We start from the raw sequence: 121,896 nt of genomic DNA, 5'->3' as shown, positions 1-121,896 counted from the left end.
AATAATTGAGGGAAACATGAATTTCGCTCTCTACCAGAAAATCCTAAAGGAGAATGTCCGGTCCTCAGTCCATAAATTGAAACTCAAGCTAAAACTATTTAGTATGAGATATACACAAAAACAAAAGCAGAAGGCTCGGGGCAGGAACTCACTTGTTTCACTGACATTCCACAACATTAAATATAACTATAAATGGATAAAAAGTGTTATGTGTTATTCTTAATCGTCGGGAGTGTAACATGGTGTAACTTACCTGGAGGTAAGGAATTTAGACAGACTATGTTTTTGCAGTAGTTAGGAACTGATGACATTGAAATTATCTTTTGTATAGACTACTGTATCTCAAGTTGTAATACCTTATATTAATAATGAGATTTAACTATATTTACTATATTTATATTTAACTATATTTATTTATGTATATATGTTACATTTTATTTCCAGTGATTTATATACGTTTGAATGGGTGCAGTTTTCATAGACTGACTCTATTATATTACATTAAAAGTGTTTATAAACTGTACCTACTGCATCCTTTGGGGAGGAGCTTTTAGGCGCGTGTCCTGTATTAGCCGTGCACTCTGTGGGCGTGGTTTTACGGTTGATTGACAGCTACGGAGTTCCAGCAGTCTATAAAAGATGGTGGGCGCGCGCAGCAGCAAGCAACAGGAGAAGGTTCACGTGCGGCACGGCACTGTGGAATCCAGCGGCGTTTGTGTGGGAGATAAACGGAAACACTCGCAGTCATCTTGAACCGAGAGCTCGAACAAGTCTGAATTAATAAACTTTCTCAACATGTGAGTAAACATTCCAGTTTATCTCTGGAAACACTTATTCCACTTGATATCCACTTCTCATTGATAAAAAGGCGAGTCAGATCTCGAGAACATTCAGTAGGCTGAAGAAAGTGTACCTCAGCAGCACGAACTGGTTTCTCTCGGTTGTTTAGGCTCTATAATAAAATAAAATAAAAATTAATTACTTACAAACAATACTGTTACCTTCAAAAGACTATTTATTGTGTGTATGTCTGTTTTAAGTTTTATTTCTTATAGAAAAAAACGCGTTTTGTCTATAAAATACATTTTTCTGTGTGTTTTATCATGTGCAACACCCCCCCCCCACACACACCTTATCTTTTCTTATTGCCAGGTGTAAAAACAGTCATTATCAATAAGCATAACAATTATTGCATATTCAATAAGAGACTATAAAAAACGAAACTTTTTTTTAAACAGTTTATTAAATTAACTGAAATTATACTTTTATAACTATATACAAATAACTATATATATACAGTACAAGTAATTAACACCAATGTATTCTCTCTCACACAGACATTACAGAAACTGTCTGAATTTCTTTATAAGCTGTCAACTTATTTCTTATTCCCCAAGTACCAAGAACAATGAACTTCATTATTATTGTTAGTTATTGTTAATGTTAATTGAATGAATAATAAGTTTCACACACGAGCAGCTCTAGAAAGTAATGTGGAATTTGCTAAAACAGTGACCGGTTCATTGAATCATTGAGTTGAACTCGAGAACTGAATCGGTTCTATTCGTGAATGAATCATTCAGGCTGGATTGATCAATGGGATTCTCCAATTCACTGAAATGCACCTACTCAAACAAACGATTCAAGCACATCATTACAATCATTCCAACACTTCACTTATAAACTCACTCGGGACAATTAAATTAGATTTATAGTATTACATTAGATTTTGATCGATTCCTCACAGAAAGATTCGGAAAGCTTGAATATATACAACGCTGGACTAGTTTTATTGTCGCTTGGTGCTTTCCAGTGCTTTTTGAAGCTTGGAAATTGCGTGGAAAAACACATATTCTTGGAAATATTGTGTTCCAGTTTCTAAGGATAAACATCGGGGTGGGGAACTGATAGAATTTCTATTTGATGTTAATTATAACAGCTTCATAAAGGCTAGCTTCAGAGTCATACCACAATACAGGGAACATAAATCACCTTATTTATTTATTTTAAAAACAAACAAACAAAAAAAAAAAACAGGTGAGTAGCTGTCTTCCCCATCTTGCTCTCTCCCATTTTTCATGTTTTTCTTTCCTCTTTTGGTATCCCGATTTTTCTGCGCCATCTCTGAATAATCCGCGAACGTCTTAAGGGGACACACACATGCACTTGGCACAGTCTGAGGGTATTCATTAGAGCCTGCTTCTTAATAGATTATTGTACAAAGAAGCAATTTAAATACCAAAATCATACAGGAAAGTATGGGGTTCTGCTGGGCCGCCCTGAGAATCGTCCTAAACAGCCCCCCCCCAGTTTACATGTAATTTAAATTTATTTAAGTTTAATTATGTGATTATTTGCTCACTATTACACATGACTCATAAAATATTTGAAAATATCATGCAGCATTTCTAATGGGACAAATTGCCTCCTCTTAACCCAACCTGTCTCTTGCTGTCTTATTTTAAACACATTATAAATCATAATTTTAAAACAGAATATACAGTTGCAATCAAAATTATTCAACCCCCACTGCAAATTGGGTTTATTGTGAAAATGTACAGACTTTCAGCTGTTTGCAATGAACAAATCAAACAAACGCAATTGAAATAGTTCAACACAATAAATGCTTCAAGTGGTTTTCCCAAGTTCAACTGAAAATGCAACTTCTAATGACTTCTCCAGTTTCAAAATTATTCAACCCCTTCATTGCAAACATCTTTAATATGTAGTAGATCACGCTTTTGCTGTTATGACCTGCTGCAAATGAGATGCGAAGCCAGACACCAGCTTCTGGCAGGGTTTCTGAGAAATCTTAGCACATTCCTCATGAGCAATTGACTCCAGTTCAATAATATTCTTGGGTATGTCCGCTGCAACTGCCATCATCTCTCTCTCTCTCTCTCTCTCTCTCTCTCTCTCTCTCTATAGATATATATCTAGATATAAATCTATATCTATATATAGATCTATATCTATCTAGATAGATAGATAGATAGATAGATAGATATATATATATATATATATATATATATAGATATCTATATATAGATATATATAGATATCTATATATAGATATATATAGATATCTATATATAGATATATCTATATATAGATAGATATCTGTATATAGATATCTAAAATGCGCACCCCCCCCCCCCCCCCCCACCAAACTTCCGCCCTGAACAAATGACTTGTACTGTTATTGTGTAAGAGCTCTGTTTGGAAGTGTAAATTAAAAAAAATTTAACCACTTTAGCCTGATTAAAGGTGCCGTCTATAATAGAATGTCTCCTGTGTGACAAAGCTCTCATAAAATGGTGTTAACTTATCTATACCCATTAAAAGTTGTTTATTAACTACTGCAGCATGAATTTATTTAAGACCACATTACTATAAGTACATACAGTATAAAGATAGAAGTTATAGTTAAATAGAAGTATATAGTTTTTTTCTATGAAACACTTCACAAACAACTTTTGGTTGTAAATCAGTCAGTCACATAACCGGTTTTTAAAAAATATTTATTAGACCTATACCCAGAACAGTTACGCCCATGAATGACAAATACTTACAGAACACCAGTCAGCTGTCAGGTGTGCTTTATTTAACTGAACACGCAGATGAAACCCCCCCCCCCCCAAAAAAAAAAACAAAACAAAAAAAACAAAACAAAAAAACCCACCAAAACCAGTTTTGCTAAGACTTATTGTCTTGGGTGAGCAATGACTTTAAACAAATCAAAATCCATTGGTGGAATTTCATGAGTCATCCTGACAACAACTGGGTGAAAGCTAAAAGAGTTCAAATGGCAATAATAAAAGATAATGGCATAAGGGTCAAACTAAAAGCTTGTTTTATTATAATATTAATTATTATTTAAGCAAGGATAAACCCCAACATGTAAATAAAAGCTAAGCTGGCTTTACACTGTATGATTTTCAGCCTGGTATCTCTTATAGGTAAAAATCCTATAAAAAAATTTTCAGTTGTGAGTTGAGATTGGAGATCTGAGAATGCACAAGGTCTCATGATTGTGACATGACTGTGAGAAATTTCTGATTAAAATATCATTGTGCGAGCACTGCTACAACGATCATCTAAAATCAGTAAACTCATGGGACAGCTACAAATTCAGTAGTGGTGCTGATAAATGAAACATGCTAATTAGACAGGAAATAAAAAATGTCCTTATTTTAAGATGATGTAAGCAGAACGTACACTCTTAAAAAATGCTGGGTTGGGGTTGAGCCTTTTGGGTCATTTAATTGGGTTATTTTCTCCGTCTTGGGTAGTTTTGGGGTAGTTTTGTGTAACCGAACCGCTGGGTTAGTGACTGGGTCATTTTGACTGACAGTTGAATCAATGAACCTCAGCTCAGCTCCTTGGGTCAAATCAACTCAGCACGGACTGTTTGAATTCGCCTCAGGTGGAGGTGATGGTTTTCACACGGACAAACTGTTTTTGATTTATTTGGAGAAACACATTCAAAAAGGATGTGTTAATATTCTACACACTTTTTGTTATTACTATTTCAACACGTGTTAAATTATTGTCCAAATCACGTTGCGGACTGCGGTGCCGACGTCATCATCCAAATCTTAACTCGCCTCAAAGTGAATGTTCATTGCTTTGACCTTTTGATTGTGACAGCGGAGTCGGAGCCAAATGACCACAGGTAAGTTAGCGTTCATCACTATTTAGCATTAATGCTGCTGAAAATGCCTGGGCGAGTTTGTGATATTTAGGCAGGGAGCCCTCGAAAATGTATTCATTGGAAAACAGTAACAGAGCAAGTGATAATTAACTTTACTCATCACAACGGTTCAAAAGCGAATATCGTGTACTGCTTCCTCAGTGTTGTCATTACACTACTGTTGGCATATGTTTATGTTGGCTGTGAAATATGGACTGAGGTTATTTTATAAATCTTATCTGAGACTTTGAGTTAGGGTTAGCTAGCTGGATACTGTCACAGGAGTGATGCTAATTTAGACCCTCTCTTGAGTTGATAACATTACTTTAGCATACAGCTCACTATAATGTTAGAGATGCCCATTACATTTTTGAAAGTTAATGATAACCTAGCATTATAGCTATTCACCATGATGCAATACAGAGAGTGGGTTAATGTTAACTACATTTAGAAAGTGTTTAGGACAAGGCAAGCTGTAGTAATTAGCTTTAGGTGGATGGGTTAGGGCCATGTTTCTTCATGTATTCAGTGAATGTTAATGCTGGTTAACAGGTGCAGACAGTCAGAGGCTAATGGAACTTAGCTAGCTCAGTAATGTCAAGGCCAAAAGTTCTTCACAAAGTTAACGTGACAAAAAGAGAGGATAGAGGTTACAGTAGGTTGTAATGCTTTCCACTGTCTCTATAATGTTGGTTAACTTAATTAGGTTGTGCACAAAAATTGGTGGTGAGGTGCTAAAGGCAGGAAAATAAATATTCGCAAGTCAGCTAGATTTTCCTGGTGAGTCTACAGCTCAATTTAGTTCATTATGAGAGTGGAGGTCACATTTCAAAAATTACACAGTTTGGGATTCTGTAACACAATTTCTCAGTTGATGACCAAAGGCAATTTGTCCATAGTTTGTAGCTAACAACTAACAAACACTCTTTTTGCTATTTTACAGCTTTTCAAATGGAAGGGAGTGGGTCTCTTGTCTTCCCAGATGGCAGGGAGATTTGTAAGAAGATGCATCAACTCCAATTCTTACATCTGTCAAATGTTTAAATGAACTTAATAAATGTCACCTGAATTTCATGCAATGGTTTGTTTATTTTGTGAGCATTGTAGTAGAATTTTAGTATACAAACTAATTGCATTTTAGGATGATAACTGTAGGGAAAAATGTATAAACAGCACATGTGTTATTTTTGTGTTATTTTGTAACACAGCATGTGTTAAATGTAATAACACACTGATTGTGTTAAAAGCAACACAAAATGTGCGGTCCTTAACTAGACACACGTGTGTTAAAAATGAACACAACTGAGTGAAGGTTTGTATCAATATATTTATCCATAAAACCATTACTGTACAGGAGAAAAAGCAAAAATGTGCGATAACAGTCCAATTTATATGACACTAACTGTTTGTAATGCCCATGGGATCGTACGCTGGTTACTCAGGTTTTTGGATGTTTTAAAACATCTCCTTTGATCAAAATCTGATGTTTTCGTCTTAAATATATGACTTATTTGACTAATTTTCTGCAAAGTCTATATATAAACACCACTTTAGCAGCATTAGCAATACATTTCTGAACACCTTGTTGTGAATAAATAAATGGAGATACCATGTTGACACATTTGTTTATAATGTGGTAGATTTGACATTTTCAAAAGGTAAAAATAACCCTGAAAATATGAACCCACTTATGAAATAAAATTAACCTAGCATTTTTGTAAAAATGAAACCATCCTTTTGGTTGAAACCTCCTGTCAACTCTCTCCAGCCTGGGCATCACGAACGGTTCTGCGCTGGGTGGAATCCTATCTCTCTGACAGATCCTTCAAGGTATCATGGAGGGGAGGTATTTCTGAAACTCAGCAACTCACAACTGGCGTTCCACAGGGGTCAGTTCTGGGTCCACTCCTCTTTTCTGTCTACACTACATCTCTAGGGCAGGTGATTGAGTCTCATGGCTTCTCATATCATTGCTATGCTGATGACACCCAGCTCCATTTGTCCTTCCAGCCTGATGATCCATCCGTCTCTGCACGCATCTCTGCTTGCCTTTCGGACATCTCGGTCTGGATGAAGGAAAACCATCTTAAACTTAACCTGGCAAAATCTGAGTTTCTCGTGATACCAGCCTGTCCCTCAATCAACCACAACCTCACTGTACAGCTCGGCTCACTCACACTCATGCCAACCAGGATGGCCAGGAACCTTGGGGTGATTCTTGATGACGGCTTGACCTTTGCAGACCATATCTCAGCAACTGCAAGGTCCTGTAGCTTCATCCTTTACAACATCAAGAAAATCCGACCCTACATCACCAAACAGGCTACACAGATTCTAGTCCAGGCTCTTGTTATCTCTAAACTGGACTACTGCAACTCACTGCTTTCAGGCCTCCCAGCCAGCTCCATCAAACCCCTTGAGATGATTCAGAATGCTGCAGCGCGTCTCGTCTTCAACCAGTCCAAGAGAACCCATGTCACACCCCTCTTCATCTCCCTCCACTGGCTTCCTCTAGCTGCCCGCATCAAGTTCAAGGCCTTGATGCTCACCTACAAGACCTTGTCAGGAACAGCACCTTCCTACCTCAACTCTCTCCTGAAGGCCTACGTTCCCTCTCGCAATCTGCGATCGATTAGCGACCGACGTTTAGCAGTTCCAACTCAGCGTGGCGCAAGGTCCCTTTCCAGAACCTTCACACTAACTGTTCCTCAGTGGTGGAATGCACTTCCAATCTCAATGCGGACTGCAGAATCTCTCACCATCTTCAAAAAACAGCTAAAGACCCACCTCTTCTATGAACACCTAACCAACTCATAATAATAAAAAAATAAAATAATGCACTTACACCTCTACTCTGCACTTTGCTTCTTCTGGAATTCAGTTAATAGATCTTGTATGGTAGCACTTCTTGTATTGTTCTCTGCTTGATATCGCTTTGCTTGTATCTTTCTCATTTGTAAGTCGCTTTGGATAAAAGCGTCTGCTAAGTGAATAAATGTAAATGTAAAATGAAATACAACCCATCTGTTGGGTTAAAATTAACAACCCAACTTGATGGTTTAGCCCAAAATGTGTTCTGCCTATATTCACCCAATTTGGGTTGTTTTTAACCCAGTGTATTTTTAATTTTTTTTTAATATAAAAAGGTTAGGGATTTTCTTGAATCAAATGTATATTGTTAGAGGATCTTCATCGTAGAATCTAACCTGGGAAACACGTTATCACAGTCTGTTTTAGAGTTCATCCCAGAATTTATTGTGATCATGTACAGTCTGTAGAGTAATAATCCTAAAACACTGTTGAACACGTTTGTATTTTTAAACGTTATCTTTAACAATCTTCTGCATACAATTTGCCAGTACGGTTGTGTGTAAGTAATCACGAGTAATGATCATCACCCATATCTCCATCATTCCTACAACAGATCCAATCCAAAGATCATATGGACAATTTTGACACAGAAGACAAATATCAAACACAAAGGAATTTTAATGTTTCTGCCTCCTTTCTATTTCCACCTCGAAAATGTAACCTTAATTGTTGTTTTTTGTTTTTTTTACAAGGGCAAATCCCAGACAACGGTGGAGGATGTACAAGACGGTAGCTCTGATGTTCCTCGTGGCTGTGCTGATGATCAGCGTGGTTCACAGAGGATTTGACGGCAAAAGAGGGGACTTGCAGATCGAGAGGAATGCACGCATGCAGAAAGAAACGATAAAATATTGGAAAGAAAAGCAGGACAAATCGACTGAAGTCAGCATAGAACCTATATATGAAAGAGACGTAGCCAGAACATGGGACATCACAAGCACGAACTGCAGTGCTCACATGAATATTTCTTCTACAGAAGGTTTCGATGCTCTGGAGCAGAACTTTAAACAGTTTCTCCTCTACAGGCACTGCAGATATTTCCCCATGATCATCAACCACCCAGAGAAATGTTCCGGAGACTTGCACCTCCTCATGGTAATAAAATCCATTATATCGCAGCACGACAGACGTGAAGTGATCCGGCAAACCTGGGGAAAGGAGCAGGTTATAGACGGCAAGAAGATCAAGATTCTCTTCCTGTTGGGAACTTCCTCCAATGAAGTGGAGAAGGCGAACCACCAGAAGCTTCTGGAATACGAAGATTATATCTACGGCGACATCCTGCAGTGGGATTTCATGGATACATTCTTCAATCTCACCTTAAAGGAGACCCACTTCCTGAAATGGTTCTCCACCTACTGTGGGAACGTACGCTACATTTTCAAAGGGGATGACGATGTCTTCGTTAGCGTGACGAACATTCTTGAGTATCTGGAGACCAGCAAGAACATGAAGGACCTGTTCGCCGGAGATGTCCTGTTCCGTGCGAAGCCCATCCGACGGAAACAGAACAAGTATTACATCCCACATGTGCTGTATAACAAGACGCATTACCCACCCTATGCAGGAGGTGGGGGCTTTTTGATGGACGGCCCACTGGCACGACGGCTCTATTCGGCATCAGAAATGCTGAATCTGTTTCCGATTGATGACGTGTTCCTCGGAATGTGCTTAGAGGTGCTTCAGGTGACACCTATAAAACACAACGCGTTCAAAACCTTTGGCCTAATGAAGGATAAAAAGAGCAAAATGAACAAAGAGCCTTGCTTCTACAAGAGCATGATCGTGGTCCATAAACTCCTCCCACAGGAGCTTCTGGACATGTGGAAGTTGGTCCACACTGACCTCGTTTGCACACAAAACCTTGAGCTGTTACAGGAAGCATCAAAAATCAGAAGCAACTTTAATGGAATGTAACTAGATTTGATGTAACCGCACTTGCCTTAAGCTCGTCTTGGTGTCCAAATGAATTCTGACTAGTGCTGTACTCTTACAGCCATTTACCTAATGAGTTAGCAAACGATTAGTAGCTAGGCTACTAATTATTTTCGCTGACAGTCGCATCAGTATGATATTAATTTGCGACACGTCCTTGTTTACATAAAGGTCAGCAAATGTAAGATGTTTTTTTAGGTGCACACTGTATGACAGTTTTTTGACCGAGTTCCTCCATTTTGCTTGGCGAAAAAAAACGTGTGCCGTTTGGATGGTAACGCAAAGAACTTTCAACGTGTTTAAAGCAGCATTGCATGTCCTTCCTGGAGAGGGCGGTTTTGATACGAGTTTTATGAAGGTTAAAAAAATTTTTTAGTGATATTATTATTATTATTATTATTTTTAAGTACACTATGGTGATAAGAGGGTATTAGGTGATTCTTGTGGTTTATAATTTTTTTTCTTATTTCTACTGATTTGTAAATGTATTTAAAATATCATTAGATGTTCTAATGAAATAGAAGGGAGCAAAAAAAATTCTCTACCTCACTCATGGAGTTCTGAAGGCTGTATGAACTATTTTTGTTTTGTTTTAATCTAAAGCAGTGTTTTGTTTTGGTTTTTTCTTCAGTTTTTAACATGCCTTCCTGCACTTTCCCCTTGAACTGCTAATGTGAGGTTTATTAGATGAGCATGATAGGGAGTTGACATCGCTGTTCTCTGCCAAGAGGAGAATCAGAGAAGCAACCAAATGGACAAGAGAATCTCTCAGCCTGGTGCTACCACCACAATGCTTCAACTTGGTTGTAACTACAAAATGGGGGAAATTTGAACGGGGTGAATACTTCTACACGGTACTGTATATTGGAGCAATACAAGGTTTTAATGTTTATTAGGTTTTACTTGTCGATTCTGATCGTGACTGTTCGGTAGTTCGCTTTTCATGTAGTTCATACAAAACTGTCAATTTTTGAGGAAACTATACACTACACACACTGCTCCATATGCTTTAATTGCCCATCGACTTCCCATAAAGTGTGTAACATGTGCAAAGGTACTTTTTTTTTTTTCAAAAAATAGTACTGAAATACAGGCTAGCATTTACTAGGTAGCAGTTAATAATTTTCAAATTTCTCCAAGTCTGTGTCTCTTGTCCCACACTCTTGTCTGTGTTTTGTAATGTTCACTGTTTATCAGTGTAAAGTTTGTAAATGTGTGTAAAGCTGTGTCTCAAATCATACACCTGAAATGTAAACATGCCTAATGTGTAGTTCATTCTGCGGAGAAGGTTAATATATTTAACTTGATGCTAAAATGGGGTGAATTTTGTCTTCTGTACATTTGTTCAGTAAATGTCATCCAGATCTTTTTCTGTACTTTATTTATTCACATTTGGGATGGTAACATTACAGTTAGTGTGCACACTCAAACCACACACTTCTATACTACATGACATGAGACACAGCAGTTATTATTATTATTATTGACATTTTCCAGCCACACAGGGTAATATTTTGTTTTTCCATCACTTTACAGCAGGAAAAAAACTCACTAAGATCAGACAGCCCAATGTACATTATAAACTGTGAAATTAATAAATACTTTGGTACTTAAATTAAATTGAAGATAGACTAAGCTTACGGTTTAGGGTCTATGATATTTAACTTTTCTTCTGAATTTTTTAAATTCTGACTTGAAATTACTGAAATTGTTGAAATCAGCAAGAATGTGGGGACAATAATTATAAAATAAAGGTTTATAAAGACAAAGATGTCTGTTCTTTCTTTCTTTCTCTCTCTCTCGTTACACTTTGGTGTCATTTTCCCCCCCAATTTGTAGTAAAGTGTAAAAACCACTCTGTGTGTGTTAATTAACTAACCCACCCTGAGACCTAAACAGTTTCATATAAATACATCCAGTAGTGCAGCTGTAAATCACAAGCTTACATTAATGTGCTTGCTCTAATATGTTTCTGTTTCTATAGTAACAGCTCATTCACAGGGATGTGGATGGTGGATACACCATATAAACTGATATGGGGAAGTCTGGTTAGGCCATTCAAAAACATTGATCTTTTGGTTAAGGAAATCCTTTGTTGATTTGAATGTATGCTTTGGGTCATTGTCGTGCTGAAAGCTGAAATTCCTTTTCATCTTCAGCTTATTAGCAAACACCTAAAGGTTTTGCACTAAAATCTACTGGTATTTGTAGCTATTCATGATTCCCTCCACCTTGAAAAAAGCCCCAGTTCTGGCTGAAGAAAAGCAGCCATAAAGCATGATGCTGCACCGTGGGTATTGTGTTCCTTTGGTGATGTGATTTTTTGCACCAAACATACCTTTTGGAATTGGTCTCATCAGACCAAAGCAAATTTTGCCACATGGTTTGGGGTGATTTAATCAAGTTTGGATGTGTTTTGTGAGAAAGGGCTTCTGTCTAGCCACCCCACCCCAAGAGATTGCTGTCACGTGCAGAGAGTAATCTGTACTTCTCAGATATTCCTGCAGCTCCTTTAATGTTGCCATAGGTCTCTTGGCAGCCTCCCTTATATGAATTTGTCTTGTACTTTTATAAATTTTGGAGGGTGTCCTGTTCTTGGTGATGTCACTGTGTTGCTCCATTTTCTCTATTTGTTGATGACGGCCATTACGGTGTTCCATGGTAAATGTAATGTTTTGGAAACATTTTTGTATCCCTCTCCTGATATTTCAACAAGTGAGATACTGTATGCTTTTTAAGCTCTTTGCAGACCATGGCTTTAGCAGTCGGATGAAACCAGTAAGATGAAGAAAATCCTACAGAAAGAGCTGGTCTTTATTTGGGGTTAATCAGAATAATTTCATTGATGACAGATATATGATTTTTACTTTTGAACATCAGATCAACTGATTTAACAGGTTAAACAGGCAATGAGATGTGACTTCATAGAGTACGTGCGAGTTTGTGTGTCTGTTGTTGAATACATCTAACTTAATATAAACCTCCTGTCATGGTGGCTTATGTTCAGGAGGCTGTGTGTGTGTGACATTGATATGTCATCAGATCTGAAATCAGATTAAATACCACAAACAATTAGAATATCTGAAATCCATCAACAGCCATTAGGATTTAAACATGCAGCCATGTATACAATATTTTATTTCAGGTCTTATTTGACCGATCGTTATCAGTTCGTAGATGTAAATGGTGACTTCTCTACACATCCCGAGGTTAAATTTGGTGTTTCACAAGGTTCTGTTTTAGGCCCACTGCTTTTTACTTTATATAAGCTACTTCTGGGTCAGATTATTCGTAAACATGGAATTAGCTTCCACTGTTATGCTGATGATACACAGTTGTATTTTCAGCGAAGCCAGAGGACAGACAGCAGCTTAATAAAGTTGAGGAATGTGTAAAGGACATTAGATGTTGGATGCTTATTAACTTCCTTTTACTTAATGCTGACAAGACAGAAGTACTTGTACTAGGACCACGTGTAGCTAGAAGTATGCTTTCTGATCTCATAGTTACTCTGGATGGACTTTCCGTTTCATCATGTAAAGCAGTAAAAGACCTTGGAGTGATTATTGACTCCAGTCGATCATTTGATGCTCATGTAGATAATATTACTAGGATAGCCTTCTTTCATCTCAGAAATATTTCTAAGATAAGAAATATATTGTCACTACATGATGCAGAAATATTAGTTCATGCTTTCGTCACCTCTAGACTAGATTACTGTAATGCCTTACTGTCTGGATGTTCCAGCAGGAGCATAAACAAACTCCAGTTAGTCCAGAATGCAGCTGCTAGAGTCCTCACTAGAACCAGAAGATACGACCACCCCGATCTTATCCACACTGCATTGGCTCCCAGTGAAATCTTGCATTAATTATAAAATACTACTATTGACCTATAAGGCACTAAATGGTCTTGCGCCACAGTAATTTCTGGTCTTCTATGATCCGCCACGCTTACGCAGATCAAAAGGCGCAGGCTATTTGTTGGTTCCTCAAATAGTGAAGGCTACAGCAGCCTGGAGAGTGCTTAGGATGGTACCACTTGAAGTACCATGGAAATGCTTTTGGACCTCAACTGCACATGGACATTCTCGCTGTGGTTGCTGGGACTACGGTTGCTACTATGGCATTGGGACTGCAATTACCACATGCAGTTTTGCACTCGGGTCTCCTTTAGTGAACAGTGTTCTAGTTCAACAAACAGACTTCATATAAAAACCATAATGAACTTTCTTTTACTTTCACACTATCCGTTGTTACCCAGATGAGGATGCGTTCCCTTCTGAGTCTGGTTCCTCTCAAGGTTTCTTCCTCATATCATCTTAGGGAGTTTTTCCTTGCCACCGTCACTGAATTCATTTTTCATTTATTTTTAATGAAAGTAAATTACTTAATTGCTTAAAATTTTTAATCAATCAATGGGTTAATTAATTCACTGAACACAGACTTGGTTTCTTAATATTGCATTGAAATGTGAGATTTTTTTGCTTTCAGAACACTAACAGTACAGCTAACGAGATTAATTTATGTGACGAAGTCGTTTGTTTCTTTTTTGTGCACATACTGCCATCTAGTGGCCATTACAGCAGCTTCATCTAAAAAACCCCGAACGTAGAACTCGGATGAAATCTCAGACTCAGCAGAATTTAACTAGTAATAAACTAAAATAAAAAGAAACACTTTAGAGTGGGGTCTGTGATTTTATTTTTTTTTTTTTCTGGTTTTTATTATTTTGATTTATACTGAGGTGGTCTGTGGATTATTATTATTATTTTTACAGATAAGACATCCCTGACTATTTAAAGTTTAAGCACCCCTAAATTCATGCTCAAATATATATATATAATATAATATATATATATATATATATATATATATATATATATATATATATATATATATATATATATAACTAGTGATTCACAATATATAAATAGAAGGTGGAAATTGTGCTCCTACTGTGTGGTTAGACAACTGGGTCAGAGCATCTCCAAAAAGGCAGGTCTATCCAGCAGTAAGTACCTACCAAAAGGGGTCCAAGGAAGGACAACTGGTGAACTGGTGACAGGCTCATGGATGCCCAAGGCTCAGTGATGCGCTTGAGGAGCAAAGGCTAGCCTAGCTGGTCTCATCCCATCAAAGAGCTACTGTAGCACAAACTGCTGAAAAAGTTAATGCATTGTATGATAGAACTGGACTATGGAGCAATGGAAGAAGGTGGACTGGTCTGATGAATCATATTTTCTTTTACATCAATGGGAAGGCCGGGTGTGTGTGTGTGTGTGTGTCGCTTACCTGTGGAAGAGACGGCATTGGGATGCGCTATGGGAAGAAGGCAAGCTGGCAGAGGCAGTGTGATGCTCTGGGCAATGTTCTGTTGGGAAACCTTGGGTCCTGCCCTGCATGTGGATGTTACTTTGACACCTACCACCTACCTAAACATTGCTGCAGACTAAGTACACCTCTCCATGGCAATGGTATTCCCTATTGGCAGTGGCCTCTTTCAGCAGGATAATGCTCCCTGCCACATTGCAACAAATGTTCAGGAATGGTTTGAGGAACATGACAAAGAGTTCAAGGTGTTGACTTGGCCTCCATATTCCTCAGATCTCAATCTGATCGAGCATCTGAGTGATGTGCTGGACAAACAAGTCCGATCCATGGAGTCCTCACCTCACATCTTACAGGACTTAAAGGATCTGCTGCTAACGCCTTGGTGCCAGGTATCACAGCACACCTTCAGACGTCTTGTGGAGTCCATGCCTCGCTATGGCTGATGATAATAATAATAAAGCAGTGCATCATTATGGCCAGGAGAATAAAATGCTTTATATAAAAATCATACAGAAATCATACAGCTTCTTCCTCAACTGAACCACAGCATCTGCAGGAATCTAATCATCACAATAATAAAACCACAGAGCAATTCATTTAAAGTACCACCATTTCACATTTAAGCACATAAAGCACATGTATACACAATTTACATCAAAAAGAAAAGCATAATGCAGATTTAAAACAAGTGCACATATCTACACTGAGCATTATACAATTCAGTTTAATTCTAATGATGATCTAATCCAGGTGAAAGAAGAGAGAGAGAGAGAGAGAGAGAGAGAGAGAGAGAGAGAGAGAGAGAGAGAGAGAGAAACAAAAGAAGATAAGTGGAAGTAAAATAGAAAGGAACAAAGAAAGAGAAAGGAAAAAGTAAGAAAGACGGACAAAAAGAAAGAAAAAGAACGAAAGGAAGTGAGAATGATGAAGAGAAACAAGTAGAACAGGGATACCTCCACTGCCATCAAGTCTAGTCCATCAAGTCTGAATTCCCCTTAAATTTTATTTCAACAGGTAGGAAACTATTGAATAAAATTACTTCACACATCTGTCTTTCCTGTGACCGTGATCTTACTTGGATCAATACCAAAATCTTATCAGTTCACCAGTTCAAAGTCATTCAACCACTCATTTGGAAGATTTTGATCTAAAAAGAATCTCGGCTGGACACACAGATGAGCAATCTGAAAATATAATGCCTTCACCACATAATAAATGGGGTACAACACAAAGGAACAAAGAAAGAAGAATAGGAAAAAGGAAGAGACAGATGGTTTAAGAGACAGCATAGAAGAAAAAAATTCTTTAGCACAAAAGTTAAAGAAAGGTAAAACATGGAAGAGAGCAAAGACAAAAAAAAATTAACTATGAGGAAAGCAAAAAGAGTTTTGCATCTCATTTGCATAAAATAAATCTAAATATATTCAAAACACTGCTAATAAGTTCCTTTAGCATAAAATGTTTAACAGGCAGACTCCTGTGAAATAGTATCTGTTATATTACTGAGCGTTCAGCTACTTTTTTTTTTTTTTTTTTTTTAAAGCACCAGGTTCTGACAGACTCCTTTAAAAAAGAAAAAAAAAATTCAGAAATTTTTATATAGAAATATCATCCGACTGATGTTTTATATTATATATATATATATATATATATATATATATATATATATATATATATATATATATAAAATAAGTGATAAAATAAAAGTTACAACTCCATGCTGATCAAACTCTCAGAACTTACTGGTATGGTGAGAAGAAAAAAAAAAAAAAAACAATAAATAAATAATTTAAAATAAAAACAGACCCTGATGATAAACTGAACTGAAAATTGTGATATGATTAAAAAACATGCAACAGGACTAAAACATAGTGTTGCTAAAAACTAAGAACAAAAAGAAATAGAATCCAATATATGGCTATAACATTAACATGAATAGTACATTACATGCTATAATTCATACATAACTAATAAAATCCCACACACGCTGAGTGATTCTCCCAGACATAACACCAAATTTTCAACAACGTGATAAAAAGAGAATATAAAATATGCAGGAGTTTAAATACAGAGTAAAATAAAACTGAGATTATGCAGTAATAATATAGAGACAAATATTTACACTTGTGGGACTAAGAACTGATCATTACATCATCAGATATACTGCTTACTTTACTGTAACAATTTATCTTTGGTGTAAAATTATTTCTGTATTTTGTGAAATTTAAAATACATGCAAGGTCAAACAAATGAAAAACAAAAAAACTTCATTGTGTTGCGTGATAGACGCAGGAGCAAAGAAATCTCAATATCAGAAGCGATGGAGTTTATCTGGATCATCTGATGCCATCTGGGAGAAATCCTGGAAAATGTCCTGGTATGTTTCATTACCTAAGGAACACAAATAAATAAATACGTAAATAAATAAATAAACAAACAAACAAAGGCTTCTGTTAAAAATGGAAATGGGACAGACGCTTTCTGCAAAAACAAGAAAACAAGATGAAAGATGGAAAATGGAGAACAAGAAGTCATACCTGGGCTCTCAGAGCTCATCAGCCAATCAGCAGAGGAAAAAAGGAGAAGAATGAAAACAGGAAGTAGAGGAAGTGTGTAGAGAAACAGACATGTTTATTGGGATCTTATAATCTTATAAATATGAAAGGATTTGTTTGTGTCACTCACTAAACACAAAATAGTGCATCAGAGAAGACATTAGTAAAGAAGTCTCAGAAACACAGCATGTGTTGGTGTCAGTGTCACAGAATAAATGTGGATTTAAAAAAAAGACTTAATAAATGCAATGCATATACAAGCATATACGTACACAAATATCAATGAAACCGATTTCCTAATTTTTATAAAATGGTTTTATAACACAATCCTCTACTGGGTTTAATCTGCACTATTATAATTCATTTGGCACATAAAACTAACAACTTCTTTTTGCATATAATACATATAAAAAAAAATGTACATTCAACTGTCTTAAATAGTCTATAATAAATAAATAAATATATTATTTATATAGCTGTATATACACACACACTAATATTTCACAAAAAAAGTATGCAAAGATCACTTGCCATAAAAATAAATAACAAAATAAATACATAAATTAGGTTTAAAAATAATTTCAGGTATAATAAGACACTGTGTGTGTTTTGTGCTGCTTGGGATAAACAGCAGAATTTACAAAATGATAAAATTGCAGATTTACAGCTAAACAGTGTTAAAATAATACAGACACCTTCACAAAGAAGATGCAACGTATATAAAAGATATCTAAATAGAGATCTAGAAATCTAGTTGCAGCTCTAAATGAAATAACTCAGGAATGTTTTTACCAGCATTAATGACTACATTAACACGGATAAGGTGCCGTGCCACTTTATAACCTCTATATTCATCCTCAGGTCTGCAGTGCTTTAATGGAGTTATTCTGCAGCAATCTGGGACTGAAGAAACACAAACTGTGTGTGTAATTAATCAATAGTGTGTGATGGGGTGGGGAGATGAAGAGTTACTGTTACCACCGCATGCCCCAAAGTATGTTCTTCCTTACAGCAATTTGACAACGATTAATAATTTATTTATTAAAAATGACATATTGTACTTTTTATCCATTTATATGTTATACGTTTGATGTTAATTTGAATTGTCTTTAACTACGTGCACACGTACGCAATGGCAGTCACACGCATCCTGCAGTCGTTTGGAGCTGCTCAGAAATTTCTGCATGTGTCCGCATGCTGCAATACCAACGAAAACAGCAGGACAGTAAAGCACCATGTGACCGAAACTGACAAAACAAACTAGTGCTGTGTCTCAAATCACAAACGTAAGCACTATCCGAGGCACTGAGTACTAACTAGGGGTGGGCCAAAAGACAAATACCAGATCACGATACCTTTCTATGATATAAAATATGCCAGCAATGCATTAGAGTTGCGTTTACAAATAATACAGTGGGGTTCAAAAAAGTGAGATTGCTAGCAAAAAATGCTTCTATTTTACATTCTGTTCTAATTTTATACACTTTTTATGACAAATTATATTATTTTTATTATTATTTATATTATATTATTACATTATTGACAACAACTTGAGTGAGAAGTAGAATCTTTGAAACATTTACTTGTATTTCAGATTATTAGTATTAGGTATGTCCAAATATCTTAAATTTGCTTACATTTAAATAGGGACCTAGTATTTAGTATTTGGTACGTCCCCTAGTATTTAGTATGTCTGCTAGTATTTAGTATGTCCACTAGTATTTAGTATGTCCAATAGTATTTAGTATGTCCCCTAGTATTTAGTATTTGTATGTCCCCTAGTATTTAGTACGTCCCCTAGTATTTAGTATTTGTATGTCCCCTAGTATTTAGTACGTCCCCTAGTATTTAGTATTTGTATGTCCCCTAGTATTTAGTACGTCCCCTAGTATTTAGTATGTCCGCTAGTATTTAGTATGTCCACTAGTATTTAGTATGTCCAATAGTATTTAGTATGTCCCCTAGTATTTAGTATGTCCAATAGTATTTAGTATGTCCCCTAGTATTTAGTATTTGTATGTCCCCTAGTATTTAGTACGTCCCCTAGTATTTAGTATTTGTATGTCCCCTAGTATTTAGTATTTGTATGTCCCCTAGTATTTAGTATGTCCCCTAGTATTTAGTATGTCCATTAGTATTTAGTATGTCCCCTCATATTTGGTATGTCCCCTAGTATTTAGTATGTCCCCTAGTATTTAGTACGTCCACTAGTATTTAGTATGTCCCCTCATATTTAGTATGTCCCCTAGTATTTAGTGTTTGTATGTCCCCTAGTATTTAGTGTTTGTATGTCCCCTAGTATTTAGTATGTCCCCTAGTATTTAGTATGTCCCCTAGTATTCACAATTCAGTATTATCGTATTTTCCACTAGTATTTGGTACGTCCCCTGGTATTTAGTACGTCCCCTAGTATTTAGTATTTGTATGTCATCTAGTATTTAGTATGTCCCCTAATATTATTATTTGTATGAACCCTAGTATTTAGTATGTCCCCTAGTATTTAGTATTAGTATGTCACCTAGTATTTAGTATGTCCCCTAGTATTTAGTATTTGGTATGTCCCCTAGTATTTACAATTCAGTATTATAGTATTTTCCACTAGTATTTGGTATGTCCCCTAGTACTTAGTATGTCCCCAAGTATTATAGTATTTTCCACTAGTATTTAGTATTTTGTATGTCCCCTAGTATTTGGTACGTCCCCTAGTATTTAGTATGTCCCCAAGTATTATAGTATTTTCCACTAGTATTTAGAATTTTGTATGTCCCCAAGTATTATAGTATTTTCCACTAGTATTTAGTATGTACCCTAGAATTTAGTATTTGGTATGTCCCCTAGTATTTAGTATGTCTCCTTTTTGCATTAATGATAACAGAAGAGATTAGGCATGAGGAAAATCTGACCTTTTCTACAGAGCAGTTATTATGGTCAATATCACAAATTTGCACACTCTTGAGCAGTCCCTCCAGGATTTTGCGAAAGTAGAAATGCAAAATCACGCAAATGCGGCAATATTTGGAGGAGTTTGCAATTTTTCAACATTACCGCAGATTTGGGCCCAGACACATCATGTGACATTACAATCTGCATTCAGCCAAAGCCCTCTTCGATTCACGTGAGATGAAAGAGTACAGCTAAAAAGGTCTAATTTACCAACAAACATCACTGCGAAAGACCGTGCAAAACTATTTTGTGCAATTGCAATTTCCCCAATTCAAGTAGTTTTCTGCAAAAAAGCAACAACAACAAAAAAAAAAAACCTCAGCTAAATCCTTCACAGACTGGTTGAATATTAAATGTTACTGATGTTACAAGATACTGAATATTTACTTTCTTTGTTTTAAATATTTACAAATTCTAAAACCTTCTGTATATATTTCCAAGTTTAAGTGAAAAAAAAAAAATTCAATGCGGTTCCAGACTTTTGGACCCCACTGTATATACACAAAATGTCTTTGTCTACAATGTCTACAAAAATAAATTCATTTAAACTGAAAAATACATTTAAAATAATAAATTCTAATAATTTGAATACATTATTTTACTAGCAAAAAAAAAAATTATAGGTTGTTCAAAAATTTTAAACATCCAATCAGAGTTGGTCATCGCTATTGTGAAAATGTTAGAAATAGCCAAGAGATACCTGCAATATATCAGAAAAGTCTATTGTGATCCAAGTTACCATGATATCGATATCATCATATCATCACCCAGTTAGTGTTGAGTACTTACACTAACCAGTTTTTCATATTTATGGTTAGAATTTGAATTTTAAAAACCTCTCATGCTGCAATAGAAAGGTTTGTTTCTGGACCAGTCTTCTGGATCTTCTAGTAAATCTTTTAGAAAGGTCAATCAAAAAGTTTTTGTTTTGAGACGCAGCTCATGACGACAATCACGACAACTGCAGAACATTTTAAAGAGACATCATTGTGCTTAAAATCGTGAAACGTTTCACAGTTCCACTTGGAAACCGGGATGTTTTGCTCTGACGTGTTATCTAGTAAATCCTCCAGATGTACATGAAGTATGCAGGTGAGTGTGTGAACAGTGCCACTGACGATACAGCTTCTTCTATATGTGCAAGGAAAGTCACGTTAAGTATAAACCAGGTCTTAGATCCTGTTCTCAATTACATCATAGCAGCTATAAACAGTCGTTTCCTCACCAGTCTCCCTTTTTTCTCTCGAAAAAAAAATAAATAAATGCAGCTTGCCGTTTGTATTGTTAATGAGAACCAGGAAAGCATGAACTCTATGACATTTTCTTACATCTTGGGGACAAAGTTACAGCTTTACCTACACTGGAGACTCCTTCCGTAAATCTTATATAAATGTCTCCTTACAGAAAACTTCACCATATCAAAGAAACGTTTAATCTGTTTATTCCGAGAGTCCGCTGTGAAGTCCCTTTGCATGAACTATTGCTATAGAAACAATAACATACGAGAACGAGTGCATTAGTCTAAACCTGTGATTTGCAGCTGTACTACTGTCAGAGCTGCTGTTCTAGAAAAATAATGAACACCGAATTTCATAGCAGCATGGTTATAAAGAAAATATGAGACTGTTAGGAGTCACCAAGCTGTAAGAAAATAAACTCTTCCATACACTTCCTGTACTGGATCTCAGTGAGACTGTTAGAGGAATATTGACCTGTGAGACCCGTGTATGGTCCCTCTGACTCTCGCATCTCTTCATTCATCTTGGCCAATCGCAGCCTGAGGAGAAAAGATGACACACAGAGTCAGTAATCCGTGATTTGGTTATAATTCAAATTAAACGATAATCAGAAATTCAACTGAGTAAACAAGATTTAAAGGAAGCTGAAACCTAAATAAAATTATAAAAAAAAAAAAAAAAACTTTTGTATGTAAGTGTCTCTCACAGCGTTACGATGTCTGCATTAGCTGCGTCCACTGCAATGGACAGTGGCGTTTTGTCTTCAATGTCCGCTGCATTCTGATTGGCTCCACGCTTCAGGAATAAACACACTTGTCTGAGGCAGAAGATTAGAAAAAAACTTTAAATCACATTTCACCATGCAGTGTGTTTTCACAACATGTGAAGATTTATTTATTTATTTATTTATTTGAATACCTTCTATAAAATGCAGACAGTCAAGACATTTCTTCCAAAACTGTGGAACTCAAAACCACTTTTAACCACTCGCTGTGTGTTTTATGTCTTAATGTAAATATTTAGTACTTGATTGTGCCGCTACCATGTATATAAAATATAAAAATATAAAGATAATATATTAATATAAATATCACATATTACATAAAATTATATAAAAATAACAATAATCGTTATTTTTTTGGTTAAAATAAAATCACACATAGAAATTGCACATAGTAATAAAAATATATATAAGTATATATATAAGTAAATCATCATCATCATCATCATCATCATCCTATTTTAAATGACCATGTACAGTTATGACTTTATGGTAAATAAAACATGCCAGAGCTAATGATATTTATTTTTTCATGATCATACAGTGAACTCTGTACATACTGTAAAATCTAATTTATTCTAATTCACTCATTCTTTCTTTACTTTTTTTAACATTATTTCCCTCCTCTTAGTGATTGCGTGTGTGTGTATAAACTGACCCGGTGTGTCCGAGGATGGTGGCATGGTGTAGTGGTCCTCTACCCTGACTGTCACACTGATTCACACTGGCTGAATTCTGGAGCAGAAACTCACACGTGACCAGAGAGCCCTGAGAAACACAAACACACACAATCCTGTATTTCATCATTACTTCCACTGCAACGTGAGCGGAGCCTAGATGTCAAATTTCATGTTTCAGATTTTATTTATTTATTAACCTACAGGAACAATATTGTCACTAATTACCAACATTTTGTATTTATAATCTGTGAGCCAAGTTGAAATCCACTATCTTAATTCGAAATGGCTTCCTATACACTCTGCATGCTCAGTACGTAGTGTCCTACATGCAGAATGTAAAATGGTGTTTGAGATTTATTTGTTTTTGTTTCATTTAACATTGGCTGATAAATTCTACATTGAAACCTCTTTGCTTTTCCATTTGCATCTAAAGAGTATTGGCACTACTGACTGCGTCCGAGTGTGTGCTACCATTACCAGAAATTTTCCTTCATTGCATTGCCACTGTTTGGCTGTGTGCAGTATTATTTAGTGAAAGCTCACTTCAACGTACTGTATATTGTAGTATTGGCACCCCAAATATGTGCACTGGTATTACATGAACATTGTATTTCAGTATTTTCACAAAAATTATTGCCATTAAAATCTCTCTCTCTCTCTCTCTTAATTTTGTTGTTATTAAAGATTAAAATATCTGCACCCCCAACTATGTATTAGTGTATGCAGCTATTAAGCAAAAATTTGCTTTGGTGCATTTTCATTTTTTTTTTTTTTTGTATTGGCACCCCTGTCTTTGTGTATGTGATTATTTAGTGCCATTTAGCTGCTGTTGTTTTTTTTGTTTGTTTTTGTTTGGTTGTTTAAATTGCAAACAGTATTTTCAGATTGTGCCCATCACTAGTTACCACCTTATAAACTCCTGATAATTCCTCCTTTTACAGGTGGTGCTACAAACCCTGGCAAAAATGATGGAATCACCAAACTTAGAGGACGCTCACCCGGCATTTTCACTTTGTAGCAAATAAATAAATCACAGAAATGAAAGAAAATTTTTGTTTAGTAGCAGAATATTCCGGCTTTATGAAACATAACTCAAACAAATTAAACTAAATTGTTTTAATTAATGCCATTTTTTGTGTTATATCTGATTTGTTTATTTGCTACGAAGTAAAAAAGCTAGGTGAGCATCCTCTATGTGTGGCGATTCCATCATTTTTGCCATGGGTTGTAAGTGATATGGATACACCTCGAGCTGTGCTATTCAGTGGGAAAATGCTATTACAGAGCTTACAGGACCTGCACTCAAGTTTGTTGAGTGATGAAATAACTCACTCCGTGTACAGCCATGATCAGCGGCGATCTCTTCTCTTCCTCTGTGTTGATAAAGTTGACCTTTGCCCCATGTGCCAGAGCCTCGGCCATGTCGGGGAGGCTGCGTGTGAATGAGGCCCAGTACAGATGCAAGCTGGGACAGAACTGCTTTGGCTCAGAGAAAACCAGCTTCTCCTTACTGCTACATGTGGAGGACTGAGTCTCATCTACGTTTGCAGAACACACGAGAGGGAAATTTCACATGAAAATAAACACCACCTTAAACATGAACCCCTTAAAACACATCAAGTTTTGACAAATGGTCATTTAAAGAAGCTGATGGATATTATTAAGTTCTTCTGATTCTAATAATCTGCATTTTATTAAATGACCAACTGAGCTGTTACTATAGAAACAATCACGTTTTCGAGGAAGTGCATTCATACAAACCTGTGATTTGCAGCTGCTCTATTGTTAGAGATTGTTAAGTGAAAATTAATCAACACCTTCTGACCAGTATCAAGAATTCATTATAAATATAAATAGGTACCATCTGACCTGTATGATTATGGCTGGTTTTTACAACCATGGGGCTTCCATCAGCTTTGTTCATGATGCCACTGTCTGCACTTTTAACTGAGGAACACACACACACACACACACACACACACACACACACACACACACGTCATTTTACTCACACAAGACACTAACCTCTGGTTATTTCACCAGGTTTATGAGCAATGAACCCCAAAGAAGGAACACCACAGCCACAGAAGGGTTTAAAAAAAAAAAAAAAGCGAAAGAGGAATGTGAGGACGAGGACAAAGTGGTGCTGGATGATGAAGCTCAGCTCATAGCGGGAGTTGTTCTGTACTTACTACTGCGCTGGCCAGACGCATCAAAGTAGGAGAAGAGAGAATCTAACTCAGCAGGACAGAAGAGAGATTCACTGGAAACGTCAAGACCACTCGCAGCTATGCATAGACCAGGTCACAGGGCAAAGGTCAAAAGGTCAGAGGATGGGGAGGTTAGTCAAAAGCGGAAAAGATTGTGAAGAAGGTCAAACAGAAAACTATAGCTGCAGGAAGAAAAAGCAAAAAGGAAGCAGCATCATAACAGGTACAGTCACAATTTTTTCACTCATCACTTGTACGTAGTGGGGATTTCGATACTCATTTGCATAAAGTTAAACTACGTTTAACTGCTGAAGACGCTGCTGTCTTCTGTACAAGATACAAAATTTAACATCAAATCAGCTGCTTCTAATCAGAGTCGGTCATTGCTATTGAAAATAAATGGTAGAAAAAGATATCCCAATACCTGTACTACCTCAGAAGAGTGAGAGTACTGTGTAAAAATGAACTGTAATATTGATATATCGTCAAATTGTCCTTAATGGCAAGCTGGTTAGTTAGTGAAGTGCATTAACACAGACTGAAAGGAAACAAACAAGTGTATCATCAGCTTATGATCACCCTTTACAACAAGTCAGCAAGTCACTGGCCAATGTTTCAGCTATAAGCTGTGGTGTTCTGTAAAATATATATAAATCTGGCTAGTGACCATTTTCTCTTGAAGGTGACATATTGTAAATTTTGTGCTAGCAGAAGTGTTAAAAAAAAAAAAATTTCCCTTCAGGATTTCGAGATTCTGTGATCGCAGAAACGAACACAAACGCCACAATATTCCGAAGAGCTCGCAATTTTCCAAAATTACTGCAGATTTTCCATAGATTTGGGCCAAGAAACATCATGTGACGTCATCGCAACGCACATTCAGTTAAAGCCCTTTTCGATTCACGTGCATCGAACATGAATACAGCTAAAAGGTGTCATTTACCAACAAACCATTACGAAAAACCCTGCAAAACAATTTCGCAAAAAAACAAAAACAAACAAACAAAAAAGCACAAAAAACTCCATAAATTGCATCATAATTACTGAAAACATCCGCAGCATAATCAAGCATTTTTGGCCGCAACAATCACGGAAAAAACTCTGCGAAATCCAGTATGGACTGATTTAACAATCTTGCATTGGATTTACTTTTTGTTCCTACATCCCTGCATGTTCTTGATGCTGCAAAGCATCCATCATCAGTCATCCATGTCTGCCAATTAATCCGACTTGTAAAAGCTAAAAAGTAAAGTCTCTTTCCACTGACCAGTGAAGTGTCACACTGACCTGAAGCTCCGGACGCTGGTTGTGCTTTCTGTGTGTGTGTATGTTGTGTTGCTTGTCGTGTTTGTGGTTCGGAAGAGTCGCTGAGTCGTTTCTGCGCTACACTCAAAGCCATGATCTTCAGCTTCAGTTCTTCGTCCGATGGCATTCTGATGAACCGCCGATCAACGTACTTGCCTCTGATGTACAACTCCACGTCCTGCCTGAGGGACAGACACACAGAGAGAAAGACAGAAAAATGACAGACAGCAGATAAGAATCCTACATGTCCTCTCTGACACAGATGTGCCTAAACTATCTTTAACGGACGTCATCATCAGATGAATGGACTTATCGGCTATAATCACGGTGTGTACCTCGAGTCTCCTGGCTGTGGTTTCCGTGCTCCGAGCTCCTCCCTGCGAGCTTCATAAATCCGATTTATGACGCCGTTTCCAAGCTCGCACATTAACTGAAGAACATTGACATACACAAGGTTACAGACATGCTGCAAAATATAGAATAAATATTGTACTTTGTAGTTTTTTTAGCTACACAACTATCACGAAAAAATTTTTGATTATCATGACAGTGTGTTGGATGCAGCACCTCTGAATGAACGCTAATGAAATTTTAATAATAATAATAATCTAATGGACTTTATTATTATTAAATATGATGTGTATCATATTTGCATAGCAGTACATCATAAATAGTGGCAGGTAAAAATCTCCTGTTACCCGATCCGCATCTCAGATGACCCAGTTAACTTAGGGATCGTGACCGTAATCGTCATGGTTACTAAAGAGATAGCATTTCAGTTTGGGATGGTTCTGTAATATGTCATTGTGAAAGTAATGAAGACTTGCTGGTAATTTTGCTTAAATATTTATTTCCACCCATATGGCTGTGACTGAGTGTGTATGTGGGAGAGAGATAAGCTGTGACGTAGACACAGTGTGAGTTTGAGTGATACTGGACTAAACAATTGTGACTGTTTCCAGTGGCCATCTGTCAGCACTGCTTGTGATCTCATCTCTCTCTCTCTCTCTCTCTCTCTCTCTCTCTCTCTCTCCTCACCTTCAGCAGTTCTGGCTCCCACGTGTCCAGAGTCAGAGATCTCACCTTGGAGAAATGTACTCCTAAACTCCTAAAAAGGGAGAGAAAAGCAAATGCAGTTTGACATTCCTAACGTACAGGGTGCATTTACTGTTAATGACTGAAACCCTACCCCTGCTGATGTCGCTCCCTAATTCTCTCTTGTGGGCAAATTGTTTGATGCATATCACAGGTTTATATTAATGTGCTTGTTCAAACGTTATCACTTCTTTAATAACGGCTCATTCTTAGTAACTTGCATGGTGGACACTCAACGTAAAGGAATGTTTAAAAAAAACAAACAAACGTGTAATCATTGATATTGCAAAGTTTTCTGTAAGATGTTGTTTTATTGAACTTTTATGGAAGGAGTTTCCGGTGTCAGCGCTCTGTAACAGTCAAAGCTGCAACTTTATTTTTCACAATATCTCATGACAGAGGAGTTTATGCTTTTGATAGTGTAACTCTGCTTGACAAACCACCCAGTCATTCAGTATTGTACTATATAAGCATGACACAGAGTGGGTGATTCTTTACTTAGCAATTACTTTTGTTTCATTTTATTTTAATATTCTAATCAAACTCAAGAGATGGTGAAACTGTGTTTATGATGTTTTGTGGGGTTTTTTTGTTGCAAATCTAACGGGGAACAAGAGATTAAAACGGAGATTATAAAAGTCCAGACAGAGGGGGCAACTGCTTGGTTCTGGAGACAATAATTTGATAACACATTAGACATCACTTCTCTGTGTGTTTTTGACACTACTGTTTAACGTAAAAATTTCTGTACACAACTTTACTATAACTGCACCATCATGTAATGAGTACTTGACTGACAGAGAGGTCTGTATCCTGATGAAGTGTGTGTGTGTTTTGAAGTTTGTATACCTGTGGATTCCAGAACACTGGATACACAGCGTGATTCCCAAGTTAATGCTGGCCCATTTGGGTTCTGGCTGGCCACAATCACAGCATGTGCTGTTTCCTGCGATGGACATGACCTTTTGTAAGGCTCCTTCTCCTTTCAGAGTCTTCTCTCTGGGGTCTGACTCCAAACTTGCTGTGGACGGCGACGACTTCCTGTCCAACTTCTGGCAAACACATTGTACTGTAATCACAACTTCGTGTTTTGTTTTGTTCTTTTGACACATAGGAAATTAGTTAATTTTATCAGAAATAACATTTTAAAATGTACATATACGATGTACAAAACGACCAGCAAAAAAAAAAAACTTAAAAAAAAAAAGTTGACTAATAATAAATTCTAATAATTTTCTTGTAAAATTCTAATAATACAGGTTCAGCTGCTTCTAATTAGAGTTACTCACTTTTATTTAAAAAGAAATGTTAGAAAAAGATATCACAATACCTGCAATATCACAAAAGTGACATATCACGATATCTATATCATATCACCCAGCCCTATGTTGAAGATATTGTATGACAGCCAAAGGATTAAGTTTTTTTTTTTTTTTTTTTTAAATAAAGTCTTTCCTGTTTTGGTTATGATAAAGAAAGAGTGTTGCACATTTTTTCTAACACATGGTCTTCATGAACGTGCATTTTGTTACAGATTCACCCACAGCACTGCTGCGTTTTCCCAGTTTTTCCTTCCTTTCACACTCTATCTGTCTTCAAATTTCCAACTCTTTGTTAAGAATTTAAATGATCTAATCATGCAAACCGGATTAATCTGTAATAAAGTCACCTCTGAGTCATCTGATCTGTCTCTGAAGGCCGTAGCGATGCTGTTCTGCATGGCTCTGATCCACGCCTGTTTCAGCTTTTCAGAATCGGCCTGCATCATACAGCTCCTGTACACACAGACACGCACATGCTTACAATGAAAACATGCTTCACATCTTTACATTAGAGCTGGGTGATATGATCTCTACCATACCAAATATATCATGTTATAAAGGTTAACAGAACACCAGCAAAAACCTTATTCATGTATTTAAAAATGTGAAAAATAGGTAATCCATTTAAACAACTGATGAAACTGTTAAACTGATTATATGTTTATTTAATATAAAAAATAAATAAATAAATTACCCCAAAAAGGAGAAAAATTAAATTCTCTAACAACTAACATTCTATTTAATATCTACATATCTAGAAAACTGACAAAAAAGTAACAAATTTAACTCTAAAAATTTTAAATTAAAAAACATTTTATTTAATATTTAGTTTAATTTTGGCATATAATAACTAAAAAATATTATATTTAACAATGAAAAAGGACATTTTTACAAATCTGTAAAAATGTACAAAATCTATTTACTATCTACAAAACACTTATTTTAGAATGATTAAATAATTAATAAATAAAAAGGTATCATTTTATTTACTATATATATTTGTATCATTAGGAAAAAAAAAAAAAAAAAAAAAAAAAAAAAAACCAACATACAGTGGTGTCCAAAATATTCTGGAAACGTATATTGCATTAAGTGTATTAAATAATCATTATTATATCGTCATATTGCCCAGCCCTACTTGAACATTTCTGTATGTGTGATTACTGTTGAGCTGGACTCACTTTGTGGGTGAAACCACCTCAAAGCAGAAACGGCGTTCGATGTCCTCGCAGTGTTTAACTGTACACAACCTGAGATCTTCCACCACCACAGTGGGGTTATCCTGCGTCAAAAAAAACAACTTACACTCACACACTAACAACCATATATTTAATACTTAGAAAGAAATAACCTTCTAACTGGATAATTTATTGGTTACTGCACTGGTTATTGCACTTTACAATAAATCAACACACGTATCTAAAGCCTGATGGGACAGGAAAAGTCATGTGACAAACCTTAAACTTCTTCTGGTAGACTAACTGATTGTTCTGAATTGAGAACCAGCGCCTGGAAAGAAAAACAAACACACAGAGAGCTAACAAATAATCTACCATGTAGTAATTCTATCAAAAAACTCAAAGTTACTGCTAATCATTAGCCCTATCCGGAAATTTGTTAAATTTACATGGGGTCCTGGGGTAATGTCTATTTTATTATATAATTTCTAACTTTTACATAAAACTCAAACTCGGTGGTTGCCTGACAATTTTAGTCCTCTCAGATACACATGTCCATGACTATCTTTGCAGACATCACCTCGCATTGGAAAAAATGATGTTTGACTGCTGCTACTGATACTCACACATCAGTGACCCTCCCCTAAATATTAAACACTTACTGAACTGCAAAACAAAACATGGAGGCTTTCACTCAACTATGTATTTGGTCTGGATGGAAAAAAAACAAAAAACAAAAACCCAACTATACATTCTACCTGGAAAAGCATTTTAAGGAGGACAAAGAAAATAAAATAATTAAGAAAAGCGAGATCCCACAGGCTGATTAAATGAGTCATTATAATGGTAGTTACAGGTATGAAACATTCACATATGCAAAACATCAACTTTTAGTGTTCTATAATAATAAATAAAAAATAATGACTAGTTGAATCGCTGCCAGTTACTTAAAGATCATACACAAACATTGGGTTTGTAAAAAAACCCAGAAGAAACTCGTGTCCCCTGTTAATTTTATCATTGAGGAGATGATAATTTTTTTTTTTAAATATATATATATATAAATACAGACATCCCCATGATAAATGAATCCGATCTCAAAAGGGCTATTGTGTTTTAACTCTACACCAACCTGTTCCATGTTTTGAAGGCATTACTAGCCCTCTTGAACAGATAACCCTCCATAATGATCCCATTCTCGGCGTCCACATTGTACTCCAGCTTGGTGTCGTCATTCGAATAATCCTGAGAAAACACACGGGGAGGGACTCTATAAAACTTGTCTATAAATTGTTCATAATCTGTGGAAAAGTGAAGACAAAATGATGTTTCTAAATGATATGTTTAAGAGGAAGAAAACAAACTAAAAACCATTTGTTACATAACATCCAAATGAGGAAAGAACGTGTCAGTCTAAATGAAAACAGCGTCATCAATAATTCTGCTCATGTCAAACAAAAACCTACATATCCACAATCTTAGATAAGCAATAAGTCACTGGAACCTTTCCGTTTGTGGTGTGGTGGTGTAGAAGCTGTACAGTAGAACTCGCAGCGTACTGTAAATGAACTCCTGTGGAGAAGGAAAAAGAAATAAAGGAAGCGGATCTCATGTCGGTGATTATGTTACAGAGGAAAGCGGTGAGGAGAAGAGCTGAGGTCTACTCAAATTATCTTCAGAGGATATTACAGTCCAGTCCAAAAGTGAGTCCACTATCAGGACATGTTATTAAACTGATGAGCCCAGAAAAAAAGGTATGTTTATTACACAGTAAAGGCAGTATGGTCGCTCTCTGTAACAGTAGAAGAATGAAGAAGTGTTTCCACCATGACCAAGTATTTTTGAGGTGATAGAATGCTAGCCTACAGTGACTGCCACTAATATTGGCACTCTTAGTAAATGTGAGCAAAGAAGGCTATGAAAAAAACCTTTTGAACTTTTGTTAAAAAAAATTCACAAAAATACTCTGCTCTCATGGATATCAAACAATTGCAAACACAACACAGGTTTATCAAAAATATCTTTTTTAAATATAGGTGTACAAGAATTATTGGCACCCCATGAACTCATATGAGAAAAATATATTTGAAGTATATTCCCATTGACATTTAAAATAATAATAATAATAATTTAGTACACCTGGGTGACAAGGAACAGGTAATTGTTCAACCATGACTTCCTGTTTTTCTGCCAGAGGACCTGGACATTTTGTTAGGATACACGGCATCATGAACTCAAATATCAACAGATGGTAAAAGAAAACCTGACTGCCTTTGGCAGAAAGCTTAAAATGGGCTGTGGTTGGATCTTCCAGCAGGACAATGATCCAAAACATACATCAAAATCAACACAAAAATGGTTTACTGACCACAAAATCAAGGTCCTGCCATGGCCATCCCAGTCCCCTGACTTGAAACCCATAGAAAACCGGTGGGGTGAACTGAAGAGGAGAGTCTACCAGCACGGACCTCAAAATTTGAATGATCTGGAGAGATTCTGAATTGAGGAATGGTTTCAGATCCCTTGCCATGTATTCTCCAACCTCATCAGGCATTATAGGAGAAGACACAGAGTTGATATCTTGACAACGGGAGGTAGCACAAAGTATTGACTAAAAGGGTGCCAATAATTGTTGCACACCTATTTTTCACAAATATATTTTTTGATAAACATGTGTTCTGTTTGAAATCCATGAGAGCAGAGTATTTTTGTGATTTTTTTTAACAAAAGTATCAAAAGGTTAAACAATAAAGATAATTTTTCACAGGCTTCTTTGTTCATATTTACCAAGGGTATACAGTGGCGGGTATACAAGGGTATATTAGTGGTGGGCACTGTATATCCTCAGTATTAGCATGATATATTAACAATCACTTTATCTACAGAGACATAAACTCACTGACATAAGAATATAAGCTCGTTCTATAACCTGACATACAAGCTCATTCTAATATTTTCTAATATACTATTTTAATATACTTATATACATGATAATTTCTATAGTAGCAACTCACTCACAGGGATTTGTACAGTCAGGGTTCATACACATTTTACCAATAAATTTAAATTTCTTTTCCATGTCCTTAAATAAGAATAAATTAAGAAGAAAAATCCATGTCATTTACCACAGCATATTTTAACTAAAATTAATCCAAATCCAAAATACCAACAGTAAGGACAGTGTGTATTGAAGAATGTTTACACAGCTATACTATAAAAGCAGTCCATATGACACAAAGCTCTAGTATGGCCACTTGGCATATAGTTTTTCTGATGCACATTTAAAGCTCATGATCATCATCTTCTGCTATTTTATAGACTAGAGCTGTAATAGAGAAAACATTTTTTCCACTCTCTGGAATAGAGTGGAAAAATGGAATGACATAAGGGAAAGTGTAAATGATAACAGAAATTTCATTTTTAGGTGAACTATATCTTTAAAATTTTGAGTACAGACCTGACAAGGACATACAGACTAGTGTCAAAATGCAATGGTTGCAGACACTTGGGGGTTTATTGTCCAAAAAAAGAGAATTAAAGGAATAAAGAAAAATAGTTAAAAGAACTTGATTCGTAAATAACATTTTATTTTAATAAATGACTCTGTCATAATCACAACCTAAAAACACACTTTTGTCAAAGCCAAACATTTTACCAAGTTCTAGTGAAGTCTGAGGCAGGGGCGTAACCTGGCCTGGGCATTCAGGCCAAAAAAATGGATATACGCTGATTTTTTTTCCCCAATAAAGGGGTTGACACTGAAACACTAACATCCTCTCATGCTGAGCAGGAAAGCAAGGTGTGTAAATGTCTATACAAATTCTAAGTTACGTGAACATGATATGAGCAGAGTATAAGGACAACTAAAGTACTCTGCATGGCACTGAAGCAGCTAAACCCATACAGTGATAGCTTAGTTGTGCCTCCCTTTGGCCAGAGACACTAAACTAGCCGAGTCTCCTGTTAGCCAAAATGTTTTATATTTTAGCATTTTGGTAGTCGTGCAAACAGTGATAACACCCGAGTCAAGTTTTATGATAAATCCAAATTTTTGTCCAGCTTTCACATTTTTTAAGCAATTAGCCCTCACATGCAAGACCAGAAAATGCATGGAAACAGTTTATTTAGAAGTACATTTAAAAAAATCCTGCATGATTAACAATCCAGGTAACGCCCCTGGTCTCAGGAAATGTGACATTTTAAGAAAAAAATGGTCATTTTGAATTTGATGTTTCTTTTTAGTAACACTTACTTTTACAGCCTTTTGTTGTCACTGTCCCAACTTTTTTGAGATGTGTTGCGGCCATGAAATTCAAAATTACCTTATTTTTTCTTAAAATGGTACATTTCCTCAGTTTAAACATCTGATATGTTCATGATCTATTGTGAATAACATGGGTTTATGAGATTTGCAAATCATTGCACTATTTTTATTTACATTTTACACAGCGTCCCAACTTTTTTGGAATTGGAGTTGTACATTTTTATTTTGTAAAAAAACCAAACAAACAAACAAAAAAAACAATTACAAATACTGTCTGAATCTCAAGTTAAAAGTTAAATGAACACTACTGTACTGCTGACAGTCTGCTTGGAAACCTATGTATCATGACACATATTGAGCGTCACAGAAATGTGTTGAAATATCATGATATGATTTTGCCATACTTCCCAGCCCTAGTACACATTATTATTATTATTATTATTATTATTATTATTATTATGCCTTATTACACATAAGGCTTCAAATAAGATTTTAAAGCATCAAGCATAGTACAGGCTATAATAGGAAAAGGATTCCAGAGACTATTCCAGAATATCTCCTTTTGATATTAAACAAGACTTATTAGGAATACCTAGGAATAATTAAATGGAAACTCTGTCATGACCTTAAAGGTCTAGAAGACATGTGTTGCTGAAGCCAGTGGAGAGATGCCAACAAAACTAAAGACTAAATCTTCACACCCCAACCTGTTCATTTTAAATTAGCTATTAGACCCCTGAGGGTGATATCTGGAAAAAAAAATCCTAGACACACTCTACGCATTCACACAATGCTTCAGTGCTACAAACGCAGCGGAAACGATTTTAAACTGACATGCTGTGATTCACGAGTCACAATGTGGAGGACTGAGCCAGACATGACGCAGAGAGAGGAAGAGGAACTACAGAGTGAAGACTGTGAGCTAAATTAACAACATCTACGTGCACATCTAGCGTCTGACGTCAGCACTTAGGACTGCGTTGCTTTTTTTTTCCTTCTAACTAAAGAGGACGTCTACAACAAAGACACACATATCATAACATTTACGTTAGCCTTCATTCTAATCTCTTAATTACTAGGTGTGCTACTCCAGCATCTAATTATATATACTGTTGTCATGTAACGCAAACATAAGCAAACCGCATTTCAATGCAGACGTCTTCACTGCAAGGAAAAACACAGCTGTGATATGCTAACTCTGAAATATGTAATGACTCAAACTATAAACAGTGTTGATGGAGGTTCACTGTAAAACAATCAGAAACAGGGCTGGGTGGTATTACAAAAACATGATACTTAAATATTTAACAAAATATCACAAGATCTAATAATAAAATAAACTACCTGCATTAATAAACCTGTGATTTTTTTGTTTAAAGTCTATAAAAAAAATCTGAGGCATACAGCAATGATGAGCGCCTGATACTGATTTTCTGCCTTGTAAGAATCAATAATTAACATCCGGTGAGGTATTCAAAAATATTAACGTGCTTCATGTGATAATGATGTTTGGCTCTCTTTCATGAAAAATATTGTATAATTGTGGAACAAATAGACGTCGTGTGGGGGCTTCGCTCACCTTGTGATTGGAAACTTCACCAACAAAGATGCTACACAAAGAAAGCCCATGACTGGTCATTACAAATGAGGCATGCCCAAAACAATTCAAGTCAAGCATTACAGATCCCACTAGTGTGCGAAACTCGCAATCCTTGACCCTTGATATATTTAATGGTCTCACATAAACCTGGGTCATGTTTCTGTTTAAAAATGTGGAACAAAACATTCTTTTTCCTTCCTCATGTTCTAGCATGTGTCTTCAACTAGTCATAAAAACTGACATGAAATTTTGCAGGACTGGAGCGCTCATACACAACCACTAAAAGAGTGAAACTGCAGAGCTTTGAACTTTGAGAAGGTTTCGTTTTTGCTCAATGTTCACAGATGTATCTGCATTACGCATGCTGAAGCTTTTCGAAGAACGCTACAAGTGTGTAAAGTCATAAATAACACAAAAATAAAAAATAAATAAATAAAAATAAAAACAGCGAGCTTGAAATATAGAATCTTATTGGTCAAAAGGTGTGCATTATTTCTGTATAACAGCATGGCCAGTAGTTTCGGGTGTAACTTGAACAATAGGTTTATATTAATGAGCTTGTTCTATTATGGTATTATGATGGCATTATCATGGTAATTTGGTATCTAAGAATATTAATAAGTCATTACAAAAAACTGTTTAACAAATAAAAACACATCATTGATGTTTGTTAGGAGACTTTTATGTAACATTTATGGAATGAGTATGGAAGTATGGAAGGACAGGCTGGTGAGGGAACGATTGTGTGCCACTGCTATAATGTAACTGAGCACAGGAACCAACTTGTCACTTGGACATTCCACAACATTAAATCTAACTATAAACCATTCAAATGTGTGACGTGTCGCTCATTAATAAATTGATCATTGGCGAATCACTGGTACTAGCAGAATAACAATCCAGACTGAGAGGTTATACAGAATTAATCCACCTTGGATTTTTTTTCCGTATAACTGCGTGGCCTGTAGTTTGTTATTCCTTACATAACACACAACCATACAAGTCTGAATGTAGAATAAGTAACAGTCCCTCGTTACCAACATTCCTGCGTTAAAGTGATGTTCATGTCGTTTAATCACATGCTGCTTAAAACAAAAACAAAACAATAAGTTCCTTAGACATTTTTACACTCACCAGATACCACACGTAGTAAAAGCGACTGAAGATCTTCATATCTGATAGATAAGCAAGTGTGTGTGCGTGTGTGTCAGCAGTGACACTGCATACAACCTCCAAGCATTATAGTGACCATCATCCGGTCTGTGAGTGTGAGCATCTGCACTGCACTAGCAAGCAGGCTAGAATAACCAGGAAGAGATCTGCTGCATTAAACTTTTATGCTGTGTGTGTGTGTGTGTGTGTGTGTGTGTGTCTCTGTGTGTTGACCTTGCAAATGTCATAATGCAGAGAGTCTGGAGGCTTTAACATGGAGTGGAGAAAAAACAGAATGAGGAAAAGGAGAGACAGACTCACCTGCTGAGCCGCCTTGGATAAAGTGCAGAGAGAAAAGAGAAGAGAAGCATTAGAAATGCTGATGCATGCACATTTCTCTTCCACCCCTCCCTCTCTCTCTCATGCTTTCTCCCTCCCTCTCTCCCCTATCCATCTATTCCCTCTTTCTTTCTCCCCCTCTTACCCCATCCCCCTATTCTATCTCTCGCTCCCTATTCCTCTATCCCCTCTCTTTCTCCCTGTCCCTCTATTACTATATCCCTCTCTCTTTTCATTCACCCTTCCCTCTCTTTCTTCATCTTTCTGTCTTTCTAGCCCTCTTTCTCTCCCCCCTCTTCATTTCTCTCTCTGTCTCCCTCTATCCCTCTCACCTAACCAATATATAGCAGTGAGCGAGCCTGATCACCATACAGCAAGTCAGCCCCTTCCGTCACTTTACACTGGGAGGGGCTGACATGCTGCATAGTGACTGGGAGGGGCTGACCTGCTGCATAGGGACTGGGAGGGGCTGACATGCTGCATAGTGACTGGGAGGGGCTGACCTGCTGTATAGGGACTGGGAGGGGCTGACCTGCTGCATAGTGACTGGGAGGGGCTGACCTGCTGCATAGGGACTGGGAAGGGCTGACCTGCTGTATAGGGACTGGGAGGGGCTGACCTGCGGTATAGTGACTGGGAGGGGCTGACCTGCTGTATAGGGACTGGGAGGGGCTGACCTGCGGTATAGTGACTGGGAGGGGCTGACCTGCTGTATAGGGACTGGGAGGGGCTGACCTGCGGTATAGTGACTGGGAGGGGCTGACCTGCTGCATAGGGACTGGGAGGGGCTGACTTGCTGTATAGTGACTGGGAGGGGATGACCTGCTGCATAGGGACTGGGAGGGGCTGACCTGCTGCATAGAGACTGGGAGGGGCTGACCTGCTGTATAGTCAGCCCCTCCCTCTCATCTTACAGCAGGTCAACCACTTCCTCTCACTATACAGCAGGTCAGCCCCTCCCAACCTGTACATTACACACACTCACAACCTCAACCCCCACCCCAATCTACAATATCCACAATGCAGTGCACCCAAATATTAACCCTTTACCCTCTAACATTAGCATACTCCAATGTTTCTACAGAGCTGCCATAAAAATGTGCAATGGTTGGCAGGTGTGGTAATATAATATAATCTACAAGAAATATTCATGGCAATGTAATATATATGGTAAATATATACAAGCCTACATTATGCTCGAATGTACACACAGTGGGAGGGAATGAAAAGCTCATTAGAAAATATTAAGCTTTCGGATTTGGATTAAATCCACGTGTGTAATCAATGTACGTTTTTACTTTAAAACACTTATAAAGCTGCACGTCAGTGGTGGTCATCGTTTCATTTTGCTTTCATAAATATTGCAAAGCTACACAATCTCTGTCCACCCCCTATCGAAGCGGCCAATGAGAGCAGCGCTCATTAGCGCAGTGTTGTTAAATTGTGAAAAACTGTGTAAAATAGGATCTAGTGAGAGGTGGGGAAAAAAATGTAAATAGCACACTAATAAGAAGCAGGGAGGGATTTTACCACTCACACTCAGGGACAATCTTATGATTTAGCAGACATTTGGTCCTCACAACAGGCTAGAAACCTCCCATACACGTCTCAATGTTCATCACTGTGATTATTCCAACAACCCAAGCAAAAAGGAAAAGCAAATTCTGGTGGTAGCATGGAATGTTCTCAGTTGCCAAAGACCAATGGAGACATTGATGGTTCTTATATCGGTGTATAAAGGAACTGCACTGTTTCTGCTGCAGCTGAATAAACCATGAGCATGACTGCAGCACACACTCCTCACAGATCTGCTTACACCTCCATCCATCCAGCACTGTCCCCAATCATATACACCATTAAAGGTGTTTATTTTACACTGCAGTAATATACACATCTGTACAGAACAGACATCCAAGAGCAGTTGTTCAATTCAAAACACTCACCATTTTTAAGTTAACCTTATACCTTCCTGCTGTTGAACTGTGGATTCTGATTGGTCAGAAGTGGATTCATTTTCTAGAACAGCAGCTCTGACAGCAGTACAGCTGCAAATCACAGGTTTATATTAATGTGCTCGTTCTAATGTGTCATTGCTTCTATAGAAACATTTCATTCATTTTTACTTATTAACTTCAAGAGAGAGAAAAGAGAGGCTGGTAAGGGAACGACTGTTTACAGCTGCTATAAGGTAAGTAAGAACAGGAAGTAACTTGTTTCACCAATGTTCCACAAAATCAAAATAAATGGATTAAAAAAAAAATACACAGATAAAATATTTGATGTCATTCTTTAATAAATTAAACAATGTAAGTGTTGGTAATTTTCTGTGGTAGAAGTGGAATAAAACACTTTCTCTTTGCATGCAGCTGCATCACAACACACTGTCTCCTGAGGATTATTTTCCTGTAACAGTACATCCTGTTATTTAGACTCCTAAAGAATGGTGGTGACCTTTTATTAGCATGTGGTTTCACTTTCAGGAAGATAGTACCACACCTGACTTCCAGTGAAAAGGAAAGTAAAACTTTTGTCAAAGTTTTGAAATAAGTTTAATAATTTGTGGAACCACATTAATAAAAAAAAAAAAATGCAATTATTAGGCTACAAGATTAAAGATTATCAAAATTCAACCAATCAATACACACACTCACTCACACACACACACACACACACACACACACACACACACACACACACACACACACCCCTACACCTACACACACACCCCTCTACACACACACCGGTAGTTATTATTGTTATTTTGGTTGATGTGATGATTGTTGCTGTACTAGAGAGATGGTCAGAGAGAGACAGAGTCAGAGTGAGATAAAGAGAGAGAGGGGGAAATGAGAGGAGTGGTGAATGTTTAGTTTTACCTTTTGCTGAATAGTGGAGTGTTTTGTCTCCATGACCCTCTTATCCTTTGCTGCATCAATCATCAACTGCTCCAACTAAAACAAACAAACAAAAAAAAAACACAGGGTTAAAAGTATGTGTGTGTGTGTGTGTGTGTATGTGTGAGAGAGAGAGAGAGACAGAATAGCCAGTTATGAGATAGCTTTCATTGGAAGCCTATTTAGGGTCAAGTTAAAATTGTTCAGTCCAATTTCCACTTTTTTTTTTCCCTTTTCTGTTCTACATACAACAGGTTAATGAGACATAAATCAGGATAAACCAAATTCCAGAAACAATGTTAATATTTTAGCCTTTTTTGCAATATTTAAGCATAAGCATAATTCTTTTCTGCTTTGGCAAGGTGAAGTGTCTGCTTATGCAGGAGAAGCATTGAGCATGTTCTGGGTATCATTTGGAAATAAAGAACTCCTACTTGGGCAAGGCTAGGCCCCAGCATGGACATAAAGAAGCTCCAGCTTAGACATGGAGAGGGTCCCAGCTTGGGCATGGAGAGGGTCCCAGCTTGGGCACGGAGAGGCTCCTACTTGGGCATGGAGAGGCCCTCACTCAGACACAAAGGAGAGTCCTCCGCATGGGCATAAAAAGTCCCTACTTGGGCAAGGCTAGGCCCCAGCATGGACATAAAGGAGCTCCAGCTTAGGCATGCAGAGGGTCCCAGCTTGGGCATGGAGAGGGTCCCAGCTTGGGCATGGAGAGGCCCTCACTCAGACACAAAGGACAGTCCTCCGCATGGGCATAAAGAAGCCCCCATTTGGGCATAAAGTATGATATAAAAAAGTATAATAAAATATATAAATACACAACCATTAGACACACAAATACACACAGCACAGTCTGTATGTGATCGTTCAGTGAAAGGAAACAGCCCTGGAATACTAGAGCAACTAACCGATAAAATCGATAATAATCGATAATGAAAATTGTTAAGCAAATCTCATTATGTTGGTCTGCGTACGGCATGGAGTACATTTACTCACTGTTACTTCTGTTCCGAAATCACGCATCGGAGTACAGACCAAAGCTGTGTCCCAAATGACATACTATAAACTTACACTATACTCTACCATCTAGTGTATGAATTTTAGAAGGGTAGTATCATCTCAAATGAAACACTAGCTTTTTTTTACTAACCGGCCGCTTCCCAGACGTTGGCACATGACATCAAACGCACGTAATGAGACGCCACTAGCTTTGGCAGAAGACCTAGAGTCAACGAAAATGAATTTCTTCAGTTTAATGTTTGTGACGAGGCCGCGTTGGTCCTCACTCGCAATGTAGACGTGGTGATAAACAGTGGGAGCACGAGTAAGATCTGTAATGTTAAATGAAAATGGTATGATCAGTGTAAACAAAAATAAAGCAATATATCTAAAGGCAGTGAGTAACAGAAACCAGTGAAGGTGCAGTGAAAGTGAGTTGTTTTTTTTTTTTTTTAATTATTAGTGCATTTTTTGAGCATCCATAAAAAATTATACATGAATACTATAAATAATAAATATAATATAAACTAATATATGTATATATTTCATATAACTGTTTGTCCATAGAGAGATAGATAGACAGATAGATATATTAGCACTCATTAGAGCATTAGTTTTTTTCATCCAATTAATCTAGGGAAAAGAAAATCATCAGCCAATTAAAATTGATTATGAAAATAATTATTAGTTACAGCACTAGCGCATATACACACACAAACACACACACACCCCTACACACACACACACCCCTACACACACACACACACACACACACACACACACACCTGTGGACAGCTTCTCCATGGCAGTCTACACAGCCCCTGTATGTTCTTCAGCTTCATGCTGGTACTCTCTCGTGCTCTCTCTCTCTCTCACACACACACAGCTCAACTCCTATTAAACACTCAGTTAACACTCCAGGTCTGACGTTTACACCTTCACACTCGGACTCCACTACAGCTTCAGCTAACACGAACCTTTAAGTCACACACTCACACACTCTCTGGGAATACCCAGACTGGGAATAACCAGTCATTCCTTCAGCCTCCACTTCCTCTTTCCAGTGTCAGGTGCACCATCACCACTGAGCTAAAGCAAAAATAAAACTAAAACCACTGATGGACAAACCGTCCCCATCCTTCACACTCCCAAATTTTTACAATATGCACTGACAAATCACACAGACCTACAAGTCCTGATTGGCCAGTTAGGATTAATTAGGACTCCATAATTAGGAATTAATTGGGAGTGTACCTGTGGCTGTAAAAGGGCCCATGTTAAGGCCAGTAGGCTTGCGAGATCATGTGCAGCATGCCCCCTAACTATGGCCAACTGACTAGATCATCACCTGTGCCTTTGAGGGGGAGATACAACAGATTTTATTTCCTAAAGCCACTGAAACCACATTTTCCTTGATAGCCATCACAATTGTTGGAATCTATCGGTGATTCCCGATAATATTCCAAATTTCCCAAATCTAAGAGCCAGTGTCTTTTTGCACCATCATACCGTGGGAATTAACTTCACCTGAACCCCAACAAAGGACCCAGTGCAGGAGGCATCGGGTACCAAATGTGTACATCAATATTAACAGATTCCTACATGCTGCTGCACAAGGAAGAAGCCCCTACTCCAACATATATTTTAAAAATAAATAAATAAATAAAAAGCCAGACTGAACTTTGCAGGTGATCACCAGATTTTTTGGAGCAGTTTTCTCTGGTCAGATGAAATAAAAATGAAACTGTTTGGCCATAATGATCTGCTATGTAATGGAGGGAAAATGGTGAGGTTTTTAATCTGAAGAACATCATCCCACTTGTGAAGCATGAGGGTGGTAGCATCATGTTGTGGGGGTGTTTTGCTGGAAAAGTGACTGGTGAACTTCAGAAAATACATGTCAACATGAACAAGGAGAATTATCTAGATATTGAAGCAAAACCTCAAGAAATCAGCCAGAACATAACACAAAAATTGGTCACAACTGGGTCTTCCAGCAGGACAAAGATCCTAAGCAAACCTCTAAAGTTGTAATAAAATGGCTTAAAGACAACAAAGTGACAAAGTAGAATGAACTGAGAAAGTGTGTCTGAGCGAGGAGGCCCACAAACCTGACTGACTTACACGAGTTCTGTCAGGAGTGTTGTGAGAAGCTTGTGGAAGTCTACACCAAGAGTTTGATTCACATTTAAGCAATTAAAAGGCAAAGCCACCAAATACTAACAGCATGTATGCAAACCTTTGACCCATTGAAACTCTGATATAGTGAATAAGAGCTGAAATAAATCTGTCTCTTGGCTATTAATTAGAAACGACTTGACACAGGAAATGTATGGTATAAAGATAGGCACGAGTACTCGGAAGAGACATCAAAGATCGATCATTAAAAAGATGATCGTACAGTTTTTCTCCATTTTCCAATTTCCTTTTACATGTTTCTGTCAGCCACACAAACAGCAGTGCGTGCATACGACTATAATTACAGTGACCGTGGAAAAAGCAGAGACACGTGCTTCCTCTGAAGTAATTTATTGCTTTTGGCCAGCGAGTCTTCACATTATGACAGTATTCACGATTCACGAGAAACCAATGAGCGCCGCCATGATGGATTTTAACTTCCGTTGTACTGTTTTCCTGTTCTGGTCTCTATAGGAACCTTTATTAAAACTGGCTTAAGAGAGCGACTGAATTACTTAAACAGAAACTTTGGGAGTGATAGTAAGAATAAAAATGAGATCAGGGTCATACTGTGCTGTCGTTGGCTGCCACAAAAGCAACAATAGACTTAAGAAACTCCTGGAAAATACTTGTTCTGAGCACCAGCAAACCCAAAAAGATTGTCCGTGTCTGGCGCCGTGTGCCTTGCATTCTATGCCAAATATTGGTCACAGGAAACGAGCATGGCTTGCAGCATTGTAGTTAAAATTCCTCCCAAAGAAGGTGTGTGTGTGCTCTTATCATCTTGTAGACAAAAAACCCTCCGAAGTTCACCTCGATCCGGAGCTGCATCTAGGATATGAACACCCACCTGTTACCAAGTGGCGAAAGCTAGTTTCCAAAACTGCTAAATTTCTGACTGAACTCGAACTCGGCTTTCAAAAAAATTAAGTTGCCGTGTTTCCTGTACAAAACCTGGCCTATTTTATTATTGTGCAATTAATTATATGCTGCTTTTTTAATTTCAGAGTTCTTCGCCATCAACACCTTTAGACAAACTGAAGTAGTTAATTACATCAGTGTAGCTAACCTCAGGCCATAGCTTCATGCCATCTACCCAGTTATTAAACTTTGATGGGTGAGGTACTGTCAAAAGACGGTTATCGCAACACTGTAAAGTCTTGGCACTATGGAGCCATATGCATTTTTAGCCATTTTAGCAAGATTAACGTCACATTATCAGCTAGAAACATACGCTAACTTTAAACAGACCAGAAATGTAAAACAGGCTTCCGGTGTGAGCCAGACGAGACTTACGTGTTCAGGAAAAATGTGAATATGATGCTGTTTTTTTTATTTTTTTTTTTACTTTTTTTGTATTAAACAACATTATAACAGCCTGTAATATTGAACAAGTGAGACAATGAAACAACAAGATGCACCGCAGAAGCAAAAGATGTCTGTGTTACATACAGTATATGAAAATAAACAACGATGTAGTTCTCCCGAGTACTCGAATAGACAAATTGTCCAAAATGCCCATGCCTAGTTTGGTAACATTAAATGTTGTGGAAAACTGAGTTTGAATTAGCCTAGGAGTGTGTAAACTTTTGGCCTCAACTGTATATTCACAGGGAAACCTTTTTCTTGGATACCTTAAGTTCCAGACCAGACTTTGCCACCCAGATTTTATTCGACTTTCCAGAAATTTTATGTTTTTAAATATCTTTTTTAATGTACCATGAAATGGAAAAAATTAAAAGTGAAATACATTAGCTTTTATAATCCAATGCATATACAAATGTTCTTAAAAAGAAATATTTTCCGAAATTTCCCATTTTCAGGTATAGAAATGCTTTTAAACTTTTTTAAATTTCCCCATCTACACAAGAATCCAGGACGTATTATTCCCTGCTTCAATATAAAATGTTAAGACAATGTTGACAAGGTCATTTATGTTTGGAACTGGAAATGTTTACAAATGAAGAGAACAGACTGGTTTTTACTTTTGTTAGAATTGATCTTATATTTGTAACTTTCTATATTACATTTATTAACTTTACATTATAAAAGATTTGTGTGTAAAAGAGTTTAATTGTGAAGTGTTTAATTATAAAGGTTAGTCATTTCTAAAGAAAACAATATCAGACGGGTAGCGGTGCTGGCCTGATACTTGAGGTTTTGGTATCAGTACCTGAAAAGAAAAAGTGGTATAGTGCCACCTCTATTCAGCACCAAGCCTAAACTCACACAGGTGTATCTCCTTGCTTATGTCATAAGAACATTCCTCCCAGGACCACAATTCTCCCTTAATATTGAGAAACGGTCCATGAGTGTGTGTGTTTGTCCAAACTCACACCATGATCACTGCATAATGCAGTATTCAGTGAGTTTAGAGCCTAGTGGAGGATTTCCAGTGCACTCAGAAAATCCAACATCCTGCCTGAAGGAGACAGGAAGTCCTCATATCTCTTTCAATCAGGTTGTTAGTATTTCTCGGAACTGTAGCTAAAATTTGTTGGAATTAAGTGGAATTGGATGAAAATTTTGAGAAAGAGTAGAAGCTCTGCCCTACCTGCCCCCCGAGGTGCTTCATTAGTGGGTGAAGTTCACTGAACAGGTCATAACCTTGGTGGAAGAAGGTCAGGTGGGCATACATGAAGGACAGCATCTAAATAACGAATAAATAAAAAAAAAGAAGAGAAAGTGTAAGAAATATGGAAACGGGTTGTGCACGAGAATTTACAATTAGTAATAATAAAACCATTATTGAAGGTAAATATACTTGCCGATTTGAGGATTTCTGATTGTCTCTTGGACTGCAGAAGATTAATCTATACAGAAAGAAAATAAAAATGTTGAGCTACCCCAAAGTTGATTTTCTTATAACAGCACATCCCCAAGTGTTACATTCCTCTTACGTTATAGCAGCTATAAACAGTTGTCCCCTCACTAGTCTGTATTTTTCCGCTCTTGGTGGCAAAAAGAAGACGGGGGGGGGGGGATGGACACAGCTTGTCATGTTACTGAGAAACCATAAACTCCTCTGTTTGGTAGATCATAAACCTTAAAGTTACAGCTTTACCTCTGACTGTTACAAAGCACTGATACTGAAGACTCCTTCTATAACTGTTTTACAGAAAACCTCACCATGACGACCAGGAGCTGACTAAACTCATCTGCTGTTTTTAATTGAGGGGACAAAATAAGACCGCTTTGATGCATCATTGAGTGAGAACGCGTAGCAGCATATCTGATGTTAAAAGACAGAGCTGATAAGCAAAATGTGTAAAGGTCGTCAGGTCTGCCTAACCACTAAAGCTAATGATAATGGGCTATTTGTACAAAGGCACTTTCAGCTGCTTCTGGCTCATACACTACAATGATACTGAGCTATTTTACACCCAGTGTCTGCAGGAGTAATGAACATCAGTGACGCTTATCATAAATGTAAAGGCATCAGACAGTATGCTTCATCATAAATAAACTACTATGAAGGTAAGAAAATACCTATTAATCGAAATTAACTCCCAAACTATTGTTAGGCCAACACTATGACTTTATAGAGTGAAAAATATAAAATGTTAGACATTGCTGTCTCACTGTACTACCAAACGTAAACAATGCAGCATGAGACACGAGACTGGCACTATTTCAGAATGGAAATGCATCACAGCCCTGGGTGCAAGCAGCCTATTACTCTAACAGCATACTCAATCTAACAAACCCCTAAGCCTTAGTAATGCTAACACACCTAACCCTAGCAAGCTTCGCGACCATATCCATATAACAACCCTACTGAACCGCTCGTCCTGAATCCCGACACACTGCAGGTGTGTGTTTACCTGGAGGACATAATCCAGGACAATATGGCGGAAGCATTTGCGTGTTGCACTGAGAATGCCGTTAGCTTCCTCCACCTCATGTGGTTTATTTCTGGGTGCCTGAGCATTCTTGATCAGCGCCGCCTCCTTCTCCTCACTCACTTTATCAAACTGCTTCTTCGACTCCTTAAACCTGCGCAGGTCCCTGAAAAAACACATGCACCGAAAAGTGAGTACATCAGGTCATCGATGGTATTAATACTGTTAGTGTAGTGTACAAATAGGAACAGTTTCAGTACTTACTCTTTCACAAACATCTGAAGTTGTGATTTGATTGAACGCTGTGCCTGGTCAAATAAAATCTGTTAACAAAGAGTGATGGGTCAGTCTTCATTTCTCATTCAAATATATAAGTAAGCAAACAGGCTTAAACCTGGAACCTGAGTTTATGTAAGTATCCCTCACTGCAGAACGAAAAGTCCATAGGATGGAGTTTAACTTGGCCTAGTTCCTCGTACCTAGCCAGTTTTAATCCAAAAGTCCAGGAAGTGGAGACTCTGGAAACTCTGTGTTGTTCAGGCTAGGTAAGTGTGCTGTTTGGTGTTGTACAGCATTGTGTGGGTTAAGGGTTACCCCCCTGGTTCTGTAGCGAGGACTGGGATAGTGTCAACTGCCCTCACAATAAATAAATTAAATCAACTAACTACTTAATAATTTAATACTAAGGATAATCTTTTTTTAAATTAATTTTAAAATAAATAAGCACATTTTTTTCTTTTGGTTACATAGGTTCTGAAAGGTTAAAAGAAAGGTACTTGCAAAACCAATAAGTAAAAGAGTGTGTGTGTGTGTGTGTGTGTGAGAAAAAGATCATGTGCTTGGTTTCATGCAATAAGAACTCTAACAGGAGTCAGCTGATTTTACTGCAGGTCTAAACTCTGACTCATTCCACTGACACACACACACATGCACACTTTCCTGTTTATTTTGCTTATCATCACTTTTCTAACTTCTAGGCCAAGAAAAAAAATATATATATCACACTAGGGCAGAAGTAGAACACTCTCTCTACACATTCACATACACATTCTCACACGTCCTGGATCTGGTTCTCTTACCGTGTGATAGTTGGTCATCTCCTGCAAACTCTCAGCAAACTTAGTCAGACTCGACTGCGAAAACAAAACAAAACATTAAGAACAGATGTTTCACAACACTTATACCACCAGTGCTGTTGAATTTTGGATTATGATTGGTCAGAAGGTATTGATTAATTGTGCTCACTCTAATAAGTTATCGTTTCGATATTACCAGCTCACTCACAGGGACGTGTACGGCGGATGCTCCCCATAACCATATCAACGTTTTATTATTTATTTATTTGTTTAAGTTTTTCTTTATAAAGAGGCATTTATTTTTAAACATTTATGAAAGGAGTCTCCAGCTTCAGCACTTTGTAACAGTCAGAGCTAAAACTGTAAGTTTTCCGACATCATCATGACAAGAGTCTACGTTTTCTGGTTTCTCTGTAACATGACAAGCTGTGGGGTTTTTTTTTTGTTTTGTTTCGTTTTTTGTCTTATTAACTTCGAGAGACAAAAAAAGAGCTTCAGGTAAGGGAACCACTGTTTATAGCTGCTATAACATAAGTGAGAACAGGAACTAACTGTTAATGTTCATGGAACATTAAATGTAACTATAAACGGATAAAAGGCATGACGTGTCGTTCTTTAATAAATAAAATTGTTGACAAATTACTGTGGTATAAGAGGAATCAACAGCTTTTGACCAATCAGAATCCAGAATTAACGCTCCTCACCTCAATGACCTCATCTTCAGCCGACTGCTGTGCTAATTCTCGGATGCCGTTCACAAACTGCTTGTTGGCCGAGACGTACGCTTTTCCAGCGTCGATCATCCCAATGCACAGCTTCACCAACTTAAAAAAAAAAAAAAAAAAAAAAAAGATAAAGCTGTAATTACATTCTTAAATAAACTAGAGTCAAATAAGCTAGCAAATAAATGCTAGAAATTTTCTGCTATATTATATACTAATACTAACCCCATCACAAATTTTCAGGACTATCATTCATGAACGCGCAGCTGAACACGCTGTGAGGAGACACTAACTCCCCTATTCTATATAAATGAGCTCAGAGATGGCTGTGTTGGCTAGCAACCTCAGGGGAGCATGAGTGATGTACTGATAATTCATTGAGCTCTACTAGATGTACAAAATGATGTAGAACCACAGAGAAGTATCGTACAGATCATGGAACACTATTTACACTCGCTCTCGCAGTCGACTCCATTCTAAACACCAAGACCAAATATGGAATACTTTCAGTACAAAACGTGTGTTTAGAAACTTGGGTAAAATCTTACTTTATTTACAAATATTTACCAAACCATCATCAAGGTTAGCTGGTTAAAATGTTAGCACAATCCTAGTATACAGCTGGCTAGCTATATGACATTTACACTCTATGATTTTTCTGCCGCAGACAGAAATTACTAGTCATGTAATGTAGGAGATGAGACGTCTGATCTCAGAACGCATAATGTGGTGCAACTTAGTGCCACTGTGACCAAAGACATTGAAGCTGATGAAAAAGTTGTCAGTGTGAGAAATTTCTGATGCGTCCATGGTTTCCAAAAAGAATTTCAAATTTCAATTCGTCTGACCACTGAACAGTTTTTCACTTTGCCTCAGTCCATTTTAAATGAGCTTTGGCCAAGAGAAGACAACAGCGTTTCTGGATCATGTTCACATGTGGCTTCTTCTTTGCATGATAGAGTCTTAACCAGCATTTGTGGATGGCACGGCAAACTGTGTTCACAGATAATGAGTTCTGGAGGTGTTTCTGAGCCCATGCAGTGATTTCCATTACAGAATCATGCCTGTTTTTAATGCAGTGCCGCCTGAGGGCCTGAAGATCCGTCGGGCATGCAGTATTGATTTTCACCCTTGTCCTTTGCACGTACAGATTCCTCCAGATTCTCAGAATCTTTTGATAATAGTACGTACTGTAGATGAAGAGATATTCATAGTCCGCAATTTTACATTGAGGAACATTATTCTGAAATTGTTCCACAAATTGTCGACGCAGTTTTTCACAGATTGTTGAACCTCTGCCCATCTTTACTTCTGAAAGACTCTACCTCTCTAAGATACTCTTTTTTATACCAAATCATGTTACTGACCTGTTGCCAATAACCCAAGAATACTGAACTGGAGGCCATTCCTCATGAGGAATGGGCTAAGATTCCTCAGGAACGCTGCCAGAAGCTGGTGTCTGGCTATACATCTCATTTGCAGCAGGTCATAACAGTAAAAGCGTGCTCTACTAAGTACTAAAGATATTTGCCATGAAGGGGTTGAATAATTTTGAAACTGGAGAAGTCATTATAAGTTCAATTTTCAGTTGAATTTGGGGAAACCACTTGAAGCATTTGTTGTGTTGAACTATTGTGTTGAACTGCGTTGTCAATTGCTTTTGTTTGATTTGATCATTGCAAATGGTCTGCACTTATACAGTGCACTTTATATATAATGTATCATACTTACTTCAGCAAAGAGCTGAAAGTCTGATTTGCAATGGGGGTTTGAATAATTTTGATTGCAACTGTATACTAAAAGTATGAAAAGTTCTGAAAGCCATTTTACAAAAATTTTTGCAGAGACCTCTGGGACACCCTGTAGTTATTTCTAATAAGAATAATATAATATAATAATTATCTAATAATTTATTTAGTGCTGGATCTCCATGCACTTGGTGACGGTTTATTTAAAATGCCATTTTTTGCTTTTTAGCACACTTTAATTTTTTGTGGAACCGAGTGCAGCAGCACTACCAACATAAGAAAAACATACTAAATGGTAGAGAAGACGTGAGAAATGAGGCTGGGGCTTATTTCTTTCTCACCCAGACTGTAGATTCATGCAGCCAATCAGTGACATTTGCCTCAGGTGATTACACACAGTGACACGACCCCTAGATCTCCATTACCACTGATATGTTTCACACACACACCCTTAACACGTTATCAGCACTAATTAAGAAGGCGCATGTGAAATAATGAATGTGAACAACATGGATTATTTACTACCCCAACCCCCCCACCATCCAATCAGAGTGTATTATTACAGCTTTTCTGTTTGTTTGGTATTAGGAGAAACCACAGCATGAACCCAGTACTGCATTACAGACTTACAAATTTGCAAACACAGCTGCATATCTGTGAGTGTGTGAGATAGTTTGCCTCACATCATCATTAATTTAATCATCATCATTAATCATAAAATTTATGGATTTTAATGTTGTGAATTCTTTATATTTCCAGATTTCTTGATTTCATACTGATGTCTGATGGAAATTTCATGTGAATAGCCGTATTGGAAATATATTTACTGAAAAAAATGCTGATACCCCCTTTGTGGGGGAGGAAACCGGAGAACATGCCAACTCCGCGCACACAGGGCCGCGGCAGGAATCGAACCCCAACCCTGGAGGTGTGAGGCGAACGTGCTAACCACTAAACCCACTAGATCTTCCATGTTGTTAAATGATTGTAGGCATTAAATAAAAGTATCATCAAACTAATAAAATCTAATCAAACTAGCTTTATTTTTTTTATACAACACTACTGTTTTTGCATGCAGTTTGCTAGGATTTCTTATGATCCATGATGCATATTTGTGTATTGTAGAAATGTCTTAAAATATCATGATGATGTTTTTGTCATATCTCCCAGCCTTAGTCATCACTTTTCGGGAGTGTTTGAGCGGATCAGTATGTTTTGGGGGTTTACAGAGAGGCTAATTTCAGAATCGTGTCCCTCCTCCTCCTCCGGTTCTTTGAAATCAAAGAGAATATCCTGCCTTGGCATGAAGGGGAAGTGAGAATGTGAGTCACTCAAACCTTTCAAACAATAAGCTGCTCTGATCAACACAGAGCTTACAAGCAAACTTTCGTTTCTGTTTTACTCGGTTTCTTGCTGAAATGCTCTCGCCACTTCCCATTATTCTGAATGCCTTTAGCAATCAACATTTCACTACTTCATTAAAACGTTCATTAGACGAGGAATGCATCGACATCACCAGAGCATTTAGAAGCGTAATGTACACAGACAGCACAGCTTCGATTATAAATGAAGCAAGTAAAAATGTCAGATGAAGACAGAAATAAGCTGAAACCGACTATAGAAATACTCAACATTTTAAAATTAAATGCAGCTGCCAGCAGTGATTGGCGGGCCAAACCGACAGCAGCATCCGTTTTATGAGCCAGTACTGGAGCATGGATGTGATTATAAATGTGACGTCTGTGCCATATTGCATGATTTATACTGGAATTATAGAGGAAGGGAAAGGAAGTGGCCATGTCTCAGTGCTCGCTTTAACTGCTCCACACTCACTAAAACCTGTGTGGGCACAATTCACCAGTCCCTCCAGGATTTTGTGATCACAGAAATGAATGTAAAAGCAAGCAGACTCCACAATATTTGGAGGAGCTTGCAAGTTGTCAGAATTACTGCAGATTTTTAACAGAGAAGACGAGTCACATGACATCACAACGCGCATTCAGTCAAAGCCCTCTTCGATTCACATGCGTCAAGCATGAGTACAGTCAAACATCACTACAAAAGACCGTGGAAAAACAATTGCATTCAATTGCAATTTCCCCAATTCAAGTAGTCTTAAGCAAATAAATAAATAAAATAAAACAATAATAAAACGCTGCAAGTTGGAGAAAAGACGCAGCAAAATCAATTTATCGCCACAACAATCAGTTTCATAAAACTCGGCGAAATGCTGTACGGACTGATTCAAAAGTATTTCGCACTCATTTTTAATGACCACGCTTCCTGCTTTTGCTTGAACTTTTTGAACACGATAGCACGAGCTTTGACAACTGACAAAGATATGCAGACTTGTTTTTATTTGCCAATTTTTTCCATGTTCATATATAACCTAGGCTATTTAAGATGCTACAGGATGCTTTTTGCATAGATGAGACACATCTGCCTAAAACGACAGCCCTCAGAGCCCCGCCCAAGCCCATTCAACCAGCACAGTTAAACAGTGGCGTTTCTAGAACAATCTCCTCTGTGTAATAAATGTGGTGTTAATGTAGGATGTCATGTCACCTGGCATGTTTAAATGTTCAGCGTTATGTTCATGCGTCAGAGATTTGAATGCATACATCAGTAAATGAATAGGATGTAAAACATTTTAATGGCAGTAAACAAGATTTTTTACCATCACTTTAATTACCATGGTACAGGACTTGTGAGGGACACGGAGGAAGTGGTTTAACAGTATAACACACAAAGACCATGATCCTGAACTTACCTTATCTAATTTGGACTCCAGCTCACACACATCTCCCTCCACCTCCTCAATGGTGGCCCTGTGTTAGAAAAAAATAAAAAATAAAAATGTAAGTGTTAAAATTGTGGGTGCACCAGTAACCTGACCAATAACCTATCAATTATGTTTGACCATTTTTCTCTTAATAAGAGTACACAAGTGTTACATAAGAGTAACAGACATTGACGTGAAGGGGCGGTCACACGACACTTTACTAGGTTGACATCCATTCATATGTATGCGAATGCTGGAGACCAAAACACAAGCTCGTGAGAAGACGTTTTGCATTTCGCAGTGTTCCACAGTTTGGTGAAATCTGACCTGCGAATTCGTATCACGTGAAGACATGTGAGCAGTAGAACTTCGACATGTCACGGCAGGACATTTTATCATCCCGTTTTATACAACGCAATACATATTCATATTTATTCACATATAATATACATATACAATATAAAATCGACATCAAAAGAGAAGCTGCCTGGATTGTGGTGTCGCTCCATACAGAAACAGATGGTATGTTTTAACATTGAAACATATATTAATAACAGTGTACGCACATCAGAATCCATGATGTGTGCAATATTTATTTATTTTTTTAAAAACAGCACCTTGGTGCCTGATGTCATATCCAGTTGCCTCCCCATGTTCACGGCAGTCTCTGAAGAAATTTTGCATGCTGAAAGTCTAGTGTGACCGTCCCTTGACAAACAACCTCAAAGTTCTAACTGGAATAACCAAAATGCAGCACCAAGCATTTCAATAAAAATGTCTCATGTTTCAGGAAGGATTTTATGCTTTAATGACAGTGTCTAAATAGATGGATTAGTCATCAAATAAATAACTGCTGTAATGCTTTTGATGTCTGTGACCTCATCTTAATGAGCTGTCTCATTAAAACGAGGTCACACACATCCAAGCAAAGTGCTGCAGAGTTCATGTGTTAATGAGGACGTAAAGCAGAGTGTGTCAACAGTACATGAAGTGATCTAAAATAATAACACAGATAAAGCTTAATGAAGTGTGAAGCATCATTTAGATAACATTATAATGAACACATACACGTTATTTGCAGCTGTACTACTGAGAGATGCTGTTATAGAAAATTAATCAACACCTTCTAACCAATCCAGAATTCAACAGTGCAGTGGTGTAAAATGAAAACAGGAGTGCGTAAGAGAAAGTCAAAGTTCCCTCTCTCTCTCTCTCTCTCTCACACACACACACAGTTATGGTCTGCATTTCTTCAAACCTACACTAATGTTTCTGTTCTCATATCCAGAGGACTTTGAAGGGGGGGGGGGGGGCCCTTCAAAGTCCTCTGGATATGAGAACAGAAACATTAGTGTAGTGCAGGGCTCTGTTTGACCTCATCCACATATATGAGCACATGTATAGCTGCAATCACAATTATTCAATCCCCATTGCAAATCAGGTTTATTGTAGAAAGTTACAGACTTTCAGCTGTTTGCAATGAACAAATCAAACAAAAGCAATTGAAATAGTTCAACACTATGAATGCTTCAAGTGGTTTCCCCAAATTCAACTGAAAATTGAACTTATAATGACTTCTCCAGTTTCAAAATTATTCAACCCCTTCATGGCAAATATCTTTAGTACTTAGTAGAGCACGCTTTTACTGTTATGACCTGCTGCAAATGAGATGTATAGCCAGACAGCAGCTTCTGCAGCGCTCCTGAGGAATCTCACTCACTCACCCACTAAATTTAAATAAACTTTAGAAGCAAACACTCTTATGACACCAGCACTATTTGAATATTACATTAACTTAATCACGTGACCATTAGTTTATTCTGGATTTTGATTGGTCAGGAGTTGTTGATGAATTTTCTAGAACAGCAGCTCTGAAAGTAGCGCATCTGCAAATCACAGGTTTATGCTAATGTGCCCGTTCTAAATATTATTATTTCCATAGCAACAGCTCATTTTAATGTATTAAACGATCAACACATCACTATTTTGAACCGTTCATATTTATATTTAATGTTGCAGAAGGTCCGGGAAACTCAAGTCTCCAGCACAGTGGGGTTCATGCTTTCCGGTTTCTCAGTAACATGACAAATTGCATTTGTTTTTTCTCTCTTTAAATTCAGGAGATGGAAGAGACTGGTGAGTAGGGCTGCAACTAATGATCATTTTCATAATCGATTAGTTGGCCGATTATTTTTCGATTGATCGATTAATCGGATGGGACGGGGCGAACTTTCAGTACCCTTTTTTTTGTTTGTTTATTTAAATAAATATATAATATAAATACTTATATACATAATATATACACATATACAAACATACATACATGTATATATACACACACACACACACACACACACACACATATGCATATATATATATGCATATATATATATATATATATATATATATATATATGCATATATATATATATATATATATATATATATATATATGCATATATATATATATATATATATATATATATATATGCATATATATGTATATATATATATGCATATATATATATGCATATATATATATATATATAAAATTTATTTTATAGATATATATATATATATATATATATATATATATAAAATTTATTTTATAGTACTTATGCATTATTTTTATGGATGCACAAAAAGCATAGAATTAAACTACAGTCCTAAATGAATAATAAAAACTCACTTTCACTGCACCTTGTTCCTCATTGCCTTTAGGAATATTATTTTACTTTTGATCACAGTGTTTTAATTAGACGTTACAGATCTTACTCACGCTCCTACTGCGCGTCTACACCGCGCGTGATCAGCAACGTGGGCTTGTTACTAATACATCACTTCCGTTATAATAAACGACAGAAGTTACACTGCAAGCACGCAAATAAAACATATAAAAAGACAATAAACTTAACTTAAACTAAACCTTTTAAGCAGCTTGCACCAATTTCCCCTGCCCCTTACACAGAGTGGAGCTTTTTGGACATAAACATGTTTGTGCTCGTGAAGCACTGTTTGAGCTCCGCGGTGTTTAATATAAAATGCACCCCTGCCTTTGTTCCTCATATTGGGAATAAAAGGTAATGCTGACAGAAAGTAAACTGAAGAAAGTCACTGTCAGGAATTCTGGGTGACTGTTAATGCTAGCGGGCGTATCACGTCATGCGCAGTCACCTAGGAAGCGGCTTATACTTCCAGTTAGTAAAAATAAAAACCCGCTAGTGTTCTATTTGAGATGATATTACCTTTCTAAAATCCACACACTAGACTACGAAGTGCATAGTGTAAGTGTACAGTACTTCATTTGGGACACAATTTTAGTATTTACTCTCCGAAGCGTGTTTTCGGAACAGAATGAGTAAATCTCCCCCGTGCTGTGCGCAGACCAACTAATTGATAATGAGATTCGTTGCCAATGATTTTCATAATCGATTTTATCGATTAGTTGTTGCAGCTCTACTGGTGAGTAAATAAACTTAAGCCAAATCACATGAGCAAGAGTGCTGCTGTAGTGTGGATCAGCACAGCTGTGATTTAGCCACAGGTAAGAACAGGTAATCACAGCTGTGTTGATATTCATTACAAACAGCACTCTTGCTTCTGTGATGATGCTTTTATATAGCTCTATTAACAAGAAATTTATATTGAGTAATTGACATTTCAGACACAATATGGACAAATATTTTGTTTAGTTTTGCTCAGACAATGAAAATAGTTCCCAAAGAAGCCACAGCTGTATAGTGTGTTTTGTGTTGCCATGGTAATGAACAGATGGACTGACAGCCCACAGTAAATGTAGTAAGGTTTTGAATGCAACAAACTATTACTAGAACTGGAATATAATCTAGCAACCACTAACAAGAGGAGTGTTACAAACAGCGAAATATACAAGTAGTTATACTAAGTATCAGCACATCTGGAATGCAGCGTATCCAATCAAATTAATGGACCAGAACTGACAGTTATATAACAGGGTATGCAGCTGTGACTGTATAAGTGAAACATGAAATAATGCCCGTGCCAGTAAACTTGCTGACTTTTACAAATCACTGACACTCGACACACCTTCCATAAATGTCTCCAAATAGGACACTTCACCATATCAATGATTACCAGGTTTTCTTTGTTAAATAACACGTATTGTACCGGTTTATTATTAGGCTGAGATTGGGCGAAGTGTCCACCATACGCCATTCAAGAGGTCTCTCTGAATGTTCATGCATCGTTTAGGTTAAAGTCATAAATACAGGCTGCAGATCAGCGCTGTTATAGAAAATGAATCAACACATTCTGAATGAAGAATTTACCATGATAATTATTGTACGCAACACAATATCTGCTAAAACAAAAATGATTTGATTATTATTTGGGTGCAACGTTATAGGGCATTCCCCATGTATTCCAGCACCCCCAATATAACCGGCCTTCCTGTATCCCTCTCATGTGTTGTTCTTTAATAAATAAAGCATCATAATTGATGGCAAATTGCTGAAGTATAAGACGGAAAGATCTGACCAAGAATATTAAACAACTTATTTACAGTATTCTTATTTTACCAAATTACAAGAAAAGTTAAATATTGTCCGTGAGTCATGTCTGGACTGGTTCCTTGTTGGCTGTATTTGCAGAACATCATGTTGCAGTCACTCTTTTTTGGACTTGTTTGCAGCTTTGTAACCGGATGCTTCTGTACAAGGTTTCTGTTTGAGTGTATCCACTTCTGTGTCACTGTTCTATTATTTTATTTTTTAACCTGTTTTTGAAGACAGGACAAAATGATCAATAAATATCAACAATGTTATTTGGGGCCTATTAGTCAGTCTGCTGAATCAAATCAAAGCAAAATTTGAAACATTACATTTGTTTGCTGATGGTTTGTTTTGTTTTCTTACTACATGGAATTAAATAGGCATAAATAAATAAATATAAATCTGTGGTGTGTAATGTTGGAACTTAACCTTTTATTGCCCATCTTGAGGGCAATTTGTTTTACAGCAATGGAATACACCACAAGTCCAAAAACATTATACATGGGCGGCTGTTGCTCAGGTGGTAGAGTGGATTGTCCACTAATCGAAGGGTTGGCGGTTCGATTCCCGGCTCACATGACTCCACATACCGAAGTGTCCTTGGGCAAGACACTGAACCCCAAGTTGCTCCCGATGGCAAGTTAGTGCCGTGCATGGCAGCTCTGCTACCATTGGTGTGTGAGTGTGTGTGAGTGAATGAGACACAGTGTAAAGCACTTTGGATAAATGTGCAATATAAGTGCAGACCCATTACCATTTACCATTATATATTAAAAATGTGTGTAAGGCTTAAAACATCCTCATAAATCTCTTTCATTTGGCAGAAATACACAGAGAGATAAAAAGTTATGCAAAACTTCACCAAGTGCATGTAGAAATCATAATAATCCCCACACATGGAGAACATGGAGCCTGTGCTCAGTACATGATTTAATAATTATATAAATAACTAGTAATATAACATTTTGAATATCTTGTTCAGAGGTTGTTTTTTGTTCGGTTTTAAAGATGTTTGCCAGTCCACATCTCCCCAGCACATGCCATTTCTGCTCTGTTCTTTACCTCAGTTTAGAAGCTCAAAAACCATCTACAAAAAAACCCCCAAAACACACTGCACTCGTCGATGGTCACAGAGCCGCAGAGTCGTCATCAGGAGACATCTGAGGCGTCTGAGTGGTAGATAAAATGATATTACTGACCCTTACCAATGGAGACGCGCCAATGGCGCGTAAAGACAGAATCATGTTCTCCATAGGTCAGTAAAACACTCCTCTGAAAAGTCACATGACTGGAGTTCATTTATGCGAGACTTGGCAAACATTTCTTCTCACTTGTTAAAAGGGAATAATGTGCAGGAACAAGCATGGCCAAAAAAACGGATAAAAGATGTTTAATAACAAGCTGCTACTGTAGAGCAGTACTGTAAAGGCACGCCCCCGGGGGTGGGACAAATATATTCTACATTAAAACAACTTTTTTACATTACTTTTTTTTTTTTTTTAAAGGGACAGGATCAAAAGCACAGAAACACTTATTCTGGTTTTATTTTAAAAGAAAAGTAGAATACAAAAGGAAAACACAAGTACACACAGCTGTCACCATCAATGAGAAACCACTTCAACGTTTCAGAAAGACCCACCGACAGGTGTGTGTGGGCTGTCATCCTGTTTCATACATTTAAAATGCTTAAAAATATGACCAATATAAAATGTACAAAAACAAGACAAAAAGTACAATGATGTATATTATAAAATCAAGATTAATTTTTCAGAAATTATATGGTATTTGTTTTAGATCATGAAAATGTATTTATTTTATTTTAAAATGTAATTATTTTAGGTTGTATTTTCATTTTCAAAAACCTGTTTTGGCTATATCACTCATTCCTATTGCTATATAAATATTCTTTTATTATTTTGCTTGTTTGTTAATGTGCAGGACCAAGTGAAAGTGAAAGTAAAATTAAAGAGCTGTCTAACTGTTCCCTCTACCAGTCACAAAGCACTGACAGTGGATTTTATATTATAATACAATATATATAAACAGAAAAACTTTACCATATAAACAATTATTTTTTTTTAAATCCATTTATGTGCAAAATTCAAGAAACAAGCCCCTTTGAACCAGCTGTTACTATAGAAAGGATAATTAGATTTCTGTTCAGTTTAACATCACAGTGCAATTTAATGCAAGGCGGTTTGATTTACCTTTTTTTGTTTGCTTGTTTTTTTTTTTTTTTTTTAAAGTAACTGTAAATGCATGTAATTTGCAATTGGGGTTCAAATGTTTCCACATTTATTCACCCCTGTATGAAATAAAAGTTGTGTTAGGAACTGCAGTGTGCTTGGGTTGTGGTGTTTATTGACAAAAGATGGGGGGGGGGCGAGTCTATTTCCAGTGTTTCCTGCAAACAACTTTCTAAACATCTGCTCCTTGTTGTGCTGCTTGCGCTCTGGGATACTAGAATCTCTGAGATACTAGAAGAGGAACGAGGGAGAGTGGAGGGAACGAGGGAGAGTGGGGGGAACGAGGGAGAGAGAGAGGGGAACGAGGGAGGCGGTCATTCTTTACTTCACAAAGCCTGGAAAGCCTAAGCCGAGGGCGGACCAACACTTCCTCTGTGTGAAATACAGGAAAGACACAGTGGCTACATCCCAAACACCACACCACCACACTCATCAGCAAGTAAAAAGGGGGGGGGGGGGGGAGACGACAAACAGCAGTGGCCACATAGCAAACCACAGACTACCGTGTTGAAAAGTACGTCAAACTTGTTTAACGTATAACAAAATAGCATACTGATGATGAATCACTTCCAAACCCTATGCTAGTTTATTAAATAATATATCAAAACAGCACAAAATGGCAGTAAAGCAGCAGCTACATCCCAAACCATAGGGCAGACTTCAAGTCTAAATAACAGACCACTTCACATGATGCATGTTCAGCTACACACTAGCTCGTTTCTCAGAGTAGAGAGATAACTGTACTAGCTACGTACACTCATCAGAGGCACCGGCAAGCTCCATTACTCCCCTGCAAGCTTTATTTCTCTCCAGAATGTCTCTTTACACATAAGAGGTCAAGTAAGACAGTAGAAGATGAAACCACAGTTTGTCTATCCTTTTTTTGTGTCAAACAGTCAATGGGACCTAAAGCTGAGAGTGAGGAACTGAAGAAACATCAGACCACATGCGCTATGGGATTTTTCTGAGGAAATCAATCGAGCTAATGTTTTGGATTTGTTACTTTTTTCCCCAGAGTAGAATGAGAAAATCTCATTTTAAAGCTTGCTTGTCACTAAACGTACACAAAATGCACGCTTACCTTTTGCTTTGTTAGTCGCTAGTGTGAACATACAGTACGTTACAGCATTAGCTTGGACTGTTACAGAGCGCCGACATTGGAGACTCCATGTAGAAAACTCCACCATATCAACAATTACACACCCTCTGACCAATCAGATTCGAAAAATAAAAATGTTGTGGTATAAACACAAACAAACAAACAAATATATAAGTCTAATATAATTATCTGAAAGAAAGAAACAAACAAAGAAAGAAAGAAAAACAGGCAAAGGCATTCAAAGAGACAAAGATGCAGAGAGACAGAAAGACAGAGACAGAAAAATGCAGAGACAGAAAGACAGAGTGAAAAATACAGAGACAGAAAGATGCAGAGACAGAAAGATGCAGAGACAAAAAGATGCAGAGAGACAGAAAGAGAGAGAAAAATGCAGAGACAGAAACAGAAAGAAAGTTGCAGAGAGACAGAAAGATGCAGAGAGACAGAAAGACACAGACAGAAAGATGCAGAGAGATGGAAAGATGCAGAGAGACAGACAGATGCAGAGAGACAGACAGATGCAGAGAGACAGACAGATGCAGAGAGACAGAAAGACAGAGACAGAAAAATGCAGAGACAGAAAGACAGAGACAGAAAAATGCAGAGACAGAAAGACAGAAAGATGCAGAAAGACAGAGACAGAAAGATGCAGAGAGACAAAGACAGACAGAAAGATGCAGAGAGACAGAAAGATGCAGAGACAGAAAGATGCAGAGAGACAGAAAGACAGAAAGATGCAGAGAGACAGAAAGACAGAAAGATGCAGAGACAGAAAGACAGACAGAGAGAGAGAGACAGAAAGATGCAGAGAAACAGAAAGACAGAGACAGAAAGATGCAGAGACAGAAAGACAGAGACAGAAAGATTCAGAAACAAAAAAGTATGTTTACATTTAAATCTGATGATATAATCAGACTGTGAAATAACCCTAATAATCAAAGTGAGAACTTGATGTTTCTACAATATCCTGCTCAGTCACACCCGGATTTCTCTTTCATATTCCTTGACATGTTACTGAAAGTTTTTGGAGGTTGAATGTCCACACCGCGACGGATATCGGCGGTTAATCGGAGCGCGTGACAGTATCGCGGTTCGTCGTTCCTCAGTCAGGACCTGACATTCCTGGACAAAAATAGCCAAAAAAATTATATATAAAGCTGAAAACTTTCCTACCTGAATCTCGGAGAGTCTCTGAGACATTCCTCAAAATCCACCGTGATCCTCATGTTCGTCTATTAAAGCGCGAATTCTCAAAAAATAAAAAGTTTGATTTCTTTATGTGTTTTTATAGACACCACAGCTTAGCCCAGCTAGCCAGTCCAAACCTCACAGCCCAGCTAGCCACCTCAGCAACAAACACAACCCTAGCTAGCGTTCCTGCGGCTGGCTGGCAGATTAAACTGAAAATAAATCCTAGGAACATATATAACTACCAAAAAGCTTTGACACAACTTAAAAACAGCGCTGAATTTTAAAAAAGGGTTTTTTATTCCGCTGCCCACAGGAACTCAAATTGCTTCAGGTCACTAATGCCAAATAGGTGGGCTGTATGTTAGATTTTCCCACCCGCATTCCGGTAAATCCCGCCTCTGCTTAAGTAGATTAGGCGCACGAGCAGGTTGCTGATTGGACAGTAAGTATTAACTACTAGCCAATCGTAGCACAGAAGGCGGGAGTTGAGTGGGCAGGGAAGGAGATGAGGAGGAGGAGGAGGAGGATGGGGTGTGACGTGACGTGTACTTCGCTCTGTAGGCTATTTTATTCTTGTAAACTACACATCCCTTCCAGTAATGCGCGGATCAGCTGGACAAATCACAAAGCGGGAATTCATCCGAGCGATTTTGTAGTCACTGGAATAAAATCATATTTTCAGAAATATTTTTTATACTTGATCAGTAAAAGATTAAATAAAATATTAATAAAATAGAGTATTAAAAAATAGAATAAAAATCTTGATGGTTTCATCTGGTGGGACTTCCATTCTGTATGCTGGGTTTCCATTAAATATTTTTTTCCAGCAGGATGCATTTTTTATTATTATTATTATTGTACTTCCAATAGATTCTGATGGTTTCTTGTGAATAAGCTTTTTTAAAATTAGTATTCAATGGTCCACAATAATTATTTTGTTTGTGCGTTCATTTTAATAATTCCACATCAGGAATGAGGAGTGTGTTCCTCTGAGTTCTCCTTTTGTCCATTTGTGTATTCCAGGTTCATAATATTAAATCAATATTTCATATTTATCTAAATCATTATCCAAATCATTGCTTCTTCATCCAAATGAATAAACTGTTAACTCAAGGTGTTTCAGTGATTTGAAGAGCAGGATCAGATACAAATATCAGAGCGATCCTCCTCATCCTGCTCAAACTTTAAGTAGTCTTAAGAAGAAGCCCCAGGGTGGGTTGAAGCAGCCTGAGAGGATGAAGCCCCAGCATGGGCAGAAGGATCCACAGGCTGTGCAGAAGAAAAACTCAGGCTTGATGGAAGAAGCCAGAGGCTGGCCAAAAGAAGCCCCTGGCTGGATGGAAGAAACTACAGGTTGGTTGGAAGAAGTTAAAGGTTGATTGAAAGGAGCCACCAGTTGGGTGGAAGAAGCCCCAGGCTCTTCCAACAGAGGGTGGACAGGTGGACGAAATTAAAGGTTGGTTGAAAGGAGCCACCGGTTGGGTGGAAGAAGCCCCAGGCTGTGTACAAGAAACCCCATGTTGGGTGGAATAAGTCTGTTAGAAAGTCTGCATGGAAGCTACAGACTAGGCAAAAGAAGCCCCAGGCTGGGAGGAAGAAGCCCCAAGCTGGCCAAATAACCCCAGGCTAGGCAGAAGAGGCCCCAAGATGGGCGGACGAAATACCAGGTTAGGTGGAAGAAGACTGAGAGGAAGAAGCCCCAGGATGTGTGGAAGAAAACCCTTGGACTGGGCAAAAGAAGCACCAGACTGGGCAAGAGAAGCTCCGTCATGGGTGGAAGAGGCCCCAAGCTGGGCAACCCCCACCTCGTTTAGAGAAATAAAACCCCATGCCCAGCAGAAGAAGCCCCAGGCTGCATGGATGAATGGAAGATGCCCCAAGCATGAATGGAAGACGCCCCAAGCTGGCCAAATAACCCCAGGCTAGGCAGAGAAACCCCCATGCATGGCAGAAGAAGCCCCATGCTGGCCAGAAGAAACCCAGGATTGGATGGACAAACCCTGAGAGGAAAAAATACTACGCTGGGCGAAAGAAGCCCCAGGCTGGGCAGAAGAACCTGATGACAGACTACCTCATTACATTTTCTCTTGTATGTCCTACATATGTACGTGAACCAGAATAGTCACCTATTATTTAAAAAACCTCTAATCACTTTCACCACCAGGTGACAGCATTACAGCACAGATATAGCAGCATGACATGTTTTACACTCTATGGAAGCAGAAATATACTTCTACATGTAATATAAATGTGTGTATGAGCTCACACTCTGTCTGTTAATAGTATTTATATTTAAAATGTTCACTAGGTTTTGTTTTTTTTGCAATTAAATCAAATCAATGTAAAGGAGATTTTGAGAAACTGTGCATTATTATACAGGTTTTCCTCTGAGATGTGGTCACTGCATCATCAATTCCTTCTTCCTTGGCAAAAGAAACCCCAGGCTGGGAGAAAGAAGCTCCAGGACGGATGGAAGATGCCCCAGTATGGGTGGAAGCTGCTCCAGGCTGTGTGGAAGTAGCTGGGGCAGCCTTTTTCCTCAGTTATAATATCTCCAGTAAGCTTAAAATGTAACCAAACTGTTAAAGTGTTGGTGAAATGTTTGTCCGGCCCCGTATCTATTATAACAGTATTCGATTATCAGTTATGAGTAGGTGAGAGAGATATTAACTGTTTATTCTTTAATTCTTTAATAATTTACGGTATAGGTCTCTTTCTGAAACCAGACAAAAAATATAATAAAATGGCATCGAATCACATCTTCTGGTGACACATCTGATGTGAATTGGCATATGGTATTAACCAGGGACATCACAGAAAATGTCATTTAGCCGTATTTATGTTTCCCCAGTTTACATAGAGGCCATGAAAAGGACACACTAATTCTCATTCTTTATAATGTTAATGAGCCAATTTGAATAAAAATGAAGCACGTTAGCTAGCTACATTAACTAGCTTGGATGGAGCAGGGTTGCATTGGCGAAGGGCGGGTTTGTTTCGGTTTGGAAAACTGTTTCTGTACCGCTGTAAGTAAGGTACGATTTTGTTTCATTGCGTCAGAAACCCCCAGTGTCGATGACCATTACCGACTGATTGTCAAGAACAGCATACTGGAACCCAACAGCTGTTATTGTCACTAAATACAAGATATTATTTCTCACCTAGGGATGAACTCCTTGTGCTGAGTTTTATGATTAAGATGTTTTATCAGGTTACTTCTTTTGTAGGAAGATGTGGTAGTTCTTCATCTTGATATATTCACAGTTTGCAGTCTGCTTTGCTTCAATCAATAATCAACACATTGTATCACCTGGTATGTTGGGGCATCTTTTATGAGTATGAGTAAAAAAAAAAATCGCAGTATCAGGTTAAGACCTGATGCCTGTATCAGTATCGATGCATCCCTAATTTTAATCCTTTAATCCTTTAATTTTGCTTGTATCTTTCTCATTTGTAAGTCGCTTTGGATAAAAGCATCTGCTAAGTGAATAAATGTAAATGTAAATGTAAATAGAGAGGAAATGTTTATATGACTTAACTAACTCATTAAAAAAGACATCATATTAACTCTACAGTTTATATTAATGAAGTAGGTTTAACCTATATCAAAAGAAAACCCAAAATAATCTTGCTAAATGTCTATTGTGAGGAAAAGAAAAACATTTCTCAATCTAAAGAATTAGAATTGGTTCTTTGTTCCAATGCCCAGTGCTATTTAAAAGAAAATTAAAATGAATTTAGCAGCATCGATTGTAGAAGCTACATAATAAAGATAGATAAACTTTAACATGGTCAGATATTGATTTGTCTGTAAGAGAGTTAATGCATTAGACTCTAGATCACAAGCATAATCAAATGCAGCATTAATTTACAAGTCTGGACTGAAATGAAATAAAACTATGACCATGAGGTTAAAGGTAGCAGTGTTTAAAAATGTTTAATGTGAGAATATTTACATTTACTCTTTTGAACCATATTAGAGTTAGAACAGCTTTTTTTTTTCTTACAGGTATTTCAGGCACCAAATGTAATCACCATAATAGATGTGGTAAACTGTACACACAGGCTGAGCTATGATGCTACCTACACCATGTTTCACACATACAATCATAATTTCCCCCCCTCTTTTCAATAAGTTTATTTTCAATCAGTCTCTTTAAAACATATTTTTGGTCCATAGAGCGGTTTCTCATATATTAGGCTACAATTATAATCATAAGCTTCTTTTGTTCTGAGACCTCTGCCTGATTGTGATTGTACTAAACATCACATGCTTGCTCACATCACTACAGTTTGATTTTCAAGTGTTGGACTGTTGGGAAAACTCAAATAAGTCAGCTTGCTTCCATCTCTTTCTACCTTTTTAACAACATGCCCGCAAGTGTTTTATACCTCTTATACCACAGCAATTTTCAACAATTATTTAATCATTTTTAGTTATTAAAGAACAACACCTCATATTTTATATGTTTTTAGTACCATTAAATGTTATAGAATGTCATTGAAACAAGATAGTTCCTCTTCCCACTTACAATATAGCAGCTATAAATAACTGTTCCTTCGCCAACCTTACTTTTTTCTCTCTCTTGACGTTAATAAGACAAAAAATACAGCTTGTCATGTTACCGAGAAAACACAAAGCATAAACTCCTCTGTCCTAGAGATGTTAGAAGCACTGATACTGGAGGCTCCTTCTATAAAAGTAAAATAAACATCTTCTTGCCGAAAACGTCACCATATCAACAATTACACACATTTTTTCATCCTTTTATCTGGAGCATCTGCTGTACAAGTCCCTGTGAATGAGCTGCTACTATAGAAATGATAACAATATAGAATGAGTGCATTAAAATAAACCTGGGATTTGTTATAGAAAATTAATTGACACTTTCTGACGAATCAGAATCCAGACTTCAACAGTGCTGTGGAACAACATAAGCTAACTGAGAGCGAGTGTGGAAGCACCCTAGAACTTTGCACCAGAACTCTAATGTATTTTCTAAGACACCAGTAATCTGCTCTTCCTGCTCCTGAGGTTTTTCAGTGGTTAGCCTCTTGTGGTGAAGCCTCTGAGGTCATGCTGATGTTTTCTCCTCTTTATGGTCGCCTTTGGCCCAGCTGGGGAGACTCTACATCCTGGAGAGCATTTTTAATTTGTTCTGCAGATGGAATAATGGGGCTACCAGGTATAACAAAGCTAGGCAAGCTGAATTTAGCCGAGTCTGTCAGAAACCTTCTGTCTATAAATGGATCCTGTTCTCATATGCTGTAGGTTCTAGAAGATACATTCTCACTATTGAAAATTGCCGTATTCAGCAAACAAAATGGGACAACAATAAAGATTCTTTGAAGTACAGGAAAACCACTTCTGTCCTAGCACTTAGCTAGCTATAATTAATTATGTTTCCTAGCTAATTGCCATAATTAGGTGAAATTAATTTAGTATTGAAGCCTGGAACATGTAGGAGGAACTCCATATTAAAATATTTTATCACCATATTAAAAAGCTTGGTTCTACTATCATAGATTCACATGAGTAACCTACCACAAGCTTTGCATTTTCAACTTCTTTGCAATTTTTGGTCTTGTTATAGAAGAAAGAAAGGCTGGTGAGGGAGCAACTGTATCTAGCTGCTATAACGTAAGTGTGAACATGAACTAACTTATTTCAAAGAACATTAAGCATAAATTGATCAAATGCATATCATTCTTTAATCAATAAATACAATGCAATTGTTGTCAAATTACTGTGGTTTAAGAGGAAGAAAAGCTTTCAGGACATGCTATTATAGGAAAAGAATCAACTTCAGGGTGGAAACATTAACGTCACCATTATTTCATCAGTATTAGTTTTTTAAACTTATTTTTAAATGTAATTTAAAAAGTATTTTTTATCTTTACTAGATATGATTAAGTGTTTAGTGTCAGAGTCACTTATTTCTGCATTTTGTTGCAAAAGTTTAGTCCAATTCGTCAGTTTTATTTGTTGATGTCCCTTAAAAGTTTTATGCATGAGCTTTTTAATGAGTCAATCAATCATTTAGGGACTTGGACTTCCTATGATTTAGATTTTATCTTCACAATATAGATCTAAAAATCCTCAAAATACAAAATAAAACCAAAAAAAAAAAAAAAAACCCCTTCAATGTGGTGCAAATTAATGACTGTACACAAACTGTACCATCTTTCCAGTTTCTTCCTGACTGTAATGTACATAATATAATATAATATAATATAATATAATATAATATAATTGTACAAATATGTATATACCATGTAAATCTTTCAGGCGAAAGAGTTATGCATGATTTTTTAATCATTTTTAAATCATGTACAACTATTCAAGACAAAACAAAAGTTACAAACAGAATTGGCCTGCAGTTTGCATTCATCTGAAAATGTTACATAAATAAAATTCATTTATAAATATCTCTTTTTATAAACATATAAATAGTTTTTTTTTAAAACATAAATACATTTTATGCAGGAATGAAGTACATGAATGTACAGCAGCAGCGACAATATACAGCTTCGCGCATTTTTTTACACTGTTGTCCGCCATCTTGTGATGTCACTGATGAGGCGTGGAATTTTTTTTTTTTTTTTTTTACATTTTTGATGATTACATTTTTTTCTCCCATGGTGCTCAATCTTGGCAACTTTCCGTACCGACAATCTGGGTCTTTTTTCTTTTTTTTCTTTTTTTTTAAATACATTTTCTTAAGGCTTTTCCTCAAAAGGAGAAAGTCAACATTGTCCGAAACCTCATCGTCCTGGCGATACTCTGAAAGAGAATAAAAAGAGACAAGAATGATTATTGTTAAGGCATGTAAATATTGTGAAATACATGCTGTCAGTCACAATTTGCATGCATGCTTCATCTTGTGTGAGTCGTTATACAAAGCTGTGTTCAAACACGCAGCGAGCATTAAAAAAACAAGCCAGTACAATGATGTAATAATTGTTCGCCTTCTACTCTTTCAGGTTTAGTGTTTACGTGAGTGAAGCGGAGGATTTCCTGCTTGTTTTGCGCATTACAAATGAGTGACAAGTCTTAGCAGAGCTGAGTTTTTACCTTTTTGCTGATCGTATTAGTCATACATTTAATTTTTAGCCTGTTTTGTTTACACCTGTCTGTCAACTTTAAACTTTTTCGCTTTGAGCAGCGAAACGTAAAAGTATGATCCTGTCTATAGACATATCAGTTTATTTGGCTTCACCATCATTTAACATTTTTAGATTTATAACTGTATAAATGTAAGAATAAGAACTTTGTAAATGTGTACACTTAACAAAGACTTAATGAAGAAGTGATTGTAGTGGGATTTAAAAAAAATTTGTATAATAACATAAAATATTATTTTAAAAATTCAGAATAATTGTAATAAATGGCAAATGTTTTCTATATTTTACAAAAATATATATATTTTTTATTTTCATTACCTGTTTTAATGTTAGAATAGTTAAATATAAATGTCTTAATTTTTTTTATTCTATTGTAAACGAGGATTTAACTCTCTAAGTATGTTTCCTAAGATTGATCTAAACACAATTTTGTATTCACTGACAGAATCCCGACGTACCAGGAGAGGTTATTTGTGGATGGGTAATACGCCGGTTGGCAGCCCATGCCGCTGATGGTGCCTATTCTGTCCATCTTGTGTCCGAAGCAGCCGTTCCTGGTGGTGCTTCCTGCTTTCTTTGTTCCTGATTTGTGCCTCCGTGAGCCATTCTGGTCACTTACAAAGCGTGCCCACATGCCCTTGGCGCGAGTGTCTGTGCGGAGTTCCCTCAGCAGCCGCATCCTGCGTTCACCTGAAGCCAGAAAATCCGCCAGCTCTTCTCCCAGCAGAGCTTCCAGAGCCTGAAACACAAACACACACATGCACAAAGGGGTTTTTATTACAGGGTACTGGTCCTAATAATGCTGAAGCAGGCAATGATGAGGCTGCAGATGACTTCATGATCATGATTAAAACAAACCAGAGTGATAAATGTAAAACCATCCAAGCTGTGCAGTGTAATAAGAAATGGAACGACTGCAACAAGCTAGTGTTCACTGTGCTTTATTAATAATAATAATTTTAAAAAACATGAATATTAGAAGAACTTCTATACTAAGGATTAAAAAAAGTGCTGACTGTGATTAAATGTTTTGAGCATCGCCTGCACAGATCCAGAGCATCTCTCAGCATTGCAGGTTCATCACTTCTTTGGATTTGTAATTTCATAGGATATTACATGTAGCAATCAATACAGAATTAAAGCAAATGATTTTTGCAAAGGAGTTAGACTGCAACACTGCAAAAACTGCACTGCAGGATTTTTATTGTGCATCATCTAGACAAATTGAAGGACTGAAAAACTCACACTCGAATCATTTATCACTCTTTGGATGTGAGAAAAGTGTCAGGATAATGAAACCCCCGTCGTATCCCTTCTTTATTTTTCCACTTTTTACACTAACCTGAACTTTTCTAAAAAACAAAAACAAAAAAACAGATCCCAAACCCAAAGTCTCACCTTTTGCTGGCTTGGTGTTGTGGGTCTCGCCTCTGTTCTGACCAACATAAGACTCATGATTAGTCCACAAGCCATCAGCTGCACGACATTCATCCTGACTTTTAATGAAGGAGCAATTCTCAGATTTAAAAAAAAACAAATGTAAGAAAAGATCTCTCTCTCTCTCTTTCTCTCTCTGTTCCTCAATGAGCTCCAGCTCTACTCTAAACCCCTGTGCTGCTCTCCTCACAGTTTTATAGTCTAATGAGGGTGATGTCATTGCAACCTGCGTAATGCTCTTTCCTCCCTCCCTACTTCCTTCCCTTCATCTCTGTGTCCTATTCCTTCCTCAACACCATCATATCAATCACTCCTGCTGACCCATTTCCTTCTCTTTGACTGATCAAAGTCTGAGACTTGAGAGGTAACATGAATCTGGTGTTTTGGTAAAGTGTGTTAAGGACAATTTTAAAAAATTGTTGTTTTTTTTTTTTTGTTTTTTTTAAACGGAGAATGGATTTCTGAACTCCTGAAACATTGGCTAAAATAATTTCAATTCAGTTCTTCAGCAGAATTTACTGGCTCCTACTGCTGCATAATATTTAATATGAAACCCTGGACATTATGTGGAAAATGTGTAATACACAGACTATACATGAACAATTCCGAGATTTAAGCCTGAATTGTGTGATTTCCATCACATCCATCACTTAATACGTTCGGAAATTGTGTAATTTTGTATAAATGACAATTCTTATATGGAAAAAATAGGATAACTAATCGAATTTGTATCATTTGTATCATTTGTATTATTTTATATCACTACGTTTTATTCTTGTTGATGGCTTTCCTATTTTCTTCTCCAAAAGATGTAATTGATTTGAAAATCTCAGGGAAATGTTCATCATAAAGACACTTTGTTAGTAATATTTTGTAAATTGTCCCCACAAAGATAGGAATAATCTGAGAATAACAATTTTGGACAATTTTGACCTCCAATACAAAGAAAACAAAAACTGCAACAAAATGAAGGATAGTAAGAAATGTGTGTGCGTGTGTGTGTGTGTGTGTGTGTGTGTGTGTGTGTGTGTGTGTGTGTGTGTGTGTGTGTGTTAGTGTTTATGTGGCACACATTCTAACCACTAGGGTGCAGTATGTATACACATCATGTCCATTGGGTCAGGTGTTCATCTCAGGTGTTAACAGGCCACAGGTGAGAGGAGCGAGGAGAATGATGGTAGCACCTTAGGGTTCTTACACAGAACCTAAAAGATCAGAGCCACCAAAAAGAAAAAAGAAAATGCCAAAATGGTAATGGGTTATAACAGTACTTTAGATGCTCATACCTACTAGTTGAAATGGCTCTTTTCAGTGAGTCGGATCAATTGATTCAACTCACCAAAAAGTCTTGACTCTTTCGGTTCCCGAACAACTCATTTTGACCAGTAATTGTTTTTCTTTGCTTGAGTATGGCTGAAATCATAATCGGGAAATATTAAGTTTAAATGGTGGCATTTTTATTCAATTATATTGTAAGAGTAACAGCATTTGTGGGTTTCATCTGGGTTCTCTGGTTTCCTCCCATCTTATAAAAACATACCAGTAGGTGGATTGCCGAAATTAAATTGCCCAATATTTGAATTTATGTTTGTGTGTGTGTGTGTGTGTTGTTGTATCATGATGAACTGCCATCACGTCCAGAGTGTATTCCCACATAATGCCCGGTGTTCCCTGGCTAGACTCTGGATCTACCACCACCCTGACCAGAATAAAGCGTTTACTGAAAGTGACTGAGTGATTGTGAGTAACGGCATTGCCTAAATCTACAAAACAAAGTGGAAAAAAAACAGCTCACATCTGTGAGTCAGCACTCAATGCTCACCTAAATGAATGGGTTCGCAGAGCTGACTTGAATGACACATGTTCTCTATATCATTATATCAATTAAATTCCACTGTATCCGTTTAATTACACATGGGTCAACTCTGTGCAACTGTGACTTCCAGGCTCCATAATGTCACAACAGAAAAGCATTCACCCTGTCATCAGGAGACTGAATTAAATCCCAATGATGCCACAGCAAAGTCCAAGAAAGCATAAATTGTTCATGCTTTCTGTGTGGGAGGGACATACTCTCTCTCTCCACTGTCAATCACAGCACTGCTAGCCAATCCAGGGCATCTGTGAGCTCATATAAAAGCAGACCCCCTCCCAAGTTAATAGCTGTCATATGATGGGGAGAGCTGACTAGGTTGGTGGGAATTGGCCAAGATCAAATTGGGGAGAAAATGGGTGGAATTATGTGACTTCTGAAGGTAACTAGATGCATCAGAACTAAGTTAGGAGCTGAATATTTATATTATGTATATTTGTAACAGCATTTTCATTATTATTTGTAAATAATGTTGTAAATTATATTAATTATTTTTCCTCACACATCAATATTATGAGTTATTTTTTAGTTTATTGCATTTTGCATTTTGTAGTTTATTGGTTTGAATTTTGAACCTGAGGGACACTTTCATGCATAAAAATTAGCAAGTGTGGAAAAATTCATGGTTGACAAGGGGTAAGGTGGAAAGGACTATTGTTTTTTTTGTTGTTGTTTGTTTGTTTGTTTGCTTTTTTTTTTTTTTTTTACAAATTTATAAGCTGAATTAATTACCAAAAGTTCAACAAGAAGAAAGAATAAATCAGAGAAAATACTCCAAAATGTGTTTTACAGCTCATGGAAAAAATACATAAAAAAATACATGAAATTCTCTCAGGGGGAAAACACATCACTATTAATCAGTGTTGTGTAAGTTACTAATAAAAAAGGTAATCCACTACAGATTACTAATTACTAATTTAAAAACAATATTAAGTGATAGGCAAATGTCTGATATGATATGAGCAGAGCATAAGGGAAGATAATGTACTTTGCATGGCACTGTAGGAGCTACCTATAGCTTAGTTGTGCCTCTCCAGGCTAGCAACAAACTAGCCTAATTAGAAAAGTTTGATATTTTATCGGTCTGGTAGTCCTTCAAACAGTGACAACACCCAAGGCAAGTTTTATGATAAATCCAACTTTTTCTGATCATGTCATACATTGATAGCTACCACAACTTCCATAAAACAAAACTTTATTGAAGGCTGCTAGCTGACCTGGAAAAAAATGCATGGAGAAGAATCTGGGCTCAGCCCCGGATAATTAACAGCTATTTTTAGCCATGAAGGTTATACATGATAAAATTACTTTAATTACAAAAAATATTAAATTTTGTAATGATTTAATTTAGTTATGGTGACTGAAATGATTGAATGAAAATGCTACAATACTTTCACTATTTTAGTGCGTGAATTATAAGTGCGTAATTTTAACGGTGTACATATTTTTATATGTTTATTGACAAATAAAATGTGAACATATAATGAAATATGCTGTATTTTATTATTTTGTAATTGTTAATAAAACATTAGGACAGTTTTATACTATTGTGGCAGTTTAGAGATCCATCCACGTTAGACATAAACTCTAACGACCCGAATATGGAATAATGATTAGCAAAACATGCATGCATTTAAGGGTTAAAGAAATCTTTTCAAAGACACAATTTTGCACATTTTATTGTTAAAATGCTTTCACCTTCAAGCATAATAAGACAAACAGAATCAAAAGCAAGAAAGTGAGATTTGAAACAGATTTTTTGTTATTAAAATAATGATGATGATGAAGAAGATCAGATATGATAGACACAGACATTCTGATGAAAGTGTTTCCAAATGCCTCATCCTCAGAATCTCAATCATCTGCTGTCTCATAGTCCAGTTGTACTTCTGCTTGAATCAAAAGCCAAAGATAAAAGGACAACAACAGCACTCCTCCAGTGTGCAGCTATGTGTTCTCTAGAGAAAAAAAGTAAAAGAAAAAAAAAAAGGAAAAGAAAAAAATGAACTGAAGAGGAGCTGAAAAAAAAATGCTGGAAAAATTGAGAAAGTTTGCTGCTGCCACTCCAAAGTTATCTGTAGGGCTTAAGGGAGTAAATCAAGAGTTAAAGGCAGAACCTTTATCAGTTAATCAGCAAGAAAATTATGAAAGGCACCAATCTCTCTCAAAACTTCTCTCCAAACTCCTCTTGGGTTTCCTCCGGGTTCTTCAGTTTCCTACCAACTCCCAAAAACAGGCTTCCCACTTCACACACCAATGTTCCTGGGATAGGAAAAAAAAAGAAAAAAGCCATAATATTGAGAGGGACGACTACAATATAGTTAGAAATGATAGAAATATAAAAGCATAAAATTTGTGACTACATAAGTATTCACCCTCTGAAATTAGTTCTGGCTCAGATTCCACCAGAAATTACATAATTAGTTAAATGGAGTCAACCTGTGTGCAATTACAGTGTCACATAATCTCAATATAAATACACCTGTTCCTGGGGGAACCCAGAGTTTGTTAGAGAACATATATAAGCAAACAGCATGATGAAGTCCAAGGCATGATCAAAACAAGTGCAGAACAAAGTTCTGGAAAAGTATCAATCAGGGTTTTGTTATTAAAAACTATCCCTTTTAGCAACTTTTAGCATCCCACAGAGCAACATTAATTCCATTATTAAAAAAATGGAAAGATACAGCACACCGGCACTCTGCTTAAAAGAGGCCATCCACAAAGGGTCAGTGAGGAGGTATGGAGGGGATTAGTCAGAGAAACAACCAAGAGACTAAGGGAAGCTCTCAATATTATGCTATCACCACCATGCTTCACAGAAGGGCTTATGTTTTCGGGGTGATGTTCAGTGTTGGCTTTTCACCAAACATAGTACACATTTGCAAAAAATTTTGTGTAGTTTTATGATGTCGAATGGCAATTAAGTCAATTTCAGTTCTCGGTAGTAACACTACAAAATGTGGAAAAGCTTAAGTGTATGAATAATTATGAACTAGCAATGATTTGAATATATTTTTGAATACACTATAATGCAAGGCTTCCATCTTTATTGTACATTTACAAACTATTTCCTAATCTTTTTTCACTTTCTTCAGTCTGTTTCATAAGCTGAGTTAGAAAGCTAACTAGTTTTCTTCTGGCTAATCTTTCTGGAATGTGGTGAACTGTATTAGAAGTCGTTCTAATACACTGAGTGGCAGATCAGGATGATGGAAAGCATTGATGCTGAACGGCGCGCTGGTTCTCTTCCAAACAGAACTGCACTGATGGAGGGACTCTGACACGCATCGTTCTTTCAGTATGAAAAAAAAAGCTGTGGAATAGAGCCTGAGGTCTTGAGGGGTAAACGGAAATGAAGGAACGTGGGGGTAAATTAGCTCCAGCTTCACATGCTGATGGGTCCTAACCCAATGATGAAGATGGCACAAATTACAGAGACAAATAAACCTAAAAAAATATATTTAAAAAACCAGCAAACAGCACTTGGCACATGAGGGGGTCAAATTATTTGCCAGTAGATTTTGTGAAAAGCTCTTGTTAATGCACAGTCTGGAGGAGATGTTCGGGGTTAATATAGAGCAAGTTCTCCAGCATAGAATGAGACCTGACAGGTTGAAATGTGGTGTTGATCAGCATGGGCATAAATGTTGGGTAAAAAAAATAATGATCACCAGGCAGCAGGAGCTTTGGCTCATACTGAATACATTGCCTGTGCTGAGCTGTCAGCCGGCCTCTTCAGTCATTCTCCAGCGTTTTGCATCTAAAATGAGCATGACCACTTCAGCACACACACATAGTAACTATTTTCTGTATCATGGTGATCAAAAGGTCAAACTCATCATTTATACAAGCAGATGTGAGATAGATGTGAAGAGCATAGGTTTCCATAATATATGACGATACCTCTTCATAAAATGATTACGGAGTATGCTGAATTGCGCGACCTTCGGAAAAACCCATTACCTCCAGATAGAATAAGATTCTCCACAATGTTTTTGACAGATTTATTTTTAAAGAGAATAATCATATGGGTCATGTAGTGTATTCTGTTATATGAGGGGAACACACTTCTGATTGTACATACGTAAGAATTGTCACTTCTCCAGCTGAACGGTGCTGTGTAGGGTTTAGCCATTTAAATTTCATAATAGGAAAATGGGAACATTGTGTTATCTGATTTCTGATTTAATGTGTCATGTAAAATATGATCTAATCTAAATTACAATAGGGAAATGGTGGAACAGGTGTTGGATTTTTCAACAAAGTCCCTCAACAAAACTTTTCCCCCATTTCAGTATTATGGGATATTTTGTGTAGGTTTATGACATAAAATCCCAAGGAAGTCCATTTAAGCTCCGGATTGTAACATTACAAAATGTGGAATATTTCAAAGAAAACGTATGCACACCACTGTAGCTCGAATAACTACCAACGTTCGCCTATGTGTTAGAATAAAACATAATATGAGACTTCTATATTTTGTTGTCAGTCAATGTCTTCATTTACTGACTTTTTCGAATTTATTATTACATGCATTTTCTCTCTTTTTTCTCTCTTCAGTCCATTTTGAGTACAAGTATGAGTATGTTTTTTGTTACTAGTTGATACTGATAGTGATACTGATGAATAATCTACTAACTATTAATCACTCAGGGACATCATTGAATATTTTTTTAGTCCAGTTTTGTTTCCCTAGTTTAAAGAGACTTGTTCTTTTTAATGTTAGCCGGATGATTAAAAAAATAAAAAAATTAAATGAAGTGCATTAGCTAGCTACAGTAGTTAGCTTGGATGCAGTAGGGTTGCAATGGAGAAGAGTGGGTTTTGTTTTACTTCAGGAAAGCATTTCTGTACAGCTGTTAGTAAAGTACCATTTTGTTTCCATTATATCAGAATCTCTCACTGTCGATGAGTTGCAGTGGGTGATCGTCAAGAACAATACAATGGAATAGAAAAGCTGTTATTTTCACTCGCCTAACATTGTCTGTAGACATTTTTTCTCAGGCCAGATTGCTGTCATTTCATGTTGTCTGTTTGCTAGCATGACAACGTACACTAGGCTTACATAAACATTGTATTATCTGGTATTGGATGTTGGTATTGGGCATGACTGTGAGTAAATGAGCACAGCATCAGACTGATACTTGATAGCAGAATCATTATCAATGATTCCCTACATGGATAGCTGTTTAGCAAATGGCGTACAAGCCTTGATGACAGAAACAAGTATTTAGTGTTCCTCATGGCGCATCCTGAGACACTCAGACTGCTTTTCACAAACAAACATGCTGAACATCCTGATCAACCTCTGTTTTGTTTGCAATTGTTTGATATCCATGAGAGCAGAGTATTTTTGTGACTTTTTTAAACAAAAGATCAAAAGGTTGAACAATAAAGACAATTGTTCACAGTCTTCTTTGCTCATATATATATATATATATATATATATATATATATATATATATATATATATATATATATATATATATATATATATTTTTATGAACGAGACATTTCCAAATCTATACAACCGGATGTATTGAGACTGTCGTATTTTCCCCTTGAAATTGTTTTTTATTTCAATATTTAACAAGCGAGTGAAACATTTGTCTGCCATGTTGCGAGTGTATCATAGCAAGTTTTGCCTCCTATTTTATGTCACGGATTTAAAGATGCTGTCAATTTTTTCCAGTGACATCATAAAGAATATTTGAGAGAATTTTCTCCTTGTCTTTTTTAAGCCCTCGACCGCATTTTTTGTGCCTAATTTTTAATATGCCTCCCATCTTTTATGTGGTGGGGAGGACTGTAGGATGGCATGTTGGGGGTGGTGAGCGGTGCAGAGAGACGGCCGGAGAGGTGTTGTGTGTTCCGAAGAGTTCCTCTCTGTGTTAAGTGCTTCACCACGGATCGAGTGTCTCTGTTCTTCTTTTTGGGGTTAGTTCAAGACAAACTACAAGCCCGTTACAGTCCTATAAATATCTAGTTTATTAGGCCTGGGATTTTAATGCCTTTTACACGCCGCTGCTCTGAAAGCTTTCCCATGTGGAGTTGTTCGGCGCATGGATGCCATTTCTCTCTCTCTCTCTCTCTCTCTCTCTCTCTTGCTTTGTGTATATAACATGAAACACATGGGGGCAATGAGGCCACTGTGATATTTCCTCTATCCTCTATTCACACCATCCTTCCTTCAGTAAAGAACACATCATCTCCATCCTGTACAGACCAAACCACTGCCAGTTATCTGACATCTGTTTATTGCCAGCGCATATCCACACATGTATACACTGCATGCCACACTCAAGCATCACATACATTATAAACATTCTATCTTACTTCCTCTGTATCTCCCACTCTTTCAGTAACTCTATCTCTCTCACCCTGCCTCACTCTCTCAGATCAGGTCTAAGCTAATATGGCTATGTTAAAATAATATATTTGTGTATATTTATATTAAGTGTCAGGATAATTACTCCACTTTCAAACATCTCACACACAGAAATACTGAGTGACAGGGTGGTGTGATGAAGTGGAGTTACTGTTACCACCCTGAATTGGATTATTTTCCTTTCACAGCACATCCCCAAGTGTTTTAATCTTCTTATACCACAGCAGTTTGCCAATGATTACCATTTTTTTTATTTATTAATAAATGATACATCATGTGCTTTATCTGTTTATTGTCACATTTAATGTTGTCAAACATTGGTCAAACATGTTAATTCCTGTTCTCACTCACATTATAGCAGCTATAAACAGATATTCCCTCATCAGTCTCTATTTCTTCTCTCTTTTGAAGTTAATAAGACTAAAAAAAACACAGCTCGTTACCAAGAAACCGCAAAGCGTAAACTCCTGTGAAAACTTAGTTAGCTTTAATACTGTGCACTGGCACTGGAGACTCCTTACATGAATGAAACTTGTCGTGTTACTGAGAAACCGCAAAGTATAAACTCTGTCCTGAAGACTTTCCTGTGTCGGCACTGCTGTTGAGTTCTTGGTTCTGATTGGTCAGAGGGTCTTGATGAAGTAGTGCAGCTGTAAATCACAGATTTATATTAACAAGCTCATTCTAATACGTTACGTTAGCTCTTTCACAGGAAATAGACATGAAGAAAATGGTTATGGATGGTATAACTCACTCTAATTACTGTAAATATCACCAAGAAGAGAAATTAAAATGAACAATGGTGAACAATTGTGATCAGTGATTGGTTGTTAGGAACAATGGCTATTAGTAATGTGTTAGTAATTTGTCGCTAGGTTCTTTTTTAAATTTAATGTCACTAAGGGTGTAAAAAGTCAGCAAATATAGCAACAGAATCACAAAGATGGCAACACTTAGGATGTGTTTTTGTTTTATTTTTTGTTTCAAGTGGTTCAGGCTCAGTGATTAAAGGCTCTCAGTTACTGTTTAGAAGGTTGGAGATTCTACCTCCAGCACTGCCAAGCTGCCACTGTTGGGCCCCTTAACCCTATCGGCTACAGAGGTGTTGTATTTTGGCTGTCCCTGCACTCTGAGCCCAGCGTCCTACTGTAATAAGCTGGGATATGCGAAGAAAAGAATTTCACTGTGCTGTTATGCATGTGTGAGAAATAAAAGCTTCTTCTTAATAGAGAGAAAAAAGAGAGGCTGATGAAGGAATGACTGTTTATAGCTGCTATAGTGTAAATTATGAACAGGAACCAATTTGTTTCAGTGACATTCCACAAAATTATATCTAAAAAAGGATTATTCTTTAATAAATCGAAAGTTTTAATTGCTAGAAAATTCTGGAATAAATTTGGGGCTGTGCTGTTATAGGAAAATAATCAACTTTGGGGTGGTAACAGTAACTTTGCTTCATCATTGTAATTTTTTTTTTTTTTTTTTTTTACTACAACAAAAACACACAGTGTTTATTAGTTATAATAAACTAGTATAATAAATCAGAGCCCCACTGTGACTGGGACTTTGCTCTTTACATCCTAACCTGAAACTGCACTGTGTTCAGTGTTGAACGTGTCACTGGTGTTATTAACATTAGTGTTCAGTGTGTGTTTTAATGAGGTGTCAATTCAGTCTGAGAGCTGTGTCATGAAACATGACTAAAACACACTCTTAGGTCATCCTCTATTTAAGGATGAATATGGACTCAGCTCTGGATGGTATGGTGTGCAGTCTGGATATAATTTGCTGGCGGTCTGCTTTCAGGAGTTTGTAATAACAGTAATGACATGTTCTCCTTGAGCCTCTCACAAAGCAAAAACTCACAGCTTACAGTTAAATTTATAAATAATGTCACGTTTTACTGCTCTCACTGTGTTAGACATAAAATAGTGTATTAAAATTCCTCCTGTAAGTCTGTCAGGATGACAGTGGCATAGAGGTACTCCACTACATCATCAAATATTTTACACATTTAGCATAACTAGCGGTTGAACAAAGAAATGTGCTACAGTGGCAGTCGTCATTGCTGTCGCTATGTTTGGCCCTGCTGTTTGACGTCTGGGTGGCACATGTCCCTGTAAAACTCAACACAAATGGAACATATTTGAGGCGTGGAGTCATCTCGTGAAAAGAAATGCAATAACGTGTTTGTGGGTTTTGCAAAAAAGGTCGTGGATTCACTCGCAGCGACGGCATGGTTTCTGTCACATGGCGTCAATCAGCCAATCACACAAATAAATAGTAAAGGAACGTTTTTGAAAATAAAACGTCCACAGTGTCCTGCTTACTTCAAATGTAAACTTCAAAAACTTTGCTTGTACTTCCTTATTTGTAAGTCGCTTTGGATAAAAGCGTCTGCTAAATGAATAAATGTAAATGTAAATGTAGTCGATGAGGCAGGGCATGTTTAGTGTGTGATGTCTGATAGCAAATAATGGAAGCTTTTGGCCACCAGTTTAGCATGTAGCATCTGTACACTTATTTTAGATATCATGGATCTAAAAGTAGTAATAGCTCCATCACGTTCTTCCACTGAATCAGAGTAGGCGTGTGGTCTAAAATCTGAACGCAGAGCTTGTACATTAGACCTGATCTGGATGCTAAAATAGTTCACATATAAATTAATGGCTCAACGGTTAAAATGGGTTTTTGATCAGAAAGTTTTTGATCAGGCTCTGGGTTATTGATCAGAAGTTCTGGGGTTCAAGCCCCAGCCCTGCCACTGTTGGGCCCTTGAGCAATGCCCTTAACCCTCCCTGCTCCATGGGTGCCGTATTATGGCTGACCCCAACTTCCTAACAAGCTGGGATATGCAAAGAAAAGAATTTCACTGTGCTGTAATGCATATGTGACAAATAAAGGCTTCTTCTTCTAATTGTGTGTATATATTGTTAATGGACAAATAATGTTACTCTACATTTACCCTAGCAAGTGACTAAGCATTATTTTCTACATGCGTAAATTCTCAATTTTATGTACATTTTTATGACGATGTAAACAAATCCAAACAACTGACTTGAACGATTCTTCTGGCAAATCCTATGGCATGTGTTGTTTGATGTTTCTTCAGTTCCCTGCTTACAACTTTAGTTCCTACCTGCACTTAGTTCCCATATAAAACTTAAAACCACAGTTCCATCTTATCCTGTCATATACAGCCGCTCATTAAACGTGTAAAGAGACACTGTGAAGAAAAATAAAGCTGGGGAAAAAATAGCAGAGATCTTTGATGCCTTCAACTGTTTATGGCTAGTATGGTTAACTTCTTTTGCTAATCTAATGTGAGTGTGTGCACATAACATGTAAATTAAACAACCTATTTTCACACTGATTAGTGCTTTATTTGATTTGTGTTTAATTAATTAGCTCTAGAAGCTATAGATAGTGTTGTTTCATAGCACAGGGGTTCCCAAACTTTTCCAGGGCAAAGCCCCCCCAAATGGCATTAAAATTTGACCAAGGCCCCCCTTTTGCAAGATGTCTTTAAAACACATTAAAAATACAGACTTCTGAATATATCTCCCTTTTTTTAAATTAATAATTACATCTTGCATCTTTACATTACATTACATTAGGAATTAATTGTGTGTGTGTGGTGGTGGTGGTGGTGGTGGTGAGGGGGGGGGGGGTCTGAGAGTGAGAAACAGAAAACATACATTTATTTATTTTTCACACCAAATTGTTGAGGCCCCCCCGGTGGCCCCCCCGCGGCCCCCACTTTTAAAACCACTGTCATAGCATACCTACAAAAATGCAGAACAGGCCACGCCCACACGCGACAAATGTAACGGCCGCTACACACTCACAAAAGACAACCTGACACCAAGACATCGAAAATGAATATGTAATTTATGATGCTAAACTGGCACACTGTAAAATAATAATAATAATAATAATAATAATAATAATAATAATAATAATAATAATAATAATTCCATTAAATTTACTGTAAAATAGTAAATAAATAAAACAGTCAGCTGTGATTTCTAGACTTTTATTGTAAAAAATATGGTAGTACCATTTATTGTGATATGGTCATATGAAATATAATTACCTGCCTGTATATTTTATGTTGAAAGACTGTTGTTTATTTATAGTAATGAACAATTAAAAAAAATAGCACTACTGTAAATTGAATGTCAGATTTTTGTTATAAAATTAAAAGGAAAACCTTGTGTTTGCTTTATATAGTATTACCATTAATTATTTGGTATTGCTATACATTAAACATCCCACCTCTGAAAATACAGAAAATTGAGTGTGTGTGTGTGTGTGTGTGTGTGTGTGTGTGTGTGTACAGTAATGGAGGACATAAAGTCACTCACATGGAATGATGTCATATTTAATGACGAGTCTGAAATCCACAGCGCCACACACTCACTTTGAAGTGGAACTTTAATTCCTGTGATGAGTTTGTTCACTTAAAAGGAATTATTCCTGGACAGAGAATACATTTTCTCACATCTTTAATTTTCTTTTCTCACATATATTTTTCACTCTGACAACAGACAATGCTCTTTGTTTTGTCCTCATTCTTCTGCATAAGCTGGTTGATGTAGAAGGCCCATTAAATTATGTAAATGTTTTATTTTACATACTTACTTTACATATAATCTTTTGAATTAAATGTATCTTTATAATTTAAATTAAAGTTCCTCTGATGTTTTGTTGTTTATAGATTCCATTTATTTTTATTTCACTATTGCAAGCATTCCTTTATTTTTATTTATCTTATTTTATTTCATTCAGTACTTTTTATTTCCTTACAGAGAAACTACAAAAAGCATAAACTTCTCTGTCCTGAAGATGTCAGAAAACTTAAAGTTACAGCTTTACCTCTGACTGTTACAAAGCGCTGACACTGGAGACTCCTTCCATAAATGTTAAATAAATACAATTTTTAAAATCCATTGTTGATTGTCCACCGTACAAGTCGCTATGAATGAGCTGTTACTATAGAAACAACATTGTATTAGAATTTGCACATTAATATAAACCTGTGATATTAATAATCATATATTTTAATTCATTTATACAACATAGTGAACCACACACAGTATTTGTTGAAATGTATACAATTTGAGTTTTTTCAGAATCACATCTGCTATAACTTGTTATCGACAAGTTATTAAATAATATCACTTTTATAACTCCACTTACACAGGTCATAACTTTTAATGGAACAAAAACAACATAAAGGATTTGAAAGCTCTCACAGGAGGAATTACAGAACATAAACCTGAGCTCAGTTTGAGAAAAATGGCCTAGTTTATTCTCCTTAATGCAAAAGACACATTTTAGTTCGAATTGACTCATAAATAATCAAGAGGATAAGCAAATCATTATACAGCCACCAAAACAAAAACAAGTTATTCAGGAGATTTTAGATTTTAGTGATGGTTATGATTTAATAAACCCGAACTCTTCAACTAATTAACACTCCTCCATGAGGATTCTCTGACATGTATATTTGCATGTATTAGTGTCATTAAGGTAACAGGAGATAAAGCATATTTCACACATTTTAATGTGCTGACGTTTTTGCTTAAAGGTTTTGTTTAAAACGCGGCAATGTTTGATATAAATTGTGTTTCTAGCAAGAAGGAAATAAGGTGAATTTTTTTGTTAAAAATGTAGATGTAGACTCACTCAATCACTCGCAGCCAATTAACAGAGCATCCAATTTTACAAGCTGATTAAATTTGCTATTGAACCCTAATGATAATTATAGATAGACTTAGCTACAACTTGGCTAATACTTGTTAGTGTATGAGATCAGTGCTCGTCCCTCCCAGTGCATTATGGGTAATACACACACTTGTTCACACTTCACACAGTGAGCAGAACCGCTGACATAGCTTCAGTTTGTCATTGTTTTAACTAGTGAACTGGACTGTATGTGACAGAGTGTGTATTTGTGAGACTTTGCGTAACGTTCTCAGTGACGTCAGTGATGTGGCAATGCTCTGGAGCTCGGAGAGTCGCAGGTTTTCATTTAGTTTGATTTAAGTGGCAATAAACAGGGTGCACCAGACCATAGAGGCTCTCTGAGTTTGTATACATTTGAGAAAACCGCACTGCAAACACGTTGTACCTGAGCGTCCACGGTGGCCTGAAGTCCCCGACGTTTATAAAACATTTACAAACCCGGATCGGCTGTGTGTTTTTCCCCTCTGTAACGGTTTTGATGTTCTGCATGGGTTTGTGCGCACGCTGTGGTTCTGTACACGCAAAACTCCGTCTGTAAGCACAATAAGAAACAGATTCAGACTGGATGTTTATTTATTTAATTATTTTTAATGCCCGCTTTAAACACTTAAAAATTTTGTTTTATGAATTACAGAAATGTATTTTATTTAAATGATGTGACGTTGTTCATACACCAATCAGCCGCAATATTAAATCCACCTGCTTAATATTGTGTAGTGTGCCACCAAAACAGCTCTGACCCATCGAGACATAGACTCCACAAGACCTCTGAAGGTGTGCTGTGGTATCTGGCACCAAGACATTAACAGCAGATCCTTAAGTTCTGTAAGATGCAAGGTGGGGCCTCCATGGATCGGACTTGTTTGACCAGCACAGATGCTCGATCAGATTGAGATCTGGGGAATTTGGAGGCCAAGTCAACACCTTGAACTCTTTGTCATGTTCCTCAAACCATTCCTGAACAATTTTTGCAGTGTGGCAGGACGCATTATCCTGCTGAAAAAGGCCACTGCCATTAGGGAATAACATCACTCAGATCTTTATGATTGCCCATTTTTCCTGCTTCTAACACATCAAATTTGAAAACTGACTGTTTACTTGCTGCCTATTATATCCCACCCCTTGACAGGTGCCATCATAACGAGATAATCAGTGTTATTCACTTCACCTGTCAGTGGTTTTAACATTATGGCTGATTGGTGTATAAGCCATTTTTAAATATCCAAATGACCTGCAACAATTATTTTTATAATTTCTAGAAAGATTTATAATTTATTAAAAATCTCTTGGTAATGTGGATCAGCTTAATGGCTTCCACGATATTCTTGAAGTTTTCCATTAGAGATTTTCTTGTTACTATTAAGTAACACCAGAACATAACAGGGCTTTAATACAAGGTAGTGATTACCATCTATCAGGAACAAAACACTACATTAAACTATCATTACAGGCCATTAAAACCGATTAGAAATATCAATATAAATAGGCAAATGTGTTATTTAAAGTTATTGGATAGCCTTAGTGTGTGGACTTGTTCACTGCAGATTGTGTGTGTGTGTGTGTGGGTGGGTGGGTAAGAACTGCTTAATAAGTCTTTGGTTTTGTTGTTTTAACCCCAGGTTTTACACCAGGCGGAGGTTAACCACAGTCCCGGGTTTAACGGGCCGAGATTCAAACCCAACATCTCTACAAACACATATCCATCAAGGAGGTTTGAACATGTTATAAGTTATGAGAACCTTGTTATTTCTGTGATGGGGTGGTGTAATAAAGCAGAGTTACTGTGACCACCCTGAGGATTGATTATTTTCCTATAACATGTCCCCAAGTGTTTTGTATATTTCTTTTATTTATTTTATTTCTCCTGTGCATCCTTTTATTGTTTGTAAACAGAAAGATTTGCATGTGCAACCTGGTTACGAAAAGACCCAAGTAGCCGGATCTGACTGCTACTTCTGTAAGATTTTCTTGACACCTTTTTCATTACATCTAATTGCTGAAGCCATGATCTACAAAGAGCTTACAACACATGTACACGATGTCATTGTATATAGATCAGATATACGTAGATCAGGTACAGGTGAGGAGAGGGGTAAAAAATACTTTTCAAAACATTAAATGTACCATGGAACCCTGTGAAAGTCATCATCAGCATGTGGAGAAAATGAGGCACCACAGTGACATTATGAAGAACAGGACATCTCTCCAAAATTGATGAAAGGACAAAAAGAAAACTTATCAGGGAGGCTACCAAGTGACCTACAGCAACATTAAAGGAGCTACAGGAAAATCTGGCAAATATTGGTCACTCCCTACATCTGACAATAATCTCTCATATTCTTCACACGTCTAGGCTACGAGGTAGGGAGGCTATACAGAAACCCTTTCCCATGAAACAAAAACATCAAAGCTGACCTAAATCACCCCAAACCATGTGGCAAAATGTGCTATGGTCTGATGAGACCCAAGTAGAGCTTAATTCTAAAATTAAGGACCAGAAGGATTCTAAAAGATGTGTTTGGTGCAAAAACACGAGAGCTTCTCACCCAAAGAAAGCTATACCCACGTTGAAGCATGATGGTGGCAGCATCATGCTATGGGGCTGCTTCTCTTTAGTTGGGACTGGGACTGGATAGCTCCAAATGGCAATCTATTTTGGCACAAAACCTGCAGGCCTCTGTCACACAGCTGAATGTGAAAAAAAAAAAATTGCACCTTCCAGCATGATAAAGAAATCCAAGTCAACACAGGAATGGCTTCAGAATAAATAAATTCAATGTTTTAGAACAAAGAAGATCAATGTTTTTAAATTGAAAACTTGGTGAATGACTTGAAGAGGACTGTGCAGAAGTGATTCCACTTTGAAAATTTGAAAGATGTTACATTTTTGCAAGTGAGAGTGGAATAATTTGCCTAATCAAGATGTGCAAAGTTGGTAGAATTTTTTTAAAAAATTATTTTGTTTCTAAAAATACAATGTGTATATTCTAAAATGTGTCTATTTTTTTTTCACTTGATTACATTTTTTACATCACGAAAACCTACAACCTGTGACGAAGTCATGGCACTGAAAGCTGAAATCACAATAGTCTCCTGCTATGTTTCTGCTACGTTTATGTGGAATGTCCCTACAAATAAGCTGTTACTATAGAAATGATAATGTATTAGAAAAGTTCATTAATATAAATCTTTGATTTGTTATAGAAAATAAATCAACACCGTCTGACCAATCAGAATCCAGACTTGTGGTGTAAACATTTATAATTTTTTGAACAGTTTATATCAGGCTGTGAAATATGTGTCTGCATTTAATCTCTTTAACCTCAGTTTTTACAGAAGGAAGGACTGAAGTATCTGGAGGTTAACCATAATTTCAGTTTGGCCAGTTTAATGGGCCGTGGTTCACCTCCACCGTCTCTCCTCCACTGCACAAGTGTGTTGAGGCGTTTTCATGAAAAAGCACTTTGCAGCAATGATGAACAAATTTCCATCAGGTTTCCTCGAGATCTTGGTTTTGTTCTTGAGGATACCTGATGGAATTTAGGTTAAATCTATTATGATTAACGACGGGCCTTCACTCGTTACTTTTTGGAAATTATAACAGAGCCCTTGCAGGTGTGCTTTTCACGTCAGATCAGTTATTAAAGTTATTAAAATTTCACGCGAATCCTGGATGCTGTAGTCATAAATCGGCTCTGTTGCTGTTTCTGTGAGTTGCCATGAGATCTTCTTTTCCATGAGGAGAACTTTACCACTCGTCCTCTCTCAGTGTCTCACAACTGATCGTTCCCGATTAGAAAGCGGAGTAATATTTGTGTCTCTCGATGCCTATAAAAAGTGTTTCTGAGGTGCTCTGGGCATGTGCACGTTTTCCATCATTATTTCATCCATTTTTATTTCAAGGAGCTTTTAGATATTAATGGTGTAATATGCAAGGAATAAAACTTGATGGGGTGGTGTGATGCAGTTCGAAGAAAAGTGGAGTTACTGTTACCAAAATGTTTTATTCCTCATATACTACAACTATTATGATCTGTTTATAGTTACATATAATACTATAGAACTTCGGCGAAACGAAAGCCAAAGCGCACACCACAAAGTGTAAACTCCTCTGTACTGAAGATGTTGGAAAACCTACATTTACAGCTTTACCTTTGACTGTTACAAAGTGCTGACACTGGAGACTCCTTCCATAAATGTTAAATAAATGTCTCCTTACAGAAGACTTTACTATATCATTGATTTTTAAAAATCTGTTCATGTGGAGTGTCCACTGTTCAAGTCTCTGTGAATGAGCTGTTACTATATAAACAAGAACTTATTACAACAATATGCAAATTTGTGATTTGCAGCTGTGCTACTCTCAGAGCTTTTGTTAAAGAAAATTAATCAACACAATCCAGAATTCAACAGCACTGTGATGAATGAGTTCATAATCTATTGGTATAAGATACTGAAAGTGAATTTGTTTTGTGCTGTACATCAATCTTGTTAAAATTATTCGTTTAGAGTGTGATCGATCTTCTTGAATCATTTCAGTTAAAAAGAAGAAAAGAGGAAAATATTACTCTGTGTGGTTGTTTAAGCATCATGATCATGTACAGTAAACATAATTATTCAGTTATTCATGTGAAAATAAAACCCATCATTTTTGTGTTATTTAATATTCCCATTCAGGTTCATTTCAGAATCACTTCATTTCCAAAACACACACACACACACACACACACACACACACACACACACACACACACACAAAACATGTCTTCCTCATTAATGGCCTGTATCTTGGATGACTTCATGTGTCTGGTCCTTTGTGTCATTTTTGGGGGTTCATATGTTCCATGAGTCACATAGTACTCCTGACAATAGCTTTAACATCTCAAGGTCCCACTGCCACATTTTTAGAAAGCGAGCAAGGAGGAAAAAATGGGTTGCCATCTCATATGTTTTGCCAACATAGTAAATACTGCAGGAACGGAAGAGGAACCTTTGGGTGACCGGGTGAGCGGGCGGCTATAAACCCTGGAGCCGTCCATTTTACAGGACATAGAGACGGACTTCTACAAACTTTTCCAAATTATTGCCATCATTTGTCATCACATTAGTGGCTGGCTGCACTCCGGGGAAGCTGCAGTTGATTTTTTAGACCACTGAAACCAGAATCAGGGTCGAACCCCGGACCAGTTGGCACTGACGAACCCAAAGCAGTTAAACCACAGCGGGACTAAAAATAGTGTCTCTTAGCTCACAGGAAAAATTAGCCTCGCGCTGTGCGTCTTTTTAGCGACCTCGTCTTTGGCTCCCTTGAGAACGCATTGGCTTCTGAATGCATCAGTCAAGATCGCTTAGCGTTGAACCACGGTTACTAGGGCCGGGGTTCAGATTGTTTTTTCAAACCTAGGCCTCATTTGCTAGACATAGCTCTGCAATATCATTTTAGCACTGCTCTTTCTCAATAGCAATGCTCATTGTGGCAAAAATTTTTGTTTTTATTTGTTGCTTTGGAGACAATGCCATCAAAATGTGCTTTCATATGATCATATACAAAGTCAAAATCCATCAGGAATGAAGAAGAGGAGGAAAAGTCAACTTAATCATACGTATTGTACTTATGCCTGACACACTTTAGGAATAAGAAGGCATTTGAGGAGAAGATGCACAGCTTTTCGACCCTTGGGCACTGTACGTTCTCGTTAAAGTGTAGTTAAAGAGCCAACACAAATGAGTGTATTGTGTAAAAGGTGTGCCATGGGCTAAACACACACACACACACACACACACACACACACAACACACACTTGGAAGTCTGTTTTTGGCAGCAGTATTTTAATACTAATGTCAATCATTTCTGTAATTTATTTAAACACTGTTTACAGAGCAGTTTTTTTTTTTTAAACTAATCTCTTGGGTTAAATCAGTTGAATGTTTCTGAGCAAGTTGTTAAAAGTGATTACAGTTTAAATGTGAAATGATGAGCTTGTAAGTAGAGCAAAAATCAATCATCACACAGATTAATTTCCTGCTCATATTACCACTCTGACCTAAAGCAGTGTCAGTCTGGCAGTGTTTATATAGAGAGCACACATTCAGGAATATATTGTAGATGCTCAAAGTGAAATTAAATTCAAGATAATAGTGGTTTCAAATAACAGTTGATGGAACAGTGGGTGCCACAATTTTTCCTATGCCGGAAAACCCGATATTAACACGTAGTTATCCAGCCTACTAATGCATTAATAGTGTAAATACATATTATTAACACATCTTTCAATATTTGAAAGTTCAGGCCAGTACATTTGTGTTTTGTGAATCAGAAAGATGGAGCACACAGGTTTACATTATTATTATTATTATTATTATTACAATATTATTACTGAACGTCTCAGAAAGTCTCCAGGGACACTCAAAAGCTTCATGCTTCAGTATTTGACACTTTGGGAATGAAACCGGGTGCCTTTTAGAAAGACTTCTTCATATCTGTAACATAGACATGAGTATCTTACTATCTTGCGACACACACTGTCTCTCATATACTGTCTCTGTACACTGATGCTAATCTTGTACACTGAGACACTTTACAAGTTTACGAGTTTAAATGACACGTCTATAACAGTGTAACTGCCCATATCTGTGTACACTCCATTACCAACAGCATTAAAGCAGCTGTTTAAAGGCTGTGCTCTCTGTTGGAGATTCTCTTCGTATCTTCTTACTGTTACGGATTTCATTTTCAGGCAGCTTCACTAAGCTCCTCTGCTGTTCTTCAGGGACAAAGCCTCACTGTTTCATGGATTCCTGGCATCCACTTCTGCCTCCTTTATACTTCTCAGCTTCTGTTTTGTTCTTTTGAGTGTTGCCTCATCAGGGTGCCTGAAGGCTTCTCCTTCCTTGAATGTTCTTGCTGCTTTAATTGCTAAATCATTCGTGTCATCCTGTGGTTTTTATTTAGAAGCCGAGTAGGCCACAGGACAGGTTTGGTCAGGGAAGCTCTGCAAAACCTGTGTCGTGGTTTTGTTTTTTTTTTCTCCGCACAGAATGATCTGATGGTTTCAAAGGAATTGCCGAAACACTAGTGTTCGTATTGTGGGATCTGTTTATAAAGTCATCTGAGGATTTGATCATATGAACAGCGAATGGTTTAGACTGAACTCCTCGTTGTGCTTTGTTGTTGTTGCTGCTATAAAGCTTTTTGTTTAAAAAAAATTTTGACAGCGAAACAGTCGGTAACTACTGACATAAAACATATTAAATCACATCACCAGAGGAAATGATAATATAATGTCAATATGACATTTTTGAAAGGCTGCTTTTTTCCTTTATGCATACCACAACACCAAAAACAGCGCTTTCAGATTTCCAGGAAATAAAGCGTTTAGAAATGCTGTTTTAGTGTGAATGGAGAAGCAAAACGGATAAGAAAAAAACACCCACAGTTTCTCATGTTTCATGTTAAAGTGCAAACTTCTCTGCCCTTAAGATTTACCTCTGACTGTTACAAAGCACTAACACTGGAGACTCCTTCCATTAATGCTAAATAGACATATCCTTACAGAAAACTTCACCACATCAACATCCTTTTTAATCCATCTACTATATTTGGAGTCCCTATGAATGAGCTGTTACTATAAACATGATAACATATTAGAATGAGTGCATTAATCTAAACCTGTGATTTGCAGCTGCACTGTCAGAGCTGCTGTTATAGAAAATTCTTTTTGATCAAAATCCAGAATTGAACAGCACTGTGGTGTAAAGCCTTAGCAATATCTGTTCAGTGTGACATTTGCTGGTTATTTATTTATTTAATTTGGTCTTTATAACAAACAAAATGCAAAATAATGTTACTTTGTTCATAAGAAGATAGAATGATTTAAAAGCTGTAAAAGTTTTTTTTTTAAAAAAACAACAACAACAATCACAGAACATAATATCTCTAATAATAATAGAAAAATTATAATAATAGTACACTGTATATTATATATAAAATGTGCTAAACTCATGTACTTGTGTACAGCTAAAACTTTTTTCTGACCTCAGTTGACCATTTGCAGATATTAATAACTATAAATATACTGTTCTATTAAACCAGAGTTGTTCCCTTTTTTAGCTTTTCTTTATTTATGTGTCTTTTTGTATTTGTGTATTTTCTACCCATTTTTATTGTCTCATCGATTTCACATGGTTAATACGTTTATTTCTCATGACTTAGTACATGCTGTTATTTTTTATTTGATGATTGCGAATGGAAATTTGAAGTAACGTGTGGTTATGAGTGAGTCAGGAACATCAATTAAAGCATCAGAACAAACGTTTTGTTTTTCCAGATGTTTGTGGCTTTCAGTTTGAAACATCCTGAATGAAGATTTTCTACAATCATAAACGAATTCTTTGGCATGTAACAAGGTATTTTATGAGCTAATCCTGATATTATTTCCAAATGCAAGCAAAATATTTTAATAAATAAAAAGTCCAGAGCATTTCTCACATCCACTTATCAGTTTATCAAAGGTTAAAGATACACATTTCACAGCCTAATATGAACTGTGCTGTTGAATTCTGGATTCTGATTGGTCAGAAGGTATAACTGCACTGATTCACTTTATATAACAGTAGCTATGACAGTAGTGCAGCTGCAAATTTATATTAATGAACTCGTTAAAATACTTTATAATTTCTATAGTAACAGCTCATTTACAGGGACTTGTACAGCAGACACTTTTCTGTAAGGAGAAGTTTATTTAACATGTACGGAAGGAGTCGCCAGTGTCAGCGCTTTGTAACAGTCAGAGGTACATCTTTGGGACAGAGTAGTTTACACTTGGCAGTTTCTCTATAACATGACAAGTTGCATGTTTTTGATTTCAGGAGAGAAAAAGGAACAACTTTGATAATTGCTATAATGTAAGAGAGAACAGGAACTAACTTGCTTCACAGACGTTTCACAACATTAAATGTAACTATATACAGATCAATCTTATGTTGTATGCTGTTTAACTGCAGTTTTCTAAGAGGGGCAAAATAGTTGGGGATGTGCATATATAGGAAAATAATCATTATTTTACTATAATTCCATTCAAATCGACATGTATAGTGTTTTTAACAATGGGCATTGTCACAAACAGCATTACAGAAATAAATACATTCAGGATATACATTTTAAATGTATCAATTTATCCCTTATGAGCAAACCAGAGGCAACAGTGGTAAGGAAAAACTCGCTGAAATGATATGAGGAAGAATCCTTGAGAGGAACCAGACTGAAAAGGGAACTCATCCTCATCTGGGTGACACCAGATTCTATATAACTGTTTACTCCATGGCCAAATTTTACAGTTGTGTAACTGGGAATTCATTACAGTTTTCACATGAAGTCTGCTTTGTTGAAGTTATCAACTGTTCACTGATGGAATCTTGAGTGCAAAACTGTTCATTGCAATTGCAGTCCTAAAGGTATCATAGCATTTGTAGTTCTAAGCCATCATAGTAGAACTGTTCATATGAATTGAGGTCCAAAGCCATTTTCATGGTTTCTAATGGTACCTTGCTCAGTGATGAGTGATCTTCAGTCTCTCTATGTGGGGTCATCCTCAGCAGCAGCAAGTGATTCCCAATTGATGAGAACTCAACCAGAAGTAACCTGCATACACACCAACAGCAACACACTGTGTTTATTACTTACATTAGATTGGATTCAGTCACATCTTCAGAATTTATAGGGAAAATAATATTTATGTGATAGCATTTATCAAGTAATCAAGTTAATCAAGTGTTCTACCATGACGCATTGCATCACTGCCATTTCCACCATCTAGAATTAAAAGTTCTTATTTTATTTTGTATTAAGAGTTCAGATTTTGTTTCATTTTCTGATAGAGATTATAGAGAAATTCATAAGCATCGACTTTTTTATTTTATTTTATTTTTTGGTTTCACGCCTGTAGTTTCCAGACTTTACACTCACTGAACAGGGAATGTAAATGTTTGCATTTTTTTCTAATTAAACAAAAAAAAAAGTAATAAAGTAAAAAGTTTGCTCTGCTTAGGAAACACTAGAGGTTTTCCCTTGTCGTGACGGTTGCTATGGTGACAGACTTCCCCTCCAGCACCTCTGTTTAGAATAAGAGTTCTGCGTTTTCTCGCCTCCACACCTTCGTACACCTAATTTATTTGTCATTTTTATGCAGATGCTGCAACTGCATTTGTCGGCTTTTTACTCGCACGCCATCTCCTCTACTGGGTTTCTGTGCATCTTAGAGGAGACCCTCCCCCTACATATGATGTAAAGCACTTTAAGTGCCTAGAAAAGTGCTATATAAATCTTAGGAATTATTAATATTATTACTATTACATGTCGTGTAGACAGTTTTACACAGAATCAGGCTGAAGTTCTGACCTCCAGCAGGAAGTGACATGAGCACAGCTACAGGAAACTGCTGACCTCAGCTTCCAGTTAGCACTTGACGTGAGATAAGAATAGACGTTCCACTGGGAGTCACCCGATTGAACTTAAGAGCTGGGTGTTTACTTTGCTATCTAACACAGGGCAGGGTTACTATGACTGACATCCTGAAACACACACACGCACACACACACTATACACAGGTCTACACTTAGTCATGAATGCATCAGTGCATGTTATTGGTTAATTTAAGATATAGACATAGATTCTATTAAATTATTGTTAAATGTGTGTATCCAAAGTCACACTATAAATATTTAAACACTAAATTAATTTGTGCAGCATTTAATGTTTTTTGTCATACCTACAACACACACACACACACACACATACACACACACACACACACACACACACACACACTACCATGTGGAACTCCTGTGGTGGTCTCTTTCAATTAATGGACAGTAATTGTCCATTAACAGTAATTGTTTCGCTTAAATTCAATTCTGGCAAATTTCCAACTGTTTCTGACAGTTTTGTGGCCTTGGCTGTTGCTGATTGAAGTCCAAATGTTACATCAATATTTATGTGAGGAAAGTTCCCCGTGATCTTGCGCAGGGCTGCGCAGTTGCTTAAGTGGATTTTCTAAGCTCGACATTCACAGTTTTAAAAAGCGTAGAGTCTAGACCACTGATTTTAAACAAAAGCACTTGCCTTTTAACCTGAAAAATTCAAGTTGCTGTCAAATGTCATAGGATGTAACATAAAAGCAAGAGACAATTTAAAAATGAAAATAAAAACACTGATATGATGATATATAAATGAGAAGCTGGTGAGCATTGAGTGTAGTATATTGGCAGTATATTGGTGCATGTATAGGCCTAGTTTTAATTATCACATTAATTACCAGTTTCATTTAACAATATGGCTTCCACATGCATTATTCTGTGCATAAAATAGCACTTGATCCAGCACAACTTTTTTTTTCATCATGCTGTGACAGTTATTTGTGCATACAGTTTAACGAAGACACAAGATACTAAATCATGGTCATGAAATTGTAATGTATAATGTAGATTTTATCCAATTTTTAAGTCACTATTTTGATATGTAGAATTAATAAAATAATTGCAAAGTTTTAGTTAATTCAATGTGCACATCAGTTCAAGGTCAGAATCACACATAACTGAGACACGCCACTGTCTTAGACAAACTTCTGATTAGTATCATTTCAGTATTACATCCTTAATGTGTGATTAACTCTATTCTGAATATGGGCCTGTGATCTGTGAGGGAAAAAAAAAAACATAAACGTATAATATTTCTGTGTAATAGTTTCTGATGTGTAAGGGACTGTAGGTTATGTAATATTGTGTTGTCTGTCTCTGGTCCTGTAAAAGAGACAGATCCAATTTCCACCCTGAGAGGAAGTCTCAGCACTGCAGAACTTTTTACTGTGACACACCTAATCCGCTCTGTCACTCACCTACTGAGTGTTCTTTATTCTTTTCTCTTTTTTTAATTGAATTACAATGAAAAGCAGCGCTGGAACGAGAACAGGGAGATCGGATTGAAGGAGAAGGAACATCAAACAGGATCAAATCAAGGAAGTAAACGTCAAATAAAACCAAAACAAAAAATACAGAATTACATTTCACCCGTATCAGCGCTGTAATGTGATTAAAAAGAATAGTAGAATGAAATATTCATTTTAATTTGCAGGCACAAACCCAAATCTTTTTTCATGGGTCATATTCAGAGTGGAGTTAAGGACTCTGTGAGAATACTGAATTTAATATTGAAACTCAGATGGAACTATAGAATTAAACGCTACTCAGAAGTTATGTGAGAGTTAGGGATGTGGGGACAGAGTTTGTCTAAAACAAAGGCATGTCACAGTTACATGCGATTCTGACCATGAACCTAAGTGCATTTTTCCTTTTGTGATATCGGCTCAAGTGAGGAGCACAGTTAAGTCCAGCGCCACTGTCATACTGAAATGTATGTTTTGGCTGTAAATACACTTACAAACTAGGTAATGTAATTTGAGGACAATATTAAATACATAAATATGACACTATTTATTCATTTATAAATAATATTGTTCACAAAAAGGTCATTTTTTTCACACAGAGGACATTGGATTAGATGTATCTTAATCAGAGAGTTTGCTTATATCTAGGAGTGAATATTTTATGGCTAAAATTATGAATGAACATAAAGCGAGCTGTACGTGTACTGTAGCTGATGAGTGCTCCTGCAAACTGTGGACACATTTTCTTCACAGAAGAGCACATCAAATTAAACTGTCAGTCAATTCTATTTTATGCACTGCTGAATAATGAGTGAAAGCCATGTTGTTAATTTCATTTAATTGCACTGATTAATGTGATAATTAAAACTAGGACTATTCATGTAGCAATATACTGGCATATGTGTAAATGATTATCTGATCATAATGAACTTTCTTTAAACTGCCTGTTTTCACAGTTCTTTTTTTTTTCTAATGTCAACGTGAATAACGTGCCAATACACAGTTCTGAATCAGAAGTAGTTTTCCTGTTTCTGACCTCGCTGTGGTGTGTGATGAGTCACACTGCGTTGTAAGTTTAGTTCACAGACGGACGACAGGGGCTTCCCTCATCATCCTCCCACTAACATACTCCTCTGTCCTCTGTAATCTCTCCAGAACAGCTTGCGCTGTCAATCCCAGCATGCTTTTCAGAAAAGGAGCTTTACCTGAGAGATAACACACAGCCTTCAGAATGTTTACCAACTCATTAAATTGGAGAAAAGTCTTCACTCGTGCTTCACTCCAGCAGTGATTACTGAACAACATGAATGCTTTGCCATTCTTACTTGTGACTCGTGACATGCAAATTGTAAAAGTAAAGACCTACATTACAACAAAATGAAAAGGTACACACTGCATCCACTCTCACAACACACCCACAACTTTTCTTTTTTTTTGTCTTATTAACTTCAAGAAAGCTCATTAATATAAGCATGTTGTTATTTAACAAAAAACAAACATGTAATTGTTGCTATGGTGAATTTTTCTGTAAGGAGAAATGCATTTATTTAACGTTTACTGTATGGAAGGAGTCTCCAGTGTCAGGGCTTAGTTACAGTCAGAGGTAAAGGTATAGCTTTAAGTTTTCCAACATCTTTAGGAAGAGGAGTGTACACTTTGTGGTTTCTTGGTAACATGACAAGCTGTGTTTTTTCTTTGTCTTATTAATTCCAAGAGAAAAGGGAGAGGCTGGTGAGGGAATGACAGTAAATAACTGTTATAACATAAGTGAGAACAGGAATTAACTTGTCTCACAGAAAATTAAATGCAACTATAAATGGATTAAAAATTATCCATCCACCCATCCATCCATCTTCAACCGCTTACTCCTTTTCAGGGTTGCGGGGGAACCTGGAGCCTATCCCAGGGAGCATCGGGCACAAGGCGGGGTACACCCTGGACAGGGTGCCAGTCCATCGCAGGGCACACAATCACACACACATTCATACACTACAGACACACCAATCAGCCTACCATGCATGTCTTTGGAGTGGGGGAGGAAACCGGAGTACCCGGAGGAAACCCCCACAGCACGGGGAGAACATGCAAACTCCACACACACACAGAGCCGCGGGAATCGAACCCCAACCCTGGCGGTATGAGGCGAACGTGCTAACCACTAAGCCACCGTGTGCCCGGGATTAAAAATTATGATGTTTTTTAATAAATAAAAAATTAAATGTAATCATTGGCAAATTACTGTGCTATAGGAAGAAGAAAACACTTGAGGATGTGCTGTTTTAGGAAAATAATCAGCTTCAGGGTATAACAGTACCTCATTAGTTGATTATTTTTCCTATAACTTCCCGATAATCATCCTCGTTACTTAATAGTGCACTACTACATGTTGCTGAGTCTTGCAGTGTGAAAGTAGAAAATGATGGCATATCCGTGCTGTTGAAAATAAAATAATTTTTAATGTTCAATGTCTGAACCTGTGCTCTGTGTGGTCTTTCCTTCACTGTCTCAACATCCCAATCCAATCTGGTCTTCACTAAAAGGCATTATTTCAGGTCTGAACATCCAGATAGTAAGAGCTGAGATTAAACTCTGGCTTACCAAATATTTATTCTGTGATTTGTCGGTGACTCAGCAGGAGATTCGGAGCGACTAATTAGTAATTGACGATGGAAAATCTGGGCTGAATGTTTTGTGGTTTGGTCGTTAGGACCATTTCAGCTGTCAGAAAAGCACTAAAAATAGGGATTTATTTATGTAAGAGACTCCACTACAGCCTTAATACTGAATCACACGACTGATGAAACTCTTCTGCAACTTCTCTGTAGCTGGAAATCAATGTTTATCTACAAATGTACATACTTATGATGGTTTTTATGTGAAACATCCATCCTTTTTCTATACCGCTTATCCTACTGGGTCACGGGGAACCTGGAACCTATTCCCGGGGACACAAGGCGGGGTATACCTTGGACAGGGTTCCAATCCATCACAAGGCACAATCACATACACATTCACACACTACAGACACTTTGAACATGCCAATGCCTTTTGGAATGAGGCAGGAAACTGGAGTACCCGGAGGAAACCCCCGCAGCACGGGGAGAACATGCAAACTCCACACAAACAGTGGTGAGAATCCAACCCCCAACCCTAGAGGTGTGAGGCAAACGTGCTAACCACTAAGCCATCGTGTGCTCTTAATGTGAAACAACAAACAGCAAAAAGCTTACTGATGTATGATGTGGAGGCTGGTATTTATATTTGTACCATAGTTATGTTGAAATCTGTATTCTGATTGGTCCGATGGTGTTGATTAATTTTGAATAACAGCAGCTTTCACAATAGTGCAGATGCAAATCACAGGTTTATATTAATGGTACTAATCCAATTAGTTAAGTAAAGTTTCTCAGATCCTAAAAAGTTTCTAAGGTCCTGAAAGTTCCTGAGTTCCTTATGTTCCTAAGGTCCTTAAAAATTTCCTAAGTTTCTGAGAAAGTACCTATGAAAGTTCATGGATCCAGAAAATGTTGAAATGTTATTGAGGAAAGTTCTAGAGAAATCTTATAGGTTCTTGATCTCCTAAACAAGAATCTGAGTACTTAAAGGTTGAAAGATAATTGGAAAACGTTCCTGAATTACTGAAAAAGTTACATAGCTCCTGAACAATTACCTGTATTTTTTTTTAAAAATTCTGAACAAGTGTCTGAGCTGATGAATGTAGTGGAACTAAAGTTCCTGATTTTTTTACAGGAAGAACTGCAAATGTGGTAAAAATTACTGCAGGGAGTTCATTTTAATTCATTTTCACACCATCAGGTTTAAAGAATCAGTGTGATAGAAGAAAAAAAATAACATGATGAAAAAGCTAACAAATATGTGCAGGTTCATGAAAGTGTTCTCTTTTTTTTTTTTTTTTTTTTACAGAAATCACATTACTTAAAGTGTTTTTCACAAAAGGTCAGTGAGATAAGGGCTGCAAAATTCACAGTCATTCTTAACACATTTTCATTTTAGCGTTTAATGGAAATAAAGAATTACACACACACAAACACACACACACATACAAACACACAGAGTTCTTATTGCAGGTGTGTGCGCAGGTGTGCAGATATTAGAGACTGAGAAATCATCAATTTCCATCCCATATGTTTGTTTAGAGAGGTGAAGAAATCTGTGCAGCATTATTTCCCATCACAAGCACTTTCTCCTGCTCACTGCGTGCATTCATAAATGCGCAGGTTTTATTCTTCACCCTCCACCTCACTTGGGTCACATTATGGCCACATTTACAGTCTGACAGCCTTAAATTAGAGCTTATAAGCAGAGGAGCGAGGGGAAACGGGGAAATCTGTGCAGAGCTGGAAAGATGTTTTGCTTGTTTTGGCCGCGGGCCGTTTCCTCCGGCCATGTGTGTACGCCGTTCCCAGGTGTGTGTGACCTCCTGTTTTTTACGCTAAACCATCTGTGGCTCACCGCACCGGCCAGCAAGACTCTCCTCTGCTGGATTTAATACGCCTCAGGTTTGCTACTTGCTCATTCTCACCTCTTTAAGGGTTTTTTTTCTTACTGTGAAGAAGAAAAGCAACTGTGTTGCTGCGTAACCCAATCCACAAAGGGTTTTTTTTCTTTTTACTTTTGGAAAATGGAGATGCTTTTCTTGAATTATTTCCCTGAGAGCGGAAACCCCTCTTGGTGCAATTTGACTTTCTGCATGTTTTTCATGTTTGAGACCAAATAAACTAAATATTTAGATGCATTGACATGCTGTAGAAACAGGCAGAAATGGATGCTCTACATAAACATAAAGTAATAATGTAATTTATGCAAATGCTCTAAAGCAGATGATTTTTATTCAACTAAATATGTTTGACAGGTTTTAAACTCCCGTGGGTCAAATCCTGAAATGCATATCCTGAAATGTTGTATTCCTCTTATACTGCCACAGATACCTCCTTCGCATCACAGTTCCTGTGACAACAACTTATATTTTGGTTTCTGTTTTAGTTCTGTCTCCACACCCGCCCATCTTTTGTTTGTTAGCCAAGTGTGTTTATCTGTTCTATGTTACTCCTTGATTAGTTTGTCTGTACTGTATACCCAGCTGATTCTTTTAATCATTGCAAAGTCATATCATGCTTTTTGTAGACTTGTTTTCCAAGTCCCCTTTCTGTGTATTTCCTGATTTTGACTTTGTTTCAACATTGAATATTAATTATCCTTTTGTGACACATTATAATTCTAGAATTCACACCAAGCACATATCAGGTTTATGCATTTATATATACCAATGATTAAATTTTTTACTTATTAAATACCATCATATTTACCTCTTTATAGTAACATATAATACTGTAAAGCCTCTGTAAAATGAGTCAGTTTCTGTTCTCACAAACATTATAGCAGCTATAAAAAGTGATTCCCTCACCAGCCTCTTTTTTTGCAGCTTAAACGTAAACTCCTCTGTCCTGAAGATGTCACAAAAGTTAAAGTTACATGTTTATCTCTGTTAATGAAACAACCCTTTCCCTGGAGAAAACTATGTTTGGTACAAACAATTTTTTAAAATCCAGTTACTGTATATGAAGCATGTGAATGAGATGTTACTACAGAGGTCTGTGTGAACTATCTTGTCACTATAGAAATGATAATGTACTAGAATGAGTGCATTAATGTACACCAATGGTTTGTTATACAAAATAAATGAATCAACACCTTATGAACAATCACAATCCAGAATTCAATAGCACTGTAATCACTAAATCAAATGGTGTGTATAAAGGAAATTCACACAAGTATTTTTCTAAGACACTGTTCAGTAGCTGTGTGTGTTTTAACAACTGAGCTAATGAATCATTTTCCCTTACAACACAACACCTGCCATGAGAACCTGCATGAGCTTTAAGTCGTATTCTTCTTAATTATGTAATGACTGACTTCATGATTCATTCGCTCTGTTTTTGCTCCGTCATAGTTGTGAGGTTTCCCATCCTGTGTTTGTTCCCGCTCAGTGTGACAGGAAGCTCAGTTCCCTCTTGAAGGTAATGAATGGCTAATACAGTCTGTCCATACATTAACCCTTTTGCTTTCATTTGCTGATGGTAACGTCATTTAAAGCTGCGAGTCCGAGGAAGTAAAGCTTCTAATAACATGGCTGTAATCCAGCACATCTGTAAAACCCTGTTCTGTGCCTGGATACTCAATAAATTTTCACAAAAACATTAGAGAATTTAATAACTTGTGCTTTATTTCGATAAACTGCAGATTGTAGGTATGGCTGAGCGATATGACAAACATTTTACATCAGATCAGCTACTTCCATACAGTTCCATTTAGTTTGTAATTATTTTTTAAAAAAAATAATGCTATAAAAAGATGTCATACTACCAATGTTATCTCAGAAACGTGTATAGTTACATAATTTATCACAATATCCCTAATTTATCCCAACCCTAATTGTAGGTTTTGTTCAGTCATGTTTTTTTTTTCTCATTTACATTTTAATTGCAGTAAATTGATAAGATCAACCTTCCAAGTTCCTCAAAAGATTTCTAAGTTCCTGAACAAGTTCCTGAGTCCCTGCAAACGTTCCTGTATTCCTAAAAGTAAGTTATTAAACTCCTAGTTTAATGAGTTTGTGGGTTATTTAAAAAATTCATCAGTCATTGAAAAAGTTGAAAAGTTCTTGGTATTAAAAAAGCCCTAAAATCAGTATAGTTTGTTTTTCCAAATGTCCCTAAAGTTTCTGAGTACCTGAAACAATTTTCAGAGTTCACTAAAAAGTTTTAGAAATCGTTTCTTGTTTCCCAAAAAAAAAAAAAAAAAAAAAAAAAAAAAAAAAAAAAAAATTAACAATTTCTGAACAAGTTCGTCAATTCCTCAAAAATTTCCTACATAAATAATGAATTCCTTAAAATGTTCTTAGAAATGTTTCCTAAGTTCCTGGGTTACTGAACAAGTTCCTGAATTCATTTAAAAGTTTCTCTGTTCTTCTTGGTAAAAATAAAAACTCATTAAATCAGTTCAGTTCCTGAAGATCCATCTGAAATAAGTTCCAGAGTTCCTTAACAACTGTCCTATAAACGTATATTTAAAAAACTTCCCAAGGTCCAGAGTTCCTTGTATTTCTACAAACAATATTGAGTTCTGGAACAAGTGTCTGAGAACCAATGTGGATGTCTCTCTGTTCCAGAAAAAAATATGCCATAGTTCCTAACTTGTTGAACACTTTTTAAGGGTATTCATATAAAATGCAGTGAGCTCCTGAAACATTTCCTCTATTTCTAAAAATAATAATAATAATAATACAGACTTTCTGAACAACTGTAACTATGAATGTTTAAGTGCATTAAACATAACAAACAAACAGGCAGAGCTTACCCTACTGGATGTAGTTTAATACAAAGTTCAAAGAATGACTGACCCTCTGACACTGCGTTCACACTAACCGGTGAGTAGTCTGTCGTGTTGCTTGTAGCTTGTCTCTTGTGGTCATGTAGAGACCGCTACCCTTTGCAGCCTCCACTTTTCTGGGACAACTTTCCACTAAATTTTGGAATGTGACTGTGGGGAATTGTGCCAATTCAGCCAAAAGATCATTAGTGAGGTCAGGCACTGATGTCAGTCGAGAAGGCCTAGCATGCAGTCAGCATTCCAGTACATCCTATAGGTGTTCAGTGGGGTTAAGGTCAATGCTGTGTGCAGGTCACTCGAGTTCTTCCACCCCAACCTTGGCAAACCATGTCTTTATAAAGCTGCATTGTGAATTGTCTTGCTGGAAAAGGATTAGTTCCAGGGAAGGGAAATCTTAATAATACAGCATACACAGATATTATAGGCAATGGTTTGCTTCCAACTTTGTGGCAACAGTTTGGAAAAGGCCCACATATGGGTGTGATAGTCAGGTGTCCACAAACTTTTGGCCATATAGTGTATATTCAATTCAGTTCAATTCAATTTGATTTATATAGTTCATTAAACAATTGGCACAACAATATCACAAAGCAGCTTTACATACATCCACAAATAAATGTTACATTTATCCCTAATGAGCAAGCCAGAGGCAATGGTGGCATGAAGAACAAACCTTGAGAGGAACCAGACTCAAGGAGTCTCCAAGCAGAAGTAAGGCATCAGGATGGATCAGACAGGTCTGTAGGGAGTAGCATTTGTAGCACAACAGAGAGAGAGGGGGGCAAGGGAGGAGCTGGGAAGAGAACACAGATTATTAAGTATTCTTTTGTCCTTTAATGGTTTAAGAAGATACACACTGTGCCCGATATACACTGAGTGTGAGCAGGGACTCTAGCCATGAAAGCATATCTAAAAGGGAGAGTCAGAAGGTAACACAGACATGATGGCACCCTGGGCCATAAAGTTCCCCAACTTTATTAAGCTGGTGTTTCTCATCTGGTTTTGCTGAAACATTTAGTGATGTGTTATCAGCATAACGGTGAAAGCTAATACCATGTTTTATAGTGGTGCCAAACCCCATGATCTGGGAAGCCTGAGACACCGACAGTCGGTGAGATTGTCAAGACCTGCACCAGCCTCCACCAAAGACAACACCAAGCACGTCTCAACCTGTACCACAAGCGGATCTGCGCTTCAAAGCCTTCGCGCCAGAACAGGCTGAGAGCCAGTGGGCACTCCAGAAGGTGCCTCAGCCCGCCACATTTACAGCTGTGCCCTCTGCCACCATGCCACACGTGATACTCACCAAGATGGCATCTACAGGCAATCTGGAGGCCTTCTTGGCTGGTGGAGTATCACTTGTTGGTGGTCCCTGTTCCAGGCATCCCTGGTCTTTCTCGCCCTCTCTATTTTCTTCTCTTATCCCAGGATAAGTGATTTTCCAGGATCAGTGTTCCCACATGAAATTGGCAACTTTGATCCTGATCCCTGACATGCCTCAGGCCTCCCCCAATTGAGCAGGAACATACTGCATACTGGTGAGTATACAAGGGAGTACTCATCAGGCCTGGGTGGACTTGAGGTGTAATCAGACCTCAGTTCTCCAATGCCTGATTCAGTGCAAGGCTTTGGGAAGTGCATGTTTGGTGAAGGTGGGGTGTATGCTTGGGGATATACATAAATATCCGCTGATGCCTGTATTAATACATTTCTGGGTCCAAATGCATCGTGTTGAGGTAATTGTTAGCCCCTTTTTCACCCATACACTTATTTTGGGAACATATTGGCCAAGGTTTAAAATAATGCTAGAAATTATAGGAATTAGGGCTAATGGGCCAAATGGGGCAGGGCAAAGCCGGCAGCTTGGCAATGCTTTATGTCAGCTGATTGATTGCTCCTGCTTTTTCAGTAACATGGTCTTTAGCTTTGCCATATCTGTAGAAGCAGCGTTAGAGGAAGGGTGGCATGCACTATGGGACCCCAGGGACATTTGCAGAGCACACGCAGGAAAAGAACAGCTCCTACCTCTACTGTAATCATCTGACCTACCCGCTTGCTCCCACCAAATAGCCTCATCCCACACTTGTAGCATTGGAATAAATTCCCTGTGGACAGCAGAATCATTAACATGTCCTACAAACTTATCATGCACAAGGACATAAGAATTAGACAATGCATTTAGGGCAGATTGCTTATTTTTTCCCCATAAGAATAAGAAGGGCATGAGAACTCTTGGCACCCAGTCATGGCAGAAAGCATCTAAAGGTTTCAATCTAAAGGTTGAAAGGTTTTCCAAAATGTGACACATAGCAAGAAAGACAAGCAGGTAAGCAGGAAGCCAAATACAGAGCATACTGCTAACATTATACATACCATGCTTACTTGTTAATATGAAGAGTGGGAGTCAAAACCCCACTGCATGTCAGGTATGGTGGCTGCCAGGGCCCCTAATGTCTGGTACATAGGCAGGCTATAAGCCCTGCCGGTTACACTTGATTCATATGTCACTTTTGTGTGAATTGTGACTCGGTGTCACACATGTACAGTATGTGTAAATTGAATGCTTGCCTGTCGCTTTGTCACTGGCTAGTCTGAATCTGAATGATTTTGCACTTGCAATTGCTACAAAGTGTTTTCTGTCAAAGTCACAGAGCACCAGTTCCTCCAAGCTTCTGTTTTCTTTGAGATACAGGCTGTGTTCAAAATGACAAACTCCCTAAACACCACACACATGCTATAAATCCTGTAATTGTGCTGTGGGACTGAGTCAGCGTTCATCAGCACTCGTTTAACACTCATTCATCACGTCTTCATTCAAATGAAATCACTGCACCGTCATTAAGCACACATTTGTTGGGACTTTTTTTTTTAATCGGGATATGAGATCAGCTAAAATGCATTCAGCATATGTGCACACTCTGTTTTTTTTTCAGCTAGCCACAGCGCCTGTGTTCGAACTTGCCTCCTTAAACACTCAGCATATTTTGTGATTAATCGATTGGTAGTGACAGGCCAAGCGCATTGCTGAAACAGATCCCGAAATGTCAGATTTGATTTACAAGCTATATATGTATATATATATATGTGTGTGTGTGTGTGTGTGTGTGTGTGTGTGTGTAAACACATTCAGAAAGTGAAAAAAAGCTTGGTGAAAATGGTGGAGGGATGTGTTGCTCACACTGTGAAAAATACATTTACTTTTAAAATTGTTTTCATTTCTGGGAAGGATTCAAAATGGACTCTGGGTTCCACTGTATAGTTTGTAGCACTCAATTTAGGATGGAGTTTAGGGGTCAAGTAAGTTCAAAGAAGCTTCACCACACAGTCCATCATGTGGTCATTATTAAGTCAGGGGTAATTTACGGTAGTTAGTTCGGCTTTGGCTTCACAGATACTGACTTGGTTTCCCTCCATTTCAAAATAACACAAAAAAAGAGTGTCTTGAGAATATGAGTCATGATAAAGAATTATAAAAAGATAAATGGAGGTTTATTGAAGACAGTTTTGCTGAATAGGCATGTTTATGTTTTTTTTATTTTGACATATTGCCATTTGCATATCAGTGTTTAAACACTACTTAGGAAACACTGGGAATATAATAATATTTTTCAGATTCTGGAAATATATAACATGCTCTTAAACCATAAAATCACCCATGAAATCAAAAACACAAAAATACAGCTCCAGAATTAAGGATAATGGATAAACTTAAGAATGAAGAATTAAGGATCATTCTAAATGATGTTGATTAATTTAGATTAATTTATAACAAAAATCAGTTGACTGTGACAATTTCGGAAATACAAGGAAAAATAAAGTCTTTAAGATATACCTTTAATTTTCAGGTGGATCAAAAGCTGAGTTTCAGTAAGATTTTCACACTATAAACATAAAAAGTAACAAATTTGTGCAAATCAAACATTCTATTCTAGAAGAAAGGTGTTATGCAAGTAATTCAATAAAAGTGTGTTTCTAAACTTTTCAAGATTTGAACTAAAACAGACATGTGGTGGTTACTGTAAAACCAAAACCCCAGTCTGGAGGATGAACCCAATGATCACACCTTATTAAAACCTGGCTACACTTAATTAGCTTCTCTTGCATTTTTTATTTATTTTTTTTTTAAAAGCCAAACATAATTTTTTTTAATAAGTCACCCACATGGCTCAGTAGAACTCCTTGTAAATCGAACCATGGTTTGATTGGAAAAATCTATCCATAATTTTTCTAATTGCAGAAGAATTGAAGAAGACATGGATAAAAGGGGTATGGATGAGAGGGGTGTGTGTTTGGTTGTGGGGGATTCTAGTAGTTCTCAAACTAGGTGTATTCTAATAAACATTAAACAATTAATCTCTAAATAAAAATCACAGGAAATGTAAATTCACCTGTTCATAACTGAAAATCGAATGCTGGAGTTACCAAAGCAAATTAAAAACAAAGTGCTTTTGCTCTTTATGCTACCAGAAGCATGTGCAGAAATGCAGTTGAGATTACATTGCAGATTGACTGAGGTTGTGACACGAATCTTATGCAATGTATCCGGTGTGAATTCGGGGTTAGTCTTCCCATCGTTCTCAATGATGACTCATATACTGCTGTTGTCTTTGGGTTTTTTTTTCTTTTACTTTAGCTCATCTGTCTGAGTGAATCCTTTGAGTTGAAGCTGCTCACATATACAACAATTCAGAGTGTTTGGGAGTTTTGGCCATTTGTGTTTGAATGTCTCCTTTGCACCATATACAGTATCTCACAAAGGTGAGTACACCCCTCACATTTTTGTAAATATTTGATTATATCTTTTCATGTGACAATACTGAAGAAATGACACTTTGCTACAATGTAAAGTAGTGAGTGTACAGCTTGTATGACAGTGTTAATTTGCTGTCCCCTCAAAATAACTCAACACACAGCCATTAATGTCTAAACCGCTGGCAACAAGTGAGTACACCCCTAAGTGAAAATGTCCAATTTGGGCCCAATTAGCCATTTTCCCTCCCCGGTGTCATGTGACTTGTTAGTGTTACAAGGTCTCAGGTGTGAATGCGGAGCAGGTGTGTTAAATTTGGTGTCATCGCTCTCACACTCCCTCATACTGGTCACTGGAAGTTCAACATGGCACCTCATGGCAAAGAACTCTCTGAGGATCTGAAAAAGGAATTGTTGCTCTACATAAAGATGGCCTAGGCTATAAGAAGATTGCCAAGACCCTGACACTGAGCTGCAGCACGGTGGCCAAGACCATACAGCGGTTTAACAGGACAGGTTCCACTCAGAACAAGCCTCGCCATGGTCGACCAAAGAAGTTGAGTGTACGTGCTCAGCGTCATATCCAGAGGTTGTCTTTGGGAAATAGACGTATGAGTGCTGCCAACATTGCTGCAGAGGTTAAAGGGGTGGAGGGTCAGCCTGTCAGACCATACGCCGCACACTGCATCAAATTGGTCTGCATGGCTGTCGTCCTAGAAGGAAGCCTCTTCTAAAGATGATGCACAAGAAAGCCTGAAAACAGTTTGCTGAAGACAAGCAGACTAAGGACATGGATTACTGGAACCATGTCCTGTGGTCTGATGAGACCAAGATAAACTTATTTGGTTCAGATGGTGTCAAGCGTGTGTGGTGGCAAACAGGTGAGGAATCTTGCCTACAGTCAAGCATGGTGGTGGGAGTGTCATGGTCTGGGGCTGCATAAGTGCTGCCGGCACTGTGTAACTACAGTTCATTGAGGGAACCATGGATGCCAGCATGTACTGTGACATACTGAAGCAGAGCAGGATCCCCTCCCCTCGGAGACTGGGCCACAGGGCAGTATTCCAGCATGATAACGACCCCAAACACACGTCCAAGACGACCACTGCCTTGCTAAAGAAGCTGAGAGTGAAGGTGATGGACTGGCCAAGCATGTCTCCAGACCTAAACCCTATTGAACATCTGTGGGTCATCCTCAAACGGAAGGTGGAGGAGCACAAGGTCTCTAACATCTACCAGCTCCGTGATGTCGTCATGGAGGAGTGGAAGAGTACTCCAGTGGCAACCTGTGAAGCTCTGGTGAACTCCATGCCCAAGAGGGTTAAGGCAGTGCTGGAAAATAATGGTGGCCACACAAAATATTGACACTTTGGGTCCAATTTGGACATTTTCATTTAGGGGTGTACTCACTTTTATTGCCAGCGGTTTAGACATTAATGGCTGTGTGTTGAGTTATTTTGAGCGGACAGCAAATTTCACTGTTATACACTCTGCTGTACACTCACTACTTTACATTGTAGCAAAGTGTCATTTCTTCAGTGTTGTCACATGAAAAGATATAATCAAATATTTACAGAAATGTGAGGGGTATACTCACTTTTGTGAGATACTGTATATATATATATATATATATATATATATATATATATATATATATATATATATATATATATATGTAATAAGGCATTCTGTCTCCTCCTCTGACCATAACAACCCTTTACCCTTCATCTGGGTACTTGAAATAAGGAAGTAATGTGACCAGTTGAACCAATAAATTATAAACTTCTGCATATAAACTTAGATAGTGATTCTGGGAAAAGCCCAGAAGAACCTTGTATGTGCGTCCAATCCCGTTGTTACACTCCTGTTATACGTGCAGGTGATTTGCTGATCCATCTTTACATGTGTAAGTCCAGAAGTGATTATATCTCATCACTGATAAAACTCCTTAAAAGCCCTTAATGCTCCTCAAAAGCCTGTTAATAACTTCCATATGCCGGCTGTATGGGAGAACCACACAGAGAACCGAGTTAAACGCCATGTTAGAGGTAGAAAAACACATGAACAGTCATTTGGAGGCTTTTCCCATCGATCCTATCGGATGCTAATAAGACCTCCCTCATTCAGCCTTTTTGTTCTTTCAGATTGGAGATGATGGGACAAAATTGCACACGTTAATGTTTTGAAGGTCTGTCCAGGGTTATTGTTCTGTAAAGTTTGTTTACGGTTCTCAGTCCTCATGCTGAATTTTCCTCAGAATAATATTCGAATATCTGAAAAGTTCTCAACTTGGTTTGCAAATGTTTTCCAGATATGTAGTAATTTTAAGCAGAGTAACCCTTTGTCCTTAACCCCACCCCAAACCAATAACCCAACACCACAATTACAATCTCAGCCCTAACTGACAACCCTGCCTCTCACAAATGACCTGTCCTTAACAAATTACCACATCCTCTCACTGATAAACCCCACTTCTCACTCATAACCTCACCCCACTAACAACCCAATCCATAACCAATAACTCTGCCTCTCACTCATAAACCCACCTCTCACCTATAAATCCCACCTCTCACACATAACCCCACTCCTCCGCCATGTCCACATCCCTAATCAATAATTCCCACAATAATAATGCCCTCTCCTCATAGATAAACCAGATCCCTAATGAATAACTCCACCTCTCACCCCTAACCCCATCCCTCACTGATAAACACCACCTGTCATCAATAACACCACTTCTGACCCTTAACTCTGCCTTTAATCAATAATCCAGCTTCACACTGAGAAACCTCACCTCTCACTCATGACGCCATCACTAACCAATAACCCTAGACCTCAATCATAATCCCGCCCCTAACCATTAACACTGCTCCACATTGATAAAATTCACCTCTCACTCATAACCCTGCCCCTAAGCAAGAATACAATAACAAAATCCCCACGTCTTACCTATAAACCTCACCCCTAACATGCAACCCATCCCATCCATTAACCCCACATAAACCCCACACTCTCACCTATAGCCTTGCCCTCACCAAAAACCCAATTCCTAACCAATAACTCCACCTATCACTCTTAAACCAAACCTCTCACCAATAGCTCCACTTATTACCAATGACCCCATTTCTAATATTAACCCCACACCTTAATCGTAATCCTTCCCCTAACAAATAACCCTTCCCCACCCTGATAAACCCCACTTTTCACTCATAACCCTGTCTCTAACCCATAACCCTGTCTCTTACCCATATACCCTTAACCCTGTCTCTTACACAAAGTTTTTTGTAAGGAGAAATGTGTTTATTGAACTGGATACTCCAGTGTCAGTGCTTTTAACATTCAGAGGTAATGCTTTCCGGCATCTTCAGGACAAAGGAGTTTATGCTTTGCGGTTTATCTGTAGCATGAGGAGCTGTATGCTTTTTTGTTTGTTTGTTTGTTTTTTTGAAGTCTTTCTGAAGGAAAGGCTGTTTATAGCTGCTATAATGTAAGTGAGAACAGAAACTAACTTGTTTTACTGATGTTCCATAACATTAAAGGATAAAAATTTTAAGTGTCAATTAGTAAGTGTAAATTTGGAGGAATAACATACTTTGGGCCATGCTGTCATACGAAACTCACCAGAGTGAGGTGACATGGTCCGATGTTCGGTGGAGCATGGTCTGTCATGTTATCCCTTATTAATAAGTGATGTCATATTATTTAGTGCAGATGTATCTGGTTTTGGATGCATGCATTGACTGTAAGTTGAATTGAGAACCTCTAATATAATGTTCTAGATAAAAAACAACAACAACAAAAAAAACATGGATTAGTTTATGTTAGTTAGCTAGTGATTCATATCTAATATGTTGGATACCCCAGGCATTTTGGATTGTGCTTTGGAAAAATACAAACTCTAAGAAATAAATCCATAAAATAACAGAAAAATTCTCTCATAGAAAGCTGCTCAGCTTGTAAACTTATGAAAAAAAATCAAAATCCTTTAATCTCCCAAACCAAGTGCTGGTTAATAACTTAACACCGTCTTGTGAACACGTCTCGCTACGTTAGCGATATCCAACGAAAATTCACAATCGTATTTTACATGACCAATCCAGACAATATGTCATTTCAGACTACTAATAATGGCAATAAAACAGTCATTTTCTTACACTGCAGTGTTAAATTTTCCATAAAATGACTTACTGTTGAAACAGTTGGATAACATTTTGTGCTGTCACCAAAACTTGTTGGAGCAGAGCTCAAGGTCCCATAATGCAATTCAAAAATTTATATAGCCAGATAAATACCTGTGAATCACGTGCTATGGACAAATTCTGATAAAATATACTGTCACACACCTGTTAATACACAGCTATTTCTTACAGTGCAGATGTGTTTCTGATAAAAGGGTTTGACTTCTTGGGTACTTCCAGAAGTAAGATAAAATAAGCAATATGTAAAATACAAAATACATTAATATGTCAAATTCTATCATGCACAAATAAAGTTCATTGTGTTTTTAAAAAGTAAGTGCATTTTTTGAAGGCAGTTATTGATGTGTTGTATTTGATCCACAGTGAACGTTTCTGTGTTAACAGAGTGAGCAGCAGACGTAACTTATGCGTACAGGTATGTTTTTGGTTCGAGTGAGAAATTAAGCCGTGTTTATTTGCAGGTCTCGGGTCTGGAGGTCTGCACAGCACCGAACTCGTTTCAGAGTGACTCCAGTAGCCTCGTAACAATCTCCTTTTATTCAGCCAGGTGTTTTACACTAAAGTGCACATGTGGAATTGTGTAGTCCACCATCAACACATCAGATTGGATCTAAACGGTGTGTTCACTAAAATTTGCTTTCATGCTCTGTGCCTCATGACAATTCAGCTTCTTTGTGGACTTGTGTTTAGAAATATTAGGGTGGGGGTGGGGGGGGGGGGTGTAAAAAAAAATGGCATGTCTTTGGTTTTTGATATTCAATCATGGTAGATTTAAATGTAAAGATTTAATTACAACATAATCCAGCCCTTTAATTTACAAAATAATAACTACATATTTAATAAATAAATAGGTAATAGTTTATAAGAAACCACAAATTACTTCAAATTACAGCTTCACCTCTGATAGTTACAAAGCATTGATACTGGAGACTCTTTCCATAAATGTTTTTTTTAAAAATACCTCCTTACAGAAAATTTCACCATATCAATGATTACATGTCTTTAAATCCATTAATTATTAGTGGAGCATCCACTGTACAAGTCCCTGTGATTGAGCATGTGATGATATGTGAATGAGCAAATGATAATGTATTAGAACTAGCGCATTAATATAAATCTGTGATTTACAGCTGCACTACAGTCAGTGATGCTTCTATAGAAAATTAATCAGGAGCTTCTGATCAATCCAGAATTGGTGTGGTGTAAGTGAAATAGAACAAGGTCATTTCAAACTTGAAAAACTTTGTAAATCTGGCAAAGTTCAAAGAGAGCTGAAAATGACAAAATGATTACTAAACAGTGAAAGAGCGCCCCCTATGCGTGACGTGCACTAAATCTTACCTCAGCCATTGCAGCAGTTTGACTACCATAGACACACCAAGTGTTCCTCCTTTTATTTGGTGCCATTACTTTTGTCTTAATTGAACAGATTTGTTTGGAATCACTTTCTTTTACAAAATGTTCTTTAAATTGGTGTGTAATTGAAATAAATAAGTGATTTAAACTTGACAGTGTAATCTGTATATAAAATCACAGTAACTCATCAACAATTATATGATTTATATGAATTATATGATCTTTTGAGGGTCTCCTTTTACAGAAATTTACACAAACTCACTAGTGAAACATAGAATACAAGTGTTTTTAACAAGTGACTGTAAACAAGTAACTACCACATGTCTTGTGTAAATGATTTCTATGAATTAATTTCTTTGCATCTAGTGTTTACCTATAAGAGAGAGTTCCAGGTAGAACCCTAAAGAAGCTAAGGACCTAAGCTAAGGTCTAAGTGCACTCAATCTGGGTTTTAAACACAAGCAACTTAAATTCTCTTGATTTTCTGCTTCCAAAGATACAACAAACACAAACAACCTCCTCATCACCAGAGTTACACCAGTCTTTATTCCACCTACATTACTGAGAATAATAAATCTCAACATTTTGTCAGTCTGGCAGACATTTTCATTTAGGCTCATTTGGAATACATTTACACACAATTTTACTAAAAGCACAATAATATCAGGCAGCCCTAAAGACAGAGTGACGATGGTGTTTACATCACGTCGTGTAGTGTAACATCTGTAGTAAGTGGATCTTCTACATTTATAAATACTTTTAGGGATTACTGTAGATTATGTGATTTGTGATTACTGTAGTATGTGATTTGAGACAGAGCAGGTTTAGTCAATAATAACACTGTTCTGGATTTTATTAGAAAAGTATTATGAAAAAACTGATGGAATAAACAAAGTTGTGGTTAGTGGACCTCATCAGTTGTTTTCTCATCTGGCCAGAATGATGAGAGAAGTATAAACCTGCGTTTCATTCAGGGAAGGATATGACCTCATGTGTCCAGCCCATAGGAAGCCATGTTGAGACACTTAAACCTAAAAAGCAGCAATAACATCACACTGTTGGTGGGAAGCTTGGAAGTGGGGCTGATGGGAAAATTAGCACTGATTCACTGTTGCATATCAAGTGTGAAAGGGACTCATTAGCGACTCACCGTTACTGTGGAAGGAGGACCGACTTGCTGTAACAAATACATGGCCGTAACGAGGTCACTCCATCATGCTCGTGTTGACACCTTTTGATCCAAGAAACTCATTGGGCAAAGAGCCTTTGAGTATCTAAGTGGATATGCATCCATTACTGAGCCTTGTAATCTGTTCCATACCTCCATGAACCTACAATCTTCCTGCATTTAACTCCTTCTGTTCCACCATTAGGAGAACTTAAGTTTTCATTTTTATACTTTTATAGCCATCTATTCTAAAAACCTCATATAAACCAGACTATAAACATGAAAACACACCTGTGTGGAAAAATATTCATGTCTGATCTATTATGAAGGTCCATTGTTTTGTTTTTCCTTTGTTGATTTCCTTTTGTGGAATTGCAAAAAATGTCTTAATTCCCAACCAAACTAAAAATTCTTCACAGATTCACAAAATCTTCTGGTTTTCTTCATACTCAAGTGCATATGTTGGGAAACAGCAATCTGCCATAAATTTCCAAGCACGTTCCCATCACTGCACATTTACATTTAGCCACGCCTACAAATCTCCATAAAATACAAAGCTTACAGAGAGCTGAAAATGACAAAATGATGACTTAACAGCACCTCCTTTGCGTGACATGCACTAAATCTTACCTCACCTATTGCAGCAGTTTGACTACCATAGACACACCAAGTGTTCCTCCTTTTATTTGGTGCCATTACTTTTGTCTTAATTGAACAGATTTGTTTGGAATCACTTTCTTTTACAAAATGTTCTTTAAATTGGTGTGTAATTGAAATAAATAAGTGATTTAAACTTGACAGTGTAATCTGTATATAAAATCACAGTAACTCGTCACCAATCATATGATTTGAAGCCAAATCTTTTGAGGGTCTCCTTTTACAGAAATTTACACACATTCACACGTGAAACAGAATACAAGCATTTTAACCATTAACTGGTAGCAAGTAACTACCACGTGTCTTGTGTAAATGATTTCTATGAATTAATTTCTTTGCATCTAGTGTTTCCCTATCAGAGGGACCCTTAACTATGTCTAAGTGCACTCAGTCCGGGTTTTAAACACAACCAGCTTAAATTCTCTTGATTTTCTGCCTCCAAAGCTACAGCAAAGACAAACAGCCTCCTCATCACAACCTCCTCATTCTGTAACTACACTAGCTTTTTCATGCTGGAAAAAAAATAGGGCAAAAATAATCACAAGTAACGTTTTTGTTATTGTACTCCTTGGTGTTTTCTGGCACCATTTTTTTTTACATGCACAGGATTATGAGCTACATATGACAGTGGATAAATGTGTGCAGCTGAATGAAGTGCAATTAGGACATGACTCGATAGCGTCTCTGCCATAAAAGAGGCATTCCTCTCTAGAGATCATGTTAAAGGTTATGTTTTTCATGCGTTCATTTACACAGTCATCTCTCAGACTGTTGTGTTAAATACTGTTCAGTTCCGTCTGCAGCTACTCTTTCATTCTTTCTTTCGTTCATCCTTTTCTTTTTTACAGGTTTGAAAGCAATTTCACTTCAGCCTGCAAACAGTTCTTTTCCTTGATGTGTGTTTACACTTCTGCACAATGGTTCTGTTTCAGGTTCCTGAGCAGTTTCTCAATGTTTATCTTCAAGAATTAGAAATTTGCACGAAAATAAAGGCCCATCTTTGTTTCTTTTCCTTCGCTTAGTAACTGCTTCAGTACTGCAGTGAACATGCTGCTCACTGACTTTTTTTTTAATATGGAGGTGAATCATCAGCATTTGTATCAGTCTGCTGTAGATGATCTGGGCTGCATCCCAAACCACATGCTAGCACTAAATAACAGGCTACACCACCCATTCAGCTTGGTGTGGTTTATGATGCAGCTTCAGCCACGACATTTTCCTTTAATTGACAGCAGTGCCACTGAGGAAATAATGAATCAGTGTTTTAATCAATGTTTTTTATGGAGCCGTTTCAAAATATATGTTCCTAATTAGTCTCTCAGTCATTTCCTACGACTTCTGCAGGATAAAAGTCTTTCATTTTAGCTGTATCAATTTTGACATATTTGTGTCCTTTTTTCTTTTTTTTGTAATCCTTTTCTCTGGTGAGAAACAATGACATGCAGTTATGGATGAGAGGATGCAAGTATGTAACTTACTGCGGTTATTTTGGGAAATCCAACAGTCATCATCAATATCCATAGTATGGGTCAAAACACAGGCAGGCAACATCATAATCAAAATCCAAACAACAGCGAGAGTCAGTACCAGAAAACACATAAGTAGAAAACAGAGCTAGGACATAAGGCACAGATAGAATGATAAGACTTTGCAGGAATTAACAGAAACCACAGAGTATACAGTACAATGACATAGAACAGGTGAACACTTTAGGGTAATCATCCACTTAACAGGATCACAGGAGACAGGACTATAACACTAGAACAAGCACATGACATGAACCCAAAACAAAACAAGTAAGCAGTGCACGTCAAGCGCAGAATCATGATGCGCACTGACAGCCTGAATTTGAGATATTTTTACTGAACATCACAAGCAAGAGTTAAAAAACTTTTGCTTCAAAAGACATTATCAGAATTTTAGCGTTTAATTGCGCTTAACTTTTATTGCTTTTTTAACAGGTTTGCATTAAGGTGCTTGTTAATACATTATCATTTCTATTGCAACAGCTCATTCACAGGGACTTGTATGGTGGATGCTCCACATAAACACATTTTAAAAATTGTGGATATGGTGAAGTTGCCTGTATGGAGAAATGTATTTATTTTTATTTACAGAAGAGAAGCTGGTGATGGAATGATTGTTTATAGCTGTTTATAGTGACTGTTATAGTATGTTTTGTGAACATTAAATGTAAATATTAATTAATAAAAAAGTATATGTTGTTCTGATTAATTTTTAAAAATTGGCAAATTGCTGTGGTATAAGAGGAATAAAACATTTAAGTAAGTAACTAAATTTTATTTATATAGCACATTTAACACAGAAAAGCTGACTAAAGTGCTGAACAGAGTAAGAAAGTAAAATAGAAAACAGAATAAAACCAGATAAAGACAGTCAATAGACAATAATAAAAATGAGATCAAAACACCTGGGAGAAGAGATATGCTTTCAGCCTCTTTTTTTAAAAATGATAATTGAGGGTGCAAGGTGGATGTCCAGTGGCAATTGATTCCATAGACGTGATAAACATCACTTGGAGATGTACTGTTACATGAAAAGAATCAAGTTCCACCCTATGTATTGTTCCTTTCATAATATCTGTAATTTACAATTAATTATAACCTAATGTGTTATTTTCTTACTGTTTTCGAATATTTAGAATATTTTAAATACAGCTTTTAGACATTAAAATTCATGTTTGTATACATTTAACAAATAAGTCAGCCTTAAAACTGGCCACATTGTCAAAAGTGTCATATAATGCACTCAATATTCAGTTTTTAAATTCTGATATTTAGATTCAGCAAAATGCACAGATGAAGTAGGACCACAATAAAACCTGGGGATGTTTCTATTAAAAAAAGAAAAGAAAAGAAAAAAAATCAGCTTTAAATCATGTCAAAGTGAGATAATGTGTGTTTATTTGGATCGTGGCCCAGCAGTGACACAATGTCACGTAGGCAGAACCTGGATACTAACATAAAAAGGCGATTAGCATCGAGGGGAAACAAATGGAGATGAATCTGCTGATGCTGATCAGAAGATTGCTCACATTTGGGGTCGTTTTGTTGAACAATAGGCCTGGTCACTCTCTGAAGCAGATGATTGCATGCAGATGGAGAAGAAAGCAGTGGTGATGTGTTTGCCATCAGGAGGAACGATGGAGGAACATGATGTCAGAGTGAGTCAGTGGCTGCCCCAGGTGAAAGCTCACCGTATTGGAGGGGGGTGAGCTGTATGGCTTTAATTTGGTGACTTTGGGACAATAAATGAGGTGAAACAATTGGAATTCAAACACGAGTACAAATCATCATCTATTTGGTGTTAAAAATCCACATGATCAGTGATGATTGAAATATAAACAATACTGACGATCAGCTTCAGTGAATCAGATTAAACAACTTGACTATAAACATCATTCTCTGCTTTTCATTCCATAGCATCACTTCTTTCTCTCTCTCTCTTGCTCTCTCTCCACACACACACACACACACACACACACACACATACACATATCTGTCTTTCTCTATGTCCATTTCTGACACTGGAGACTCCTTCCATGAATGTAAACACACACAGTTCTCCTTACAGAAACTTCACCATATCAATAATTTTATTAATCTGTTTATGTGTAGCATCCCTGTAAATGAGCTGAACAAATCCCTGTGAAAGAGCTGTTACTATAGAAATGATTATACATCCATCCATCTTCTATACCACTTATCCTACTGGGTCGTGGGGAACCTGGAACCTATCCCAGGGAGCATGGGGCACAAGGTGGGACAGAGTGCCAGTCCATCGCAGGGCACAATCACTTACACACTCACACACCCATTCATAAGCTACGGACACTTTGGACATGCCAATTAGCCTACCATGCATATTTTTGGACTGGGGAGGAAACTGGAGTACCCGGAAGAAACCCCAGCACCACGGGGAGAACATGCAAACTCCACACACACAGGGCTGCGGCAGGAATCGAACCCCCAACCCTGGAGGTGTGAGACAAATGTGCTAATCACTAAGCCATTAATTAAAATTAACCAAGAATTAAAAAAGACTTCTGCACTTGAATGCCATTGTTGTCACTATATATATATATATATATATATATATATATATATATATATATATATATATATATATATAAACAGACTGACATAGAAGTTAAACATCTCAGGAGCTCAGACTGTGTTACTGAGAGCAAGGATGATCATGAAGGAAAGGAGCTCATGGGGATCTTCTAGGAAATGCAACATGTAAATAAGGAAATTAGTGAATCAAATAGAGGCATAATTATAGGTTTATGAGACTTGAGCACCTGGAATGTCTCTGTAGCAGCCGAGCTCGTAGTGAGCTGTTAATCAGCGCCGCCGTAACCATTTTAGTGCCGAGCTTTATTCCGGCTGTAACCATGGCAGAGACAGGAGTCGTACAGCTGGCAGTCATTTAAAGCCATTTTAAGGGAAAGAGTGGAGACCTCCATGATAGATCGTGCTAATAGGAGCAAACACGCTAAGGCTAAATTAGGACTACAGTAGTCCTGAGGGAGGTGAAAGCGTCATCATGCTTTTAGAGAAAAGAGGTCACAGTGATCAGGGAGGGTTCACAGCAGGCTTGTTTTAAAGTGAGGGTTTGGTGTAAAAATATTTTTAATTAATTAAAACTAAAATGTTGCAGATGAAGATTGTTTTAAAGTAAAAGTTTGATAAATAAAAAAATACACATTAAACATTTCACATTATAATTTGATTTAAACATAAATAAATAAATAAATGTTACAGATGAAGCCTGTTTTATAGTGAGAACTTGGTAAAAAAAAAAATTGTTAAGTAAACATTTTGAATAAAAAAGTGAGAGTTTTGATCAATGAAGCACTCAAAAAATAAATAAATGGAGTTTGCTAACATAAGCAAACAAACAAACAAACAAACAAACAAACAAACAAATTAAAGCAGCTTGTTATATAGTGAGATTTTGGTTAAAATTCCTGTTCTGTCCCATCCTGAGAGCTTTATTCTTTGATGAATTGTAGT

The 121,896-nt window shown here is 37.2% G+C and overlaps 3 protein-coding genes across 7 annotated transcripts; 1 reads left to right on the top strand and 2 right to left on the bottom strand.

Moving 5' to 3' along the window:
* Positions 1-425: 425 nt before the first annotated feature.
* On the top strand, positions 426-11,559 carry b3gnt7 (UDP-GlcNAc:betaGal beta-1,3-N-acetylglucosaminyltransferase 7). The gene is made up of 2 exons (XM_053635414.1): positions 426-797; positions 8,257-11,559. Coding segments are annotated over exons 1-2 (1,227 nt in total). The 5' UTR covers positions 426-795; the 3' UTR covers positions 9,482-11,559.
* Positions 11,560-16,498: 4,939 nt separating this feature from the next.
* On the bottom strand, positions 16,499-63,371 carry LOC128613488 (arf-GAP with coiled-coil, ANK repeat and PH domain-containing protein 2-like). 5 transcript variants are annotated; one of them, XM_053634293.1, is made up of 24 exons: positions 62,785-63,371; positions 53,727-53,784; positions 49,191-49,310; positions 48,490-48,543; positions 47,675-47,733; positions 47,393-47,576; positions 46,337-46,381; positions 46,123-46,218; positions 40,371-40,445; positions 31,272-31,384; positions 30,419-30,470; positions 30,143-30,243; positions 29,309-29,414; positions 28,489-28,691; positions 27,583-27,652; positions 26,880-26,974; positions 26,521-26,726; positions 25,222-25,317; positions 24,899-24,976; positions 24,362-24,567; positions 23,008-23,117; positions 22,275-22,385; positions 22,043-22,107; positions 16,499-17,223 (listed from the first exon to the last, which is right to left on the bottom strand). In XM_053634293.1, the coding sequence occupies exons 1-24, from the start codon at positions 62,835-62,837 to the stop codon at positions 17,144-17,146; spliced, it is 2,436 nt and encodes an 811-aa protein (XP_053490268.1). In that variant the 5' UTR covers positions 62,838-63,371; the 3' UTR covers positions 16,499-17,143. The 5 variants fall into 5 exon arrangements, 4 of the variants coding, with proteins under 4 accessions (XP_053490268.1, XP_053490266.1, XP_053490265.1 ...); XM_053634291.1 differs by lacking the exon at positions 25,222-25,317 and having other exon boundaries at positions 16,501-17,223; positions 26,527-26,726; positions 62,785-63,359; XR_008386885.1 differs by lacking the exons at positions 16,499-17,223; positions 25,222-25,317 and adding an exon at positions 19,506-19,861 and having other exon boundaries at positions 19,906-22,107; positions 26,527-26,726; positions 62,785-63,359.
* A 5,993-nt stretch (positions 63,372-69,364) lies between these two features.
* On the bottom strand, positions 69,365-71,671 carry nppc (natriuretic peptide C). The gene is made up of 3 exons (XM_053634806.1): positions 71,326-71,671; positions 70,386-70,666; positions 69,365-69,586 (listed from the first exon to the last, which is right to left on the bottom strand). Coding segments are annotated over exons 1-3 (375 nt in total). The 5' UTR covers positions 71,419-71,671; the 3' UTR covers positions 69,365-69,585.
* Positions 71,672-121,896: the final 50,225 nt, after the last annotated feature.

The sequence above is a fragment of the Ictalurus furcatus genome, chromosome 10 (genome assembly GCF_023375685.1).
Source record: "Ictalurus furcatus strain D&B chromosome 10, Billie_1.0, whole genome shotgun sequence".
In the NCBI taxonomy this organism is placed as follows: Eukaryota; Metazoa; Chordata; class Actinopteri; order Siluriformes; family Ictaluridae; genus Ictalurus; species Ictalurus furcatus.
The sequence above is the reverse complement of the archived record's forward strand: the minus strand, read 5'-3'. Positions and strand labels throughout refer to the sequence as shown.

What these genes read in the sequence shown, in the direction of transcription:
- nppc (XM_053634806.1), bottom strand. Translation starts at nt 71,418, where the DNA reads ATGAATGTCGTGCAGCTGATGGCTTGTGGACTAATCATGAGTCTTATG. An exon ending in CAACACCAAGCCAGCAAAAG is followed by an intron (nt 70,667 to 71,325) that starts GTGAGACTTTGG and finishes TTTGTGTTTCAG; the next exon opens with GCTCTGGAAGCTCTGCTGGG.
- LOC128613488 (XM_053634293.1), bottom strand. Translation starts at nt 62,837, where the DNA reads ATGAGGATCACGGTGGATTTTGAGGAATGTCTCAGAGACTCTCCGAGA. An exon ending in GGGAGCCAGAACTGCTGAAG is followed by an intron (nt 26,975 to 27,582) that starts GTGAGGAGAGAG and finishes AATGTTCTTCAG; the next exon opens with TTAATGTGCGAGCTTGGAAA. An exon ending in CCACAGCCAGGAGACTCGAG is followed by an intron (nt 26,727 to 26,879) that starts GTACACACCGTG and finishes TCTGTCCCTCAG; the next exon opens with GCAGGACGTGGAGTTGTACA.